The sequence below is a fragment of the Poromitra crassiceps genome, assembly GCF_964638095.1.
Source record: "Poromitra crassiceps genome assembly, chromosome: 2".
NCBI classification, from domain to species: Eukaryota; Metazoa; Chordata; class Actinopteri; order Beryciformes; family Melamphaidae; genus Poromitra; species Poromitra crassiceps.
Genome location: NC_139624.1, coordinates 3,322,087 through 3,456,061, shown reverse-complemented (window position 1 = coordinate 3,456,061; position 133,975 = coordinate 3,322,087). Strand labels below are relative to the sequence as shown.

Below are 133,975 nucleotides of genomic sequence, written 5' to 3'. Positions count from 1 at the left end.
GAGCCACAGGGGGATCTGACTCAGCGAGGTCTGCCCTCCCGACCTGTAGTTTGGGGAGGACACCCACCGTCTCCTCCTTTAAACGCCTCTTCTTTGCTCTTGCTCTTGACCGAGGGCTGACGACACTACGGGGACCTCCCGGCGTCAAGCTGGAACCTACGTGTGGGTCAAGAACTGGAATTGGTTGCTGCTGAGGTACGGGTTCAGACTCGGTGAGGGGAAGGTCCGCAGGTTGTGCCTCAGGGCCAGCAGACTCGGAGGCCCCCTGCGGGGGGACGGAGCTGATCTGCAGGCAGTGATTGAACTTCCCAATGAGACGATCGACAGTCCTCTCCAACTCCTTAACCCTCTTGGAGACACACTGCCACTCCTGGGTCCTGCAGGGGACGCTGCCCAACCATACAGATTTCGGGGCTGGACACGTAGAGTCTTGATCCACTGAGAGCACCACGGGCCGGCGAGCGGTGGGACCACTTACTGGACGCCGGGAGCAGGAGGAGAGGTAATGCCCGGCTCGACCACAGTACAGGCAGCTCCGGGTGTCCAAACGGCGCTGCCTCTCCTCTGGTGTGATGCGAACCCTGCCGGTCAGATCACTGTACAGATGGCTGCTGGGACTCAAATGTGGCTGCCCCTGCTCTGGGATGACGCGAACTCCCCCCCAGAATATGCGCTTAGCAGCTGGAGGCGACCGAGAGGCAGGGCTAGAAGCAACGGCCGCAGTAGCTGGGGGGGTAGCAGGTCTGGAAACCTCTGGGACGACAGTGCCCTCGGAAGCTGGGGCAGGAGGAGCGGAAGGCTGCAGAATGACACCCTCAGGAGGGTTTAGTCCGTCGAGGTGATCTAGCCGTTTTGCCAGGAGGGCGTACCGATCCTCGGCCTTGGAAGCCAGAGCCTGGATTGTGCTAACCAGGAGGGCGTGCCGATCATCGGCCTTGGAAGCCAGATTCTGGATCGTGCTAACCAGGAGGGCGTACCGATCATCGGCCTTGGAAGCCAGAGCCTGGATTGCTTTTTCCTGGTTGGCAAACAGGCGCTTAAGTATTATCGGCAAGTCTCCGAACGTGATGGGACGAGTGGAGACATCAGGATGAGTGGAGATATCCAGCTGACCGCCAGGTGGGTCAGCTGAAGCGACCGGCCGGGTAACTGGCCTCTCGGGGGCTTCCTCCTTGATTGGGGTACCCGCTAAATCCATTTCAGAGTGATTCATACTCTGAAACTCATACCTATCTAGCCGGTTTGTCTGCTCCTTCTGGGTGTCAAGCAGGCGTGACATCAGGGCCAGCACCGCTTGTACGGTCTCCTCGGCGACAAGACCCTTCGTTGACTCGCCTGGTGGGTCAGCTGAGGCGGCCGACAGGGAAACTGGCGCCTCATGGTCCTCCTCCTCGATCGATGGAACCTTATCCGCTAAATCCGTTTCAGAGTGATTCATACTGTCAGGGTTGGTGTCGGAAGACATGTGGATCTATTCGCGGATAGTTGATGGCCAAGGCAAACTTGGTAAGGCTTGAGAAGTAGGGAGGTTGTGGAACTTGATAGCTAGGTCTGCACTTGTTCGAGGTTGGGAACGGTTGCAGAGGTTGGCGTGATCTTAGTTTAGCTTATGAATCACTAGAGAGGACCTGCAGGAACAGGCCCTTATAGATCCGAATATGACATCACCTGTGTTATGACATCACCAGCGAAAGGCATGAAAGACACTTATGAATCATGACATCATCAGTGATCGATGACATCATAGTAGGAATGGCGACGTCAAAGTAGGAATGATGACGTCATCCTAACAATTTGGAAGAGAAAATTATCCTGAAATGAAGATTTGATTGACAGCTGCATGTCGGGATATGATTGGTTGAAATGCGGTAGAAATTTGATAGTAATAGGTGACGTCAGCAAACTGTACATTACTGTTATCAATGAAATCTTGAAAAAGTAACATTTGATGTGAAAAAGTGTGAAAAACTAAAGAAATTAGACTTTTGTGATTTTGTTTGCATACATTATTAAATAGGTGAACTGCATACCCAGGTATTTGAACTAAAAGAAAAGAAAAGTCATTTATGAGTTCAGCTCGACTTTAAAGGATAATTTATTTTTTTCCAACCTGGACCCTATTTTCCACACTGTATGTGTCTAATAAACTCATCGTGACAATTTTTTTCAAATTGGTTGAGTACTCACCGAGATAGCCTTGTTTACAGCTGGAGCAATGTGCTCAAACAGCTACACAGTGTAACCCAGTCGGGCAATTGCGCGCCTCATCGTCAATGCACGTTCGCTAATAAAACTGCTTGTTTTGCCGGCTGGGAGGCTCAAACTGTCAATAGTGTCTGGCAACATGGAAATTACTTTATATATATTTAGCTGACTGATGGATAGTTTCCCATTCGGTCCCTCTGTTTTGGCCGCTTCTTCCAGTTCACTTTTTGGACATGGAAGAATTGTCTCCAGCACAGTGCTGTTGATGAGAGGGGACATCCTCTATGGCGACACAGCGTGAGCTTCGCTGTCTTGCTGGATGCACCTCTGTCTGCTCCTCTCTCTCTCTCCTCGCCTCTATATATAGAATATTATTCTCCGCATGGGCGTACGAGCAGGCGAGGAGAGAGAGAGAGGAGCAGACAACCAGCAAGACAGCGAAGCTCGTGCTGTGTCACCACGGAAACTTGTTTGAGCAAATTATTGGGAAAATCCATGGCGCTGACGATGGTTTATGCAACAATAGCCTATCAGCATTTGTGCTGCTTTAATATCAGAAGGTGACTGTTTAATGATAACTCCATGACACTGCCCATGCGCTGTGTTGTTGTATGTGTCTGTATGTGTGTGTGAGTGTGTGTGACAGGAGGTCCATTGGTGGTGGTGGTGCTGGACCGTTCACCAATCGATGCATGTAGAGCGCTGTGCATTGTCCTCAGTGCTGAAACATTTGAACAGGACTGGGAGCCTGTTTTTTCTTCTTCTTCTTCTTCTTCTTCTTCTTCTTCTTCTTCTTCTTCTTCTTCTTCTTCTTCTTCTTCTTCTTCAGAATAGCTTGTCTTATGCTTTCTTGGACGTAATATTACTTGGCTCAATGAGTGACAAATTGTGTTTTCGGATATAGGGGCTATCAGCTATTTTCCAGTTGTGACTTTTAAAATGACTATTTAATAAAGTCGGTGGTGTGTGTGTGTGTGTGTGTGTGTGTGTGTGTGTGTGTGTGTGTGTGTGTGTGTGTGTGTGTGTGTGTGTTTGTGTGTGAGAGAGAAATTCAATCAATAGACAATAACACTGGTGTGTTTAAAATGAGATATTCCTCTAAAAATGGCTAAAAAAGATCTAAATATGCAAAAAAAGACAGATTTGTATTTGGCAGGCGCCATCGTGTGGGGGCCCACTAACAATGGTCCGCCCCCTCTGGACTCAGAGGGTCGCTCTGCCCCTGGTGATAAGCGCCCGCTATTAACGTTCATGTATATTAATTAATCGTTCACGCATAACAATGAATTAAACTCACAAACAGCGTTTCAATAATGAGAGACTAGAAAGTTTAACTAGCTTTAATGATACAACAAATTCATTTTGGCGTATGACTCCATGATATGATGACACTCTCCTGAGATGATGAGAGGGCGTCGTCAGTGAAGAATAGGATAGGAAATCCCCCATAGGGAATTATTCTGGAGTCATGACGATGGTGGTGGTCAGGGGAGGAGGTGGGGCGAAAACAACTGCTTCAGCGATGATGATCAGCAACTGAGAATGACACATGGCCCATACACAGATAGCAAAACATGTACCCTGATATACTACGCTGATTAGGTGATTGGGATCAGCTGGAAAGGAATAGCTTGGGCTGATTGGTTATTGCCACATGCTTGGTAAACTGTGATTGGATGAGGAGACAGCATCAGTGAAAGGAGGCCTAACAATGAATGGGTTATACAACCTCAAAGAAAGGGGGCGTGCACTGTGATATGACCTGAACTGGGTGTTAGCTGCTAAGTAGTTTTTCATTATTGAAAATAGTCCAAGACATTATTTAGTAGGCTACTCGATTTGATCAGTGAGTGAGGACAGCCAGCCTACACACCACCAAGTGATGTGGGCGATATACTCGCTATTGCCCAGTCAGCCCTGCCCCGCTGCTACAGCATGGTTGGCTGCCTTGCTGTACTGTATTTCCATCTTCAATTGGTTGATTTTGAAATGGCCCCTCCTTCCCTCGCTGCCGTCTGTCGCTCACCACCTTGCAAAGCATGCTGGGATACCTGGCGTCAGGACATTGCAAATGACAAGACGAGAGGAGGGGCCAAAATCTAAATAGACCAATTGAAGACGGAAATACAGCAAGGCAGCCAACCAAGCTGCAGCAGCGGGGCAGGGCTTGACAGGGTGAGTTGATTGTGTTCCGTGTGTAGCGGGTCTGACGCAGCGGTGCAGATGAGAGAAGCCGCACACAAATTCCTCTCTCTCCAATCTCCACTGTCGTGAGTTTGCCCACACGCGTTTGAGCTGCATTGTTCAAGGCAGGGAAATATTGGCTCATATTTGTGTCCACAAATGCAGATAGGATCGTGCATGGTGTTTGTGTTTCAATAACGAATGTGTCCCAACTCCCAAGCTTGCCCAGAATGACTTGCCTGTTGAATGCCGAACAAATAGGCGTAGTCCCACTGCAAAGTCGATCTCTTAATGAGAACATTGGAATAAAGATTGACTATAGAGCTATAAAGAATAGACTGCTAGAGAAATAAATGCTTTTGAAACATTTATCCAGAGCAGAGCCTTGTAGCCAATGCAAAATGACACTTGCGGGAGGCAGACGATAGCCTAAGAGGGGCGCAAAGGCAAGTATTTAGCACAGACACGCCTGGGCCACACCTACACCATCCAGCACAAAACTGGATGGTGGAGCTAGACGATAGCATAAGATGCAGGAAGATGGCATAAGAGGCGCACAAACTTCGGGGCAAACGATAGCGCTGTATGGGCCCCAAATGTGCAGCCTTTTGGACCAGAAGCATCTGGACCTCCATGTTTTCATCTGCATTTTCACATGAACCGAGAGCTGATGTCCACTACAAGGGACGTGCATAAAAAAAATATCATAATACATGGTGGAATCTTTGAAAAGGTTTTACTGCAATATGTTGTTGTTGTTGTTGTTTTTTCATACAAGAGACTTGTATAATATGAACAACAACAAAAATACTACAGTAAAGCCTTTTTTTCCTCCTGGGTCTTAGGAGGTGACTTTCTTGACTGACTCATCTGCGTTTATCAGCAGTGATAAGAGAGTTTCTGCAGTGTTTTCATGTTGCACTCATCATGCTTTCTAGTGGTGACTGGTGATTTATGTGTGGCTGCAGCAATCACCACAGAGTTATTTTCTCCATGACTGCTAAACAGGATGTAGATGGGATTATTTCTCTCCTCCACTGATCAGTGAGCATCACTGGGGAGAGGAACACGCTTTCTGCTGGCTGAGCACACCCCCATCCGGTTTCTTCCAGGAGATTGAAAAATGATTTGTAAATTAATTTCACAGCTTGGCTTTCATGCTGCTCCTCAGTTCAAGGACAGGCAGCAGCATCTAGTGTAGTAATGTTACGTCCACCGTCAGGCTGCCAACAGAGGTTTAGAAACAGCAACGGCAAATACGTCCACTCCAAATTGGTCTTTAGCAATAGCCTACGCATTTTGATGATCTGGGTTCAACAGTTACACCCACATTTTGTAAGTACATTTTGAAAGCCAACATCCTGCAGCCCCTCCCCCCAGCAAAAGTGTCTATCCCCTCCTCGGCTTCACTCCGCGGTCTGGTCCTTCCAACTTTTCAGGGATTCCCACAACCCTTTATCATTCTGCAATTGCAGTGCTTTGTACAGGACTCGAACGAGCTTGTCACTGTGGCCGGAGAGTGATGTTCCAAGGTGTCGTTAATCGGGGTTATGGCGGTGTCCAGAGTTGAAACTGTAGAGACGGTGTCTTTGTGGATCGCCGCACGCAGATTCTCTAGGTCAGTGGGAAGTGGTGAGTGCGTGGCTTCTGCAGCGCTGGTTTAGCGTGGTCACGGTTGGACGCTCAGTTAGCAGGCCACTAGCTTCCACCGCGCCAGCCTGGGGGCCGTCAGTCAGCTTGCCTTTCGATGGCTTTTTATGACCCATAGTCGGGCACAGACGATGTATGTTATGTTAACCAAACTTTTAATACTCAGGTTGAGCGTGAGTGTTGCTCACCAGACCAAGAAAGAATGTGAAAAATAGTAATTGTTTGCTGCGGGGGAGGGGTGGTGTAGGGGGGGTGCCTGGGGGGTGGGGTGAGGGGAGAGGTCTCCTGTCTGTTAGGAGGGGGTGCCTGGGGTGGGGGGATGGGTGAGAGTGGGGTTCTCATCTGCGGGAGTGGGGTGGGGGGGTTGTGGTTGGGGGGAGGGTGTTCCTGACTGTGGGGGCCTGGGGGTTGCCGGTGTTGGGTGGTTTAGCGGAGGGGTCGAACCTTGCGTAGAACGCGTTCAGCTCGTCTGGCAGGGAGGGCGAGGTGTTTTGGGGCTGTGGTTTGTCCCCTTTGAAATCCGTGACTGCATGGAGGCCTCTCCATAAGTGCCTAGGATTGTTTGTGTCCAGATTATTTTCGAGGGGAGTGACATGAGAGAATTTGGGTTGGTTGAATACCAGACAGGCTGCAGCGTTCTGAATGAGCTGAAGCGGTCGGATGTCGACGGCAGGTAGGCCGGGCAGGAGCACGTTGCAGTAGTCCAGGCGGGAGATGATAAGTGACTGGACCAGGAGTTGAGTCGCTTCCCTTGTGAGAAAGGGACGGATTTTGCGGATGTTGTAGAGGGAGAACCTACAGGAGCGTGCTGTCGCAGCTATGTTGGCCGAGCAAGACAGCTGGTTGTCAAGGATCACCCCAAGGTTCTTAGCTGTTTGGGAGGGAAGCACAGTGGTATTGTCAATGGAGATGGAGAGATCTGTGAGAGGGCAGTCTTTCCCTGGGAGGAAGAGTAGCTCTGCTTTACCAAGATTGAGCTTGAGGTGGTGGTCAGACATCCAGTCACCAATGTCTTTGAGGCATGCCGAGATGTGAGCCTCGATTTGGGTGTCGGAGATGGGGAAGGAAAGGAAAAGCTGGGTGTCATCAGCATAGCAGTGATAAGAAAAGCCATGAGATGAGATCACATGGGCAAGAGATCTGATATAGAGAAGGAAAAGTAAGGGGCCCAGGACTGAGCCCTGGGGGACACCGGTGGTAAGAGGGCAGGATCTCAAGATTCAAGATTCAAGATTCAAGATTTTTATTGTCACTCCATGGTACAAGTATCACGTGTGAAATTCTTGTGCTGTGGACTCCGTTTACGGCATAGTACAAATAGGCAACAAGCAATGAGCAATAGGCAATAAGAAATAGGCATCAATAAGCAATACTAAGCAGCAATAGGCAATAAGGCAGAATAGCGATAAGACAAGTCAGTGGCATATTCATTGCACATAGGTGCACATGTCATGTGCATACGTTAGACGTGTTCAGACATTTTAAATTCGACGTATTTGACATACAGTGCAAATAGCATGTACCTTATTAAACATACAATTAAACATTAGGCATTGTGCATACGTTAGACGTGTTCAGACATTTTAAATTCAACGTATTTGACGTACAGGTGCAAATAGCATGTACCTTGTTAAACATACAATGAAACATTAGGCATACATAATGGTAGCAGCTGCAGTACGGTACGGTACGACTACTACACTATTTGTGTATGTTAAGGAGTCTTGTGGCCTGCGGGAAGAAACTGTTCCTCAAGCGATTTGTGCGTGCTTTTGGAACCCTGTATCTCCTCCCTGAGGGTAGCAGGGAGAACAGGCTGTTGTGGGGATGGTTTGTGTCTTTGATGATCTTCAGGGACCTCCTGAGGCACCGCTGGTTATACAGTTCATGCAGTTCTGGCAACTCGTCTCCTGTTACGTGCTGGGCCGCGCGCCTCACCCTCCGTAGCGCCCTGCGGTCCATGGTGGTACAGTTCCCGTACCAGGCGGTGAAGCAGCCAGTCAGCAGGCTTTCAATGGTGCCTCTGTAGAAGTCCCTGAGGATTTCTTTCCTTAGCCCAAATTTCTTCAGGCGCCTGAAGAAAGGTCAGGTCAGGTCAGGTCCTGGTGGATGTTGACTCCCAGGTACTTGAAGCTGTCCACCCTTTCCACCACTGTGCCGTTGATGGTGATTGGGGGGTGTGCGCCCCCCCCTCTCCTGTAGTCCACAATGATCTCCTTGGTCTTGGAGACGTTCAGAGAGAGGTGGTTGTCCTGGCACCATTGTTCCAGGACCCTCACCTCCTCTCTGTAGGCCGTCTCGTCGCCCCCCGAGATCAGCCCCACGACTGCTGTGTCGTCTGCAAACTTCACGATGGTGTTTGAAGTTTGAGTCGCCACGCAGTCGTGGGTGTAGAGGTCGTACCAGAAGGGGCTGGAGACGCACCCCTGGGGCGCTCCTATGCTGATGGTCAGTGGGGAGGAGGTGAGGTTGCCCACCCTCACCACCTGGCGGCGGTCTGTCAGGAAGTCCAGGATCCAGTCGCACATCGCTGTGTTTAGTCCCAGGTCCCTGAGTTTGCTTACCAGCCTGGAGGGTACTATGGTGTTGAATGCTGAGCTGTAGTCCACGAACATGCAGCATTCTTACATAGGTGTCCTTCCCCTCCAGGTGGGACAGGGCGGTGTGGAGCACGTGTGCTACTGCATCCGCTGTGCTCCTGTTGGGGCGGTATGCAAACTGTAGCGGGTCGTGGTCCGGGGGGAGTGTGGGGCGGATCTTTGATATGACCAGCTTTTCAAGGCACTTGCTGGCTATTGGCGTGAGGGCTATTGGGCGCCAGTCGTTGAGGCTGGTCACTTTTTGCTGTTTGGGAATGGGGATGATTGTTGCTGCCTTGAAGCAGGAGGGAACTCGTCGGAGGGAGAGAGACTGGTTGAAGATGTCTGTGTATACGGCTGCCAGCTGGTGGGCGCAGGCCTTGAGGACCCGCCCGGGGATGCCGTCCGGGCCGGCCGCCTTGTGTGGGTTGATACGCAGGAACGACCGGCACACTTCGTCCTCAGTGATGAGGGCGGTCTGGATCTGTGGGGGGGGGGGGGGTGATGAGGGGGGGGAGGTGGCAGGGGGGGGAGGGGAGGAGGGGGGGGGGTGATGGGGGGAGGGAGGTGGCAGGGGGGGGAGGAGAGGGGAGGAGGAGGGGTGGTGGGGGGGAGGAGAGGGTGGGAGGTGATGGGGGGGAGGAGAGTGGGAGAGGGGTGGGAGAGGGGGGGGGGAGGAGGGGAGGCGCTCTGGCAGAGGGGTCGAACCTAGCGTAGAACGCGTTGAGTTCGTCCGGTAGGGTGGGTGACGTGCTGGGGTTCTGTTGTTTCACCTCTTTGAAGTCTGTAGCAGCATGGAGACCTCTCCACAGGTGTCTGGGGTTGTTGGTGTCCAGTTTTGACTCCAGCTGCCTTCCATAATCTCTCTGTGCTTTTTTAATAGCGGTCCGGAGGGCATATTGTGCCTGCTTGTATTGTTCTGGTGTGCCTGAACTGAAGGCGGTGGTCCTGGCGTGTAGGGCAGCCCTGACGTCGCTGTTGACCCAGGGCTTTTGGTTTGGCATTATTTTGACCCTCTTTGTGGGGACTATGTCGTCGGTGCACTTCTTTATAAAGCATGACACCGTCTCTGCGTACGCGCCCAGGTCTCCCGCCGCTTTGAACTCCTCCCATGCTACTTGGGTAGGGTTGGAATTGGGGGGTTAAATCACCATGTGATTCCCGAGCGCGGCGCACGCTGCTGCTCACCGCTCCCCCAGGGGATGGGTCAAATGCGGAGAACAAATTTCACACATTGTGTGACAATCAGTGGGACTTTACCTTTACTTTACTTGGTCAAAACAGTCCCTCAGGATGTCGTCTGATTGGTCTGACCAGCAGTGGGCGGTTCGGAATGCCGGGGGCTGTTTTTTCAGTTTGTGTTGGTACCTGGGCACCAGCAGGATGGAGGCGTGGTCAGATTTGCCGAAAGGTGGGCGGGGTACGGCCTTGTAGCCATGGCGGATATTTGTGTAACATTTATCCAGTGTATTTTTGCCTCGGGTGGGGAAATGGACATGCTGGTACAGCGTGGGCATTCTAACTCTCAGGTTTGCCCTGTTAAAATCACCAGTCACCACCAGGGCCATTTCCGGTTGTTTTGCCTCCTGTGCGCTGATCGCTCGTTGCAGCTCCTTCAGTGCGACCATGGCGTTTGCTTGTGGAGGGACGTATACCCCCATGGTTACTACGACGGTTACTGTCGTGAATTCTCGTGGACTCCAGAACGGCACGCATTGAAGCATTACATATTCAAGGTCCTCCGAGCAGTATCTCCCAATGACTGTGATGTTTGCACACCAGTTTACGTTAATCATTAGACAAACGCCCCCTCCCTTCATCTTACCGGATCTGGAGAGGGACCCTCTCCATAAGACCTGGTATGAGCGGTTAGAGAGATAAGCAAACCAGGAGTGTGCAGAACAGAAGAGTGTGAGATGCCGAGGTCAGACAGAGTGGAAAGAAGGATTTGGTGGTTGACTGTATCGAAAGCAGCAGACAGGTCAAGGAGGACAAGGACAGAGGAGAGGGATGAGGCCTTAGTAGTGTGAAGGGCCTCTGTGACTGCAAGAAGAGCTGTCTCAGTAGAGTGAGAGGCCTTGAAACAGGACTGCAGAGGGTCCAGGAGGTCATTCTGGGAGAGATAGAGAGAAAGTTGGTCAGACGCTGCTCGTTCAAGGGTTTTGGAAAGGAATGAGAGAAGAGAGACAGGTCTGTAGTTCTGAATAGCAGTATAGGGTCAAGGGAGGGTTTCTTAAGCAGAGGCTTGACTCTTGCAGTCTTTAGAGCAGGCGGAACAAGACCAGAGGACAGAGAGAAGTTTATGAAGGTGAGGAAGGGAGATATGTCAGGTGAGATGGTTTGGAGGAGAGAGGAAGGGATGGGATCGAGGGGGCAGTAAGTGGCTCGGTTAGTTTAAGTACTTCATCAGGAGAGAGGGGAGAGAAGGAAGTAAATCTGGGGACTGGGGGCAGAGAAGCAGGATTGGAGTCGGGAGTGTTACTGAGGGTATCTGGAGGATGGAAGGAGGAGCTGATGTCATCCACCTTTTTAGTAAAGAAGTCTCTAGCCAATCCTAGTGCACCGCTACACTGAAGGAAGTCTCTCTCTAGCTAATCACAGTGCGTGACAAAATATGACACATTCTCTAGGTAGACGACACCAAAGAAAAGTGTGAAGAGACACTTTTTTGTCTCTAAAGACGTCAGATCTGTCGAAAGACAGTTTCAAAAGTGTTGATAGACGAAGCATAAATTGGGCTTTAGACCCACATTATACTCTTAGGGCTAATGTCCGCCAGCTCCAGAACAGATGCGCTATGGCTCCGGTACGGCTGTGAACAGACCCACACTCATGTAATCTGTCAGACACATGCAGGATCCGACAAAAATAGAACAGGTGTGTAATTTTTCTGTATCGCATGTATTGCTCATCTATTCTGTGTCACCCAGTAGTTCTGAAGCTGTGTGACGCAGTAGCTCTGAAGTTACTGTATGTGACCCAGTAGCTCTGAAGCTGTGTGACCCAGTAGGTCTGAAGCTGTGACCCAGTAGCTCTGAAGCTGTGTGACGCAGTAGCTCTGAAGCTGTGTGACGCAGTAGCTCTGAAGCTGTGTGACCCAGTAGCTCTGAAGCTGTGTGGCCCAGTACTGTAGTTCTGAATCTGTGTGAGCCAGTAGCTCTGAAGTTACTGTATGTGACCCAGTAGCTCTGAAGCTGTGTGACCCAGTAGCTCTGAAGCTGTGTGACCCTGAAGCTGTGTGACCCAGTAGCTCTGAAGCTGTGTGACCCAGTAGCTCTGAAGCTGTGTGACTCAGGAGCTCTGAAGCTGTGACCCAATAGCTCTGAAGCTGTGTGAACGAGTAGCTCTGAAGCTGTTTGACCCAGTAGCTCTGAAGCTGTTTGACCCAGTAGCTCTGAAGCTGTGTGACTCAGTAGTTATGAATCTGTGTCACCCAGTAGCTCTGAAGCTGTGTGACTCAGTAGCTCTAAAGCTGTGTGGTTCAGTAGCTCTGCATCTGTGTGGCCCAGTAGCTCTGAAGCCGTGTGACTCAGTAGGTCTGAAGCTATGTGGTCCAGTAGCTCTGAAGCTGTGTGACCCAGTAGCTCTGAAGCTGTGTGACAACCTATATGACAAAATAGCCATAGCCAGTTGGACTGCCACATTAAGGTTTTGAGGTTGTAGGTTCAAACCTCTGTTAAGTCCGTGAATTTTGCAAGCAAGCAGTCCAAAGTAATGCTTGAAAACCTCAAAGACAACGCCCTCTGGAGCAGTGAGACCCTGGCTCAGAGACGTTGATGGCTGCATGAAAGTTGCGAGGTTGTGGGTTCAAACCTTGGTACGTCTGGATGTTTTGAACACCGACACCTAGAAGCTCTGAGGGAGAACACCTGCTAGAGTGATGGCATTGTCAATGCAAACCCTGTCTACATGGCGGGCTAAGGTGTTTTGATATTGAATATGATTGCAGGTTACCTGATTGACAAATTGAGTTCAATTTAATTGTAAACCTTTTTTATTGCTTTCTTTGTTCAAGCAGATTCCATGATAACGGGGGGAAAATATTCTTGGACATTAAGCTTTGAAGTCAGACACTTCAGATGTCACACAGTGAGAAACGCTGCCACAGCAGCAGAGCTTCGTGGCTCATGTACAGTATATGTCAGCTCTTTGGTGAGGCAAGGCTTCTGAGTAGAGAGCTGCAAACCCGAGGGTACCCTCGCGGGCCCCTCGGGCCTGCCTAAACGGGCCCGGGCCGGGCTCGTTTTTTATTTTTATTTTATTAATAGGTCCGGGCCGGGCCGGGGTCGGGCCGTTTTTCAATAATTAAATAAAATAACGTTGTATTACTCGCTTGATTTTACACAGCAGAGCAGTCAGACAAAGAGGAGGAGCGCACACTGCACAGCCACACACACACAGAGTCACACACACCCTCACCGTGACGTTAGTCTGCCAGTCCACAATCCACCGTTCAGTCAGCATGCTGTCACTGTCAGCGTAAAAAAACAACAACAAAACAAGCCGCGTGTGTCCGTGTCCGTGTCGTGAGAGAGAAATAAGATCGATGGACATAAAACAAAGTTTGCGAGGGGAGAGTTAAACAGTCCCCACTGCAGTAGGGAAAGCTCATTTCAACCTGTTCAAAACGAACCCATCTACCATACATTGTGAGGACACTAATGTGACGTTATTCAATGCAGCTATAAACGGTAAGTCTGCTGTTTTAATTTCGATATGCTTGAGTGACATAATGTTTCAGTTTGTGGGCATTGTTGCTGTTGGCAATTAAACGATCTAACGTTCTCTTTCTCGACAATATGTCTGGATTTTGACAGGCCACGGTAGCGTGTGTGAGAGGGGGAGAGAGAGACAGAGAGAAAGCTGCAGTGTTTGTCTTTAGGCAACACAGTCTAGCAACGTTTTGGACCAAAACGAGTTCAGCAGCGCGGCAGCATGCACAGAGAGGGAGAGAGAGATGTGTCGCCATATCGTGATATTGATGTCGGGCCTCGCAACGGGCTCGGGCCAATTAATTTCATGACTCATCCGGGCCGGGTCGGGCACGGGCCTGCATGTCACGGGCCGGGGAGGGCTCGGGCCGAGATTTCAGGCCCGCGCAGCTCTCTACTTCTGAGTCAAACCCCAGTTTGCTCTCTAATAAAGTGATGAGAAAGGTTTTCATGCAGACTCTTTAGCCTGGCAGGTAAATTGCAGCAGCAGCTTCCAGGTGACTTAATAAGCCGTGAGCTGCTGTGATTGGTCAGATCAGATCATTAGCCTAACGAGCAGTGAGCTGCTGTGTTTGGTCAGAATGAAACTCATGCAGAGAGACTCAGGTCGCTTTCACATATTAGCTGTTTGGTCCGCTTTAACCGCGCCAGAGTTTGTTTCCTCGGTGCGCTTCGTTTGGGGTGGTGTGAAAGTGCAAACGAACTCTGTTGCAGACAACCTGATCTCCCAAAAAATGGTAAAATAGCAACGTTTTTGGACCAACGTTGCTATCTTACAATTTCGGCCCCGAAATTGTAAAATGGTAACGTATGTTTATACAGGGGTGGGCGCGGTTTCCGGAAATTTTCCGTTTCTAACCCCTCCCCCTCCCCCTACCCTAACTCTAAACCTAAACTCTAAGAACGTTACCATTTTACAATTTTGGAGCCAAAATTGTAACAGAGCAACGTTGGTCCAAAACGTTGCTATTTTACAATTGTCTGTGAGACTGTTTGTTGCGGAACAAACAAGCGAACATGGTCCGCTTGAAACCGTGGGTCTCGGTTCATTTGCAAGTGAACTCTAGTGCGTTTGCAGTTATTTGACAACAGACAACAATATGTACAGTTTGCTGGTAATACATCTGAGTGTTTGAAGATTGAATGTGGGGTTCCACAGGGTTCGGTCTTGGGGCCGGAACTTTTAATTTTGTACATCAACGGTATTTGTGATATGTCAAAATTGTTGCAGTTTGTTTTGTTTGCAGATGATACAAACCTTTTTTAGCTCAGGAGATGATTTAACAGCTTTGGCAGAAAGCATTGCAAATGAAATGGTCAAACTTAAAAGATGGTTTGATGTAAATAAGTTATCGTTAAATCTGAAAAAAAAGTTTATGGTTTTTGCTAATAGAAAAAAAGAGGAAAATGTATTTTTGTCTATAGATGGAGTGGTAATTGAAAGAGTGTCTGAATTTAGGTTTCTGGGAGTAATAATGGATGACAAATTGACATAGAAATCTCATATAGCATGTAAAATCAAAGTTGTCTAAGAATATTTCTGTTTTGAGCAGGGCAAGGTACGTGTTGGATTACAAGACAATGTGGATTTTGTATTGTTCAATTATTTTTGCCTTATTTTGCTTACGGTGTGGAGGTGTGGGGCAACACGTATAGGAGTAATATAAAACCATTATTTATTTTACAGAAAAGAGCAGTAAGAATCATTCATAATGCGGACTCAAGAGAACATACCAACAGACTGTTTATTAAATCAGGACTAATCAAACTTAAATATTTAGTTGAGTTACAGACATTGTTGGTTTTGTACAAAGCAAAAAGGAGAGTATTGCCAGAAAATTTGCAAAAGTTGTTTGTTTTTAGTTCGGTAGAAGAAGACCACAGAAGGAAATACAATTTTAAGCATCAGCATGCACGGACCACCTTAAAACACGTGTGTCTGTTATTGGTATTAAACTGTGGAATTCTCTACCGAATGATTTAAAGGGTTGTGTGGGTATTTTTCAGTTCAAGAAGACAATAAAGTTGTTGGGTGAATTAACGTGTAATCAGAGCTCATATATTATTACTTTTTGTCTTCTCACATGTGACATGATGATTGTGTCGCGATCACAAGGTTGTTAACTAGGGGGTCCACGCGTTAGTACGACACCCCATAGGTCAGACTACACATAACTCCGACCACCCGCTAATCCGACCATTGATGTCTACGGCGAGTTTGATCATTGTAGTCTCATAATGTTAACATAACATTTTAACGCCATTATTCCGACTGTCGGATTTCATACCCAGTAGTTCGACCTCGCGTAAATCCGCCTATATACAGCACTTCCAACAGAAGCAGTCTGTGCATTTCTCTGTAGGGTTAGGGTTAGGGTCATATACATCGCCATAATAGCCTATAGCATAGGCTACGCAGAAATTCCGGTTAGGAGTCAAGTCTCCTGCCAATCTGAGCGTTGGCACTTGGCAACTTTGGTCGGTGCTTTTTGGCTGGTGTGAAACCAAACCAAACAAGTTGGAATTTCTGGAAAACAAAACAAACTATAATTTTTGTGTCTGGTCTTACGAGGCACCGAAATAACTGTATGAACTGTGAAAACGCCGTAATTGTGCGTGGCGTGCACGACCCGCTGCGCATTTGCTTCGGAACGAGAGAGAGATGGAGGGTGTGTGTGTGTGTGTGAGAGAGAGAGAGAGAGAGAGAGAGAGAGAGAGAGAGAGAGACGTCTCTCTCTCTCTCTCTCTCTCTCTCTCTCTCTCTCTGGAGTCCCACGCAACTGTCTAATTTACTGCGGTCGGATTTTTGGGAGGTCGCATTTATGAGATTAAAATAATAGGGCGGATCTTTGGGTAGTCTAACTCATGAGTGGTCGAACTATTGAGAGGTCGGACGGAAGACTATGACCCGTTAACTAGTTATCTTGTTTCATTGTTATGTTCCATGTTGTAGCTTGTTATTGAAATTATTGTTTATGGAAATGGCAGACCATCCATCCATTTAAGTTTTGAGAAAGGGGCAGGTATAATAAGTTATCTTCTTCCTGCTCCTTTCCGGCCAATTTGTTGGTGCATATTGGTCGGAACAAATAAATAAATAAATAAAAATGTTGGACCCAACAGCTTGCTGCCTATTGGGTGCATTCTTGTAAAATATTTATTCGATAGTAACACAAAAGTAAAACCAGAAATCCCAAGATCGCATAAAGGTGTTGTTTCTCTATGGGTTGTGTTTCGCGGATTCACTTGTGTTGTTCAGTCAGCCCTCAGTCTCATCTGGAACCGTTAAAATCCTATCAAAACATTTTACTTTGAAACTTTGAAACACAGAATCAAACAGAACCTTTACTCTGAAATACAATCTGACCACTACAGCTGTTATGGCACAAGACACACACAGGGATGCTGGATCACCTGTCTTGAGCCGTGTGAAGCCAGACTCCCACTTCTTTCAGTGTCTGCTGATGACATCATCATTGGGAATCTTATGACATCACTGATGATGACAATTGCTTTTATGACATCACTGATGACATCACAACATCATATGACATCACTGCTGATGTCACAATGCCACAATTACCACAAGGAGGGGAATACGTTACCCAATAATATAAAACAAATTTCAACCTACAATAGTTTCTCCCGTGAAGCGAAGAAGCGGTTCCTGAGCAACCAGTGTTGCCAGCACTAACCACATGGTGGTACTGTCTGGTGTGTGTGTGTGTGTGTGTGTGTGTGTGTGTGTGTGTGTGTTTTATTTTTGACATCTGTATAGATGTATGCATGTATGTATTCTATACTCTTACTTTATTGTCCATATTATTTTATCTTGTGATCTCTTGTACTAACCGATGCTATAGATATTGCATGTTTTCACTTCATGTATTTGATTGTGTTTTCTTAACTCTGAATGGCTTCTGAATCCACCTGCCAAGGGACTCCAGATGGAAATTAGCCTATGGCTAAATCTGTTACAATGCATCTCTTCCCCTATTAGGATTAATGTCTATTGTATATGCTCCCTGACAAATAAACCAATAAACAAACAAACAATTTATGACACGTATGTATGTATGTATGTATGTATGTATGTATGTATGTATGTATATATGTATGTATGTATATATGTATATATATATATATATACAGTATGTATATATTTGTGCGATTTCACGGTTGCCTACTGTAGTTTCACCAGACCGAGTCACATGTACGTATGTGGTTACACAACCCGATCTCCAAAAAAATTGTAAAATAGCAACGTTTGTGGACAAACGTTGGTATTTTACAATGTCGGCTAAGAAATTGTAAAATGGGAACGTATGCGTCTACAGCGGTGGGCGTGGTTTGGGCGTGTTTTACAGAGATTTTCTGTTTCTAACCCCTCCCCCTACTCTAATCCTAACCCTAAAATCTCAGAACGTTACTATTTTACAATTTTCGAGCCGAAATTGTAAAATAGCAACGTTGGTCCATATCGTTGGTATTATACAATTTTCTGTGAGACTGTGTTGGGTTACACTGTAGCCTGGGTAAACCCATCCCCCACGTGACCTGCTCTCAGACCTGTTCTCAGTCACTATGGTCTGGAATCCCACCATTGTTAAACGATTTCCTGCGGTTGTTGGCCCCCCCTCGATAGACCACTCCACCAGCCAACCGTCATCCAATCAGCTTGGTGCACAGAGCACATGCGCAGTGCAACAGATGGCGTCATCACTCTGCGACCTTTGTTGTTAGCGCTCGAGCTAACTCCACCTAGCTAACTCACTAGGCTACTGCTAGCAACCACAACCGGAGCGCGATGGCTACTAGCAATGTGAACGATTTTTGCAGGTTGTGTAAGAGAAACCTTCGTTCTAAAGGCAAGTTGGGCAGCTGCAAACCACTCGAGAAGGGGGTATTTCTACGCCTGGAGAGGGTTGGTGTGAAACTACACCAACAGGATAGCAAATCATGTCGGATTTGCCAGAGTCTGACTGAGCTGAGGTATGTACTTGTAACATAATGTATTAGTGCAGCACGATTAATCTACACTTCCCCCGTGCACTCCCGCAAATAAGTAATGTTATGCGCAGCCAGTTTATCAGATAATGTCGCCGTTAAATGTGTCCAGGTGATGAGAAGCCCCAGCTGTACAAGCTGTCCTTTGTATGGTCGCTGCCGTCCGCTCAGACCCGATTTCGATATAGCGTTTGGTGATCTTTTGATCAACAGACCTCATAACTCTCACTTGAAAATGAGATCTTGATCTCAATGTGATTTTACCTGATTAAATAAAGGTTATATAACGGGGATCTATACTGTTACGTGTGTTTACCAACATCATTAAAATATCATAAATGTATCGCTGTTTTAATCAATGGCTACGTTGCTAGCTAGCTAGCTAGCCGTAGACCAGCTATGAACCCCAGTTTGGATGCTCACTGCCCGTCCACTAAAACGCGATTTCTGATCAACAGACCCCATAACGGGGATCTATACTGTTACATGTGTCTACTAACATCATTAAAAGATCATAAATGTAACGCTGTTCCTGGTACTTTAGTTTTAATCTAAGGCTACGTTGCTAGCTAGCTAGCCTGCCTGCCTTGGCAAAACAACACACACACACTACATCTCTCTCTGTCTAGTCACTATAGCCTGGATGACGTTAGCTAATGCTACCCAGCCTTACATTGGCATAGCTGCATTTAGCTTGTGGTATTATTATGTAGGCTACAGTAATATTGTATAGCTGGCTAGACAGACGAGTTTATCTGGAATCAGTGTGACAAGATCCCTGCTGCTAGCTTGTCTGCCTTTCTGTGTCAGAGTATCTAGCTACAGCGTCAGAGTATCTAGCTCGATAACGCTAGGTGTTATTTTGATCAACAGACCTCAACCTCAACAGCTGTCTCTCCTTCTCTCTCTGGATAGACTCCTGTCATGATCTGTTTATTTTATCACAACTTGCAATGTAAGTACTGACGTCCTCTCTGTTTATTCTTTCAGGTATTAATTCGATACCCTTCCAAACAGACCAGGGTGCCATGCCCCACATCAGCCGCAGGTATTGTGGAGAAGGGCAACTGGTCAGCTGCTGCCAACCTGATGAGGAAACAGGCGTGCTTGTTATGCTGGACACTGAATGCCAGTCTGCAGACTTCATCCTCCGGCGCTGTTCGCCTCAGGACTTGAAGGCCTAACGTTGTACCATGGACTGTATACATTCTGTGCTAATAATGCTAGCATGCTAACATCCTTTTCACACACACACACTGAATATACCGAAATGCTAGATTTGATCATGGACTTAACGCTAATGTTAATCAAAAACGGCCGCAGTCATAACGGTAAGGTGTGTTTGACCTAATTGAAATATTAACGTTAATGCCCTCACATTTCAGCGTGGTTACAGATAAACCTATTTAACGCTAGCTAGCTACAGTAGATTTTTGGAGGCGTTAATGTGAATGTCATGACCTAGTGAGCGTAGTATTATACTGTATATTATACATAATCCAGATGTAACCTAGCTATAGCTAGACGTTAAGAGGTTAGCGTGAATGCGACTGAGACCTGACATTACTGAAGTGAATACAAGTGACCTATATTTTCCAATCCTGTCTTTGAATAAAAGTTGTACATTGTGTTATACTTGAAAACCATGTCTTTGCTCCCTTATGTGTTCACAATTACAGCAAATCTGTATGGTTTATCTGTTGGCATTAAACCGTGGTATTTCCTTGGGTGATATTCCATATTTGTCATTAAACCTAGCTGTTCACATCTGCAATTTGTACAAATTGGGCTAAATTTGCAATGATGATCGACCACGTGAGATATCACAAGTAGCCTACTTTTATTAAAAAACAAAACAAAAATGTTCACTTCCTCCCAGCATGCATTGCTACTCCATTTCGCTACTAAATAGCAACCAAATGAGCCGAAATAGATATGAAGGTAGATCTCAATTTTGTGTAATGGTAAGACAACCTGCAATTGTAGGACATTTCAATATTGGACCAAATAAAACATCGAAATGAAAACACCACCCTATGTGAAACATATATGTAATCCTGGGTCTATATATATCTCTCGTCGATTTAACGTGATTTAGGTAAGTGACAGCGTAACGCGCTTGACATGACAGATAAACTTAACCGACCAGCACTCTGCTTCAATCAATGAATGCTTTATATTTATTGAAATTAAATATGGTGATATCTGGTGCTCTGAAATAAATTACTCTCTCTAGCTACAGTATTGTGTCTTATTATTGTAACGTTTGAATCAGCGTTTCATAACTATAATAGCCTATTACTGTAGCCTGGATGACGTTAGCTAATGCTACCCAGCCTTCCATTGGCATATGCTGCTTTAGCTTGTGGTATTATGGTACAGTAATATTGTATAGCTGGCTAGACAGACGGGTTTATCTGGAATCAGTGTGACAAGATCCCTGCTGCTAGCTTGTCTGCCTTTCTGTGTCACAGAGTATCTAGCTACAGTATCTTAACAGACTGCATTACATGCTACACCATGCAAATATATTTCGATATAATTCAAACAATTAGCCCACCATACCACTGGACTGTAGGCTACAGTATTGCTGTGATGTGTTACATGTTATATTTTTATAACTGGCTCACTCTGAATGTAGTTAACACTTGCTTTGGAGAATTGTCTGATTGATGACTGCAGAACAAGTTATGAATGTATAACTTTAACTACACTTTTTTTGCTAAATAAACAAGCACAGGTCTAGCATCACATTATTCAGTTTAAGGATCCTTATGTGGAAACATTTTGAGAACCACTGTTTTGAAGTACTATTAATATAGCTGTTTTCATTCTCACATGACAATACAACAGAATAGAGTATCAAACAAAAACATTTTTATTCAGTTCCATTCAAAAAAGTACAATTTGAGTATGAACAGTACAACATGCAGTACAACATGCAGTACAGTATGGAAACAATATGAAGTTCTGTTGGCTGCCATTAACCTCACAAATCAACCATTGCAGCCGGACTGGTCATTTGGTTCAGCATCAACATGGGCTGAGAGATTGAGTAGGCTAAATAAACAATACACATGAGAATTACAGTTAACGTTACAGCATTTAATAACGTTAATTTTCGTGTACCCGATGCCAGGATATTTTGTCACTTTGTTTTCATCAAGTTCTCTGGACTTATATACACAAGCTCACAGCGTCCTAACAGGTTAACGTTATAATCTCAGAAGAGATTGAGTAGGCTAAATAAACCATACACATGAGAATTACCGTTAACGTTACAGCATTTAATAACGTTAATTTTCGTGTAGCCGGTGCCAGCATATTTCGCCACTTTTTCTTCATCAAGGCCTCTGGACTTGCATACACAAGCTTGCAGCGTCCATGTCCTTGTCTTTATCATTCACCCCACCGATCTGCAACGCCTTGATTCCCAGATTAGAAGCCTCGCGTATCTGGTCCTCCATTAGCGCATTTAACGGCGACACAACAATACGTAGCTGTAGCTGTTCATAGCCATAGCTAGTAGCTAGCTCGGGAGCTATGCTTTGGAAAGACCAAAAGCTAATGGCTAGCCGCTGCAGCTGTTATACGTCATTGACAAAGACGCACTCTCTGATTGGCCGATCACGGCAGGACTGATGTTGGCAGTCACGCCGTCACTCATTGGCTGCGGGGTGGCTGCGGGTCTGCGCGAGTCTTTCAATCGCCGCGGAAATCGATTTGAATGGCCCGTTCGCTAGACGCTAGTGACTGGGAACTGAGAGAGCAGGTCACGTGGGGGCTGGGTTTACCTAGGCTAGTTACACTGCTGCTGGCATGTTTTTATTTTCCTCTTTTGATGCATTTTCTTTCTCACAGATGGCAGCAAATACTTAAATTTTCATTTTGTCAAACCAAAAAATGAAATCTAAAATCTGAATTGTGCAATTATCACACGGGCAACAAATGGAGGTTTTCGAATATTGCACATTGTTCTATTTTCAATGTTCACTTTTAGAATATTAAAATGACACAGACAGAACCATCTGAGGGCGATAATCCCCCAGCTGTTTCTGTTCCAGCAACATGAAAGCTCTCTCAGTTATTATTATGTTATGTTATTATGTTATGTCAGTTATTATGGGCCTTTGCCTGCAGTAATGATCAGTCAGAGATGCCGACCGCTCCACCACAACCTGACCGCTACAAGTGGCACACGCCTCTTTCAGGCCCCGTCTTGTGTCTATGCAACGGTTATAAATATAAATGTGATTCTAGTAGAAATGATGGGAAGATGAATGTAGTTTATTGGAGAATGCATAGGGGGATTTTGACAACCAGTCATCTCCACTTTTCAATATCTTCATCGACAGTAATATCTGAATACCTTTTTAATATCTTCAAATCTATGATCTGTGGCACAACCTCTTCCTCTGGATGAAATTACAAAATGTGTCCATAATTTTTTTCTCATGGTAGTATAACCCGATAATGTTATCAACCACCTGTTAAAGGGCACCAGAATACTGGAGATTAGATACTGTACTCCGACTCCCATGTAATATTATAACAACCTTTATTAGTGCGCACCCCCCTCCAAAAACTATCTTCCCCCCTGCCTCCACTACACTGCTCCGCCCGGACTGAAGCAGTAGGCTATTTGCAGTCACAGGGCGTGTCCGGCTGGCTGGGCTTTCTATTTCTAACACTCTGCCAGAAGTGGGTCGCCTTTTGTTTGACCTCGGAATTCAATTTACCTTGGTCACTACATCCAAATGAAAAGGAACCCCTTTAATTTAATGGCCTGTGATTTCAGGCCTCAAAGCAATAAAAACTAGACCATTTGTAAAGGGTTGTATGGACTTTTATAGACCCTGCCTTAAAGGGCTGCTAATCCTAAACACACACGCACACACGCGCGCGCGCGCGTGCACACACACACACACACACACACACACACACACACACACACACACACACACACACACTGCTAATTCTAGTCTAAAATAGAGTACCGACATGTTTTTTTAGGCCAACATGGGAGTTAGCATCACCTGGTTCCCTCCTCTCAAAGTCAATGGGTTTTTATGTGGATTTTGGTTTGATGCCTGAAATAAGCTCTGTGGTTAACAACAGTTTACAATACTGAGAACTTTGTCTTCAACAAGATAATCTTCACAAATGAGGACCACTTTGGTCACCTTTGAAGCGTGAATGCGATCGCCAGAAAACACTTCACAAGTCAAAAAAGTGTTGTTCGGGGGCACTAGTGCAGCATGCGTGAGGACGTGTTTGGTTAGAGCTCCTCTCAGCGGTCCTGATAAAACTATTTTTACACCGTTTCTAACTTATTTACTTACAGTATGCACTCATGACGCTCTAATAACGCTCATGACGGCCCTTTGCTCTTCCTTCTCTATATCAGATCTCTTGGCCATGTGATCTCATCTCATGGCTTCTCTTATCACTGCTATGCTGACGACACTCAGCTCTACCTCTCTTTCCCCCCCTCAGACATGCAAATCGAGGCACGTATCGCTGCATGCCTCAAAGACATTGGTGCCTGGATGTCTGCCCACCATCTCAAGCTGAATCTTGCTAAGACAGAGCTACTCTTCCTCCCAGGGAAAGACTGTCCCCTCACTGACCTTTCCATCTCCATTGACAACACTACAGTGTTTCCCTCTCAAACAGCTAAGAACCTTGGAATGATCCTTGACAACCAGCTGTCCAACTCAGCCTACATCGCAGCAACTGGAGGGTCCCTCTCCAGATCCTGCCCTCTTACCACCGGTGTCCCCCAGGGCTCAGTCCTGGGCCCCTTACTTTTCCTTCTCTATATCAGATCTCTTGCCCATGTGATCTCATCTCATGGCTTTTCTTATCACTGCTATGCTGATGACACCCAGCTTTTCCTTTCCTTCCCCATCTCCGACACCCAAATCGAGGCTCACATCTCGGCATGCCTCAAAGACATTGGTGACTGGATGTCTGCCCACCACCTCAAGCTCAATCTTGGTAAAGCAGAGCTACTCTTCCTCCCAGGGAAAGACTGCCCTCTCACAGATCTCTCCATCTCCATTGACAATACCACTGTGCTTCCCTCCCAAACAGCTAAGAACCTTGGAATGATCCTTGACAACCAGCTGTCCAACTCAGCCTACATCGCAGCAACTGCCCGCTCCTGTAGGTTCTCCCTGTACAACATCTGCAAAATCCGTCCGTTTCTCACAAGGGAAGCAACTCAACTCCTGGTCCAGGCACTTGTCATCTCTCGCCTGGACTACTGCAATGTTCTTCTGGCTGGGCTACCTGCCGCAGCCATCCGACCACTTCAGCTCATTCAGAACGCTGCAGCCCGTTTGGTGTTCAACCAACCCAAATTATCTCATGTCACTCCCCTCTTCCGTGACCTTCACTGGCTTCCCATCTCGGCTCGCATCAAATTCAAGACACTGGTACTGGCCTACCAACCCAGTCTCATAGAAAATTGTATAATAGCAACGTTTGTCCACAGCGAAAAACGTTACAGTTTTACAATAACTGCTCTCAAATTGTAAGATGGCAACGTTTATTTGGGATGGGGATTTTGTATGGGCCAGCGTAGCTGCGTCGACGTCACGTATGGCCCAGCGTAGCTGCGTCGACGTCACGTGACTGTCACGTCTTTTTTCCAAACCAAAATAAGATGGCGGCTCTCTTCTCGTGGAATGCTATTACGTTTCAGCATCTATAATGGGCTTTTACACATTCCAGGTTAGAAAATGTCATTTTATTTCCACTGTCTGCAATTAGTAAAATGTATCTGATGTTTAGTTTGTCAGTTATTACGAAGATACTGGCAGAAAATGGTTCTAATGCCAACCTCTGCTGTTGTTGCTATGGTCGTTGCTTAGCAACATCCATAGCAACGGTTGCAATGAACGCTGCTATCGCGTCTGGCGCATGGTCTGGCGTCTGTTACTCATGACGCACAGTTAACGTTATATGGGCAAAATAATTCGCATGATTTGTCATTGCGGGTATTAACGTTAACCTGACAGTTTCACAATCCTAGTGAGTGATGGTAGACCGGACCAATTTGTCAGTGGCACTGGTTTTCCAGGATGTCCCGCCCTACGCTGCCTGTGATTGGGTCAGGTTAGGCACGACGAGTGATGATTGGTTAAGGTTAATGTCCATCAAGCAGCTAGCAGCAGCAGCTAGCAGCCCGTTCTTTTAATCCATCCATGCTATCAGCGCATTGACTAGTTTTCACCATTCCAAAATGGTTTTTTTTATCACATTTGAGGTGAGAAATGTTCTTAATATATTTTCCTCCACTATCTGCGACTAGTATGATGTTTCGTTTGGAATGTGCTGTTGTTTTCTACTGTATGGTCGTTGTACTGACTGCGAGCTAACGCTAGGCTAACATTAGCTTGCAGAATACGTTAAGCAACAAACATTATCCACTATCTTTCCATGTACATGAAGTTAACACAATTATCGAATAATAGAAGAATGACTGTTTTGATGGTTTCTCCATTAGGCCTACCTAAAATATAGACAGGCATGGAACTCTGGCCAAAATCACATGTAGAAATATTCTCAGATTTTGGTCTGAGAGACAAACTGTTATCAAATGGGGGTCTGTTGAACTGATGTGGACTAACTGAGGGGTCCCTGATTCTATGAAATACGTTTGAGGATCATGAGGGGACATGGATCTCTCTGTCTCTTTCTCTCTCTCTCTCTAAATAATGACATACATGGAGCCTGTAGGCCTAAAACTGTCACAAAACTATAGTCTTACGTATCTTTGCCCAATTGTAGGTGGGTATACTCAAATACTTGAGCATTCCTAGTGTATATAGCCTACAGCGTATACCTGTTTACCTTTTTTGTTGTGTAACGTTAGTAATCTGAGCTGATATTTTGTTAATTTATTTCCATGTACTTTGTCTTCTTCTTTGGTTTTCCCACAGAATAAGCACATCCGGTAACCCAAGTGTTGTTGATCACTGTTGAAGCACAATGGATGAGCTTGAAGATGATGACATATTTCTTGCTGATGTGCTCTTGGATGAGTGTAAGGTAAGTGTGTTTCGGGTCATGTTATCTCTCCTTAGAGATGTGAATGTTAGAGATGTGAACAGATTCTCTGAAGCAGTAGTGCCATTCTCATACTGTAGGCGGGGACGCTTCGCGCTGCTGCGGTGGGGGGTTCCAGAAATGGACTGGGTGTGCAGCATAAAGCCTAGAGTCGCACGGGGCTTCATCGGGGCTCTCAAACCCAAGAGACAGTGAGACCTATCCACACTCGCTGCCAGGGAGAGAGGCTGCTCAAACTCGCTGCTCAAACTCCCAGCAGCAGAGCACTCCGCAGCACAGACGGAGGGAGGAGTTTGGAGACACACACACACTCTCTCTCTCCAGAGAGAGGAGAGAGAGAGAGAGAGAGAGGAGAGAGAGAGAGAGAGAGAGAGAGAGAGAGAGAGAGAGCGCACAGAGTGGGAGACAAGGGCACCCATAATCACAGGCACGTGAGGTGGTTCTAAAAATCCATTTATCTCCAAACTCTCTGAAAATCTCTGAAACCATGCTGTACTCAACGGCTAATATCTACATAACTACTAACTCTGCAAACTAACTCTTTTAGACAGAGAAAGCACACATTCTATTAGTTATTTTTAGATGATTGGTGTTCACGAATTCTTAACAGAAAATAATCCTCGGCTCTTGTAAAATGAGCCAGAATCCTCAAAAAAAACCCTGGCACAACTTACCTACAGGATTGAAAAAATGGCTGGCACTCAATGTGTTAAAAAAAAGTAAAACAAAAAGTCTTAATAATAAGCTGTTAAAGATTGTGAAAGTCGTCTAGTGTATCCTATAGGCTTAAGGCGATACTAACTTCAGGGTTTTAGGATTCCTGCGGGGACTTGTCACTTCAGGCATAAACACAGACAAAGTGACAAATCTTAAATTGAATAATGAGCATGTCGGCCATGAAAAACACAATAATGGAGATGTCTGGCTCCTCGGGGAGACGGTGTACACACTGGATCACTATGTGGCACCTCTGGGCCTTCAGATCACTCACACTGGATCATTATGTGGCACCTCTGGGTGTTTGCACACCGATGTCGACAAAACTAGAGCTGCAATGATTAGTCAATTAGTTGATTGAGAGAAAGTTAATCAACTTTTTTTCTTTCATAATTGATTAATCATGTAGATTAATTTTTAGGAAGAAATATTCCAATTCTCTGGTTCCATCTTCTTAAATGTGAATATTTTCTGGTTTCTTTAGTCTTCTATGACAGATTATCTTTGGGTTGTGGACAGTGTTGTGTTTGTCAGGACAAAAGAAGACATTTGATGACATCATCTTGGGCTTTGGGGGAAAAGTGATCGAAATCTTTCACCATTTTGTGACATTTTAAATGACTAATCGATTAGTCGAGAAAATAATCTACAGATGAATCAATAATGAAAATAATCGTTAGTTGCAGCCCCAGACAAAACAAAACAAATGGACTTGCCAGGAGAAAACTGCTGGGGTTAAATCAGAATTTTTAATGACAAGTGCACAGCTGGTTTGTTTAGAGCAGAGATAGGTCACATGAGGCCTATGGAGGGAGAGAAACAGAGATATCACATCTCATTTAAGCAATTACAATATTGTCAGATGCCTTTGCGGTATGCAAGCTCTCCCTCATGTCCAGCACCACTGCATAAAACAACATAGTAAGTCTTTTAATTTGGTTTTCAATCTACAAATTTTCTTTAAACAAACAAAAAACATGAGGTGAGGTTCATTCTCTTGCTTCCAAACCAGATCCACTCATTTCAGAAAGTAGAGGGTCAAACATCACACAATTTCCCTTGCATGTATGTCTTTATTTACTGCTTTTTTGGAGTTACTATTGATTTTGGTTCATCTGCACCCTGCCCCTTTCACTACATATTCACATTTGTTTAATTGGATCTTAGTTTAATTTAATTTTACTATTTACAATTTGCTAATAAAAAACAATTGGGGAAAACATCTCAAAAGCAGAATCATGCAAATCACTCCACTACTATGAAGAAAGTGACACTTGATTTCATAAAGTTCTGGATTTGTTTTGGAAACAATCTACATCTCACACGGGAAAGCAGAGATATTACATCCGATTGAAACACTTACAGTATCATCTTGATGCTTTTGGCTTGTCTACACACAGAGGACAGACTCAAGGCGACATATCAGGCATAGTTTACAGTATTGAAGGTATGCTAAAATCCATTGAGTAACGCAAGGATGACATATTTTTCAACAGGATCTTTGTATGGGAATTTCAGTTAAATGCATGAAATAAGGTCTGTGGTTAAAAAACATTTATGGAACAGCAAAGTTTGTGTTCAGCAAGATCATCATCATCATCATCATCTTCTTCAACTGCATATATCCGGGATCGGGTCGCGGAGGTAGCAGTTCCAGTAAGGGACCCCAATCGCGAGGCAAAGCACTGCGGCCCGTGTGATCGGTCTCCCCTGTTAACTCATTGAGTGCCAATGACGACTTTAGTCGTCAATTCGGATAGTAACGTTGAGTGCCAATGACGACTAAAGTCGTCAATTGCGTTTTTTGACGGTGGGACGTGGATCAAAGCCAGATCCATCTCCTGTAAAATTTTGGGGCATGTTGAATGTGTATAACCTATTTTACCGACCCATTAGGTGGCGACAGTGCTCTCCAGATTAGAGAAAGTTGAGGAAAAAAAAGCAGAAAAAGCCCCGTGATCAAAGAGAAACCGATGCATGAGCCAGAGCGGCACAGATTGCTCTGGCTGCCAGGAGCCAACGTTAGCTGCGAACAGCAGTCAATCCGCTCCCACAAATGTCTCTGTCTCTGCTGCATAGCTTCACCACACGATTAGCCGCCAGAAAATAAAACCAAAGCCAAACCATTAGAATGGTTTGGCTTATACAGTGTCGCGCTGGGAGCCACAAGGCTGAGCGCTCCGAAAATAGACTGGGTGCAGCGCAATTTGAAACGCGCAGCAGAAAGCCTATAATCGGACGCAGCTTCATCCCAGCTCACAACCAAAACCCCAGAAACGCAGACGAACGCGAGCCCCATCCAGACTCCCCCGACGAGCGGCCGCCATCTGAACGTGGATCCGTGAGGCAGCAGAGCCTGCCATAGCAGGAGGCAGAGACTCGCCTGACACACGCAGCAGCCAGCACAGCGAGCAGAGCCACCAGAGACACTCCCACGGAGGAGGAGTTTGGAGTTGAGGGGGGTGTGGGTGCTGTTTATTGAAGGAAATTACTGTTCAGATGTTTCAGGTCAGGAAATATTAGTTTCAGAGTCAGTGATTTGCTTGAAATGCTTCATTTCACAAAAGGCTCAATATCTCAGCTCCTAGATGGAAATGCCTTTTTTTGCTGTTTTTGACCTATCTTCTCCGGCTGATAACTAAAGAACGGAAAATGATATCAATAAACTTTTTTTTGCTGCTGATACAATAGTCTCATCGTTCTTTGTGTGTGTTCGGTGTTTACATAGTAATATCACACAATATTCTGTGGGCCTCGAGAAATCACTGAAAACGCTCTGAAACTCTGGCACTGGGAGCGTCCGTTCTCCAAAAGTGGCTGGCACTCAATGAGTTAACAAGGACGCCAAAATTAAACTGCCTCCGCGAGGCGTTGTTCAGTGTCTGGTGTGTTTGGGCTGTTCCTGAGAAAACGCACTGCGGCCGGTTGTATCTGCCATCTTGTTCTTTCGGTCATGACTGATCCTTCATGACCCATATATGGGAAGATCAACCGGTAGATCAAGAGCTTTGAGGACCACTTTTATGATTTTTGAAGCGTTTTCTGGCATTTACTATGCATTTACTTCAAAAATACCTTGATGTGATATCAGATCAGTTTAAGATGCTGCAGGCTGGTTTCACTCTTCTGTCTGTATTGGAAAATTACTCCCGTGTGTATGTAGCTGTGAATAGCGACTCACTCTGTTGGTGGGTCCACAAAAAGTTCACCACTGTTTAGCGGGCACAGTTTTCGCCTAGGAGGCAAACATTTTAAGCGTTTTCTGAAAAGCATAAAAAAAAAACACATTTAGGCTTTGAAAATCATAAAAGTGGTCCTCATTTGTGAAGATTATCTTGCTGAACACAACGTTTGCTGTTTCATAAACATTTGTTAACCACAGACCTTATTTCAAGGATTTAACCAAAATCCCCATGCAAAAATCCCATTGACTTATAGACGGAAGTGTTATGCAGTTGTAGACTAGCACATGGTTCCTCCGATACATGTGCAGCCCCCCAGCCACTTCTTTTTACCTGACAAGTAGCGAGGAGTTTCACCGGCCGGTGGGAGGATCACGCTATTTCCCCCAGTTCCCCTCCGCCCTGAACAGGCTCCCCGACAGACCAGAGGAGGCACTAGTGCAGCAACAAGGACTCACACCCGACCGGCTTCCCACCTGCAGACACAGCCAATGTGTCTGCAGGTCCTATATGGACGCCCGACCAAGTTGGAGGTAACACGGGGGCTTGAACGTGCGACCCTCATGTTGGTAGGCAGGGAATGATCTACTACTTTAGTCTCTACTGACTATTTATTTATTTATTTGTTCAAAGGGAATTGATCCTCGGCCACTGCTTCAAGGATGTCGAAAACATCTACCTGCAAACGAGCTAGAGAGGGAACTACAAACCTGTTGGTTATTCCAACATCAATGAAAAGTTTGGTTCCTCACATGCTGTACGAGGCCGTTTGCATGCGTGATAATTAGATTGCCTTCTGGATACTTTATTGACTTTGACAGGTAGAGATGAAGAAGAAATAGCACAGACTCAGCTTATTGATTATTTAACATGAACAGAGTTTCTCACTGGTCCCCACAACCATTTAAAATGAAATGAGCCCAACGTTCAGGGCTCCCACAGCTTTCCCCTCTTCCAAAGGCCGAACAGGTCTGAGGCCACAGGCCACACTGAAAAGTTGTGTCCGTCCTTCTGTCTGTCCGTCCATCTGTCCATCTCCGAAATCATTTTCAGTGACAGCTGTCCATCTGTCCGTTGCCTGGGCAGCGCTGATGTCCATCTCTGGCAGATTCCATCAGTGTTGATGGGCTTTTTCTGGACGGATTTGTCAGCATCCGTTTAGCAAATAGGAGACCCTGCTATCCTATGTTGTTGTTGTTGTTTTCTCTGTGAATATATTGATCATCTGAACCTGCCCAATGGACAAAAATCGATCCCTCAATAATTACCTCCGTCAAGGAGGTTATGTTTTCAGTGCCATTTGTCCGTCCGTTTTTCTAGGCCGATTTTCATGAAACTTGGTGGAAGGGTGTAGCATGGGCCAAGGAAGACCCTTTTGGAGGGGATACGATCCGATTCAGGTCAAGGGAGGGGGTGGGGCTTGGGAAAAGGGGCTGTAACTAGGGATAGGAAGGTCATAGAGAGTCAGGGTTCCAGGGGTGCATAGGGGGAGTGGCTGGGGGGATCTGAGCCTTGATGGAGGTCACTTCTAGTTCTGTACGTTTTCTGACAGATCAGTGTGTCGCTTTACACTTGATCAAAAAAATATATATATCAAAAATAGGAAAGTCAGTCAGATCCATGTCGGCGCCAATAACTGTTGTATACTCTCTTAACAACATGTACATGTCTCATTGGTGAAGGTGGCTGCCCTCTAGCTGCTGATCTTGGTCAGCATCTTGTTGATGGCCTGTTTGACGTGCGTTGTGGAGCTACGTCTCCGGGCCTTACCCTGCACGGCCCTGCGGCGGCGCACCTCGCGGCACAGCTCATGGAAGGCCTCGGCCACGCCCCCTCCGGCATCGCCACAGGCTGACAGCTCGTAGAAGGCACAGGCCATCTCCTGCGCCAGGCGCTCCCCCTCTGCCGTGCCCACCGCCCGACAGTGCTCCAGGTCCGCCTTGTTCCCCACCAGCACCAGAGGCACGTTCCTAGGCTTCTTCACCTCCTCCAGGAGGCTGCGGAGCGGGGCCACCTAGAACAGTCACCAATATGATTATTATGCTTTGGAAACATTGTTTGGTTCCAGTAACAGATTAATCCACTGGGTGGCGCTTCTTGTTTTGTACAGATGAAGCCTATGCAGAAGTGATATAATCTGTAGTTCCTTGAATGGCCACTTGAGGCAGGCTGAAGGGAGTCGTACCCCGTTCACCTTACAGCCTATTACAAAACATGGTTTTGGTCTATATAGCTAATTTGCAGCTTGCGATCACGGACCATAGCAGGCGGAGCTGCGGCTCTGAGAAACCCCTGGTCTTGTGCCATTTCACGCAAGCTGCACAAGAACCCCAAGATGGCGACGGCCACACTCCCATACTCTAAACTTTGAAACGGGGCCCATGGATTAGTAGACCATGTGCACAGGTTTTGTGATACGGGTAACATCAAAGAGGGACTTTTAGGCCTATAGTGAGCCAAGGCCATTACACACAGCAACTCTAATAGCCATTAGGCAGCTAGAGCATATGTGAATAATAACCATTGATTGATTAATCGCAAAATCATATCAGTAGCTTTCATTTATGATCCAATGTGTGTTTTGGTAAGAATATGAATTAATTTGTTTACTCCCTCTACATCATGCTTGTAGAAAAAGCATGTCCATTAGATGTTACTGTATATGCAACTCTGTAGTGTCCGTGTTTGATATTATAACATATTGTGCAAAAACGTGATTGCCAAAAAGTGGTTGTCGTCAAATTGCAGCATTTTAAACTTGTAAAAAGGACTGGATTGGTTATAATCCAGGGCTCAGAGAAGGTACAAAATGCAGTTAAAGCTAATTGCAAAATATGTTCTTTATTTTATAAACCCATCCGCAAATAATGTTTACTATAGTCTAGCTTCCAAATACAGGCCTAAACAAGGATATTAGACATACCAAACACACATATATATATATAACACAATAGTAGTAATGACTACAATCATGTAAATGTAATGTCAAACTGTAACTGCAAACACTTCTTTGGCCACAATGTATTCAGTTAATACTAGGGATTTCACCCTAGTATTGTCACTAGGGATGACTACACATGTACACAGATATTAAATCATAACCATTTAGAAAAATCAATAACCGTTTACACATATTTTTGTGTGTCCTTTTAAATAAAGTTTTGACAATGATTTTACTGTGTTCTGGACTCGCAATCATTAATTTCTCATAAAAAATAAACTGTGCGTGTGTCGGCTAGGCATATTCCTGTCAGTTGGGCGCTGGGGGTGCGCTGGTCCCAGTGGACATTGTGCAGGGAAGGAGATTGAAAATAATTAATGTTAACTCAGCAGTGGCTTCAAGGCGCTGGTGCGGAGCTATGGAGAAACTATATACTATGGAGAAACTATGACTACAGAGACAGAAAGGCTCAATTGTGGGAGCAGATTGGCTAGACACTTAGGTCCCTATTCTCCCACAAGCCTTCGGCGCTAAAACGGGCCTTAAACGCAAAAAAAAACGTGCCTTGCACCTGTTTTGGGACGATATCAATATGGCTTTACGCTGCCAAATGCGCTTTAGGCCGAATGGGCGTGGCGCAGTCCCAGAATGGGCCAAAGTGGGCGTGTCGGCCTTAAATACCGGCGTACTGCTATCTTCGCACCTGCCGTAAATTTAGCGCTTTGCGCCTTTGAAAACCAGGCCTATTCAGTGCGCCAGTGCACTTGTGCCTCTCCCCTGTCACCCTTCTCTGTCTCTCTCTGAAACCAGGCCTATTCAGTGCGCCAGTGCTCTTCTGCCTCTGAGTCACCCTTCTCTCTCTCTCTCTGACTCCCTCGCTCAAACAGACACAACACATAGCAGCACCCAGCTTCCCATAGGAAATAGCAGTTGTAAGTTTACTGCCTGTGAATGTCCACTCCCAGCATGCAATTGGGTCCTCCATTTCGCTACTAAATAGCAACCAAATGAGCCGAAATAGATATAAAAGGTAGATCTAAAATAATGTGTAATGGTAAGACAACCTGCAATTGTAGAACATTTCAATATTGGACCAAATAAAACATCGAAATGAAACACCACCCTATGTGAAACATATATGTCCTCTTGAGCCTATATATACCCCTTGTGGGTTTAACGTGATTTAGATAAGTGACAGCGGAACGCGCTTCTGTGATGTGCTATACTGTGATGTCCGCTCCAATAACTTGGCCCTACTTGACATTTAGTTTTACAATAAAAACACATTTATGCAATGACTTTACATAATGTAGGGTATATGTATGTGCATCATTCTACCTGCAGCAGGGGAGAGAAAACGATATCTTTCTGGACAAACTTTCACCAATCTAATAGGCTATATTTTTCTAGCTGATGCGTTTAGTACATTATTTTCACTTTGATCTTGCTATAGTGTAGCGTATTTACATGCTTGCAGTATTGAAACTGCAGTTAGATTGGTTTGAGAAGCATAATAATATGGAATAATAGCCTATAATGCAGACAGACAGACTGGATGAAGGGAGGGGGGGGGGGAGCGTTTGGCTTTCGTCTGGTTTTGCGGGATCACTGGAATTGGAGCTAAAAAGGCAAGCGTGCGATTCGTTTATTGCAGTTATCCAATGAGCATGATGGTGCATAATTTTACGCTTAAAAGGCGTGGTTGTAATGGTTGAGGCTGCGTCTAGCGCCAGCACGACGATATCAAGTGCGCTGGTCCACGCCCACTGATTTGAGCTGCGCCAGCCGCTCGGCCTAGAAACAGCGCCGATGCAACGATAGGGACCTTAATATTTCTGGTGAGTGCTGTTGTGCTTTTTATCACAGTATGTGTTGTTAGCTGTTAACGCTAGCTATCAAGCTAGCCAGTGGCGTGCCTGACCAAGTTGGTGCCCTAGGCAAGATTTTAGCTGGTGCCCCCCCTCCCTCCCCCAAAGAAAATATAATAAAAATTATAACGCAGTTAATCCACCACTGCAGTGCAGGCTCAGAATCGCCCTTCCAGTGGCGCTGGAAGTACTTTTAGGTAGGGGGTGCTGTAAGGAAGGGACTCTCGGTGCTGCCCGCGAGGGCAGCGCCGAAGAAAATTTTACGTTTTTTGGACTTTCATCCATATTTAGAAGAATATTTAATTTTAAATTAACATTAGGATTATACTGTTGTGATGTCATTATTCAGTATCTTCTCCTTTTCTCACTCACTTTCATGTAAGCACCTGCTCTCCCTTTAGTCGTTTTACACTACAACAGATAGCAACACAGGCATAAACACTGAACTTGTTATTATTATTATTATTATGGAAAACCAGATTATGATGAAAATCAAACACTTTTGAAGAGAGAGCGTATGAAATAAGATTAGAGCTGGGAAGCACAAACTGTTTTTTAATGCATCTTGTTGGTGGTATAAACACAAGACAGCCAAATCCAACAATTTCAAAAATTCCATCTCTTGCCACCAGGGGGTGCTGCAGCACCCTCAGCACCCACCTTCCAGCTCCCTTCCCCCACTCTGGGAAAAAGCTCCGAGCAGGTAGAAGGGGGCGCGGCCGCGCAGTGGGTGGGGTGGTATGGATTAGGGACCATGGTGAAAGTGCTGCAGCCCAGGCAGCCAGAAAGCCAGAATTAGAAAAATTATTTAAAGACTTAAGACGTTGTTCTGCTTATTTTTTGTCTACTATTGTAAAATAATAGTAGGCCTATTATCATGAAAAAGTATTTGTAAAAAAAAAAAAAAAAATTTTTTTTTACCCTCTCTGGCGCCCCTAACGGCTCAAGCGCCCTTAGCATTTGCCTAGTTCGCCTAATGGACGGCATGCCACTGAAGCTAGCTACCGCTGCTAATGTTGTTTTCAATCTGCGTCCAATTGCATGTTGTGTGGTGTGCTGGGATCGGCACTCTTCCAGCGTTTAACTGTCAAAAAAAGAAGTTTAGTGGACATCTACTGCCTGTAAGCTACAGATGATAACTTTATCGTTAAAGCTTTCACACAAGTGCACTACGTTTGGTCACAATGCGCAAATGCAGTCCAAAACCCCCCCAAAAACATTGGTTACAACTGGTTACACGCTGCCAGAAGGTCCAGTGCACACGTTTAGAAAATGTTGTAACCGTTGACATCCCTAATACAGATGCCAAAGTCTCACAACATGCCTTTGCTATTAAGTGATGTGCGTTTGCAGGTTATGATTGTTTGAACGAGATAAAAGGAGCTGTAACGTTAGATGTAACGGAAAATACGATAATTATCGTATTTGTACGATAATTATCATACAAATACGATAATTATCGTACGTCTGGCAACGCTGGACCGGAGTTGGATTTCACTTGGCAAGACCCGCCCTATTTTCTTCTGACTGGCTAATCCTAGATTCGCCAATTGGCGAATCTACACGCAAATTGGCATGAAAAAAGCGGATTGCACCAAGCGCCGTGTTCGAATCCCTGTGTACTGAGACTGACAGGTTGATTGAGTGCTACTTCTAGTCTGATCGTATAGTTGTCTTGGTATGCATTAAAGTTGAATGCATCTACGTGTACACTGAGAGATTATGGAGCAGTAGAGACCAGGCATTGTATGGTTCAAAAGTATAGGTGAATAAAGTGGTAGGTGTGTGAAATCCCAATATGACGTCAAGCTAATGTAAGCTAAGACACGACCAAATTGCTAATGTAAGCTAAGACACAACCAAATTGCTAATGTAAGCTAAGACATGACCAAATTGCTAATGTAAGCTAAGACACGACCAAACGTCACACACCTCCTCGAAGCTGCCGCGGTCCGTGATGTCGTATACAATGACGAAGCCGTCGCCCCAACGCATGTGACCCTCCTTCTGCTGGAGGTCCTCCTGAGGCCGAGACACAAACCGGTACAGCTGTTAGTTGCCATGCACTGACTTTACTTTGAGCATCGTTCAGTCTGATGACAGCAAAGACAGACGTGTAAAAGTATGTACAAGAAGACACATTATCATGATGGACCAACGAAAATAGAAAAGATATCTTAAAGGAGAATTTTTCAACCTGGAACCTACTAAAAAAAAAAGTACAGTATAACTAAAATGTGAACAGAAATAGTTGAAATTGGTGTAGTATTATTGGCCAAGATCGCTTCGGTTGGCAGCCGCTTTTCCCACATGCCCCTATACTACTGCACTACCCTAGTTGTACCACCAACTAAGGGTAGGAGCATGTGGAAAAAGGGGCTGCCAACTGAAGCAAAACAGGCTGTTTCTGTCACTGTGTCTTTAAGGCTCATTAATATTAACTCTGTTCTGATTGTCTAGAGAGTGAATTCAAGAGTGAAACGTGAGACACTGTGGCCCGGCGGCTACAGGCAGGGAAAACTCTCTGCTAATAAACATCAACAACAACAACAACAACAACGACTCAACCACTTTGAAAACAACATCACTTTGTTAGTCTGTTATTTCTAACAGAAATGATCATGAGTGGACCTTTCTGACGCTACAAAGTGAGGGAAGTGTTAACAGTTGGTTTAGAGGCTTTTCTAGTCGTAGATCTGAAGGCTGCGGTATCGGGTATCGATACCGGTATCGGTCCCAGTGTCGGAATCGGTATCGATATAGGTATCGTATCGATATGCGTGTGCAAATTGCATGAAATGCGGCAGTACACTCGGTCGGGTTCCCAGCAGCGCACTACCCAAGTTTGAAGTCGATCGGAAGAATGGTTCTCGAGATAAACTTCTTTTTGTGTTGCCAATAGATGGTGCTATGCCGAATTGCACGGAAATAGTCGCTGCACTCTGTTGGGTCCCCCTAAGCACACTCCCCAAGTTTTAAGTCGATGGGACAAACAGTTCTCTAGATAAATGGCTTTTTGCGTGGCCAGTAGGTGACGCTATGCCGAATTGCATGAAACTCGGCACTGAACTCTGTCAGGTCCCCCTAAGGGCACTCCCCGAGTTTGAAGTCAATGGGACGAACGGTTTTCGAGATTAATGGCTTTTTGCATCGCCAGTAGGTGACGCTATGCTGAATTACACGAAACTCGGCACTGAACTCTGAGGTCCCCTCGGGGAGTGCGCTTAGGGCCTAAGCACACTCCCCGAGTTTGAAGTCGATCTCTTTCTCTCCCTCCCCCCTCTCTTTCTCTCTCTCTCTGACCTGCTGAAACAGTCAGGCACCTGCGCCTCATTTGATCAGTGGGAGCAGAAACAGTCTTCTGGTTTTAACAGTCAGGGCTTCACTGCTCGTGTGGCAGACTTGACTTTAAATCCTAACCTGACGGGAGGCATGCAGAGAGGCACACGCTCTGATCTCATATTATTGGCAGAAGGAAACCCAGCAAAAAAAAAGCATTCCTGCCGAGGACAGGAGAGAGAGTTTGACGTCTGTATATCTGACCGACTTCTGAACCTGCGATTTACGAGCAGCCAAGAAGACTCTGCATCCACAAATCACACAGCATTAATACTCTGTCTTCATCCAACCCACTCTGATTTATTTTTCCTTTGGAGGAGAGAGAACGAGCTCCCCGACCGCCATGTCTGGCAGCATTCAGGCCTGGTCTGAACACCAGCCGGGTGAAAATTTACTGCAGATTAAATGAGAGAGAGAGAGAGAGAGAGAGAGGGGGGGGGGGGGGGGAACAGGTGTCTAGACCTATTGGGTTTTGATACCAGAAAATGAGGCTTGAAATCTCCCGCTTCCTGGTAATATTTGATTGGATTTAATGGATTTTGCTACACGGAAGTACGGGGAGAGGGGGCGGCTGTCGGGGCAGTGTCCGAATTTGTCTCACAGGCTTGAACTGACTGCCATCTTGTTTTTCGCTTCTGGTTGCTAGCTTGCTAGCTCGCTAGCTGGCTGGTTGCAATGGTGAAATGGTCCAGAAAAACAAAATATATATAATAACTTTTAGCCCGAAGGTATGGCCGAGTAGCAGTCCAGCGAGCCGAGCACCATCTTGTCCGGGGCCTGGCCAAGAGACCATGGTGTGGTGTGCGCCTCCACCCTGCTAGCTGCTGCTAAGCCTCCACAAGGTAAACTGTTATTATACTTATATTATATCTAGGTAAACACTAAACTTTATAACTGAGGTGGATTTCATCGCACACTTGGTGCTCTGCTATGTTGGACTGTTTGAGTGATACTCATGTTTGTAAGCTAATGCTAGCTCGATTAGCTTCGTGTGCTAACGTAAACATGGTGGCCCCGTTGCTATGACTGTAACCGAAATTTGGTGGCATTAATGTTATACAGTGATTAATATAACACGGTGTCGTTTGTTCCTTCAAGGGATGACCGCCGGAGTACCATGGCGCAGGAGCAGCAAAACACAACAGAGGCACGTTGCCCCCTGATCAAAGGATTTGTGAAAATGAATGCTACGTTTTAAATGTTGTAACAGTGCATGCCTCATTATTTAATATTGTGCTCTCCTGAGCTTATCTCATTGAGTGCCATGGACGAGTATGTTTGTCATTTCGTTTAGTAACGTAGAGTGCCAAGGACGAGTATGTTCGTCAATTGCGTTTTTTGACGGTGGGACGTGGATCAAAGCCTCAGGCATCTCCTGTACAAATATGGGAGCTATTGAAGGTGTATAACCTATTTTACGGACTCATTAGGTGGCGACAGTGCTCTCCAGATTACAGAAAGGTCCGGAAAACAGCAGGAAAAAGCCGTGATCAAAGAGAAACCGATGCATGCTGCAGCCAGAGCCATATAGATTGCTCTGTCTGCAGCTGACGTTGGCTGCGAACATCAGTCAATCCGCGCCCACAACTGAGCTCCTCTGCCTCTGTCTGTCTGTCTGCATATAGTTTCTCCACACGATTACCCGCCAGAAAGGCAGCACCCGACGCCGAAGGGCCAAACCTTTCCCTGCAGTCCGGTTTGGCATTTCCGTGTCGCGCTGGGAGCCGCCAGGCGCACCGCTCCGAAAATAGACTGGGTGCGTGTTAGGCTGTGTGTAGTGTGGGGAGGAGTTTGCAGCTGAGGGGGGGAGAGGGGGGTGGGGCACGCAGGCACCACACAACTACACCACGTCACTACATCAGAAAATATTAGCTAGAGTCAGTGAATGTGCTTGAAATGCTTCATTTCACAAAAGGCTGAATATCTCAGCTTATAATTTGAAACCTGTCTTTTTGCTCAAAACAGCCTATCTTCTCCGGCTCATAACTAAAGAACGGAAAATGGTATCAATAAACTTTTTTTTTGCAGATGATAGAAGAGAGTCTCATCGTTCTTTGTGCGTGTTCGGTGTTTACATAGTAATATCACACAATATTCTGTGGGCCTCGAGAAATCACTGAAAACGCTCTGAAACTCTGGCACTGGGAGTGTCCGTTCTACAAAAGTGGCTGGCACTCAATGAGTTATAATAGTAATGTTAACATATTACTGTGAGAATATTGCTGATCATCAGTTGTTCAACCTAGGATATTGCAATAACACAAGCCAAATGCTGACCATAGACATACTGTAATGCGGACAGATTTGAGACTTTGAGAGATTTACTTTGAACCATTTGGTATGTATCTGCCAGTGTGCGTTTGTCAATAAACATTGCCAACAAAGATAACCTTGTTGTGTAGGCTATGTACTAAGGTAAATCCTGTACCCGAATGTACCGCAAATATCACAGCACGAGACGATTAGTTGTCTGGTCAGAGCAGGCAGGTTGGATAATAAGATGTGATATAAAGATCGTTGATGTCGAGTGAACCAGCTTGGACCAGATGACGAGAGAAAGACGAACGTAAAGATGGAGAAACAACCGACTGCTTAAAATCAATGAATGCTTTATATTTATTGAAATATGGTTATCTGTAAAAATTCGGCATACATTAGGCTACACCATGCAACATATATTTCGATATAATTCAAACTTTAAGAATGGTTCCTTTCCCACCATGGTGGGCTGGACTGCTGTAAAATGGTTATATTTGTGTCAAATGTTGCTTGGTGGATTATCTATATATGCCTAATTTACCAGAAGACATATTTGTGCAAGATCTTAGGCTATGTTGAGTTCTATCGATCCGATAAAGTATGTTTTCAAAATGACACCTGATTCAAAATGACACCTGTTTTAAAATGACACCTGATTCAAGGAAATTCCAGCCCAGTCTTCAGAAATGTTGTCATGTTAGGTTTCTGCAAACCACAGATTCGTTGAATCTCAATGTTTGTGAACCCAAAATACATAGCATCTCAACATATCTAGATATGTGAAATGGAGAGGAAGACTTATAACCAAAAAGGAATAAAAATTCACGTCCAGGCACTCAAGGAGGTTTGAAAAATGTAAAAGGCCTTTAATTTAATGGGCTGGAATTATTAAAATACAGAGATTCTGTGTGTCATGACACCCTGAAGAAGGCGCAGGGTGTATTTTAATGATTCCAGCCAATTAAATTAAAGGCCTTTTACATTTTCCAAACCTCCTTGAATGCCTGGACCTGGATGTTTTATGCCCTTTTAGTCTTCCTCTCCATTTGATTAATTTTCCCTTCCAAGAGCACTGGTGGTTTGAGGGACTCCAGCAGCGCTCCTGCCACTTCTTTCTCTTATATCTAGATATGTGTAACATTATATTCTAGATCTCTAGTGGTCGTGTAAAGGTGGGCGTAAACATTTACCTCTGACATGGAGACCGGAGTTCCTGTCCTGGGGCCGGTTGCACCAACTGGTCTTACACTGGTCTTAAGCTAAGTTGGTCGTAACTTTACGACCTAACAGCTACGCCGGTTGCACCAAGACGGCTTAAGCCTTATTTTCACTATGCCCAGGCGTAACTCCTACGCCTGGTCAGGAGGAGGCGTAGCGCCTGCCTGTAACAGAGATCTCCGTGTCTTATCAGCGGAGACCGTTTTGAGTCCTTACCCTCATCGTCGTAACACAGCCAGTTCTCCATCTTTTGAAGCATGATGTTAGATTACAACAAGCTAGTTGTGTGGCTTAGCCTTCCAAAATGTTGGCGTTCATTTTTTAGAATTTAATACATAGAATTGGGAACGTTACATTCAATTTCATTCAGACTGTCTTTCTGGCTCAATCGCCGCCATTTTTCCCCCGGAGCGAGGGAGGGTGAGAGGAGGGAGGGTGTTTTACAGTAGTGGCTGATAGAGCGTAGTGGCACAGTGCTCCAATCAGGTCATTTTTTGCAACATCATCCAATCAGGGTGCATTCCCTGGCAATTCACATGGACGCGCATTGCTACGACCAGCATAGTTAAAACCAGACGTAAGCCGTGTTGGTGCAACAGGCGTAAATCCATGGTCTTAACTAAGACCGACGTAGGAGTTACGACCAGGCATAGTTAAGACCAGTTGGTGCAACCGGCCCCTGGCTTTTTACACGTTTTTACAAGTTAACCACCATTTTGTTTCAAATGTACGTTGATATTCTACTATCCATGGTTTGCAGAAACATAAAATGTCAACATTATATTCTGGCAATTTGGTTGGTATGTGATACAGAAGGGATAAACTGAGGGCAGATATTCTTGTCTGACCCACAGGTGGGCTGGGGGACAGGAGGGCTGGGGGACAGGTGGGATGTGGGACAGGTGAGCTGGGGGACAGGTGGGATGTGGGACAGGTGGGATGGGGGACAGGTGGGCTGAGGGACAAGTGGGATGTGGGACAGGTGAGCTGGGGGACACGTAAGATGGGGGACAGGTAGGATGTGGTACAGGTGGGCTGGGGTGAGATGGGTACATGTGGGATTGGGACAGGTGGGATAGGGGACAGGTGAGCTGGGGGACAGGTTGGACTGACTGGTCTCACCTGTCCTGCTGTGTCCAGGATCTCCATGCTGACCACCTCATCGTCAATGGTCGCCTGATGCCGATATGTTGATTCTGGAAGACACAAAAGACAAAAATTACTATTATTTTAACACTTAAAAATAGTGACATTTGTTCTCACAAAATGACTGATGACAGGGATGTAAAAATGATGATAGTTTTCTTTTATTAGTTTTTTTTTAATCACGCAAGCGCGACGGGTGCTGCTACAACTTTGCAACTTTTTCCCATGGTCTAGTGTTGAAGACGAAAATCGCAATAAATCGTAATATCAAATCGCAGTACTTAAAGGTGCTGTAAGTGATCAAAAAAAGGCTGAACCAAGGCACTCTTCTCAGATTTAAAACAGCTTTAATTTAAGGCTTAGTCCATTTCAGAACACATTAAAAAGCCAGCCTACATGTTTCGGCCACACACGGCCTTCATCAAGGCAGTGACTACTACACACGGCCTTCATCAGGGCAGTAACTACTACACACAGCCTTCATCAGGGCAGTGACTACTACACACGGCCTTCATCAGGGCAGTGACTACTACACACAGCCTTCATCAGGGCATTGACTACTACACATGGCCTTCATCAGGGCAGTGACTACACACAGCCTTCATCAAGGCAGTGACTACTACATACGGCCTTCATCAGGGCAGTGACTACTACACACGGCCTTTATCAGGGCAGTAACTATTACACACGGCCTTCATCAGGGCAGTGAGTACTACACACGGCCTTCATCAGGGCAGTGACTACTACACACGGCCTTCATCAGGGCAGTAACTACTACACACAGCCTTCATCAGGGCAGTGACTACTACACACAGCCTTCATCAGGGCAGTGACTACTACACATGGCCTTCATCAGGGCAGTGACTACTACACACAGCCTTCATCAGGGCATTGACTACTACACACGGCCTTCATCAGGGCAGTGACTACTACACACGGCCTTCATCAGGGCAGTGACTATACACACGGCCTTCATCAGGGCAGTGACTACTACACACGGCCTTCATCAGGGCAGTGACTATACACACAGCCTTCATCAGGGCAGTGACTACTACACCCGGCCTTCATCAGGGCAGTGACTATACACACGGCCTTCATCAGGGCAGTGACTACTACACACGGCCTTCATCAGGGCAGTGACTATACACACAGCCTTCATCAGGGCAGTGACTACTACACACAGCCTTCATCAGGGCAGTGACTACTACACACAGCCTTCATCAGGGCAGTGACTACTACACACAGCCTTCATCAGGGCAGTGACTACTACACATGGCCTTCATCAGGGCAGTGACTACTACACACAGCCTTCATCAGGGCATTGACTACTACACACGGCCTTCATCAGGGCAGTGACTACTACACACGGCCTTCATCAGGGCAGTGACTACTACACACGGCCTTCATCAGGGCAGTGACTACTACACACAGCCTTCATCAGGGCAGTGACTACTACACACAGCCTTCATCAGGGCAGTGACTACTACACATGGCCTTCATCAGGGCAGTGACTACTACACACAGCCTTCATCAGGGCATTGACTACTACACACGGCCTTCATCAGGGCAGTGACTACTACACACGGCCTTCATCAGGGCAGTGACTATACACACGGCCTTCATCAGGGCAGTGAGTACTACACACGGCCTTCATCAGGGCAGTAACTTCTACACACGGCCTTCATCAGGGCAGTAACTACACACAGCCTTCATCAGGGCAGTGACTACTACACACGGCCTTCATCAGGGCAGTAACTACTACACACGGCCTTCATCAGGGCAGTAACTACACACAGCCTTCATCAGGGCAGTGACTATACACACGGCCTTCATCAGGGCAGTAACTACTACACACGGCCTTCATCAGGGCAGTGACTACTACACACAGCCTTCATCAGGGCAGTAACTACTACACACGGCCTTCATCAGGGCAGTGAGTACTACACACGGCCTTCATCAGGGCAGTAACTACTACATACGGCCTTCATCAGGGCAGTGACTACTACACACGGCCTTCATCAGGGCAGTAACTACTACACACGGCCTTCATCAGGGCAGTAACTACTACACACGGCCTTCATCAGGGCAGTAACTACTACACACGGCCTTCATCAGGGCAGTGACTACTACACACGGCCTTCATCAGGGCAGTGAGTACTACACACGGCCTTCATCAGGGCAGTAACTACTACACACGGCCTTCATCAGGGCAGTAACTACTACACATGGCCTTCATCAGGGCAGTAACTACTACACACGGCCTTCATCAGGGCAGTGAGTACTACACACGGCCTTCATCAGGGCAGTGAGTACTACACACGGCCTTCATCAGGGCAGTGACTACTACACACGGCCTTCATCAATGCAGTGACTACTACACACGGCCTTCATCAGGGCAGTGACTACTACACATGGCCTTCATCAGGGCAGTGACTACTACACACGGCCTTCATCAATGCAGTGACTACTACACACGGCCTTCATCAGGGCAGTGAGTACTACACACGGCCTTCATCAGGGCAGTGAGTACTACACACGGCCTTCATCAAGGCAGTGACTACTACACACGGCCTTCATCAATGCAGTGACTACTACACACGGCCTTCATCAGGGCAGTGACTACTACACATGGCCTTCATCAGGGCAGTGAGTACTACACACGGCCTTCATCAGGGCAGTGAGTACTACACACGGCCTTCATCAAGGCAGTGACTACTACACACGGCCTTCATCAATGCAGTGACTACTACACACGGCCTTCATCAGGGCAGTGACTACTACACACGGCCTTCATCAGGGCAGTAACTACTATACACGGCCTTCATCAGGGCAGTGAGTACTACACACGGCCTTCATCAGGGCAGTGAGTACTACACACGGCCTTCATCAAGGCAGTGACTACTACACATGGCCTTCATCAGGGCAGTGACTACTATACACGGCCTTCATCAGGGCAGTGAGTACTACACACGGCCTTCATCAGGGCAGTGAGTACTACACACGGCCTTCATCAAGGCAGTGACTACTACACACGGCCTTCATCAATGCAGTGACTACTACACACGGCCTTCATCAGGGCAGTGACTACTACACATGGCCTTCATCAGGGCAGTGAGTACTACACACGGCCTTCATCAGGGCAGTGAGTACTACACACGGCCTTCATCAAGGCAGTGACTACTACACACGGCCTTCATCAATGCAGTGACTACTACACACGGCCTTCATCAGGGCAGTGACTACTACACACGGCCTTCATCAGGGCAGTAACTACTATACACGGCCTTCATCAGGGCAGTGAGTACTACACACGGCCTTCATCAGGGCAGTGAGTACTACACACGGCCTTCATCAAGGCAGTGACTACTACACATGGCCTTCATCAGGGCAGTGACTACTACACACGGCCTTCATCAGGGCAGTGAGTACTACACATGGCCTTCATCAGGGCAGTGAGTACTACACATGGCCTTCATCAGGGCAGTGACTACTATACACGGCCTTCATCAGGGCAGTGAGTACTACACACGGCCTTCATCAGGGCAGTGAGTACTACACACGGCCTTCATCAGGGCAGTGAGTACTACACATGGCCTTCATCAGGGCAGTGACTACTACACACGGCCTTCATCAGGGCAGTGAGTACTACACACGGCCTTCATCAAGGCAGTGACTACTACACACGGCCTTCATCAATGCAGTGACTACTACACACGGCCTTCATCAGGGCAGTGACTACTACACACGGCCTTCATCAGGGCAGTGAGTACTACACATGGCCTTCATCAATGCAGTGACTACTACACACGGCCTTCATCAGGGCAGTGAGTACTACACACGGCCTTCATCAATGCAGTGACTACTACACACGGCCTTCATCAGGGCAGTGACTACTACACACGGCCTTCATCAAGGCAGTGACTACTACACATGGCCTTCATCAGGGCAGTGACTACTACACACGGCCTTCATCAGGGCAGTGAGTACTACACATGGCCTTCATCAGGGCAGTGAGTACTACACATGGCCTTCATCAGGGCAGTGACTACTATACACGGCCTTCATCAGGGCAGTGAGTACTACACACGGCCTTCATCAGGGCAGTGAGTACTACACACGGCCTTCATCAGGGCAGTGAGTACTACACATGGCCTTCATCAGGGCAGTGACTACTACACACGGCCTTCATCAGGGCAGTGAGTACTACACACGGCCTTCATCAAGGCAGTGACTACTACACACGGCCTTCATCAATGCAGTGACTACTATACACGGCCTTCATCAGGGCAGTGAGTACTACACACGGCCTTCATCAGGGCAGTGAGTACTACACACGGCCTTCATCAAGGCAGTGACTACTACACACGGCCTTCATCAATGCAGTGACTACTACACACGGCCTTCATCAGGGCAGTGACTACTACACATGGCCTTCATCAGGGCAGTGACTACTACACACGGCCTTCATCAGGGCAGTGACTACTATACACGGCCTTCATCAGGGTAGTAACTACTACACACGGCCTTCATCAGGGCAGTGACTACTACACACGGCCTTCATCAGGGCAGTGACTACTATACACGGCCTTCATCAGGGCAGTAACTACTACACACGGCCTTCATCAATGCAGTGACTACTACACACAGCCTTCATCAATGCAGTGACTACTACACACGGCCTTCATCAATGCAGTGACTACTACACACGGCCTTCATCAATGCAGTAACTACTACACACGGCCTTCATCAATGCAGTGACTACTACACACAGCCTTCATCAGGGCATTGACTACTACACACGGCCTTCATCAGGGCAGTGACTACTATACACGGCCTTCATCAGGGCAGTAACTACTACACACGGCCTTCATCAGGGTAGTGATTACTACACACGGCCTTTATCAGGGCAGTAACTAAGCCTTAAATTAAAGCTTTTTTAAATCTGAGGAGAGTGTCTTGGTTCAGCCTTTTTTTTATTACTTTTGTGTTACCCCATTTTCAACCAAAGAGCGCATTCTGCACCTGCATGGAATGCCGCTGCCCTGCTTTTATTATATTTTGATTGTAAGTGATGTTTCTATTATTAGGGCTTTTCACAGTACATCCTCTTAGCCCGGGGCTATCTAAGCCCATAGTCTCATCGATCACAGACCCCTGAATTGAATCAAAATCATATCGTGGCAGACTTTGATATCAGCAAATGTATTGCTGTCCAAAGAATGTGATGATGTGACAAAAGTGGCATTGTCTTACAATTGAAAAACAAACCGTATACGTCTTGTTGTTATGTCCTGCTATTGAAGCATCAATAAATTGTTAAATATTTAAGATGGATCTGATGGTAAATATTTTGGAAATTTGAAATATTGGGTTAGGGTTAGTATATAGTTAGTATAAGTATAGTTATACATTTAATATACATTAGGTATATTAATAGAAAGTACATACATTCTATGTATTTTGATTTGATATGATGAATCAACCTGCATTTTGTATTTAGGACAGATTTTATGAAATACTATTACATTAATCTTAGTTATACTTATTTAATTTATATTTGACTTATAGGCATATGAATTACATGACGTTTATTAGTTTGTTTATATAAAATCTATGTAATCCAAATGCATAGGAACTTGTTAGGCACATTTACATAAAATCGATGTATTCCAAATTCATGGGAATTTGACATGCAATCAAATTACATAAATCTTAAAAGTAATGTTTAATTATTTCTGTGAGTGATGGGCTAAGATACCCCCAGGCTAACTTAGCCCCTTTTCCCACACGCATTGTTAACGCAGGTTAACAATGCATGTCTCATTGTTTTGTTGACCCTGTTTCTGGCCCTGTTTCACACTGGCAACTTTTAGCCCTGTGTTTAGATGGAAAGTCTGGGTTATCCCTCAGGGTCAGCTAGCCGGTGCTGAAGTCGGGGTTAGCCCACTTTGGAGTGGGCCAGGGTTGTGCAAGTGTGAAAGCTTTCTTAGCCCTGGGCTAACAGCTCTCTTAGCCCCATGCTAAGAGACTGACTTAAGCCCAGCTAAGTGTAGTGTGAAAAGCCCAGTGTCTTTTCTATGACATTAGTCACAGTGCTTCTGTTCTGCTGCACAGAGCAGAGAAAGCTTCAGGGTTGCCACCATGTTTTATCCAATCAGGAGGCAGAACTCCACACAGAGGCGGGCCTCTGTGCGCATCCACAAATGAGAGGGGGACTGCTCACTGATGTTTTGAAAAAGAAACCTATAAGAATCCAGTCAAACTGGGCAAATCGCTGACATCACCTTTAACTTATTCTCTGCCAGAGTTTTTCAGAAAAAGTCACTGGCCACCGCCAGGGTTTTTGATCATTTTCATTAATTTTCCAAGACCCACAGAATATTTTCTTCTATGACTACGTAAAGCCTGAATATCCCAAAAGAAAGAAGAGAGCCTCGACATTCATATGAAAAAAGTTTTATTCTACCTTCATCCGTTCTTTAGTTATCGACACCTGAATGTAGGTAGTTTTCACCAAAAACAGCAGACCAGAAAGCGGAGGAAATGGCATTTTTGTAAATTAAGTCATCTTCATGGCTCCTGACCCGAATAAATGTCTTTGATTGCGGATACTGGTCATGTTACACTCAACTATGAACCCCATAATGATTTTGTTTCCCCTTCCGGTCAAACTCGCCCGTGGGCACAGCTTTTACCATAACACCGGTGTGAGAAAGATTCACCCCGCTATGAGAGAGGGGAGTCCCGGTTGCGCATTCGTCTTGCGCGGGGGGACGACTGGTTGTCTGTGTAGCCTACTGTATGTCAGGAGAAACCGGCTGAAATTTACACGGCGTCAAGAGTTTAGGGACTGGATTACTATTTCCTGAAGACAAGTGACTTGTGGACATGTTGCGTGCAGGTTGCATGGTGCGTGGTGAAAACAAAATCCTTCACGTTTGAGTGACAGGCTGCCCCCCCACTGTAATGGAGTCCAATCCCGTATCGATAAAAGCTGCTGGACCAGCGTTTGAGCCGTGCTATGGAGCTGTATCAGCGTTGCCAGACGTACGATAATTATCGTAATTGTACGATAATTTCGACCTCTGTACGATCAATATTCCCAAATCCCCCAAATGTACGATAATGTCATCATTTTGTGACACATAGTCGAATCCTACATCTATCACTCTATCTGTTTATACATCTCTTCCAACAACGTCTTTGCAGCCAATACGTGCTTGAACATGAGGCACGTGATGTGAACGTGAGTCATGATTGGTTGGGAGGGAGAAGGAAATAGAACTCGGCACTCGACAAACAACCTGAAAACCGTCACAGTAGGCACAGAGCAGAATGCGGGAAGATACGGGGCTTGTCTACGATCATTTCACTCCAAAAACATCTGGCAACACTGTGTGCTATGGACCTTTTCTGATGGGAGATTGTTGCTTTTTTCTGCTTCCTGGTTTTGTTAGACAATCGTGGTCGATCCTGTACATCTTTAGACGTGCTGTAATGTTTCACAAGGTGAGTAAGAGAGCCATCTATCACATGACGGTGAAAACACGTATTGCCGTCCGATGACGGCAATGGAAGCGTTGTCTCTTAAATGACGTTCTATGATGCCAATGGCGTCATAGAACGTCAAGAACGTCAAGAATCACAATACATATCAAATCGGATACTGTAGTATCATGATACTGAAGTATCGAATCGGTAGATAAGCATATCGTCCCAGCCCTACTTGCTACACATTTACGCCTTTTTTTTAAATCTCCACTGGATCTCCATGCTTGTGCTAGCTGTGATGCACCTGCAAAACCTCAAAACCACAAACAATGAGACCAATATTAAGCCAAAGACTTGTCAAAAGCCATTCAGATACACATGCAGTGAAATGAGAGCTCGGCCCTTCTGTGGCCCAGATGGCTCAGCTCTCCGGGGGAAAACCTGAGAAACGGAATCGTCTGAGGTCAGCGAAATGTCACAGTGAGCCCCGGGCACAGCAAGTTCAAGGCACAGTGAGCCCCGGGCACAGCAAGTTCAACGCACAGTGAGCCCCGGGCACAGCGAGCCCCAGGCACAGTGAGCCCCGGGCACAGCGAGCCCCAGGCACAGTGAGCCCAGGGCACAGCGAGCCCCAGGCAGAGTGAACCCCAGGTACATGAGCGCCAGGCACAGCGAGCCCCGGGCACAGCGAGCCCCAGGCACAGCGAGCCCCAGGCACAGTGAGCCCCAGGCACAGTGAGCCCCAGGCACAGCAAGCCCCAGGCACAGTGAGCCCCGGGCACAGCGAGCCCCGGGCACAGCGAGCACCAGGCACAGTGAGCCCCGGGCACAGCGAGCCCAAGGCAGAGTGAGCCCCAGGCACAGCAAGCCCCGGGCACAGCGAATCATGCCAAGTCCAAAAAGTAGCCTGTGTCAGCTGCAGTCCCCCCCGACATAGGTGCACCACACTGGCATTCGCTGAATCCCGGGCACAGTGAACTGTTACTATGTTACTAACTGACAGTGGGGCAGACCGGGCATGATTTAGACAGCCCGGCCTTCCTATCTGAAGATATTATCTGAAGAGACTATGGTAGGTATTGTCCGGGCAGCCATTTATCTCTCAGAGCCTGGGCCCTGTTTTGGCAGGAGAGAGAGAGAGAGAGAGAGAGAGAGAGAGAGAGAGAGAGAGGGATAGAGAGAGGGACAGAGAGCGAGAGAGAGAGAGCAAGAGAGACAGTAGTTGGGTTTCCGTTTATCACAAATTTGAACAGAATTTTCAGAAAATCAGCAAAAGAAGCAAAATGTGAAATTATGCACGTTTCTATTCATTATCCACTGTGGGTATTAGGAGTTGGTGAGCAGTTGTGCTGATTAAAACCTGATCTGTGCCGTTGTCTTGAAGGCAGCGACCGAGCTGTATGAAAAACATCTATGCATTACCTGTGTCTCCTACTCTGACCATAGAGACACTGCGTAACGCGTCATCATTCAGAAACCACGCTCAAGACGGGGGAAAACAGAAAGCCCCCCTCCAATCGTGGCGTTCTCCTATGTCGCGTGCACGGTGCGTGTTGCACAAAAAGATCGTATATACGGAAGATGAACACTCCAACTTACTTCCTTGACAGCTAGATTTTTCTTCTCGCCAATTCTCAATGGCTTCCTTGTTTTGCTCAGGAGTACAAAAAAACTTTAACTGGCGATTTTTTACATTTGTTGTCTGTGTTGTCACAGCTTTTAATGTTTAATTCAAGGAAAATGACGCTGGTGTGTGGAAATGAACGGAGCTTTTCCCCCGTGATGGCCGTGGCCTATTTCATGCAGTGTCTCTATGGGCATAGCCTCTGTCTCCTCATCACAGCATTCACTGCATTTGATATATACCAGCAGACAGAGGGTTAACCTGTAACCTCCAGTCAGAAGAGGAAACTGGAGCTTGTGCAGAAGGAAGAGGCCCTCTGTCTCTTCTTCATGTTAAACTGACCGATACATCATGCACCAATAAGGGCAGAAACAATCTTTGTGAGCTAGTGTTGCAGTACTTTGAAATATCCCAGTTCCACTTCTGTAATAACCAAAATATCTATTAAATCTAATTTACCTGCATATTTAATAATGTCTCCATCATTTCAGCGATTCAATCTCAACTTTTACAGTAAATCACTTCTTACACTTGTTTGCTTTGACGTAATGGGCTTTCTTTGATGTAATGTTTTGGTCTTTTGATCTTTCTTCTCATCTTCTGTTCTGTTGTATATTTTAAGTAGTTTTTCTTTTGAATGTGACACCATTCCTTGTTAGTTTTTTTCCTTTTTGTAAACCACTTTGTGAGCTATGAAAAACCGTGTTATTGGTAAAGCTAAGGGGTTGTTTTTAAGCTAGAGCTGCAGCGCCGCCTGCTATTGGTCTGTGATCGGCGAGCTCCACAATCACTGGACAGGTGACCTGTCATTCAAGCCCCAAAGCATAACCCACTTTATCATCTATTTGACTCTAAATGGGACCATAATGTACTAAATGAACATCATGCTGTATTGAAGACTTGAAACTAGTGATTGAGACCATCAACTCATTAGGAAAGAGGTCATAAATCAAGTGAGAAGTATGGTAATTTTCCCATTGACTTCTATACAATCTTTTTTGCAGCCATAGACTGTATGGTAATCCTGTACATTTACAACAAATGTATATGTATTGTATAATATTGAAGTGTGCCTTTATTACTTTTCAAATGAGTAATAATGTGAATTATCTGAGTGTATTTCATTTAAATGCATTGTCCAATGAATCTGATGGCGCCGCTCTGTGGCGACTTGGTTCTGCTCTCCTCACTGTGAGAGCGAACCCAGAAGAATTGCCCCTCGGGGATAATTAAAGTTTTCTGTATCTGTATCTGTATCTGTATCTGTATCTGTATAAACAGGTGAGTTATATAAAAATTCAGCGCCCGTAGGGTCTATGGGGAATGACTTGCTTTTGGAGCCAGCCTCAGTTCAAGGAACTGCAGTTTTTGGCACTTGCATTGGTTTCTTTTTTCCAAGATGGAGGTTGCTGCTTGGGTAAAATAAAGGTAACATAAAAAGAAAGTGTCTTACCAAGTGTGGGGTCATACTCCCAGATGAAGCGTCTGGTCAGAAATCTCACCACCAAAGCTGCAGAGGACAGCAGAGAAAAACAGATTTAGGATAAAAACAGCACAGCAAACAACGGATCCTAACATGCAAATCCATTCACAACAGCTTCAATGGCTAATCAGCTGTGGACACTTGACCAATAGGCTGTGAGATCCAAACCACTCCAACACGTCTCAACTAAACGCTAACAGCTTCCTCATCATCACAGAGGCATTCAGAGCAGTGGCGCCGGAACGAGTTTGCAATAAGGGGGACACAAATTTTTTTTTTTTTTTTTTTTTTTTTTTTTGGCGCCCGTTAGGGCGCCGACGAAAAATTGACGTTTTTATGGACGTTTGGATGATTTTTAGCCATATTTAGATGAATATCTCATTTTAAATTAACATTAGGATTATACTGTAGTAATGTAATTATTCAGTATTTTTCCTTTTCTCACTCACTTGGTGACCTGCTCTCCCTTTAGGTAATTTTATAATTACACTACAACAGACAGCAACACAGGCAGAAACACTGAACTTATTATTATTATTATTATTATCACTTCGAAACACAGTGCAAAACTTGTCATCTCAACACAAAAATAAAATAACAATAACCGTATACGATTATAGCAGCAGCCAATGACAGTGAGTGCAGTACAGAGTCCAGGTCTGTCTGTCTCTCAGGTGTAATAATCCCACAATGATCATGGCTTTAACAAGTGTCACAGGCTGTGTAAACAGTGTAAAGTGGGCTCTCTGTAACTTGATCCCTGGGTCTGTCTGTCTCAGGTGTAATAATCCCACAATGATCACGGCTTTAACAAGCATCACAGGCTGTGTAAACAGTATAAAGTGGGCTCTAAGCGTCAGGGGCAGTTGCCCCCTCAGATTTAAAAAAAAAAAAAAAAAAAAAATTTTTTTTTTTTTTTTTTTTTTTTTTAGGGGGACCAAATTTTAAGGGGGACAAAATGTCCCCATGTCCCCCTTGTTCCGGCGCCAGTGATTCAGAGAGACGAAAATATATAGGCCCTATTTTCGATTTTGGGGTGAACTGTCCCTTTAAAGAGGACATGAAACAGTTCATCGTATGACTATTTCATTTGGATTTTACCTCAGACAAAACAGGACGCTGCTTTCAAGTCTGAAATTTACATAGATTTGCTAGAAAGATTTACAACATTTCACCTTATCGCCAACTAGTGCGCTGCTAGATGATGTCACTAGGTGCTTGGATGCCTAGCCTGGGTAAACCCATCCCCCACGTGACCTGCTCTCAGACCTGTTCTCAGAACTGAGAGAGCAGGTCACGTGGTGGCTGGGTTTACCTAGGCTACTTGGATGCCTGCCCACCATCTCAAGCTGAATCTTGTTAAGACAGAGCTACTCTTCCTCCCTGGGAAAGACTGTCCCCTCACCGACCTTTCCATCTCCATTGACCACACTACTGTGTTTCCCTCTCAAACAGCTAAGAACCTTGGAGTGATCCTTGACAATCAGCTGTCCAACTCAGCCTACATCGCAACTGCCTGCTCCTGTAGGTTCTCCCTGTACAACATCCGCAAAATCCGTCCCTTTCTCACAAGGGAAGCAACACAACTCCTGGTCCAGGCACTTGTCATCTCTCGCCTGGTCTACGGCAATGTTCTTCTGGCTGGGCTACCTGCTACAGTCATCCGACCGCTTCAGCTCATTCAGAACGCTGCAGCCCGTCTGGTATTCAACCAACCCAAATTCTCTCATGTCACTCCCCTCTTCCGGGACTTTCACTGGCTTCCCATCTCGGCACGCATTAAATTCAAAATACTGGTTCTGGGCTACAGGGCAGTACACCAGACAGCCCCTCTGTACTTACAATCTATGGTCAGGCTCCAAATCTCTCACCGCTCCCTCCGCTCCTCCACCAGCGCAGTACGCCTCGCCCCTCCTTCACTACGGGGGCTCAAAAGTCGCTCATCCCGATCTCGACTCTTCTCGTCCCTGGCACCTCAATGGTGGAACGAGCTTCCACCTTCGGTCACGACGGCCGAATCACTGCCGATCTTTCGGAAAAGACTAAAGACTCACCTTTTCAGGCTCCATCTGGGCCCTTCTCGAACTAACTTGTTTCTCTCTCTTAAAAAAAAAAAAAAAAAAAAACTAACCTAAGCTAAACTTGTACCACTACTCCTTCAGAAGTTGTAGGTGTCATAGACTGTGTTGCATAGTTGATTGCTCTATTGCTGACAAAAATGTGTTATTGTAAGTCGCTTTGGATAAAAGCGTCTGCCAAATGACGTAATGTAATGTAATGTAATGTAGGTTGACTGTACAGTACAGTAGCCAGGATAGTGTCACATGATCCCCGACCCAGCGATCATGTGACATCATCCTCACATTCTATTGGTTGTGGATTTGACAGGATTGTTGAACAACAAATCTGAGAGAAGAGAAGAGATCCAAGAGCAGAAGTTTCAAGAGCGCACAGAAGCAGTTTGAAGGGGGAGGGGAGGACATTTGCATGCAGGCACCGAGTTTGAGCGCGAACCGAGCAAATGTAAGCATGAACAGAGGATTTTTGAGTGCGAGTGCAGGAAATCTGTCCAAGTAGAAAACTTGAGTGTGAGCGTACAGTTTGAGGACAAGCAGAGCAAAGTTAAGCACAAGCGGGGGCTTTTTGAGTAAAGGGTGCAAAATCTGAACGTTAAATTGAGAAATCATGCTCTCAAACTGTTTGAACGACCTCTTGCATTTAGGCAAATAATTCAAATTCAAATAATTCCGGCAACATTATTTTTCCCAGGAAGGCGAAGGCATGACCCGCCCATCTCTGCCTCTGATTGGCTGACTGCACTCCGACTGCACTCGGCTGCTCTCGCCTACTTTCCAGGCAAGCCAATCTCAAACGAGCCTATAGCCTATTGTTTCATTCAATGTCAAGATGCAGCGAAAATGTTAGGAATGCTGCAGTTAAGTTGTTTATTTTGTTTAATTATGTTCAACATATGGTGCAGAACATGTAACAAAGGGGGAGCAATAGCTGATGGTGATAACTTTGGAGGTTGGGGCTTGGGGGTCAACTGGTCAGTCTATTCATTTTCACCAACATGAGATTTTCTGTCAAAAAGTTTTGAACCATTTTATTTCATGGTACAAGACGGGAATTTTACATAATTGTACAGGTATGGGGAAATAAAAAAACCGTGCTACATGCAGACGTAGGACCAAGTCAGTGTTTTGCAAGTCACAAGTCAGTCGCAAGCAGTGTTGGAACTAACGCGTTACTAAGTAACGCGTTACAGTAACTACGTTACTTTTTCGGTAACGAATTCTGTACCTAATTACTTTGTCAAAATCAGTAACGCATTTTCACTTATTGCGATTTAAACAGGCTCGTTACGCGTTACTTCACTTGTTTTTTAAGTCGAACTGCACCGACATTTGCGCGTGAGCCCCTTAATCACTGTGAGTATTTCCAGGTAAAACAATTCTGTGCGGGAGGGACCTAGAGCAGCGAGGGTAGAGGGGAAAATGCCTGGAGTCTGACGGCGGTCTGATGAGGAAGTAATCGTGCGGCACTTCTATACTTTTTAATGTTACTGGAGCAAATTCTGATAGTGAAACAGGTCATTTTGCAGGAGCTGTGTTATGTACGGTAGCGGTGTTCACTTCACACCGCTCGGCGAGTCAGCAGCATGGAGCCCTCTCCTCCTCGCTCCTCTCCCAGGCTCTCTGTCACCAGTGCCCTGCTGCACCCAGGCAAGCACAGCACTCGTCTCTCACTCACAGATTCCCCTCGCGTTGGAGGGTGTTCACGGTGTGTTCCGCGTTGTTTGGTCATGAAATGGAAAAAAAAATGCCTGCAAGTCTGCTGCCTTTTGGAGATGAACTGCTATTAAAGGCAGCCGTGACGAGCGGCTGCTTTGGGGCTCTGCTCTGTCCCTATCTGCAGCGCTGGGCTCTGCTGCTCACTGTCACTCCGCTGTTACAAAGGGTAACCACAGTGTTTATGTTGTTCAGCCAGGATATTATAGACTACTACTGATACAGTTATTAATTATACACTGCCAAAAGTACTGGCTACTTTTTGAAGGCTTGTTTTGAAGTCAACAATAAATATGCCTCAATGCCTAAATGTTGTGTTTTCTTGTTCCACTACTTTTCATCGTAGTGATAATGGGTAATGGTCAAATTTGACAGTTGTCTTGTCCTACACTGTGCTACAGCAACCCCAAAATAATGTGTGTGCATTAATAAGAGAATTGAGAGTTTAAAAAAAAGTAACTCAAAAGTAACTTTCCTAGTAACTAGTTACCTCGAAAGTAAGGAGTAACTTAAAGTAACTAAGTTGTTTTTCAGAGCAGTAACTAGTAACTGTAACTACGTTACTAATTTAAAGTAACTTGCCCAACACTGGTCGCAAGTCTTTGCACCCAAGTCTCGAGTCAAGTCACAAGTACGGCAACCATTTTAGGGCATCCTCGTCAGTCAGAGTATAGGCTATCGTTCCTCAGTCTAAAGCGTTGTCAGTTGTCATGTCTCCTATAGTAAACCGTCGAGTGTGCTCTGAAACACCTTCAGTCCTCACACGAAAACGCTGTCATTCCTCCTGCCTCACTAAAAACGTTGTCGATCCTCCTGCAGACTAGTTGTCAGACATCACTCAAACTAGCTGTCAGGCATCACTCCTCACGTCTCACACAAAAACGTTGTCGATCCTCCTGCAGACTAGTTGTCAGACATCACTCAAACTAGCTGTCAGGCATCACGCCTCACACAAAAACGTTGTCGATCGTCCTGCAGACTAGTTGTCAGACATCACTCAAGCTAGCTGTCAGGCATCACTCCTCACGTCTCACACAAAAACGTTGTCGATCGTCCTGCAGACTAGTTGTCAGACATCACTCAAACTAGCTGTCAGGCATCACTCCTCACGTCTCACACAAAAACGTTGTGGATCCTCCTGCAGACTAGTTGTCAAGCATCACTCAAACTAGCTGTCAGGCATCACGCCTCACGTCTCACACAAAAACGTTGTCGATCGTCCTGCAGACTAGTTGTCAAGCATCACTCAAACTAGGTGTCAGGCATCACATGAAAACGCTGTAATTCGTTGTTTTTGGTTGTTCTTCCGTGTGGGGAAAGAATGCCTGTGAAGTTAGCAACAATTTTTTACAACTTCACTTCCGGTTGAATGCTTCTCTGCCTTTCAAAATAAAAGCACATGTTTTTTTTTATATTTACAATAGATTAAAGTAGTAATCTATGAGACCCAATAGAATTAACATAGTAACACTAAGAGGAACATCTAGTTTAATTGACAATAGACTATATATATATTTATATATATATATATTTATATTTCTTGAAATTCTTTCAACACAAAGACCGGAAGGCTAAATTTGGACACATGTAAATTAAACATAAAAAGTTAAATGGCTTTAAGGTAGATTCCTAGGATACTTCTTTATTGAATGGGAAAGCTTATTTAATTATTTAATGGTAAACTGTTGTTCCATCAGGCATAAGATATCCAAACAATGTAGGGTGTGTGCAGAAAACATTTGACTTCTCCAATAGCCTTGGTTATGGCCTCTTGGAAGACATCCAAAGAATAGCAAGTAGAGGTGATACACATTAAGCAAAATGGAAGGTTTTGGTCTTGTGAAGTTATTTGCAAAATTTAGATACACAAGTCATGTGTATGAGTGATGACGTCAGCTGCAGTTAGGAAGAAACAGTTAAAACCCCCAGTTCCATCAAAACATTATTTTCTATCCAAATAAGTAAACAGTTTGACGGTGCAGTAGTTTGAGTGCTCTCCTATTACAATTTATTTATTTAAAAAGACAATGTATCTTTTCCATTTTTATTTTCAATTCTTGTTTTTGTCAGAGGTTAAGACAGATAATTCACCAAAATTCAGTATAACAGTTGTCCTTTGTAGGTCAATAACAGGTGATTATAATCCATTGGCAGGTGATTACACTCAAATGACAAAAGCAGCCAATGAGCTGTGTATTGTGAAGCACCATATTGGTAGGAAATGCATGTGACATCATGGAATGCTATGAATAGGCTAGGCTACAGTTCAAGGCCCAAGTGTCCAGATTAAAGGTTCATTTTAATACAGTGAGTAATCATAACACAGTGGAATTTGACTTTGTCCAATATGCATATCAACTCTCCCATAACTTTTCGAATGACTGAGATAGTATATAGAGTATTTTAATCTGTTATGCGTCTAAAAGTAAAATGTGAGAACAAATGGCATAACATTCCACAACGTATTTTGTACAGTGACATTCCAACAAGACCATAAAAATAAATACTTTCCCCTGTGTTTCATGAACAGAGATTAAAGTAACCAAATAAGTCAAAATCTCAAAATACTTGATACTCATTTTCATCACGTGAAGGCTTTATGTAATTTCAAAACGTTAAAAGATGCAGAGTGGCTGGCTGTTATCAGGACCATCAGAGAGAGGCAGAGTAGCTGGCTGTTATCAGGACCATGAGAGAGGCGGAGTGACATATTTACTTGAAAGTGCAGTCCATTCATTTAGAAGTCTGTGCAGCAAAGATGTGTGTGATGTCCTTTCAACCCGAATCTCTTTGACCAATCAGTTGTCAAAAGTATAGATTCAACCCAGATCGTCATGTTTACTGCCCAGTGGGGGTGGGGGGGGAGGAAAGCGAGTAGACCCGGCCCGATACTGGCGTTGGAAATGAGCCTATACACCTTGGTGCTTGGCCTGCTAGCGCCCTATGTCAGCCAGCTGAATGTATATATCATTGGCCTCTGCAAATGTAGATGGTCTTGCAATATCCCTTTCTTCCATGGCAGTGGTGAGACTATCCAACAGTATTAGATATCCAGCCAGACACTCATCCACTGACGATGACAATTCAGCATTCTGAAGAATGGCCTCTGCTGCATGCCTAAATTCCACATTTGCCACCAAAGATGGTTCCTCGACCTCACATGCTTTCCCATTCAATAAAGAAGTATCCTAGGAATCTACCTTAAAGCCATTTAACTTTTTATGTTTAATTTACATGTGTCCAAATTTAGCCTTCCGGTCTTTGTGTTGAAAGAATTTCAAGAAATATAAATATATATATATAAATATATATATAGTCTATTGTCAATTAAACTAGATGTTCCTCTTAGTGTTACTGTGTTAATTCTATTGGGTCTCATAGATTACTACTTTAATCTATTGTAAATATCAAAAAAACGCATGCTTTTATTTTGAAAGGCAAAAAGCATTCAACCGGAAGTGAAGTTGTAAAAAATTGTTGCTAACTTCACAGGCATTCTTTCCCCACACGGAAGAACAACCAAAAACAACGAATGACAGCGTTTTCATGTGATGCCTGACAGCTAGTTTGAGTGATGCTTGACAACTAGTCTGCAGGACGATCGACAACGTTTTTGTGTGAGACGTGAGGCGTGATGCCTGACAGCTAGTTTGAGTGATGTCTGTCTGCAGGACGATCGACAACGTTTTTGTGTGAGACGTGAGGAGTGATGCCTGACAGCTAGTTTGAGTGATGTCTGACAACTAGTCTGCAGGACGATCGACAACGTTTTTGTGTGAGGCGTGATGCCTGACAGCTAGTTTGAGTGATGTCTGACAACTAGTCTGCAGGAGGATCGACAACGTTTTTGTGTGAGACGTGAGGAGTGATGCCTGACAGCTAGTTTGAGTGATGTCTGACAACTAGTCTGCAGGACGATCGACAACGTTTTTGTGTGAGGCGTGATGCCTGACGGCTAGTTTGAGTGATGTCTGACAACTAGTCTGCAGGAGGATCGACAACGTTTTTGTGTGAGACGTGAGGAGTGATGCCTGACAGCTAGTTTGAGTGATGTCTGACAGCTAGTCTGCAGGAGGATCGACAACGTTTTTAGTGAGGCAGGAGGAATGACAGCGTTTTTGTGTGAGGACTGAAGGTGTTTCAGAGCACACTCGACGGTTTACTATAGGAGACATGACAACTGACAACGCTTTAGACTGAGGAACGATAGCCTATACTCTGACTGACGAGGATGCCCTAAAATGGTTGCCGTACACAAGTCAACACTCACAAGTCCCAAGTCAAGTCCAAGTAATAAACTTTTAGTTTCGAGTCTTAAACAAGTCATAATGTGCTCTTCGTCTTCACCAAATGCAATGCTATTTTAACAAGAGTAATTAAATGTAGACAAGTCACGAATGCTTTTTAAAATTATCCACATTTTGATACAAACAAGTTTGCTGACATTGCACTTTCATAGTTTCAGACTTTTAGTCATTATGTTTTATGTTTAAATTAATCTTTTTTTTTTACCAAAATATAATGCACATTGTAGCTAAAAAAAGAAAGAAAAGCGTCTCACGGATGAGTCGACTTTTACTGCAGCACTGAAACATACTTCACTTTACTGAACCAGTGTCAAGTCAGTCAGAATGTAAGTAGGTTATCCACCTTAGCTCTTTCAAAATAAAACCCTTGTAACGTTAACATTAATTTTAATTTTCAGTAATGCTTTACTGCCACAGTCTTAATATCCACATTTTGATACAAGGTTTGCTGCTTTGTTTGTTGAAACACCCCTTTCTCCTCCAACGTGCATCAGTCAGGCTTTTTACTTGTTTAAATTACATTATTTTTAAAGTTTTACCCGGAATGTTTTATCCGGTCTGTTTGTCACTGTGTGTCACCAAGTTAGTTAACTAACTGTTAAGCAGGCTTATTAAGCAGTTAGTTAATGCTTACTAAGCAGTTAGTTAATGCTTATTAAGCATTAACCAACTAGGCATTAACTAACTGTTAATTAATGTACCCTTACTGTAAAGTGTTACCATTTAAATTTGAATGATTTTTGTTTTGTCACTTTAAAGTTAAACATGTTAATGTTCTTTACTCTCTCTTGAGTTCTGTGTTCAAGTTCTGTCACTGTAATAAAACTGAGCTTTTGGCTGCTGCATGACTATAGTGTAACAGTTCAGAGAGCTGCTGGGCAAGTGAGCTTCACTCTACACTGGAGAGAGAGATAGAGAGAAAACATTCTTGGAGAGAAAAAGGAGTGCGCCACTGCAATCAAATACGCCTCAGACACACTGACACTATCACATATTTAGAAAAATCTATTGACTTATTTACTTTATTTACTTTGTATTTGTTTTGTTTTGTGTACTTTATGTATTTATGGAGAGGGAAGATAAGAAACTCGCTCTGCTAGCTCAGTCTAGTTGGAACAAAACATTCACGGGCAGAAACAATTTTTCTCATCATAAATTAGCCATTGCTATAAAAAAAACACACACATTGAAATTTTTGAAATTGGTTGTTCACAGCCTGAGCAATCAACCAAAATCCACTCTGTGTGTGGGGGGGGGGGGGGGGGCTGGTGGGGGGGAGGGGCGGGTGCGGGGAGCCGAAATCCTACAGTTCCCACAATGCACTGGGCTCGCATGGCCTTCGATTCCACGCCCACCCCTCAGGCATTTGGCTGATAGTCTTAGTATTAGTAGAGCTGAATTCTTTTAAAACAAAGCAGAACTCTCTACTAATCTGGATTGCCTGTCCTAGTATTAGTAGAGCTGAATTATTTTTTAAACAAAGCAGAACTCTCTATTGTACTGTCTTATACTGAGTTCTGGTTTTATTTAGTTGAGTGCCCTATTACTCTTGAGGTGAGGTTTGTACCTCCAAAAATTGTATTTATTTTATCTTCAATTCTTTTACTTTATCATAATGGGAAATTGCAATGAGGGTTGTGCAATAAACCCACAATGACTGTGCAATATGCTTAGAATGTCATTAGGATGAAGTGTTAATCCAAATTGAACTAACCAGTGTTTGCTGTCTTTTATTTCTATATTACACCGCTGGCACAATTTCCCAGTGGAAAGCGCATGTTGGCAAGGGACCACACTGTATGCTCGATGTGTTTTTTTTCCCTGTCTGTTGTATGTATTGTGTCAAAACCTCGATACATGCGATATGTGGCTGTTGTACGGCACTATTTGCCCAAGACAAATTTCCCCTCGGGGACAATAAAGTTAATCTCATATCAAACTCCAGTAGGTGGCGGTAATGCACATATATGTTTGCCAACCGCCATAAAACTCAAAGAAGAAGAAGAAGAAGAAGGCTTCGACATAAAAACATTAGGAGAAGAAGAATATTTTTTTTAGGGTTAGGGTTGTCGGGAGATGTCTTCATAAAAAAAATGTCATGCATTTTACGGCATTTTCCTAGCAGTTATGAGCATCTGATGTTGTAACTATTTCATATAAAAAAGGGTACATTGCTCAGCGTTGATTTCGTAACTTCAACGCACCTTCTACTAGATGTAAAATTTGACGAGCTTTCCAATGCCGCCAGTCCCATGTCTGTAGGTGCTTCCGTTCCCGAAATATGGTTCTTTGCTAGGAGCTATGGGAAGCTAACATTAGCTAGCCTAGGCTATGCGATGAAAAAAGATGGCTGCCTTTTGTTTTTCTTCAGGACCTCTGAAGGGGCGTGGAGGACCTCTAGAGGCGGAACCATGGCGGCACACCCCCACAACACTTGTAGTTCATAGGTGCTCGACTTCTGCAAGGCGGACTTGGCCTCTCTGACGTAAAACGCGTCGGCGAGGCCAAAAAATATGTGAGAGATGGTTGATTGCTCAGGCTGTGAACAACCAATTTCAAAAAATTCAACGGATTCGAAAACCTTAGGGGCGTGAGATTTAATATATCTTCATATTCCCCACGGGAAAGCCGTCCTTTAAGCGTGCCTCAACCTCTGCAGCCCAGCAGGCTGGTCTGGTGCTTCTCAGAAAAGGCAGACTTATGATATAGATGATTGGATGTAATCCAAAAGGTACTGGAGCACACAGATCAAGTGTATAATGAAGTTTTTATTCAACTAACGTTTCAACACTACTGTGTCTTCATCAGAGTTAAACAACAGCGCTTTACATTTGTCTTTTTATAACCTCCTCCCATAATCAGAACTGATCCAGCTCAGGCTGGAGGGAGGGGGAGGAGGAGTCCTTGAGGCAAATTTGTAGAGCACTTTCAGGTGAATGTGGAAAAAAGTTGCTTGAAAATTGGGAGAAACGGCGGGGGAGTTATGGCCTTTCAAAGTTAGGATTGTAATTATAGCGGAATTGAGGAATATTCAAGGACATTTTCTGGAGAATATTTCTGGAGCTAGTAATACCTACCAATATCTGTCATTGGGCCAACTCTCATGTCTATGCGATGTATCAACTCATTTTGATTTACCAGCTATTACATAGTTATTACTACATAGACCCTGCCCATTTTCACCAATTATGACAAAACTTCCTATTTTGACTAGTACAGCCTCCTTGATATATCTGCCAAGTTCCGCGATCATTGGACAAACAGGTGTTAGGCCACGCCTACTTATGGCATCTGCGGGGCCCCCTTGGTGGCCCCTTTTGCTCAAATCACAAAATAGCATGTCAGAAATGCCATTCCAGATGAGGCTGAGAAGTTTGCAACCGATTATGTGAATGGACTTGATTTACTGCTATTACATCATTGGACAAACAGGTGTGAAGTTACGGCCTTTTTTGTGTTAGGCCACGCCCGTTTTTGGGGTTTATGGCGCCCCCCTTTGGTCGAATTGGACAAAAAAAAAATACACACATGGTCAGTGATGATATGAGAATATCTTCCCCAGGTTTCGTGACGAGTCGTTAATCAGACATGAAGTTATGACAATTTAGGTGCTCACAATTTTAACGGTTAATATCTTCGAAACAAAAGTGGATTTCAAAATTTTCAAAAAGCCAACTTGTAGAGCTTGGTTCATAGATGGTACCTAGTGATTTTGGTAGAAATCAGTCAAACAGTCTAGGAGCAGATCTCAAAAATGTGTTTTCCAAACTTTTCAAAATATCTCAAAAACTTTCCAGACAGAATGTGAGGGTCCTTGAGGCAAATTTGTAGAGCAGGTTCACCTGAACATGTGAGAAAGAAAATGCTTGAAAATCAGACAAACAGCATGGAAGTTATGGCCTTTAATGTAAAACCTTTAATTATAGTGCCCCCATCAGGCCGTTTTGAAAACTATTTCTGGAGCATCTAGTAACAAGCAATATCTGTCATTGGGCCAAATTTCATGTTTCTGCAATGTACCAACTCATGGGAATTTGCATTGAGGCAGAACCGGAATAATAATAAACCAGCACAAAAACAACAGGGTTTCAGCCCCTTCGGGTCTTGAACCCCGAATGAGTAATGAGCGTAAATTTATGTGTTTTATTTGTGCGTGTGTTTTCAGATGGATTCTGGGACTGGTTCTGTTTATTGGAGTCCTCAGACCTGTGGGATGTTTTGAGACCTAGTTTTCCCCTGCTGAGCTGAGCAGCCTGGCAGAGGAGAGTCTGTCTGCAATCTGATCTGTCTGTCTGTCTGTCTGCAATCTGTCTGTCTGCAATCTGGGAACCTAGGTTCCCAGATTGGTCTGTCTGCTGTCTGTCTGCCTGTCTGTCTGCCTGCCTGTCTGTCTGTCTGTCTGCCTTTCTCCTGTCTGTCTGTCTGTCTGCCTGTCTGTGTCTGCCTTTCTCCTGCCTGTCTGCCTTTCTCCTGTCTGTCTGTCTGTCTGTCTGTCTGTCTGTCTGTCTGTCTGTCTGTCTGTCTGTCTGCCTTTCTCCTGTCTGTCTGCTGTCTGTCTGTCTGTCTGCCTGTATGTCTCCTGTCTGTCTGCTGTCTGTCTGTCTTATTGTCTGTGTGTCAGAGTGGTGCTGTGCTGGCTGGCAGATGAGAAGCTGTAATTACAGGGTCAGTACGGGGTACCACCCCTGTACTTGCAAGGTAACTACGGGGTACAAGATGTGAATTTAGCCTGTAACTACAGGGTAACAAGGTCTGTACTTATAGGGTAAGTACGGGGTACAAGATGTAAATTTTGCCTGTAAAGATCTGTACGTATAGGGTACGTATGGGGTACCACACCTTAATAAGAAGGAAATCAAAAAACACAAACATAAGCTTGTCGAGTGGCCCTCCTAATGAAAATCATTCAACATAAAAAACAAACTAACTAACTAACTAGTGCATTGGCCAAATAAATGACTGGATGCACCAGAATTTCCTCCAGCTAAACAAAGCCAAAACAGAGGTGATTGTCTTCGGTCCCAAAGAACAAAGGCTTAAAATCGCTGCACGCCTTGAGTCTCGATCCCTGAAGCCAAAGGATCAAGTTAAAAATCTTGGCGTTATTATTGATTCCGATCTCAATTTCAACTCCCACATTAAGTCAATCGGAAAATCAGCTTTCTATCTTAAAAATATAGCAAGAATTAGGGGCTACATGTCCAGACAGGATCTAGAAAAACTAATTCATGCCTTCATCTACAGTAGGTTAGACTACTGTAATAGCCTTTTCTCTGGTCTCTCCAAAAAAGAACTTAGACAACTCCAGCTCATTCAGAATGCTGCTGCTAGAGTTCTAACAAAGACTAAGAAAGCTGATCATATTACTCCAGTTCTTAAGTCCTTACACTGGTTGCCAGTGTGTCATAGAATAGATTTTAAAATACTGTTACTAGTCTACAAATCACTTAACGCCCTTGGCCCAAAATACATCGCTGAATTGCTCCCACGCTATGAACCGTCTCTAGACCTCTCAGGTCAGCAGGGTCCGGCTTACTAACTGTCCCTAGGATTAAATCAAATCATGGGAAAGCCGCATTCACCCACTATGCTTCTGCTAGCTGGAACAATCTGCCTGAAGACATCAGATTTGCCCCAACTTTACTTACTTTTAAAAATAGACTAAAGACTTTTATGTTTACCGTCGCTTTTAACTGCTGACAGATTGAAATTGTGTTTTATTCTATTATTATTCTATCTATTTTTGCAACTACTCTGTTGTGATGCTTTTAAATGTCTATTTTATCCTCTTCTTTTATTCTCTTATTTTCTTGTGTCGACCATCTTATCTGAAGTACTTTGAATTGCCTCTATCTGATTTTATGCAAACCCATTGCTGTGGCATGTACGGGTAACAGAAGACGCAAGGTACCAGTAGAGGGTATGCTTGACGTCCAAACTACAGTATAAAGACAAAGCTGTTATGAAATGTCTATTTTATCCTCTTTTTTATTTTTTCTTATGTCATCCATTTTATGTGAAGCACTTTGAACTGCATCTGTATATGAAATGTGCTATACAAATAAATTTGACTTGACTTGGTGCAAACAATTACATGACACAGCCAACAACAAAGGGTGTGAATTTAGCCTGTAACTACAGGGTAACAAGATCTGTACTTAAAGGGTTTGTTTGGCAGTTTGTCTGTGTGTCTGTCTGTTCTGTTTGTGTTTGCCTGTCTATCTCAGGGTATATGCTGAAGTTAAATTCAATACTTTTTTTTTCAATATTTTATTTTCGGTTTTCAAAACATCAACAAACACAAACAAACTCAGACACAGGGAAAGAAAGAGAGGGGGAAAAACACTAAATGTCAATGTTACAACATGGTGCTACCAGCTGCTGAGGTGTCCATGTGCTTCCAAGAGATGTCATATATGGGATCCCACGTAAGGGGTTCATGAAAAACCAGCTGGGCGAGTCTCAGCGGTCGCCCCTAACCTCATCAAGGTAGGCCAAAAATGGGTCCCACCACATAACGGAAAACTTTCCAAGTGAGTTGGTCCGTAGGAACCTGAGTCTCTCCATTCGTATAACGAAGATCATGTCCACCAACCACGGCTCAAAAGGAGGAGAGGGGGACTTCCATTCCTGCAGAATGATTTTCTTGGCGACAATAGTCCCCTGTGTCAGAGACTGTTGCACAGCTTTAGCAAAGTTCAGAGAGGACTCTGAGCAACCAAAGATGGCAATTTCTGCCTCCGGCTGAAGGGTTATTTTGTAGGCTTTAGAATACCAGTCAAATATTTTGGCCCAGAAACCCCCCAATGAAGGGCAGAACCAGAAGGCATGAGACAGAGAAATTCAATACTTTTTAAGACCTTTTCAATATATTTAAGACCTCAACGTCACTTTCTTCACATCAGTGATACGTGTGTAAATCACAAGTTTCATCACAATACGATATTAGATTATTTTGACAACGATATGATATTTGCCGATATCACAAAGTCTGCCATGATACAATTTTGATTCAATGCAGGGGCCTGCGATGGATATGAGAATCAGCTACAGCATTTAATCAAATGGTGATTGAGACTTTTTAATACTTTTTAAGGGCCTTTTTCCCTAAATTGATTGATCAACTTTTAATACTTTTCAAGACCCCACGGATACCCTGCTATCTGTTTGTCAGCAGGGTATCTCAAAAAGTTATGGGCAGAAAGGTTGGTCATGGGCCAACTTAGAAGTGATTAACTTTCCACAGCTACTGGCCAAAAGGGGGTGCTGTGATGGGCGTGTTCAATCACAAAAAGGTGCTTAACTTCCAAACGGATTCACGTAACGCCACGAAACTATCAGAATCAGAATCAGAATCAGAAAGACTTTAAGAGGTTGGTCATGACGAACTGATTAACTTTCCATACCCACTAGCCAAAAGGGGGCATGGGAATGGGGATACATGTAGCATGATGTGGCAGAGGTACTCTGAGTGCACTAGTTTGTCCTGTTTTGGGGAATCTGATGGGAATCTGGTAAGAGTTGAAAGAAGTGCTCAAGGGATTTTGATACTAATTCACCTTTATTTGGGGAAAGAAAAATAGCACTAATTAGTAATTATCTCATACCAACAGACTAATTAAGTGTGACACAAATGGAAAGCTGGACTGTTATTCTCAGAGGAGCAGTCACGCTTATTATGTCCCAAATCACATTAATTAATACTTTAGATTAGCAGCAAGCTGTGAATCTTCTACTCACTAACGAGCTGACGTGATGGAAATCAGCTGCTGTGGTGCTAATTGGCGAGACAAAATCTGTTCCGGAAAAAGGCAGAGATGAGATTTACAACTTGACCCCATTTATATTTATGATGATGATTATGATGATGATGATGATTATTATCTCCTGTTTGCGGTGCTGTCTGTCTGTCTGTCTTTTAACAGGATTATGGGAAAACTACTGGACCAATTTTCATGAAACTTGGTTGAAGGGTGCAGCAGGGGCCAAGAAAGAACCCATTACATTTTGGAGTTGATCTGACTCACGGAATTTGCATATCACAGCTAGGGTGACCAGATCCCAGCAAACCAATGTGGGACAAAGAGTATACTTGTGTGGGACATTGTGGGACACCATTAGCGATGCTGCAAGGGTGTCTAAAATTGTATATATATATATATATATATATATATATATATATATATATATATATATATAAAATGTCTATCTAACATAAATAAATTTACATTTCTATTCTCCCGTCTCCATGCTTTGCCCACTGGTTGATTCTCACAGGTTGCTGATATGGGATTCATGGCTTCTGTTCAGATATGAAAGACATGTTTGTGCCTTCCAACCATAGCATTAAAGTTAGTCAGACTTTTCTAGTAGAACAACTATAGCTTATACTGAAGAAGAACTATACCTGTAGTAGCCTAGGCTACATTACTGGTTCATTTGATCAAAACATTAAGAATAAGAGCAGCTTATGGAATTTATAAATGTCCTTTGTAGCAGCAGTGTAGAGACTAAATATCTGCAAATTACATCTCAAAGACATGATGCTGTTGAGAAATATTTGAGGCTGCCTTCAATTGTGCTAAAACAACATTGGAGAGCTTTGTGCAAAGAAGATACACTGTTACATTAATATTGGTATCCTATTTTTTATCCTACTTTTTTTTTAAGTAGCCTATATTTGCATGCCATTGGTATTGTTATTTTTTACTGGGAGTAGCCTACTCATGGCTGCAGTAGTGTCGTTAAGTGAAGTTAACGAGCAGGCCGCTGGGTGCAAGCCGTGTGTGCTCTCTCTCCCTGTCTCGTCTCTCTCTCCCTCTCTGTCTCTCGCGCGCCCTCTCTTTATTTATCTCTCCCTCTCTATCTGTCTCCATCTCTCGCTCTCTCCCTCTCTAACTACCTCGGTCTCACGCTCTATCTTGCGCAAATGCGGGACATTGTCTCAATTTGCGGGACGCGTGAAAAGTGATGAAAATACGGTGCAGTCCCGCACAAAGCGGGACATCTGGTCACCCTAATCACAGCAGGCTGGACTATAATTGGCCTTGGCAGAAGTCTGCGCTCTCTGAGTGCACTTCAATTTTTTTATTTGTTTATTTGTTTATTTTTTATTTATTTTACCTTTATTTATACAGGGGTGAGGCCCCTGAGAGCAAGCTCTCATTTTCAAGGGTGCCCTGTTACAGTAAAACAATTGTAAAAATTACAAATATAACAAATATAGACAAACAATCAAAACAAGATACGATGTTTCACTTCTGAGACAAGTGAAACAGCATTGAAGTTGTCACTCCTCACTGCGAATATTTCTCTGGGTTTGAAGGCTGAATGAGACTAGATGACTCGTTAAGATGTTTTTAGCTCTGTGTGAGCAGAAAGTCATAATTGAGCGTGCAGATTGTGCGATGTGAACAGATCTGCCTGAACTGGCAAAACGCAATCTGATCTGGAAGGAGTTCCGAGACGACGAGATTTCTGACCGGATTCCGTTTGTATGTTTATATTCAGATTATTATTTGGCAAAAAAGGGACGTTGGATGTCTGACTCCCACCAGTTTCATTACAGTGAGAAATATTGCCGCTGACTGTCACACAAACCCACAGAGGCTTGGTGTGTGTGTGTGTGTGTGTGTGTGTGTGGGGGGGGGGGGGGGGGGGGGGGGGGGGTGTTTGGGGGGTTTTAAAGCCCCAGAGAGAGTTTGGTGGTGAAAGGAACTCTGGGAAAGCTCTGCGAGTGGGAAACAGTGGCCTGACCTCTGACCTGTGACCTCGCGCTCAGAGGAAGCATTTTGGGCTTGTTGTTGTTTTTTGTGCTGCTGATAATTTGTTTCGAAGTTCAAGTTTTTTTTTTAACGAAGTTCAAGACTCTACTGTGCAAACTCTGCCTCCAAATGACGTCACACAAGCAAGATGGCCACTCGCTGAAACTATAGATTTTGGCTTCACTTTAGCGGTAGGAGACACCTCATCCTTCTTTTATACAGTCAATGCTACAAACCCACAAAACATCGGCATATCCTCCGCCTGACTATTTTTGAGTTTGCTTGAAATTGTAATGTCATGTTTTAATGTAATGTAATCGTTTTAATCCATTTACTGTTTTTAATCCATTCGTTTTCATCAATCCATTTGATGTAACACACTTTGAGTTGCATTGTAACGTTATGTGCGAATGGTGCTGGACAGTGTCCTCTAGAGACAGAGTGGCGTCAGCGGAGGACCAAAATGCGAGACTCATTAGCCAATGAACAGCCAGGAATGGGTCTCGCGCTACTTTTGCATGCTAAAATAAAGCTGATAATGTACAATTTGATTCAAGGGATGAAAAACCCTTTCAAAGTACAACACAAACTGTCCATTTTGCTGCAACTCGACAGTGCTGCTTAATCCAGGACCTTACCTCCTGGAACTCTTGAGAGTAAAAAACTGGTCCATTGGAGTGAATGGAGATGTCGCAACTCTTCTTACACGGCTCTGGTGCTGGATAAATAAACGATATTGACCTCGCAAAAGCTTTTGTGTGTGCATGTGTTTGAACATGTGTGTGTGTGTGTGTGTGTGTGTGTGTGTGTGTGTGTGTGTGTGTGTGTGTGCGCGTGTGTGTGTGTGTGTGCGTGTGTGTGTGTGAGGCTTTAGAAATCTCCAACAGATGAGGTGAAGTGAAGACTTCCTGTTCATTTCTGTGGACGAAAGGAAGCTCTGGACTGGAGAGAGGGGGGGGGAGGGGGGGGGGGGGCATATCACTTTAATGACAGACTGATGTGGTTACTGTTTTCCTCAGCCCGGTCGCCAGAATAAAATGCTGGCATTTTACATTTCTACAGCCGTTGAATCTGAACGTGTGAACCAAAAATAGTCAATTTTAAAACATTACACAAATAAAACAAATTGAGTTATGGTTACATTAGGGTTATGGTTTGGGTTAGGGTTAATTAACAACAATTTTAAATGTGACTTTGAAATGTAGACTTTGGAAACACTGGGAATTGAATGCTGGTGTCTTTCCAGTTATTATAGGCTGCAAACTTGTTTTAACATGCAAATCGGAGTGGTTTCTGCCGAGAATAAAGTAACGTTAACCTCACGTTATGTCAGACTGTTCTCATCCCCATGGCAAAGCCTTCACCTCGGCCATGAGAGGCTGAGGAGCACTGCTGCGCGGCTGCGCGCGCCTCCGCGGCCCGGAGCTCGCGGTTCGTGCATGTGCATACCAGAGGGGAGGCGGCCATCAGCGCCTGACTGGCCGGGAGAGAGTGCTTCCAAGTCGGACTGATAATATAAACATCATTTGAGCTTATCCGGGTAAGATATTAATAAAGTAATGACACATTCAGCGGGAAACTAACTATAATTAAGACATGTGCCAACTTTGATGACGTTTGGTTCAGTATTTTAAGAGCAAACAGTTTTGGTTTTGGAGATTCGAGGTCCTGCCGCGACAGCGACGATATTATATTATATTATATTATATTATATTATATTATATTATATTATATTATATTATATTTTAATAGTAGAGTCTATGCCAGGGTAGTCTGCCTGGAAGCAGGCTGCGGTTCTAAGCTCTATGATTGGTGCCGACCGGCTGCGCCCATTTCGGTCGGAGCAGAAAGGGATTTCCCTTCCGCTCCCTGCGTGTGTCTGTCAAATGCCTCTGCCTCTGAGAAACAACAATGCTATCTAACAAGCTAGAGTAGCTAGCTACACGCTGAAAATGGCAAGTTTTGACAAAGATTTGGATTGCGCAATAAAGCAGGCCTGCTTGGTACTTTTTATTCTGGAGACCGGCCTGGTTTTCTCTGCATGTCACAATGGTCAAACTGTGTTTTCTTAAGCCACTTCTAAACATGCAGTGAACTCCCGAACATATCCAGACATCACTCGGATGGCCTGCATGACCTTTTCCACCCAAGCCCCAAGTAAGTCTGTGTCGCTCGCAGAGCGGCTCATGTTCAGAAGGTAGAGGCTTCATGTCCAGAGCGAGCGAGTGTGCTTCCAAGCAAACAATTTGTTGCACTTGTGACAACCATGAGCATTGTCAGCATCGACTCTAGTGAAGAAAGATACTTATAATTTATTTCTCTCTCTGCCATCTCTCTCTCTCACCCTCTTTCACTGCGCTTGGCCGCTTGTGCGTTGGTTTGTGTGCTTCTTGTGTGTGTGTGTGTGTGTGTGTGTGTGTGTGTGCGTGCATGTGTGTGTGTGCGTGTGTGTGTGTGCGCGCGTGTGTGCGTGCGTGCGCATGCATGTGTCTGCCCCCTCCCACAGGCTCTGCTCAGAAAGAGAGGGAGAAAGCGAGCGAGATATACAGATGATCTATATAGTGGAACGAGCGAGCGAGCAAATATCAGATCATTTCACAGTTTTTCCAAATGAAGCTGCTCCATGTGTCAGTGAACAGGCTGAGCGACGTGTTGCTTGATTGAAAAAACGCGCCTTGGATCTATTTCTGCAAAGCTTCGCGTAGCACACCACCTTCAAAATAGGGCGTTTTTGCATGCGAGGCTCGTCCTGCTTCCCAGTATTGGACATCGCTTGTAGGATATCTGGACGGATCGCCAGAATAAAGCGTTATTTTATTATAATTTTTATTCATGGTGCACTCAGCCTTACAGCCCAACACTTATCCTATGACCTATGCCAGGGGTGGGCAATTATTTTTCCTGGGGGGCCACATGAGAAACCCAGATTGTCGCCAGGTGCAAATTTTTCTCTGTCATGCCGTAACCTCAAATTGTATTACTAGATTATAGAAAACATACCGGATGCATTTATTCAGGAAGAAGCACACTCATGACACACAAGTGTAAAACAAAAAAAGCTAATTTAGGTCATCCTATTAGATTTTTCTATAGCTTCGTAAGTAAAATGGTGTGGTTTGTCTAAGACCTCCCGGGCCAGACAGAACCATCACGAAGGCGGCATCCAGGCCCCGGGCCGCATAATGCCCAGGTCTGACTTACACTGAAGCATCCAGGCCCCGGGCCGCATAATGCCCAGGTCTGACTTACACTGAAGCATCCAGGCCCCAGGCCGCATAATGCCCAGGTCTGACTTACACTGAAGCATCCAGGCCCCAGGCCGCATAATGCCCAGGTCTGACTTACACTGAAGCATCCAGGCCCCGGGCCGCATAATGCCCAGGTCTGACTTACACTGAAGCATCCAGGCCCCAGGCCGCATAATGCCCAGGTCTGACTTACACTGAAGCATCCAGGCCCCGGGCCGCATAATGCCCAGGTCTGACTTACACTGAAGCATCCAGGCCCCAGGCCGCATAATGCCCAGGTCTGACTTACACTGAAGCATCCAGGCCCCGGGCCGCATAATGCCCAGGTCTGACTTACACTGAAGCATCCAGGCCCCAGGCCGCATAATGCCCAGGTCTAACTTACACTGAAGCATCCAAGCCCCGGGCCGCATAATGCCCAGGTCTAACTTACACTGAAGCATCCAGGCCCCAGGCCGCATAATGCCCAGGTCTAACTTACACTGAAGCATCCAGGCCCCGGGCCGCATAATGCCCAGGTCTGACTTACACTGAAGCATCCAGGCCCCGGGCCGCATAATGCCCAGGTCTAACTTACACTGAAGCATCCAGGCCCCGGGCCGCATAATGCCCAGGTCTAACTTACACTGAAGCATCCAGGCCCCGGGCCGCATAATGCCCAGGTCTAACTTACACTGAAGCATCCAGGCCCCGGGCCGCATAATGCCCAGGTCTAACTTACACTGAAGCATCCAGGCCCCGGGCCGCATAATGCCCAGGTCTAACTTACACTGAAGCATCCAGGCCCCGGGCCGCATAATGCCCAGGTCTGACTTACACTGAAGCATCCAGGCCCCGGGCCGCATAATGCCCAGGTCTGACTTACACTGAAGCATCCAGGCCCCAGGCCGCATAATGCCCAGGTCTAACTTACACTGAAGCATCCAGGCCCCGGGCCGCATAATGCCCAGGTCTGACTTACACTGAAGCAACGCAGAATCTGTGCGCAGTTTCATTTGGGCATCCTTGTTAACAGGGGAGACAGTGGGTTGCCTTGCTGAAGCGACGCTGCACGCGTGCTGCAGCCAGTGTTGGGCAAGTTACTTTCAAAATGTAATATACTACATATTACTAGTTACTTTCATTTGAATGTAATAATTTACTTTACAATATTACGATCTGTGTAGAGTAACTTGTTACTTATGACACTACTTTTGCATTACTTTCACCAAAATAACAGCAGCAGCAGAATGGCATCGCTCCCCGTTGAACCATCCCGAAAAATAATTGTAACCGTCTTGAAGTCAGTGTAAAGCGTCCAAAATTCTAAATGTTATCCTTTTCCTTTGTTATTGTCATATATAGTGGTTATTTGCATAAGAACACACAATTTGATTAGGAAATGATTGCATCTTTATTTAAATACCGGTATGTGCTTTGATGGGGGGAAAAGTAATTAAATTTGTAACTTCTGTTACTTGACAAAGTAACTGGTATAATATTACTGAAATCCTATTTGTAATAAGTTATATTACTACTGAGTTACTGCTAAAATTAATATATTACTATGTTACTTTTGTAATGAGTTACCCCCAACACTGGCCACAGCGATAGTTTCGGCATCTGGTCTATTTTTCAGGTGAGCCGCGAGCAGTATGCGAGCAGCCAGGCATGAAGTCAATGCAAGTTGCCAGCGGCGCAGGGCAAAACAGAGCGAAGTGTGGAGCAAAACAATAGAGTGCTTCTGGTGTGAATGGCTCCTGCTCGACGCTTCTGTGAAGCTCTGCTTCTGAGATGCTTTTGGTGTGAACCAAGTGTTAGGCTAATGGGTCACGACCAGCTGGCTGGCTCGGGCTCGGTCCAGACCCGGCGGCATGAGCGGGATTTGGGGGGCCGGGCCCGCCCACTGAGACAGCTGTGCCCATCCTGAACCAGAGCGGGCGGGTAGTGGCTGAGAGAACAAAGGAGGAGCCATCTTTTTGTGTGCGTGTGTGTGTGCATGTTGATAGCAGACAGCATAGATAGATAGCAGAGGAGAGAGGGGAGTACTTATTTTCTGTTGAACATATAGTTTTACAAAAAAAATTATACCTAACCGGCATGTTTCAAGTATGCATACTGCGTTGTTTGATGCTACAGCACACACACACAAACACACACTTGAGGAAATTCCGTCAAGGCGTTCCTGAGATATCGGGTTAACGAGCGGTTGTGAGGTCACAGTGACCTTGAACTTTGACCTTTTTGACCACCAAAATCGAATCAGTTCATCCTTGAGTCCAAGTCGATGTTTGATCCAAATTGGAAGAAATTCCGTTAAGGCATTCCTGAGATATCGCGTTAACGAACATCGGACGGACGAACGCACGCCGTTGGAGGCATAATAATGTTTGTGGGGTGATTGACAGGTTGCCTGTCCAGCTTGCCGATCACGGACCAATAGCAGGCGGGCCTAGGCTCTGGGAAACCCCTCACGCCATCTCGTGTGACCTGTGTGAAAACCAAGATGGCGATGGCCAAAATGCCAAACGAGAGGCTTCAAAACAGGAGATCACAAACCAATGGGTGATGTCACACTCACTCCGCCCATCTCTTTGTATGGCAGATACACTGACAAGCACACGCACACACACAGACACACACACGCACACGCACACGCACACACACACACACACACACACACACACACACACCGGGTCCTACCTGACTTGCCGACCCCGGCTCTGCCGAACACGGCCAGCTTCACCTCGGGGCTTTTTGCCATGGCGGCGGCAGCAGACGGCGGAGGTCAGCCAGCCAATCAGAGTGCTCCCAGGTCAGCTAGCCAATCAGAGTGCTCCCAGGTCAGCGAGCCAGTCAGAGCGCTGAGAGATCAGTGGCCCATCGAGACGGCATCTGAGGAGAGATGAAACCCAGCTGCTCAGACCGGACTGACCCAACCTCAGGATTTTATAGAGGACATGAAACATTTAATCACATGACTAGTTCATTTGCATTTCACCTCAAACAAGACAGGACACTGTTTTCAATTCTGAAATTTACCTAGATTTGCTAGAAAGATGAATAACATTTCACCTTTTTGCCAACTAGGGCGGGGCACTGCTTGATGATGTCACTAGGTTGACTGTACAGTTCAGTAGAGTACAGGCTACCGTAAATTCCGGACTATAAGGCGCACCGGTGTATAAGCCGCACCTTCAAAGTTGACTATTTTTTTCTTATATAAGCCGCACCAGACTATAAGCCGCGGGTGTTTTGATGTTTAATTACCATATGTAAGGTTTCGTGCACAGAGGGGATTGTCGGGAAAGAGATGGCTGTTTGGGGAAGCTCCCATTTATTAACATTTCAACAAAACAAGTTGCATATTTGCATAACGTATTCAAGTGTTACCATTTAGTGCAATAGTAGCTACAGAACATGTACTGTGCTGTGTAAATTTAGGGGTCCTTGGCATGAAAAAGGTTGAAAACCACTGATCTACATTATAGCCTACAGTAGTACCATAACAAAAAACAAAGCCTACAGCGCTTGACGAGGCAATATCAATGGCTAAATTAAATGTGTTTTTTTTAAAGTGCAAAATAAAGTGCCTGTAACACGACAGTAAGCGCGTAAGCCTAAAGTTGCAGTAACACGGCTGCTTAAAATATACGGTAATCAGCCTACCAGAAAAGTCATTAATCCTCGTCTTCATCTTTTAGGCTAAGGTGCAGTACACGGCTGTAACCAGAAAAGTCAAGTCATTAATCCTCATCTTCGTCTTCTTCCTGCGTACTAAAACCACCAAAGTCCTCATCTTCAGTGTCGGAAACGAACAGGCTCAGCCAGGGTGGCTTCGTCAGCCACTCTCCTCTCTCCTTCGTTGTCGCTCTCAAAACCAACGAACTCCTCTTCGTCACTGTCGGAATCGAACAGCCTCTGAAGGCCCTCAGCTGTGGCGGCGTCCTCCTCTTCATCACGCAGCAGTCCAGCCTTTCGGAACCCGTTGGTGATCGTGGATGTTTTGACACTCCTCCACGCTGTCAGGATCCACTGGCAAACTTGAGCCTTCAGTCGGATCTGAACGGCACCTCGGCCGTCTGCTCTCTGTGTCAACACCCTGATGCCAAGGTTACGTGCTGCTGCTCGATTTCCTTCTTTCCTTCTTCTTCTTGCCGCCATCGTCGTAACACAGCCAGTTCTCCATCTTTTGAAGCATGATGTTAGATTACAACGAGCTAGTTGTGTGGCTTAGCCTTCCAAAATGTTGCCATTAGTTTTTTAGAATGTAATACATAGAATTGGGAATGTTACATTCAATTTCATTCAGACTTTCTTTCAGGCTCAATCGCTGCCTTTTTCCCCCCGGAGCGAGGGAGGAGGGAGGGTGTTTTACTGTAGTGGCTGAGAGAGAGTAGTGGCACAGTGCTCCAATCAGGTCGCGAGGCACATTTTTTGCAACATCATCCAATCAGGGTCTCGCTCTCGTAATGTCTGTCTTGCTCTCGTTCTGCCTCATACCAACATCCATAGATTTTGGAGGTTCCCGAGTGGCCGTTTGCTGAAAAAATCCATAGATAAGCCGCACCGTTATATAAGCCGCAGGGGCCAAAAAAGGCCAAAAAACGGGAAAAAAGCTGCGGCTTATAGTCCGGAATTTACGGTAGTTAAGTGTTGGTACATGTTGTAAGGATTTTTAATTCTAACAGGCTCATGTTAAATGATGTTAAAACGGCCTATGTCAAGCATGTGACTTAGGCCGTTTTATGTTTGCCTAAGTCAAGACAATGTGACTTAGGCAATTTTCAAGGAAGCAAGATGGCGGCTTCCTCAAGACAAAAGAAAAACTACAAGATAAATTAAGTCATTTCCATGATTCAGGGCTCAACCCCTATTGGTAAGTGATAAGGTTTACTATAATAAAAGCTAGGCTATAAATGTTGCATAGTTATTTAGTATTTTACTTTCACAACTTATAGTTTAATTATCAAGCCTTCAAACAATATTTCATCTACACTTTGTCTCCTTTTTTCCACATTACAATACACTACAACTACCCTCCCCCCAGCAGACAGCTGGACTAGAACAAACTAGGACAGTTGATTGACTGAAGTGATGTCATCAGTGATGTCACTTGAGCAACTGTGATGTCATCAATGATGTCACTTGAGCAACGGTGATGTCATCAGTGATGTGGTGTCTGTCTGTCTGGAAGTCATGCCTTTGGGAAGGGTTAAACTTAACACGTTGAGTGCCAAGGACGAGATATCTCGTCTTACATAATCCAACCGTTGAGTGCCAAAGACGAGATATCTCGTCTTACATAAACATTTTTTTTTTTTGACGGTGGGACATCAATCAACCCCTTTTACGTCTTCTATACCACTATTGGAGGAAGAGAATGTGTATAATCTATTTTACCGACCACTAAGTGGCGACAGTTCTCTCCAGACAGAGAGAAAGCCACGGGTCCGCTGGAGAAAGCCATTCTAATTTTCAAGGAAATAGCTGGGCGAAAACTTTCGATTTCACACACACACACACACACACACACACACACACACACACACGCGCGCGCGCGCGCGCACACACACTCGAGTACCTTTGCGCATAAATAAGACCAGAATCGCAAAAGCTTCTTCAAAGCTCTCAGCCGACACCTCAAGAAACGAACGAGCCGGTTTTACAGTAAGCCAGACTGCCCGAGAGCCGCCAGCAGCAGCAGCCCAGAGGAGCAGCAGCAGCAGTAGCAGCAGCAGAGCGGAGTAGGCTGCCTCAAGATTGGAAGAAGGGGATCGCGAAGGAATTTCTCTCCCGTGTCTAACCCCCCCCCCCCTCGCCTCTCCTCTCCTCTTCCCCGCTCCTGCGATTCCGTTCTCTTTTTTTGGGATCTGTGAGGCAACAGAAACTCGCCTGTGACAAAACACTGCAAAGCCACACCTACGGAGGGAGGAGTTTGGAGACACACACACACACACACACACACACACACACACACACACACAAAACAGTATACAGACTTGCCCAAGGGCACCCATAATCACAGGCACGTGAGGTGGTTCTAAAAATCCATTTATCTCAAAACTCTCTGAAAATCTCTGAAACCATGCTGTACTCAACGGCTAATATCTACATAACTACTAACTCTACAAACAAACTCTTTTAGACAGAGAAAGCACACATTCTATTAGTTCTTTTTAGATGATTGGTGTTCACGAAGTCTTAACAGAAAAGAATCCTCGGCTCTTGTAAAATGAGCCAGAATCCTCAAAAAAAAACCTGGCACAACTTACCTACAGCATTGAAAAAACGGCTGGCACTCAATGTGTTAAAGAAATGTTTTTCCTTTTTGGTAGGAGATGCGCTTGACTTTCCCGATGCCGCTCAGGCCTCATCAGTGAAAATGACAATGAGTCCATCGAGATGGAGCAGCATGTACCAGGCCAAGACCCTGTTTCAGATGGAGCAGACAATACCTTAAACACTCCCATTGAAGAAGAGAGTGTTGCTGAAGATGCCAAGCAGACGCATCCACACCATGAAGAAGACTCAGATGAGGATGATGATACCAGAGATCTAGACTATAACCCATCCTCTGAGTCCTCTGCTCCTGAAAAAGAAGACCTAGCCATGGTGGCAGCAACTCTAGAAGACCTAGAGGATGAGGATGTTGATGAAAACAATACGGTCAAAAGGAAACGACAGAAAAACCTCAGCCCAGAAACATGGAAGCAAAATCAATCCAAGGAGAAACGTCTCAAAGGAATGCCATACAAGGGCGAAGGCTATATGGGTCCTCCCTGCAATTCGAAGTGCTGTCAATGAGTCAATACATCAACATCCTCATCCTCATGTGATGTTCTTGCCAATGATACCGATGCCATCACAATGGAAATGTCACCATCTCCGAGACATCACAATAGGACGTGTGACATCTTTGGCAGTGTGCAAGCAAGGGCTATAAGGAGCACACGCTCCAGGACCAGTGTGTCCTTGTTGGTCTATGGCTTCGGTACCCAGGATCAAAGGAAGGGACAACCCAATCGGAAGTACCCAGAGATTAGACCGTGTTTTGACAGACACAGCTGCGACATTGCGAGCTTCGAGATCTGAGCCAGGTTCATACCTGAACCCTGAATGCGAACAAGAGCCCGGGCCCTTCAAGCCCGTACAAGAATGCATACAAGAGTCCGGGCCCTTTCAAGCCCGCAGTGAACTCTCCAACACTTATCCTTAAGGTTCAACATTTTAAGGAAAACGTAAGGACAAGATTTAAGGGTGTTTTGTGCAGCCGATTCTATGTATGGATTGAGAAAAGTAGTCTAGACATTGCATGGATATTTTCAATCCAAACTTTATTACAGACTTCTAAGGCCCTGGCAGCAAATCGATTGTTCTTCTTGCACCTGTGTTACTTTCCTGTCTTTTAGACACAAAATGGGTGAATTGGGTGGGAAGTGAAAAAAGCTAATTTATTGTAATAGTTTGAGTGAGGCAGTGATGAATGCAGTCAGGCTACTTGCGTCTTGTGTACATAATATCAACATTAAAATTATAGACTACTACAGTACTTATTTAGCCTGACTCCACCAGACGGGGGCGGCATTGTTCCACAAATTCACAATCCACCTCAGTCTGGCCCTGGCCTCAGAGAGGCATTCAAACCGGCCGCCACCCAGGCGCACCAATCAGCGTGAGCTACGGGCGGGCTTTAGGCGAGACCGGGTGTGACGCGATCGAGAGGCGCCTGTGGGTTTGTAGTTCTTTCACTATTCAACATGGCGGCGGCTACCGAGGCTAGCTCCAGTGAGCTAGTCAAACATTCTATTCAAAACAATAAGCTAACATAAACGTTAAGCACTTGATCTTACAGTGAGTACGAAACCGTAACTGTATTGCTGTAACGTTATCAACTATGAACGTTAGTAAACAAAACATTGTTGTAGAATTTGGGGAGATAGGCTGGGAGAACATAGCAGCCATCAGCTAGCTGTAAGGCTAACCGTTAGCCATTCACGCAAGTCACACAAACACAAAGCCCTACGTCATGAAGGGAAGTCGATCTGATTGGTTGGCGCTGGCAAGCCCAGATGGTGACAGACAGACGGTCCATCCAATCACCTGCCTAGTAGCTTGAAAAAAGTGACCGCCCTCTTCAGCAACGTAGCTTGGCCGAATCCAGATGGATGTTGGTTGTGAAACAAATGTGAACGAACTTACATCCATCTGGCAGCGTCAGGTTAGTACTTATTACTATTGTAACAAAATGACATGTGAGGCAGAGAGAGAGAGACCTTTAAAGCAGGAAACCCAACCAGAGATATTACTCTTGGGCTTGATGCAGGTAAACAGCACATTTTTCTCACAGGGCTTTTGGCTTGTGAAGTCAGATTTTCTGAGGAGAAAGATCATTGCCTCAGATTGAGAGATGAAAAAATGTCTGTTGTGCTACTAAAAACAATCTAAATGTGTTAGTTCTGCTAAGAAGTTTGATGGAGAAAAAAGTAGTTAAAATGTTAATTTACAGTTTTTCTTTTTCATTTAAACTCATGTTGGCAGTGGCGCTTTGAAGCTGAGGCCTTGCCGTTCAACTTGTCAAGGAAGCATAGCCGGAGCTTGTCAAAATAAATACTCGCTTGGCGCTTGGCCAATCCCGGTGCTTGACTGCTGCATAGGGCGTGGTCTGGCCAAATCCACGGTGGGTTCAATAATAACGCAGCCTGGCATGCCTGCCTCTCTCAAATACAACAACACGACAAGCTTTCTGGCTAAAGTGGGCGTAACTTTTCCTGCATGCCTCTAAATGACAGCCTTGTTAGAGTGTGGTGGCATGTTGCATGTTATAGGCTCAATGACGCTGTTCTCTCTCTTTTTTGCCTCTATGTGACGGCCACCAACCACCAGCATTATTAGAACGTGGTCCAAACATGGAGCATGTTTAAAGGCTCAATGAAGCATTTTTTTTTGTATCGAAAATTGGTATCAAATGAGAAGGCATGTTTCGATACTCATTAATATCTAAACAATTGATTCGGTGCCAGAAAATTTGCGAAGTTTGATACCCAGCCCAGAGTGGACACTCATGTATTAGTTTCTCTGTCCACCAGCTATGCAGACAGGCTTTACAGAAGCTGTGGCTACATGACAGGAGGACAGGATCTTTAAGGATGTCACGGCAGACAGGACAGGAGAGATCCTCCTCTTATCTGATCTGGAAGACATTCTGTCTCTCAGTGAAGCTGAAAACAAACCGGGCAGAGATTACATGATAGTACCACTGGCACAGCATTTAAGAGAATGTGCTTGGATTCAAATATCCTTCCCTGCAGATCCGGTGTAACTCAAGATAACATTATAGCTGCTGCACAGCAATTGGTCGTGGCCGGGCACTGATGACATCATCACCAGTGATGTCACAATGCACAATTGCTCAAGTGACATCACTGATGACATTACTTATGACATCATAATTGTGTGTGTGTGTGTGTGTGTGTTTTCCCAGGATGGTCAGGGCATGTCCCTCCTTTGCCCAGTATGGTGAAGGCATTGATGCTCTTTAGGCTTTATAGGCCTACATGAGGGCAGAATTCAAAATACTGTAAAAAATGCAGTTTTTGAGATAAAATTATTTTGCACACTTCAACGACTGTGACAGGAAAATCGTGAAAATAATTTTTGTGAAGTTTGGAGCTTTATTTAGTGAGAATTTGCAGTAGCTGTTTACAGTACCATTTACAGTAGAACATTTTGATGCACTTTTTTATACTTTTGTGTTACTGAGATATGGCGTTACTGAGCTTGAAAATGGCGTTCGTGAGGTCACAGTGACCTTGAACTTTGACCACCAAAATCTAATCAGTTCATCCTTGAGTCCAAGTGGACGTTTGAGGCAAATTGGAAGAAATTCCGTCAAGCAGTTCCTGAGATATCGCATTAACGAACTTGGGAATGGCGTTCGTGAGGTCACAGTGACCTTGAACTTTGACCACCAAAATCTAATCAGTTCATCCTTGACTCCAAGTCAACGTTTAAGGCAAATTTGATGAAATTCCCTCAAGGCGTTCTTCAGATATCGGGTTAACGATCAGCGGATGGACGGACGTACGTACGGACAGACGTACGTACGTACAGACGGACAGCCAGCCCGAATCTAGAGCCATATGAAATCCGCGTTCACGGAATCGCGGACGGAATTGCGGAATTGACTAATAAAAATTTAATCTACTGTAAAATGTGGAATACTGGAGAATGGGCCGAAATTCAATATATAATGATGTTAATAAGGTGACGTCACACACTCTCTCTCCCGATCTTCCTCACACGCAGCTGCCTGCCCTTACAGTGGACTCTGCACTCTACAGTGACATGTGCAGAGAGAATAATATGGACATGTCGATAACACTGTCTGAAGTGTGTGTGAAGTAGCCTACATAACAGCTGTGAATGATTCTGCCTCATTAGACCTTCTCACTTACATATTCTATTTAATTATTTTATGTTGTTCGTTTAAAACGTTACAGTAGCATAACATTAAATACTTGCAGACGGTCTTGATCACGTTAGCTTAATTGACTGACTGTTTAAATACTTTGTAGATGCAGTTATCAGTGTGGTTCATGTTACTTGCCTTCCTAGTGAAAGCCTTCCGACCGTAGTCTAGATGGCGCAGGGAATGAAAGACGAAATATCCACTTTTGCACAGGATGAAGCTGGAAAAGTTTCCTTTGTGGCTGTGTATTCTTATTCACTTGACACATGCCATTTTTACACCATTTCCTCTTTCTCTAGTAGAGTCACGTTGACCCATGTCAAGTTAGCAAAGATAAATACCACCACTTACTGGTATAACTTTCAAAATAAAATAACATTTGAAGCATTTTCTGATGTTTGAAGTGAATGTTAGGGTGTATTCACACCTATTTTGTTTGGAGCAGTTGTTTTCCGAAACAGAGAGCATTTTCCCCCTTGGTGCGGTTTGTTTGGGGGAGTGTGAACACAGCAATCGCACTCGGATGATGCGGGACAAAACAAGCGGACCGAGATCGCCAAGAAAGGGTGGTCTCGGTCCGCTTTAAACTAAGTCTGGTGCGGTTCGTTTGTGGTGAGAACGTGATCCGACCTCGATCCGACACAACTGCAGGAAACAGTGCGCATTTTTGGATAAACCAGCTGCCACAGTCAGCTGCGCTGTGTGTAATGGCCTGAAGAACGAACATTTTTATCATCTTCATTCAGATCCTGTTTTGGCGACTTGTGAAACTAGCGTTTGCATGGATAAACTTTGGGGGATTTTTGCATCATAACATCAGCAGTTTGAACTCGATCAACTTATCTTGTCTCCATTAAATAACTGAAAACAATTGTGGTAATCAGAGCCAGCCTTCTTTGTGATAAGATTGTCTGGTTCAATCAGACAATCAGACTGATTGCATGTCTTCCTCGAAATGTCCGTAGGCTATTATTAAATTATTTATTAACATTTTATTCCTGACAGGACAGGTGTTCATATGCGTAATCCTCTGAAGTCTCCATGACAGTAATAGCAGAAGTTGCGAGGGTCTTTTTGATCTTCTATCTCCAAATTCCCGATATAGCCTAAATAAATAAATAAATAAATAAATACATACATACATACATACATACATACATACATAAATAAAATAACTTTCTCCTCTCTCTTTCTCCCGATCCCTCCCTCTTTCTTTCTTTCTCTCTCTCTCGTCATGAGACGTCATGGTCTTCGTCACCAGTGTCCGGGCCGGCCTCCTGAAAGGTTCCGCCTGTGTCGTTGGTGTAGAGGGCGTACAACAGGTGTAGAGGGCGTCCGGGAGGCAGGGCCGAAGGGTGGAGCAACCCTGGACGATGGCCCGGACACCAACGACACAGGCGGAACCTTTCAGGAGGCCGGCCCGGACACTGGTGACGAAGACCATGACGGTGGCTGGGCGGTGCAGAAAGCTGGCGACTAAGGATGGGCAAAAACAAAAGGGGTCAGACGTCACAGCCCTAAAAGAGGCCTTGATTGTCATGCCTGGCCTAATGTCAAATTCAAAGCAACAAAGCTATACACTAAATTACATAACATCCAGTGTGACAGTCAGTCAGTCAGTCAGTCAGTGGCAGACAGACAGACATCAGTCAGTCAGGTAGACAGTGAGACAGTCAGTCAGGTAGACAGGCAGACAGTGAGAGAGTCAGGCAGACAGTGAGACAGACAGACGGTCAGTCAGGTAGACAGACAGTCAGGTAGACAGGCAGTCAGTCTGATAGACAGGCAGACAGTGAGACAGTCAGGCAGACAATTAGACAGACAGACGGTCGGTCAGTCAGTCAGTCAGGTAGACAGTCTGACAGACAGTCAGTCAGTCAGTGACAGACAGACATCAGTCAGTCAGGTAGACAGACAGTGAAACACACAGTCAGTTCAGACACTGACAGTCAGGTAGACAGGCAGACAGTGAGACAGTCAGGCAGACAGACAGACAGGTAGACAGGCAGTCAGTCTGACAACAGTCAGTCAGGTAGACAGGCAGACAGTGAGACAGTCGAGCAGACAGACAGAAAGTCAGAAAGTAGGATATTGACTGTCTGTCTACCTGTTGAAAGCACATTAATGTAACATACACATCTGTTATAGCTGATATAAGTTTGCAAGCATGGCCACATGGAGAGGACAACATAAAAATGACAAACATAAAACATACGGAAATAACGTTACTCACCTTCATTCCAGAACTGATATTTCAGCCAGGTCCACTTGCTCAGCCCTGCTACAGACAGCTTTGTCTGTGATCCCCGTCTGTCTGTCTGTCTGTCTGTCTGTCTGTCTGTCTGCTGCAATATAGGGCTGTTTTTGTGTTGACAATGACAGAATGTTGGCCATGGGTGCCACACACTATCTCCTAATAAAACATCTAATATCAGATGGGGGACCCTGATCAAATATGATCGAATGAGGGTCCATGTGGTCTAATTTGTTTTAGTTTAGGGGACCTTGACATGAAAAAGTTTGAGAACAGTGTATAAAGGCAGAGACTTTATTGATTTTTTTTTTTTAGCTATGTATTTTTATTTTTTATTTTTTGTAGCCTATTATTTATTTATTTTTATTTATTCATTTATTTTGTATTTATGTATGTATTTATTTATTTATTTTTATATTATTTATTTTTATTTATGGATTAAATATAGCATTGATGCACTACCACCATTTATACTTGAAACTGTCAAATTTTGAATATTCATTGAAGGTAAAAAAATTAAATTTTTAATGAACAATGTAATTATTTTGACCAAATATTTTATACAGAAATGTAAATACTGTATAGCAAAACTCTACTCTGTCTACAACCTTTAAAAATGATTTAGAAACATTTTCCAAATCCATAAAATATACAGTATGAAAAACAAAATGTGTTGGGTGAAAACAAGCCTAACTACGCTCAGTGTGGAAGATAGAAAGCATAATTGTTCTTGTAATTCTTTAAATCAAGAGAAAAATAACGAGTATTTTATTTTGAAGGGTGATGTGTATACCAGACCGTGTCAAGAGGCGTAGCCAGACCGTGTCAAGAGGCGTAGCCAGACCGTGTCAAGAGGCGTAGCCAGCTGGCTCTGCGGCGCTGCAATTAGATGATGTTGTTGCATGGTGCACGCCAGACGTATAGCCTAGGTCTAACAAAACGCATTCTTATAACCATATAGGAAAATCTCTGGGAATTATTTTGTTCATCCCGAGAGGCTATTAGCCTACCGGAGTGTCTCCTGGCCAATCCAGGAGGCTTGGCAATACTATTTGGACCGTTTGATTTGTGGCTGTGTAAACACAAACGAACCAAGGCACAAATGCAACAATTGTATCAATTAAGCCCCGGAACAAAGCAAACGCCCTACAGGTGTGAATACACCCTTAGGTTCACAGTTGTTGTTTTCTTTACTTGAAGCACACAATGAGCTTAAAAGCACTTTACAAACAAAACATTTATATAAAATGTTTTGTACAGTCATCTACTGTATTTCTGACTTGAAGCACTTGTTAAATGGTGCATTGATGTGTACATTTATTGTTATATCTTATTAAATTGTGGAGATTTATATAATTAATTTATATGTAATAAAGTAATTTATATGTATTTTTTCACCGGAATCCAACGCCGCCATCTCTGAGTCTCTGCAAGTTACGGTTGCGGCGATATGTCCGCCCTGCCCTCCATGCAGGGCTACAGGAAAGAGATAGAGGAAAGTGGGGGGTAGGGGGTTTCAAGTCACTGACCAAACACTCTATTTCAGTGATTGCTGTCAGAATATAGAGCCATTTAACACTTATTTTAACACAAAAACATCACTGGATGCAGCTTTAAATAAACTGTGCTTATCCCTACTAAGAATTAACTAAAAGAACGACTATCAAGTGACTGTGCGCACACCTGCATGCAATTTCCCTGTTCAATTGATAATCAGGCTCATTTATATGCATCATGTGGTAATTGGCATTGACCATTTATGGTTGTATTGGGGCGGAGCCACATGCGGAATGTCCCAGTTGGACTGTGATTGATAACGGGGTACTTGCCTCCAGCAGTTGTGGGCACTTGGCTCCCAAAATGTGCTTATGCAAGGTTTCAGAATTGACTTAAACGATTGGGCTAAGTTGTCTTGTTTACTTTATAACCGTTGTGTAATTATTATTTATATTTAAGTGTATGTGTATGCCTCTATGCCCTCTTGGCCAGGTCATTTTTGTAAAAGAGAATGTGTTCTCAATAATCTACCTGGTAAAATAAAGGAAATGATGATGATGATGATTTACATCACTACTTATGCGTGGAATACCTTTGCAAGATGACAGTAGATTGTGAAACACAGATTGGATCGCGTAGACAGTCACTGGACAAGTTATAGTTAGTTTTATAGGGATTCTAGGCATATATTGATAAATGAGTCGTAACCTAACCACTTTAGGGTGGATGGAAGACGTCATGAGGTCAAGGAAAGATGTGAAGGAATTGAATGTAGGCTCACACCTCCGACAGAGAGGGAGGAGGTGTTACCGAGGGCAAACGCATCATCGCCGATGTGACTCACTCTCTTGTTACCGAGGAGGGGTGTGTGTGTGTGTGTGTGTGTGTGTGTGTGTGTGTGTGTGTGTGTGTGTGTGTGTGTGAGTGAGTGAGTGAGAGAGAGAGAGAGAGAGAGGGTTCAAGGTAGTCTTTATTATCCCCGAGGGGCAATTTGTGAGAGAGAGACAGAGAGACAGAGATGAAAGAGAAACAAGATAGATAAATAAATACCAATATAACAAGCAGGCAGAGAGCTCAGAGAGAAAACAGAACTGACTGATGACCAAACGGCGGAGAAGTGATCTGTTTGATAAGAAAACAAGCCAGCTGTGCAGTTATTTCACCAGACACTAAATTCCTCCCAAAACACACTCCACTCTCCTCTTGGCTGCTGTCCCACCTCTCACCAAAAACATGCAACTGAAATCAAGAGGTGACCCCAAATAGTTGATGATTCGTTGGAAGGAATCTGATTCGACTGCCAACCTCACAGTCGAATAGTCGCAAAATGTGGTTATATAACAAGGATTATTCCATTCCACTGCATCTACAGTATATGGGGGTGCTGAATGTCTGATTTTATATAGAATTGCTTGGTTTCTCCCAATAGATTGTGATATATATATAGCCTATGCCTATTAATACCATACAATAAAACCAAGTCCCAATTAAACAAACAAATCAAACAAGCTCATGCCAGTGGATTTTCTGATTGCCAGATAGTCTTATTAAAAAAGAAAATAAAAAAATATTCAAATATTCGTATTGAACAGTCAAATCCGATTCGACTGAGAGAATTGTGAGTCGCTACAGCCCTACTCAAATCTGATTGACATCTGCAGCCAGACGACCCCAGAGGAAAGCCTGAGCACTTGCTGAAATTGGACCAATTAGCAGTGATGCTGACTGGAACAACAACAACAACAACAGCAGCAGCAGCAGCAGCAGCAGTGTTTGTTACACACCAAGAGCGATGCGAATATACAGTCCAAAATTGAGATGCAAATTTTGGCCCACCTGTCAATCACAGCAAAAGATGTCGGAAGCGAATTTCTGAAAAATCTAGCCTGGTCCAAAAAAATACACACCGCAATAACACTCAGCGAAACTTTGCTGTTGGTATGCATGGTTGCATTGACTGAGGTAACAAGACTGTAGTTATACTATAACTACAGTCTTGTTACCCCGTAGTTATACTATAACTACAGTCTTGTTACCCCGTAGTTATACTATAACTACAGATCTTGTTACCCTCTAGTTAAAGTCTAAATTCACTCCTTGTACCCCGTAGTTATACTATAACTACATGCTTATTTGCGGGCTGTATTCTAAAGCGTTAGCGCAGTCCGTCATGTTGTATTGGACCTCCTGACTGAAACGGCATAGAACTGAGAAAAGATCACATTTTAAAACGGTGTGTGTGTGTGTGTGTGTGTGTGTGTGCGCGCGTGTGTTCATGTGTTAGCTGACTTCAGACAGGCTATGTTAAGTTATGAGGTGGCAAACATCCAGCGCTCTCCTTCAAAACACACACGCCCATATATGGCGTGGTGGAGCAATGGTTCGGTGTAGCTCAAGTGGCGGTCGATCGGCCCTCTCTCTCTCCCCCCTCTTTCTCTCTCCCCCCTCTTTCTCTCTCTCCTCTCTCTCCCCCTCTCTCTCCACTTTCTCTCTCTCTCCCCCCTCTCTCTATGTCTGTCTGTCTGTCTGTCTCTCTCTGTTTGTTTCTCTATCTAATTCTGAGCATTATTGGCACGCTGTACATGTGCACATGTAGCCAAAGCATAAATTCAAAATAAATAAAATGAAACAAACTGCACATTATATTATATATATATATATATATATATATATATATATATATATATATATATATATATATATATATATATATATCACTGATGGCATCACTCACTGATGACATTTGTTTGAGTGACATCACTCAGAAGGCTGATGTACTCACAACCCTGAGGACAAACATCATCAGTGGCCGGCAGCCAGTTGCCTGGCAATATTTTTGCCAGGCAGGCAGATGACAGATGACGTCATCAGTGATGTCATCAGTAACACGATGACATCAGCGAATTTGCGCTTTTTTTCGCTGAGACTGAGATTTTGAACGTTTCTTTCATGGCTGTCTCTTGTTTGCTCTTTTTTGTCTTACTCTCAACCTGTCTTTCTCTCACTCTGTTTTACTCTTTAACTCCATCTGTATCTGCTGACCTAAAGGCTTTAAAATGGCATCTGCTAAAATATAGGTCGTACATGTTAGTGTATAATGCACTTTTTATCTAGATGTCACCTGATAGTCAACATATTTTAAATACTATAAGCTTAGTGTCTGGGCCCCTATTCCCAAGCTTCAGATAGGTTATCAGAGTGTCCCCCTTCACATATCTCCATTACATTTTAACTGTTTTACAAACTGATCTGCCCTCGGCTCTAAAAATCCAAAGAACAGCCCAACCGAGGATGCTTATTTGTCTTTGGGCCGGGTCGCTGTGACCCGGGCTTGCTGTCAGAGCGGTTCTGGGCGGGGCTGTGGTCGCCGGGCAGATTACAGGGTCGTGGTCCAGGCAGGGGGTGGAGCCTGCTATAGAAAGAACATAGCAGCCACAGGCCTGTCATCAAGACCTGCTGCACTGCCTCTAGACTAACGCTGAGTCAGTATCAGCCTCGGCCAACTTCACCAAACTTCACCACGTCTAATAGTCTAGCAGCATCTCGTCAAAAAAAGGCTTTAGTTCTCGAGAGAACCCGAGTTAGAACAAAACACAAGAGATAACCCTACCCGAGTTAGAACAAAACACATTGGGGTAGTTTTAAATAATAACCGAAAAATAATAATTTCACATTTAAAAAAAAATCACAACAATCCATTTCATTAATGGGGACGTATGAAAAAACATTGTTGTGATTTGTTCTAACCTCAAAATCTGAGGGCCTCTGCTGCTAGTAGTACAATAACCAGGGTTTGATAACTCTCTTATAGTCTAGCAGCTAGACTATAAGAGAGTTATCAAACCCTGGTTATTGTACTACTCCTGTCTTCTATGTTACTGCTAAATGTTTTATGGTATCTTGTACTTGTCTTTGTGCTCTATGGCAGTGGTTCTTAAACTTTTTGACGTCAAGGAACCTAAACTAGACCACGGACCCCCTCTCTAATAAGATTTTGTACCAGGGTCCCCCATCTAATAAGATTTTAGATGTTTTATTACAGAAAGTGTATGAAACCCGTGGCCAAAACACTCATACATTCTGTCATTTTGTTACTTATGGATGGAATTACAGTGAAAATAAGTTGTTCCACTGGCTCCCCATCAAACAAGGCATCAACTACAAACTAGGCCTCCTCACATTCAAAGCTCTCCGTAAACTGGCGCCCCATACCTGTCTGACCTCCTCCACCATCGACCCTCCCACTCCTCATCCCCTCACCGTTCCTCCATCCAAACTTCGCAGGTTCGGCGATCAAGGCTTCTCCAGAGCAGCCCCGCGTCTCTGGAACTCTCTCCCCCAGCCTGTCCGAGACTCACCCTCACTCACCATCTTCAAATCCCAACTAAAAACCTACCTGTTCTCCCAGGCATACAAACTCCCCTACCCATAATCACATCTCCCCTCCCTGATCCCTCTCTCCTCTCGTCTGCCCAGCCCCTGCCCTCTCCTTCTATGTTTTCCTGCTTATCTTCGCTGTCTATTCTCTATCTGTTCCGCGTCCCTCATGTTGTGTTCCTCTTACTTGTTCTCTGTCGACTCATATTGTCAGGGTCTTTGGATCATTGAAAAGCTAAGTTACATGAATTATTACTATTTATTATTATTCCCCTTTTTGCTGGGAACCCCCTGGCCCCTGGAGCCCACGCAAGGACCCCTGGGGGTCCCCGGACCCCACTTTCAGAACAACTGCTCTATTGTATCTTGCTGTAGGCCTACTCAGCCTACCTTCTTTATTCTTCTTTATTTTTACAAACCTTTCTAGGGATGGCTGTTGCAAATTAGCATCTGCTATAAACACTACTAGCATTGGATAGCTCTTCTCAGTTTGTCTATTATATTGTATGGATCCCTATCAAATAAACCATGAATAACTAATAAGTCTTAAAATAATGAGATTCAACAGGTTCTATGTTAGACTTTTATTTTTCTTACTGTTCATATTGTTTCAAAAGCTGCCACTGTTTTCAGCCAGTAAGGAGAGGGGTTTAAAAAGGACCCTTATATTGATCCACTGTACTCAATGTGGTTCTCAATCTGGGGGTCGGGACACCCCAGGGGGTCACAAGATGATTTTGGGGCGTCACAACATTCTACAATACCATACCAACTACATATTTCTGCTAACTACAGTCATTATCATCTATTTTTTAAGATTTTTTACTCATTTGTGCTTCCCCCCACTGTGAAATAGTGAATAGTTTTCAATCTCAAATGATAATCAAATAAAACAATCTGAGAAGAGAAGGTCGCTCTGGCAATACTTCATTATAATGGTACACACGGAAAAATAATTTTAGAGGCTCTGCTTTAGACCACACTCTTTTGATGAAGTTGTAAGGAGCCCTACAGTAACAGAGATGTGCTTAAACCTTTACGATGGTACTTGTTGAGTACATCAGTGATTCTCCACCTTTTTCATATCATGGACCCCTCATTTGGTCCACATTAGCCCCACAAACCCCCATCTGATGAGATTATCTGTATTGTAGAGAGATATGAAGAAAACAGTCATTCTACATTCTCTAACAGTGTCCACTTCTTGTAAATGGCATAATACTGAAGTTTAAAGACCCCCTAAAGTCAAAAATCTATCTACTTGTTCCTTCAGTTGGATGTCTGAGCTTCACTGTGCAGAATGATGTCTGGGCCGAGTTTGACACTAGAAGACCATTTCCACAATCTCCTGCCGAAAGTGAAGATTTTCTCAGAGCTCACAGAAAAGGACGTTTTCATCAAGCGAGATTCTTGACATCACACGGGGGCGGGGGCCGGGGTGGGGGGCATCGGTGCTCTCCATCACTGGTCGAGGGTTGCCGGTAGGTTAGAATAGCTTAGGTTAGGCGATAGATTAGCTACAGCCTAGCTATAGGCTGTAGACCTGTTATAGTGTTCAGGCTAAAATCAGACTAGAGCAGAATAGGACAGGCCAGACTAGGCTGTAGATTAGCTAAGATTCCCTGTGTCCTAGTTAGTTCCGGTTAATGTCTAGAGTAGACAGATTGTCTGATTTTCTCCCCCCTTTTCCTGCTCTCTCCTCTCTCACACTCTAAAGCATGCCACTCATTCTACTCTAAAGCATGGCATCCCCTCCTTTTCCTGTTCTCTCCACATACTCTCTCTCATACTCCCCCTGCTCTCCCTCCCCACCTCCTCCCCTCCTTCCTGAACTCCCCCCCCCCCCCCCACTGTTCTAAAGCATGACATCCATTCTATTCTAAAGCATGGCACCCATTCTCTTTCTCTTTCCCCCTTCCCCACCTCTCCCTCCCTGTTCTCGGAGATCGGTCAGGAACCCTTGTCGTCACTTTGTCACGAGTGAGAATGTGTTGAAAGCCCATGTTGTATGCTGTGATTGGCTAGTTATGTTCTAGATAACCGTGATTGGTTGCTTTGGATTTTTAAATGAGGGAGAAGGAGGGGAAGTCATTTTAAAGGAGAATTTCGTTTTTTTTTAACCTGGACCCATCTCCTGGCATTAATTATGATTTGGGCCACTCACTCAGCGATCTCCGCGGCGTTTCTGGCCGTCCTAGCGTTGTTTTGAGATCAATAGCGTCCAAGTCAGTTGTAAAATGGAGCTGACTTGGGGCCAAGTGTGAGCCTGTCTTTCCTGCATCTAAATAGCTATTTTTATTCCCGTTTTCGCCAAATATCGTCATAATCTGATCCCTCAAGAACCACCAGAGTGATATTTCACCAAAGCCTGTTTCCTGGAGTCACACAGGGATCAAATTACCTCAAACGTGATCTCGGTCACCAAGTCTCGTGAAGTCCCGCGATACTTTCCTGCCGACTGGCCAAGTACAGGAGGACGCTTTGCGGTGGTGGTTTTAGCGTAACCTATGTGGGGTTTGGCGTAACCTATGTGGGATTCGAAATAACGAAAAATACAGTCGCAGAAATCATTTCACCAAGTTTTATATTGGAAAACTCAGACCCAAAGAGGATTGATACACTCACTGAAATAATTTTTCCAAGGCTGCACGTCTGCATCTGGGAGACTGTTGCCAACTTTGGCTGATGATGGACCGTATTTACCATGTTTTTCAAAGCGTACGGTTATCGTAAGGAATTTTATCACGGTTATCATTAAAACTTTCCCATGGGTTAATACACTGGGATAAAACCATAGTAGATTGTATGTACTGCAGTTAAATACATAAGAGTGAAAGCTCTGATAAGAAGAGCCACTGTATTAGTCATTAGTGCACTTTACTTGACTCTTTATCTGGATGTGTGTGAGTCACATGAGGGCTTTATTGTTTTGATACAATACAACACAAAACAAATGGCCTCAATGAAGACTGTCAACTCAACTAATCTAATCAAATCTAATCTACATTCTCTCCAAATGCAGACTTCAAGCCAACAACAACTAAAATAATTAAATCAATCTTCATTTTGTGGGTGGACCCCCCCCCCCCCCCCCCCCCCCCCCCCCCTTCTCCCGTCTTGGGACCCCTGGGAGTCCCCAGAGGGCTTGGTAAGCTGTGAGTAGCGGGACGGGTTGCGCAGGCTGACCCCTTCTCCTCCATTGAGATGTGGGCTGTTATGCAACACTCAGAGCGGCTCGTGAACGCAGATGGAGTCCTCGACCCCAGAGAGGGGAAGGTCGAGGCAGATCAAACACCCAGGAAACTCACTCCTCTGATTACTAAATATTTACCCAGCAAATGGTAAAATATAGAATATTATTGGGTAAATTATAGTATATTATTGGGTAATTATCACTGGTAAATACGTAGGTACAGTATGGTATTACCAGGCTCTTGAATCTGCTTATTCCATTTTCCATGCTATAAATACAAACTTATTTGAGTTGATGGTAATAGTGGAGGGCTTTCTTAGTATTTCCGCTGTAGTTTCTCTGTATTTACCTACCTATTTACCAGTTACCCAATAATATATGATCATTTACCATATATTTACCAGGTAAAATGGTAATTAGGGGACTGTAGGAGGAAGCGTGACTGATTTTAAAAGGTTTGAAGAGGCTGAAGCACTGTTCTCATTATGAATGGAATATAGTGATTTTATATATATAAAAAAAGCAATTACCATGAACTAAGATGAGGCACGCACGTGCGTGTGCGCGCACACACACACACACACACACACACATGCACGCACGCACACAGGACGCACGCACACTACAAGTCCCAGAGTGGGAATATCACAGGAATATTATTTTCCATCTCGGTGTAAAACAAGCAAACTGAGAGCTTTAACATGATCCTCTAGAGTCTAGAGCAGTGGTTCTCAACGTGGGGTCCGGAGACCACCAGGGGTCCTTGAGGGGGTTCCAGGGGGTCCCCACTGATAAATTGTTAAACGTTATTATTATGTAACGTGTGCCCTTACTACACCAAGACAATTTCCGTGTATGTGCAAACGTATATCATGGCCGAATAAAGGAATTCTGATTCTGATTTCATTTACAATATAAGTTAACACAATTATAATGTAGAAGAATGACTGTTTGGATCAGTCTCTCATCTCAGACAGTCGGACTAAATCAAATCTGACGATAAAAAATATTCTCAGATTTAATGGCGTTTGACTGTGGCTCTAATGTGGACTAAAGTAGGGGCCCTTGGTAGGAAAAAGTTTGAGAATCACATGAATATTATGGTGATATTTTCCATCTCTGTGTAAAACAAGCAGACTGAGAGCTTAAGCATGCTGATTTCTCTCTGTCTGTGGGTTCATTATGACCTGCTGGCAGACTACATGTTTGGTCACCTCCCCATTTCTTTGCCCTCTCTAGAGCACTGGTTCTCAACGTGGGGTCCCATGGGACCCCAGCGAATTGATGTATCATTAACTTCAATTAAACGGGTGAACACAGAATGACTGTTTTGATCATATTTCTCTGTTATCTTTCTACCTAGCGACAATACAGACAGTCATGTAATTCTGGACAAGATCATCTGACAATATAAATAAAATCAAACTCATCAAATGGGGGTCTGTGGACAAATTAGGGGTCCTTGATAGGAAAAATGTTGAGAATCACTGCTCTATAGGATTTAAGTTCAAGTTCAAGTTTGTTTATTTATATAGCCTATAGCCTATGCTAGCCCTTCACAAGCATGCCATGTCCTATCAGAGGACTTTACAGAGAATGTGTCTCAGAGGTCTAACTAAACAAACATGGATAATAGGGATAATAGCACACAAAAACATATAGCTACATGTACATGTAGGCAAGAGCAGATTTTAACCAATCTAGCTATTCGGCTACAGTCTATAAATAATGGGTAGGCTACATAATATTATGAGGACCTCCACAGTGCATTGCAGTGCTGGGATGCGCGTCAGACAGGCAGACTCACCAGACACCGGCTGACAGGCTGCTGCAGTCCCGCTCCTGGTGCCGCCCGCCCGGGGAAACGCTGCAGAATAACCAGTTGACAGGTCCCGACCAAGGCCAAACACGACGCCAAGGACCTTCCTGAACGGACCAGATGCGGACGCGGCTGGACAGACAGATGAACGAGCTGTCTGTAAGCGTGTGAGGACAAGCAGAGCGGGCTGAGAGTGCTATGTGAGCCACTTCACTCTGTGTGTCTGGGCTGATTCTGTCTGGCTCTGCCGCATGCCACCGCATCTCTGCTCTGCTGCTCTGTGGGACCACAGCAACCCCTAGTGGAGGGACACAGCACAGCAGGCTGCAGGTCACCTATTTTAACCCTCCCATGGATTAAATTTGACCCTATTCTACAACAACTAGAAAAGTGCACTCAGTAGAGTGCAGATCTCCACCAGGCACCGCTACACCTAACCTCGGCCAAACCCAAACTCAACTGCGAAGAGAACGCTTGCAGATAACAAGGAAACATTAACACTTAATCGAGTTTGGCATACGGCCAAGAGTGAACGGCATGTGTTTATAGCCTTATTATAGTTTTACAGTAGCCTATGTATTGTATATCAAGATTTACAAACCGGTTCAAGTTAACGTTGGAGAAAGTGGGAATTGTTTTTTTTTTTATTATGGAACAGAATGCAGCCCCCCCCCCCCCCCCCCCCAAAAAAAAAGCAGTAACATGAAGTAAATAAACTAAACAAATTACCAACAGAAATTACTTCATTTAAATGAGTGCATTCAACAATTCACTCTGACCATTTTGATCTTAGATCAGAGCAGTGGGCAGAGCCTCAAAGTTTTGACTAACAAACTATAACATAAAATATGATAAATTATTATTCATTAAATTAGCATTATATAGAAAAGAAAAGCTTGTACCATGTAAAGTAAAGTCCCACTGATTGTCACACACCTGAGTGTGCAAAATTTGTTCTCTGCATTTGATCAGGAAAAAAGTGGAATGCGCGCACATCCTAGTAGACAGGTGCTGGACCAAATGAGATAACTTAAGAAAAATGATAGAGGTCCGCACACTGTATAATGCTCCCGAAGTGGATTTATTAAAAGCACAACGTTTCGGACGTCACGTCCTTCACGGGGAGTGGTATAAATACCTGGGGAAATGGGAGTGTCCCATATACACATGATATGCTAAATGTATGATGTTTAAAGAGCTATATAGGCCTACATTAGACACATTGTCACTGCTGAGCCTTGCCCGTATGACACTGTTTGTTTTCTCTGTTCCTTGTTATACAGGCCTGTAGGCCTAATGTGTTTTTTTCTAGGACAACTAAGTTTTTTTTTGATTGTCTACTCTGGTCAATAGGGCCCCCTAGTGTGCATTCTGTGTATCTTTTAATCAATCGGGACACACCCATTTCCCCAGGTATTTATACCACTCCCCCACACCTGTTTTGTATTGCACCTTGATAAAGGACGTGACGTCCGAAACGTTGTGCTTTTAATAAATCCACTTCGGGAGCATTATACAGTGTGCGGACCTCTATCATTTTTCTCTGCATTTGACCCATCCCCTGGTGGAGCGTTGAGCGGCAGCAGTGCCGCGCTCGGCAATCAGGTGATCTAACCCCCCCAATTCCATCCCTTTGATGCTGAGTGCCAAGCAGGGAGGCAAATGAGTCCCATTTTTATAGTCTTTGGTATGACTCGGCCGGGGATAGAACTCACAACCTCTCAGTCTCAGGGCGGACACTCAAACCACAAGGCCACTGAGCTGGTACCGCTGCCATTATTAACAGTAATTTAGAGAAACGGCGAACAGACACACCTGCAGTGGTGCTGCCCCAAATCATTATCTCACCTCTGGTCTGAAACTTTCTGAAGGACAGCTCAAATGATGCTCTGAGCATTTCAGAATGAATTTATAAAGACACCCATAGCCAAACAATCAGCTCATTAACCCATGTTCGTATAATTTAGTTAACTCTGTGTGTGGGCTGTAGGCTAATACGTAACCTTACCTAATGAGCAAGGCAGTCAAACTGCATTTGTCTCTGTGGACTTTTTTTTCTTTCACTCCGTTCACTCAGTGATTAGACAGATCGCTCGTCGTGTTGAGGGAGTGTTGTCCACATCGATTACACATACACACTCACACACACAGGCAGGAGATTGAATAGCGACACTCACGTTATAAGTTGTAAATGCCCTGTCTGCAAAGTACCCTGGCTCCTCTGTGGTGGCCAGCTTCACCCCGCCTCCCTGTTCAGAGCAACAGGGAATGGGAACACACAGACACACTCACACACGCACAGACACGAGAGAAAACATAATCCCCTCCAGGCATTCGCCTGGCAGAGATAATAAAAACAATTATATTATTTTCCAAGTTAATTAAATATAGCCTACAAGTCCTACACACACTTTGTATACAAACACCCACTAGAGAAAATCTACAGGTTTTTACACGTATTTCTCTTTGTTTTGATGGGTAACTAAGGGTGATTTCCCATGTATTTTTGGGTAATAATAAATAATAATAATCACATGCATTACATTACATTACGTTATTTAGCAGATGCTTTCATCCAAAGCAACTTGACTTGTTTGAGAAGGAATAACATGATTTGGGTTTTTTTTCTTTTTATAGAAGAGGGAGAAAGATGTTGGTTGCGCCTGTTGCTTAATGCACTTTTTATACTATTTTTTAAAGTTTTGTTGTGATGCTTTTAAATGTCCATTTTATTCTCTTCTTTTCTTTTCTTTTCCTGTCAACCATTTTATGTGAAGCACTTTGAATTGCCTCTGTGTATGAAATGTGCTATACAAATAAACTTGACTTGGGAGGTACGGTGATGCAGTGGTAAGCACTATCGCCTCACAGCTCGAAGGTCGTGGGTTCGATTCCCACCTGGGCCGATGTGAACACTGAAGGAATGCGTGCCCGTCCTCATGTCCTCGAGTGCCCACCACCCGGGTGGGGGTCGGCAAAATGGCCTTTCTGTGTGGAGTTTGCATGTTCTCCCCGTGCCTCCCGGGGGTCTCCTTATAGGAACCCCCTTCACAAAAACATGCAACATCCTGGTTGCTTATATGGTTCCTCCTCTGATCGTTAAGGGCGCCTGTTCAGAGGGAGGGGAACTGGTTGTAATAGCGTGAACCTCCCACGTGCTATGTCCTACCGGTGAAGCTTCCTCGGGCAGGTGAAAAGAAGCGGCTGACTTGACTGCCCATGTCTCGGAGGATGCATGGAATCAGTCTCGGCTCTCCCCAGATCGGCAGAGGATGGAGTAGCAACCAGGATTGAGTAATTCAAATGAGCACTAAACGGGGGATAAAAATGGGATAAAAAAATCGGGAAAAAAACATTATTAAAAAAAACAAAAAAAACAAACTTGACTTGACTTGACTTGGTTCCCAGGTGGAGCCTGAAAAGGTGTGTTTTTAGTCTCCGCCGAAGGATGGGCAGTGATTCGGCCCCCCTGACAGAAGGGGGGAGCTCCTGAAGTGAACGTCACTTCCTGCTTCAGCACTGTACCAGAGATTTTCATCCGCCATTTATTTTCCCATAGGCATTTCGTAAAATGCTTATGAAAATAGTTTTACTTGTTCAAACAAAACGGTACAGATATATTTGGAAACAGGAGAGATCACATAACATTTCACTCTGACCAAAACGTTAAGAAAAAGAAGCGGGTTTAATGAAAAAAAAAATACAATGTTGTTTTTTTAAGTTTTGGTCTACTTTGCCTCTCTATTGTGGCGCAAGGGACGAGCAGAGCGTTTAGGTTGGTTGAACACCAGATGGGCTGCAGCTTTCTGAATGAGCAGGTGATGACACTTTTAATGGGAAATAATTTTCCTGTGTGAGGGTGACTGAAGTGGGAGCTCTTAGCTGTGCTGTTGCACTGGGCACAGTGGCCACAAGTAGATCAGCTCGGGGTTTTCCAAATGCCGACCTGAAACCCTGCTCAACCCATGTACTGGGATAACCACGCTGATGAAAACGGGTTTTCATTTCACTGGATTTTTGGATGAAGTCCTCAGTTGAGTGGCAAATTCTTCTAAGTCTATAGAATTGACTTTTTGGGAGACCTCTTTTAAGGGGTATAGGGTGGGAGCTGGTAGCTAGTAAGAGTGTATTTCTATCTGTTTCTTTCCTGTATAAGGTGGTGGATAGACAATCACCATTTTTCATCACCCACATGTCCAGGAAATGCACTCTTTCTTTACTATACTCAATGGTGAACTTCAAGTTACGATCAAAATTGTTTAACAGATTGAAAAATTCTAGCAACTCCTCTGTGGTACCTTTGTAAATACAGAACACATCATCCAAATAGCGAAACCACTTCCATATTCTATGTGCCTGAGGGTTCTTCTCTGAATTATAAATGAAATTATGCTCAAACAAACCCATATATATGTTTGCATAATTCGGGGCACATATCGAACCCATGCTGGTACCAGATGTTTGAAGATAGAAATCACCATCAAAACTGAAATAATTGTACTTCATCACCAGCCTTGTTAGGTTGAGAATAAGTTCATTAGGGGGAAGTTCTTCAACTCTATTCTCTAGGAAAAAAATGTAAGGCTTCAACACCCCCTTGTGGTGGTATGCATGTGTAAAGACTGGCTACATCAAAACAACAGAGAATAGCATCATCTGGTATATTAATGAGACTAGAGATTTTGCATTAATATACCAGATGATGCTATTCTCTGTTGTTTTGATGTAGCCAGTCTTTACACATGCATACCACCAAATCTACACTTCGTTTCTATGGTCTAGATAGAAAAACTAAGGGTGCCACCTAGAGGTGGTGACATGGATCTGCTTTTGAAAAGAAGAGAAGTCTATTGGATTTTCACTTTGCAGACTTTAGCTCCTAAGGGTCTTAATGATGAGATGTTACTTAATGTGATGTTGTAATCTGTGGATTGACCTTACAACTTTCCTTGAGTGATATGTACTCTTATTGTGAATTATTGTTGTTGTTGGATAATAGGCTATAATGTTATATCCAATTTGGAATTTTATCCATGTGATATGTATTGATGAATTTTTTCTACATGTATACTCTAAAAATGTTATCTTATTTACTGTTAATTATTGTTGTTGGCTGTATGTAGGCTATAATGTTATCATCTAGCCACACCCACTGTTCCCTAATCAAGCTCACCTGAGCAATTTTCAGGGTGTGGCCAGCCTGTATATATACCTCACTGACATGAGTCAGTCTTTTAAAACCTGATGAAGGTCTAGCACCAAAACGTTGTTTCCCTATTTATCTTCTAATAAAGAGTTTACCAGTAAGATCAGTGTCATGCGGGATTTTCTCTACTTTTAGTTCATTTTCCATCCTACGCACCTGATTTAAAGTTGTTTTAGGTGTGCAACAGCTCTTCCACAGAAGTTGACATGCATGACATAACGTTACTTCCCATTACAAATTTCGCATGCATTTTCTGTTATAATTACGTCCAGTTGCTGTCACTATGACGCAGAACGGTATACAGTAGTAATGTGTAAACACTTAGAAACGCCATGGAGAAAAGCTAGCTTATAATGTTAGCAGTTTGTTTGTCTATTCTGTTTCACTAAGCAACGTTACATCAGAAAATAGCTGTAACACCGTCCAAACAAATCAAGGTTTGGTAAAAGTATCTAATTCATGACAATGTGGAGGAACCCTGCCTTGATATAGCAGCTACAAAATAGATGATTCAAATGAATACTAAACACATTTCCATTTGTCTGATTTTCAAGGTGCCAGTCATCCAGAAGAGCTGACGATAGTCAAGATTGAAAACAAGTGGACCCACGATTATGATATTTGAGATGGAGAAATGGTGCTTTTATAGCAAACCTGTATAATACATGTTCCATCATCTTTGATGTTTAGATGTTTGCTGTCTGCAATCTTCTGTACACCAATAAAGTTGATATGACTTCATCCATGTCTCTTGGCCACTATTCTCCATTGTAACATTAGATTTGCCTAAAGCTGAGTGTGTGCAGCTACAGTAGCATACCAGTATTTGTGTTTCTGTGTATATATAGCCTACTTTATATAATAGACAGTGTATGTGATGTTTCTCAGTACATTGATTTCACAACTTCGTTTATCAGAAAAAATACTTTATTTGCTAAACTAAAATATGGGCTACACCAGAATGACGTGACCAGTTCCATCAGCTATGCGGTTCTTCAGGATGTCGACAAGATCTGCTATCGTCCTACAGCCGACCTTCCTCTCTGTGACCCTGCCTCCTCTTTGTCCCTGGTGCTAGCCTTGGCTTCAGGCATACAGCTTGGTTTGCCTGCCTATAAAAAACAGCAGTGATTCAAGCGTTAGAAATTAGTTTGAACAACTCTAACAATGAGAAAATACTAGAGTTGCACTATGAATACATTCAGACAGCTGTGGTTAGCTAGCGATGTCCCCAACATTGAATTGAAATCATCCTAATTTAGCTATGTCAAACTAGTTTTAGACAACGTTTTGCCTAAAGGCCTAAACATGGTCGTCCGTCAGAGCCTCGCCCCGCCCTCCCCATATGACGGCGGGTGGAGCGCCGTCCTACGGGGAGGGGCCGCCGTCGGCTGACGGGGGCTGCTCCAAAATGTTCAAAATGTGAACGGCTTATAAGAGATCTGCAAAAGATTGGCACACTGCAGATTTTGATCAAACTATGGCAGTCCTGTCAGACTTTTGTAGGGATGGGATATTTGACACAAGCAGCAAACAAAGTGTTTTAAATTGGGCCCGGCAGATACCTGTGAACATACAGACAGACCCAGATCATTCGCCCAACCAGATTATGCAGCGTTTTATATCAACTGACCACAGGCCAGCGCGTATAGACCCGAATTTCAATAATTCAGGAAGTTCCCCTAATCAGTACACCATGCTGTATGCACCTCGAAATCACACTCGTTATAAAGGCTACGATAAATGGAACTACTATAACCGGTCCATCACACGCTTCGCACACTCAATAGAACAGGACATCACACACCCACTCAACCAACACCTCATCCCACTGCCCTCAGGGCGCAGGTACAGGACAATGAAATTTAGAAGAGCTCGCCTCGGGAAAAGCCTGATCCCGGCAGCCATAGCTGCTCTGAACAGCAGGCCCCGCTGATGTGTTGTCTGTCTTGCCACATTGTTATTGTCTCTGTTGATGTCATGTATGTTGCTGTTTTTGTTATGTCCTCTCTGCACACTGGCGTAAGAATTTTTTCCTATAATGTACAGGACAGTGAAAATGAATTTCCCTTCCGGGACAAATAAAGATAAGTCTAAGTCTAAGTCTAAGTCTACTGCAGAAAGATAGGACGTTACGCGAACAAATGCCGATATAAAAAACGGGAGAAGCAAAGAGTGGACAACCAGCCATCGTATTGTTGATTCAATTGGCTCAAGTGGCCATTACGCCATTGAATGTCAAAAATAGGCCCCGGGTTCAATCCCAAGCCTTTGAGCAAACACCAAAGTCAACTTGTACCTCCCTGTCACGGAGGACAGCTCTGTGCCAGAGGTTTAGAAACCTTATCAACAATTGTAGCCAGATCCCCAAAACATACCAATGTTTTTGAAACATTGGAAGGCTGAGAGAATTTGTTTATGTTTCTTCAGAACAGCATATAGCCAAAACATTGGCCAAAAGGAAAACAATTGGAATGCGATGCCAACCTAGTCTATGGTGACATCTACAGGCCTATTTGTGTCAACACACCCTGAGAAAGTGTGTGAATGAAATGTTCTTCTGTTTGTTATAAATCAGTAGAGTGAAGTAAGCCCCGCATTACTTAAGTGCAGTAGCAAATTGAATCAACCAATTAGTAAAGAGAATAAATAAACTATTGATTAATAATTTTGAAAATAATAATAATAATAATAATAATAATATAAATAATAATGATCTCATTATGTGTTTGGTCGCACTGATGGAATAATTCCTATAGCCTAATAGGCTATCAATAAAAAATAATGATAGTAAAATTAAAAAAGGGTGCTCAACTGAATCGACACGGTACGTGCGGGCATAGATTTCATTGATGAAAATAGACTGTTTTGTGCTCACATATAGGCTATTGGCAGCAGAGTCGCATATCTCCATATTTCATACAAGGACTATGCTGGAAATAATATGAAGTTCAATCACATCATACAGGCCAAAAGCAACGCAGTTGCAGCTGCAAAATGCAGGAGTAGCCTAGATATGAATAATATGTGTGCAGGCGATCCCATATTAAATTGCTTAGATAGTAGGAAGCTATTCTGGCATGTATGACCAGGTCCAACCCAACGTCAGCCTCAGCTCCAGCAGCTCTCTCTCTCATACTGTAAAAACGGTCTGATTGTCCTCTCTGGGACCTATGTGCACCCCACGTGATGATTACATGGTCATGCAGGAGCCCAATCACTGAACCATTGTGAGATCCAATAGAAATTCCTGATTGGGAGAAATATTCTATGTGTAGCTGTCAATGGCTCATACTATGTAGGAGCTTTGCCTAAAGAGAGGTGTCTAATAACTCATTCCTATTGCCCCTACCAAAATGAAGACTTAAAATGTGAAATGGGGTAAACAAAAGGAAGAGGGAAACTTTACATTTAAATTAAAGCACTTTTAAGGCGGAGCAAGAGGACCCCACATCTACCGATTACGATCGACGGGACCCCAGTGGAAATAGTGGACAGCTACAAGTACCTGGGAGTACACATCAGTGGGGACCTGACATGGAGCGCTCATGTCTCTGCTCTGGTGAAGAAGACGGCAGGAAAGCTGTACCATCTCAGGAGGCTGAGGAAGCACACAAAATCCTCAGCCTTACTGAAAGCCTTCTACTTTGCCACAGTGGAGTCAGTGCTGACGGGCAGCATCACTGCCTGGTATGGCAACTGCAGCGGCAAGGACAGGAAGAGGCTGACTCGGGTCATAAAGGCCGCGGAGCGCATTACCTGCTCCACCTTGCCCCGCCTGGAGGACATTTACCTTAAACGTTGCAGAGCCAAGGCAACGAAAATAATGAAGGACAGCTCCCATCCAGGCCACCACTTGTTTGAGAGGTTGCGGTCTGGGAGGAGAATGAAACATCTAGCAGCTAAGACTGAGAGGATGAAGAATAGCTTCTTCCGTCAGGCCATTAGGGCCCTCGACAACTACAAATAGATTATATATATATACGGTATATATATATTTATAAAACGGCTCTCTCAAATCAAGCAATCTGCTTAATCGCTGTTACAGATTGGATGTCAAATAATTTCTTACGACTAAACGCCAACAAAACTGAACTACTAGTTGTTGGCCCAAAAACCCAACTTCCATTTCTCACTGATCTTAGTCTGAACATTGAGAACTGCGTAATTACTCCAAACTCAAAGGTGAAAAACCTAGGTGTTACCTTTGATCCTACTCTGTCATTCGATGCTCACATTAAGGACATCACTAAAATAGCTTTCTTTCATCTTCGCAATATCTCAAAGATCCGTCCCTTGCTAAATGCAACGGATGCCGAAACCTTAATACACGCCTTTGTTTCATCTAGACTCGATTACTGTAATGTCCTATTCTCTGGCCTTCCACTTTGTAGCACAAATAAATTACAACTCGTGCAAAACGCCGCTGCTAGAATTCTAACTAGAACTAAGAAGTTTGATCATATAACTCCGGTCTTAATCTCCCTCCACTGGCTCCCAATTCAGGCCAGATCAGACTTTAAGGTGCTTCTGTTAACCTATAAATCTTTGCACGGGCTCGCACCTCCGTACTTATCTGAGCTAATCATTCCTTATGTTCCCACGCGTACTCTCCGCTCACAGGACGGTAATTATCTTACCGTCCCTAAAATTAAGAAAAAATCAGCAGGTAGCAGAGCATTTTCTTACCGTGCTCCACACCTCTGGAACCAGCTTCCTCTGTCAGTTAGGGAAGCTGGCTCCATTGAAATCTTCAAAACTAGACTCAAAACCCATTTATTCTCCCAATCATTTGGTTGTGCTTGATGGTTATGTTTGATGATGTCATTCTCTAGAAATATTTATTAGCTCTTGAGTACATACAATCCTGAATTGCTGAGCGGGCTGTCTCAAGCCAGCAATATCAGTATAAACTTAGACTTGACCTAATTTAAATAATATGGCATCAGTCGACCCAGTAGCCTAGATAGAAAATCAAATAGTTGGTGAATAAACTTAGTCCTGAACTGCTGAGCGGGCTATCTCAAGCCAGCAGTATCAGTATAAATTTAGACTGGACCTAATTTAATAATATGGCATCAGCCGATCCAGTAGCTCAGATATAAAATCAAATAGCTGGTGAATAAACTTAGTCCTGAACTGCTGAGCGGGCTATCTCAAGCCAGCAGTATCAGTATAAACTTAGACTTGACCTAATTTAATTTAATAATATGGCATCAGCCGATCCAATAGCTCAGATATAAATTCAAATAGCTGGTGAATAAACTTAGTCCTGAACTGCTGAGCGGGCTATCACAAGCCAGCAGTATCAATATAAACTTAGACTTGACCTAATTTAATAATATGGCATCAGCCGATCCAGTAGCTCGGATATAATATCAAATAGCTGATGAATAAACTTAGTCCTGAACTGCTGAGCGGGCTATCTCAAGCCAGCAGTATCAGTATAAACTTAGACTTGACCTAATTTAATAATATGGCATCAGCCGACCCAGTAGCTCAGATATAAAATCAAATAGCTGGTGAATAAACTTAGTCCTGAACTGCTGAGCGGGCTATCTCAAGCCAGCAGTATCAGTATAAACTTAGACCTAGACTACCTAGACCTGAATTAGCAGTATAATATTAGTCATCCTAAATAATCCTAATAAATTTGGATTTGACCTAATTTTTATTGCTGTCTATAGAGTTAGTTCCACCTCTGCGCAGATTCCCCCGCTCTCTTCTCTCTCTCCCCCTCAGGTGTCCTCATTGGCCTGACGTACACCCCACCGCTGCAGCCCTAGGTCCGGCCGTCATCGTCCTAGCCACCTGTCGTCACTCTAGGCCATCTACCCACTACTCCTTCTACTGTCTGACACCCCGGGCTCATCACCATCACCGACCCCTATCCTCATCATCCTGGTCACCTGCTTGCCTAAGGGAAGGGGGGGGCGCCCCCCCAGCCCCCCCCCCGCCGCCTCATCATCACCTCCAACTCCTATCCTCCCCTCCTCTTAATCATCACCTCCGACTCCTATCCTCCCCTCCCCTCCTCTTAATCCATGTCACCAACGCGGACTCATGGATTCCTCAGATCATCCTCATGGAACTCCCAATCTTGTTACCCTTTTTGTCACCTAGCTAATTAACTAGTATTCTCTAAACCTACGAACACTTAAAGACTGCATTTTCTATTTCTTTTTGGACTCTACTTTTTAGATTTTCAACTCCCTTCCCTGATCTTAGGATAATTTAAAAATTACATTTTTATATCCCTTCTGTTGGACTCTTTTTTACATTTTCAATTTTCTGTTCTCTTGTACATTTTATTTCCATAATAAACCATTCACAGAGTTTCATTATCGGAAACTCTGTGCATGGTTTAGCCCGGCATCTCTCGGCCTGTCTCGGAGGGGAGTCCCCAGATGGGGGTCCGCTGCTGTGGCCTGGTGGGTGGGCCCGTCCCCCGCGTGGCCTGCTCTCACGCTCTCAGTCACTATGCTGGTGGCTGGGGGCTGGGGGGGCGGGTCGCGTGGGGGCTGGGTCCGCCTGGGCCGCAGCAATTGGCCCCTAGCACAACGACCTCACAAGGTTCCTCCTCAGCCAAGTCACTGGGGCAATCCATGCGGCGATCCATATGGTGGAAAGGTTTTCTTGCGTTCACTGGGGGTGAGGGGGTGCCGCTGTGTCCCGGCCTGGCCTTCCCTCCCACGCCATATGTGGGCGGGGGCCGGGTCGGGGGGCATCGGTGCTCTTCATCACTGGTCGAGGGCTGCCGGTTGGTTTAGAACAGCTTAGGTAGGCGATAGATTAGCTACAGCCTAAGGCTGACCTGTTAGTGTTCAGGCTAAAATCAGACTAGAGCAGGGTAGGATAGGCCAGATTAGGCTGTAGATTAGCTAGATACTATGTCCCAGTTAGCTCTGGTTAATGCTTAGAGTAGTCAGTTGTCTGATCTTCTCCCCCCCCCCTCTCTTTCCCCCTTTCCCCGCTTCTTCCCTTCTTCCCCCTTCTTGTTCTCCTCTCTTTCCATGCTCTTTCCTCCCCCACATCCCACCGCCCCCCCCTCCCTTCTCCTGCTCTCTCCTCATTCTCCCCCCCCTCTGCTCCTTCTCCTCTTCTCCCCTATTTTCCTGAATCCCTGCCACTTCCTGCTCTCCCTTCTCTCACATTCCCCCTGCTCTCCTTCCCCTGCACCCTCCCACCTCTCCTTCTCTGCCTCTCTGTCCTCCCCCCTCTCTCACATTCCCCCTGCTCTCCTTCCCCTGCACCCTCCCACCTCTCCTTCTCTGTCCTCTCCTCCTCCACATTTCCCATTTTCCCCCCACCCTCGCCCTAATCCGGGCCCGTATCCTACTCCCTCCCTCCACCCTAGACCCTACCTCTACTCTCTGTCCTCCCCCCTCTCTCACATTCCCCCTGCTCTTCTTCCCCTGCTCTCCTTCCCCTGCACCTCTACTCTCTGTCCTCCCCCCTCTCTCACATTCCCCCTGCTCTCCTTCCCCTGCACCCTCCCACCTCTCCTTCTCTGTTCTCTCCTCCTCCACATTTCCCATTTTCTCCCCACCCTCACCCTAATCCGGGCCCGTATCCTACTCCCTCCCTCCACCCTAGACCCTACCTCTACTCTACCCCCCCTGTACCCTTCCACCTCTCCTTCTCTGTTCTCTCCTCCTCTCTGTCCTCTCCCCTCTCTCACATTCCCACTGCTCTCCTTCCCCTGCGCCCTCCCACCTCTCCTTCTCTGTTCTCTCCTCCTCTCTGCCCTCTCCTCCCTCTCACATTGCCCCTGCTCTCCCTCCCCTGCACCCTCTCCTTCTCTGTTCTCTCCTCCTCCACATTTCCCATTTCTCCCCACCCTCGCCCTAATCCGGGCCCGTATCCTACTCCCTCCCCTCCCCCAACCCTAGACCATACCCCTACCCTGGCTCTCCCTCCCCTGCACCCTCATCTCTCCTCCCCTGTTCTCTCCTCCTCCACATTTCCTATTTTCTCCCCACCTCCCCCCTCTCCTCCCTCCCTCCCTCCACCCTAGACCCTACCTCTACTCTACCTCCCCTGTACCCTTCCACCTCTCCTTCTCTGTTCTCTCCTCCTCTCTGTCCTCTCCCCTCTCTCACATTCCCACTGCTCTCCTTCCCCTGCGCCCTCCCACCTCTCCACATTTCCTATTTTCTCCCCACCTCCCCCCTCTCCTCCCTCCTCCCTCTCCCTCCCTCCTCCACTCTCCTGCTTTCTTCAAATGTTCAAATGTTATCTTTATTCTGTATATTCTTGTTACTGTGTGTTAGCTAGAATCAGCTAGACATACTTTCTGTGAAGCCCTCTGAGACATGCTTGTGAATTAGGGCTATATAAATAAACTTGACTTGACTTGACTTGGTTCACAGCCATTGTATAATTCCAGTAACCGAGTTCAATAACCCATGGCCATGGGTTATTGGTTGCCATGGCAACTCTCTTACTAAGAGAGTAATAATAAGGCTTACCAGGTTTGAGGATAATAAATCATACGAAAAGATATTTGGAGTGCTGGCTTCTCCCTTCTCAGCATTAGGATTTGCAACCTCCCCCTTGATGTGCACTCACCAGTGATAACTGACAGGTGGCTGGCCCAGGTTTTTCCTGTGAGTGCTGGGGTGGAGAAAGTTGGGTCTTCTCAGCAATTAGAAACCCGGCCTCATAGACCTTCCTTTGGGAGACTATAGCATCAGCCATTGGGTGGCCGTATGTGCTGCAGAGTCCTAATGGCATAATCATCGGTGGGTTGGTTTTCATCCTGTATGGGGGCTCGGAAAGTACACAGAATATATTGTGGTGGATGGTCCAGAGGACCCTCTTTACCCTCTGTCTGTACCTGGTATGTTGGCCCACCAGGTGAGGGTTGCCCAACACCCCTTGTATACCTGATTCCCACCTGTCAGCAAGCTTCCCTTGGTCATAGTGGCAGGGTGTGTGCACCAACCAGGCAAGTGGGGGTGCTTACGGTGCTGCTGTTTTGTATTGGAAGTGCAACGTCAATATAAAAAAGAATTATTAAAATGTGTTTTATATGCTTTATACTGCGATATTTAGGGTTTAGTTGAAGACTATGAGCAAAGCAAAGAGGGTGGAGATGTTATTTTTGATGTTTGGTTTATAATAAGATAATAATATTATAATAATAATAAGTTCAGTGTTTCTGCCTGTGTTGCTGTCTGTTGTAGTGTAAAATAACCAAAAGGGAGAGCAGATGGTGACATGAAAGTGAGTGAGAAAAGGAGAAAATACTTAACCAAACATTTGCAGAAACTCCGGCCAGAGGTGATCGAACACACTAACAGTCTCAGTCGTGGTGGCTACATTGATAGTAAAACTAAACATTATCCTGGCCACACAAACATTGCCATTACCACATAATGCAATCAAAACATGAGCACAACATCACTAAAGCCACCACACAACAGCTAACGTTAACGCCAAACAAATCTGCAACTCCTCCCCACGTTTGGTTTAGTGTAACGCCAGCTCAGACTTTCCCCTAATCTCAGAAACCTTGCGGGACATGTATTGCAAATTGCAATAGTGGTTGTTTTGTTATAATTTGAAACAGTCAGCCACACTGTCTGGAGGCGGCCATGTTTCGCCACTCTGCTTGGGTTGTTGTTGTTGTCACTTGTAAACAGAGCTTTGCACCCCGCCCCCATGTAACACGCTGAATTCTATTGATGTGGCTCATTGGCCGAAACTCGGAACAATAGCAGACATTATAGCCAGTGAAACGCCGCATGCAAATGAATGAAAAAAAAACCTCAGCTAGGCGACTCAAGCCTGAAATCTTGATTTTTAAATCGCTAAATATACCTATTTACTGATTCTAAAACGACTCAATTTTATGTGGGATGGATAGTCCATACTCTCCTTTGTGTAATTATAAAAAAAAACGAAAAACATATTTTTTCACTAATCAACCTATTCACTCCAATTGCGCGATTTCCCCTTGCCTTCCCGTGTAGATAACAGGGGAAGGCATCTCCTCTGGTTTTGAAATACCACTTGCATCAAATCAAAATCTAATTGTGTCTGCTATTAAATTACCACAAAAATACACAGGGACACATGTTTATGTTTGTTTATTCATAGGCTACTTAATTTAGGCCTAAATGTCATTATTTAGAGAGAGAGAGAGAGAGATATTTAGGTCCCCTATGCCAGTGATTCTCAACCTTTTTAATATCAAGGGGCCCTAATTTACTCCACCTCAGGGCCCCTTTGATGTGATTTTGTCTCTCGAACCAAAATCAGAGTTCCATCACTGTATTGTAGCTAGAGAGATAAAAGTGAAACTATGATCACAACAAACATTCTCTACGACTTTCGACTATAATTTCAAAAGTGAGACTTACCCTATAGCAACCACAGGGAGAACTGAAGGCAATAGCCTCAGAAAAAGTTGGTAAAAACAGGAAGCATGCCCAGACGCTGATTCAGCTGAAGAAATCACCCAGAATGATTCAACACTTGACCATGATTGGTTAGAGATCTCACAGAGGTAGACTAGGAGTGATTAGATAGATTCACATTCTGCAATAAAAGTAAGCAAAGATGACTTGTGTGAGGACATGAGGACATGAAACATTTGATCATGACTCATGTACTCATATGATCACATTGCACCTTTTCACCATAGGAAGCTGCTAGATGATGTCACTATAGGTTGACTGTACAGTACAGTAGAGATAACAGGCTAGTTATGTTGGTAGAAAGGATTTTGAATTATTACAGGCTCACAGTTATCTACAAATGATGCAACACATTTGTGTGTGATGAATTGTTTACACTTTAGATCAGGGGATACAGAAAGGTTTATAAGTGACTTGTAAATGATTTACACGTCATTTATTACAGTTGGGGAAGACTTTGTATAGTTTGTGCTGCAGTGCTTCTAAGTGCTGACTGCTTCTGCCGGCCTGGGGAGGAGCTTCACTAACAGGTCATAGCTGGTGCTTATGGTATAGTAACACTGATCATAATTGTTTTGAGGCTTTTAACAGGCTATACCTTACAAGTAATGATACACATTATATACAGATCATATAGTAATGATTTGTTCATCATTTGTTCATGATTAACAAATGTGTATAGTGACGAAAAATAGATACTGATAGACACAACAGATAGTTGAAATATAAAAACTGAATGACTTACAAGTAATTCATTATGTATCGACTATACATAATTTACTAATGATTTGCTCATCATTTGTTCATTATTAACAAAGAGACATTGTTGGAATAACAAAAAAAAACTTTGAATGACTTACAAGTGATCTATAATATATTGACTAATCACTTATTAATCATTTACTAATGATTTATGTATGATAACTTCATGATTTACTAAAAGTTTATAGATGACTTACAACACATTTGTGATATGTTTACATAACACGTATTAATCATCTACAAATGTATATTCATGTTTTGTAAATGATTAGTTCATCATTAGTTCATCACTAATAGCTTATAAATGACTTACTACTGAACGTTATTATAAAGTGTTACCAAAACACTTTACTTATAAAGTAGTTAAAATTAATCCCTCTCACGATAAAATAATTTGTAATCCCAGAGTGAGAGAAAAAAAAGGCTTCAACAGGACAGCAGCAGCACAGCAGCTGGTCCCACGGCTCTCTCCCCAGTCAGCTCTAAACACAGCTTATCTACACCCTAACAATAATTAATGATTCACCTTTGCCACTTACAATCTTCCACCACCTTTCAGGGTGCATTCAGGTACACAGTGGAAATAAATAGGCCATCTGCTGCCCAGACTCTGTCCATTTCACGATACACTCCGCCACTTTTTCCTGTCCACATCCATGGGGACCAAATTGCATGGTCAGCATTAGGATTTGAAAAACACAGGTTGCGAGCACACTCAAAATCGATTAAAAACTCACTGGGTGCAGGGCAAGCAAATAGTTCAGAGAAGTGAGAAGCCAGCACTCCAAATGTCTTTTCGTATGATTTACATTATTATCCTCAAACCTGGGCAGCACACAATGGACGTTTCAGTCTGAGGAAGGTCTTTGACTGAAACGTCCGTTGTGTGCTGCCCAGGTTTGAGGATAAAGAGGGAGAAAGAGGGAAACTTTACATTTAAATTAAAGCACTTTAAGATGCAGATTTTTCCAAAGCTCCCTGTCTGTTATTTTTAAATGCAGCCCTTATTACTTTAAATGAGAAAATAACAAGTGTGTTTTCAAAATTAGGTGTGGATATAGGATTTTTATGTGAAGCCAGATTTAGCTATTTTCCAAGAAAAATAGCAGCAGTGTAGAAGTGAAGCTCCAGGATGTGAGTATACCCACTTAAAAATGCCCAATAAAAAATGCAACAATATAGTTTTGTGACAAAACTTTCACTTCAATGATTTTGTTTCACAAATACCGTGTAGATAACAGGGGAAGGCATCTCCTCTGGTTTTGAAATACCACTTGCATCAAATCAAAATCTAATTGTGTCTGCTATTAAATTACCACAAAAATACACAGGGACACATGTTTATGTTTGTTTATTCATAGGCTACATAATTTAGGCCTATATGTCATTATTTAGAGAGAGAGAGAGAGAGAGAGAGAGAGAGAGAGAGAGAGAGAGATTTAGGTCCCCTATGCCAGTGATTCTCAATCTTTTTCATATCAAGGGCCCCTAATTTACTCCACCTCAGGGCCCCTTTGATGTGATTTTGTCTCTCAAACCTAAAACAGAGTTCCATCACTGTATTGTAGCTAGAGAGATAAATGTCAAACTATGATCACAACAAACATTCTCTACGACTTTCGACTATAATTTCGAAAGTGAGACTTACCCTATAGCAACCACAGGGAGAACTGAAGGCAATAGCCTCAGCAAAAGTTGGTAAAAACAGGAAGCATTCCCAGACGCTGATTCAGCTGAAGAAATCACCCAGAATGATTCAACACTTGACCATGATTGGTTAGAGATCGCACAGAGGTAGACTAGGAGTGATTAGATAGATTCACATTCTGCAATAAAAGTAAGCAAAGATGACTTGTGTGAGGACATGAGGACATGAAACATTTGTTCATGACTCATCACATTGCACCTTTTCGCCAACTAGGTCGCTGCTAGATGATGTCACTATAGGTTGACTGTACAGTACAGTAGAGATAACAGGTTAGTTATGTTGGTAGAAAGGATTTTGAATTATTACAGGCTCACAGTTATCTACAAATGATGCAACACATTTATGTGTCATGAATTGTTTACACTTTAGATCAGGGGATACAGAAAGGTTTATAAGTGACTTGTAAATGATTTACACGTCATTTATTACAGTTGGGGAAGACTTTGTATAGTTTGTGCTGCAGTGCTTCTAAGTGCTGACTGCTTCTGCCGGCCTGGGGAGGAGCTTCACTAACAGGTCATAGCTGGTGCTTATGGTATAGTAACACTGATCATAATTGTTTTGAGGCTTTTAACAGGCTATACCTTACAAGTAATGATACACATTATATACAGATCATATAGTAATGATTTGTTCATCATTTGTTCATGATAAACAAATGTGTATAGTGACGAAAAATAGATACTGATAGACACAACAGATAGTTGAAATATAAAAACTGAATGACTTACAAGTAATTCATTATGTATCGACTATACATAATTTACTAATGATTTGCTCATCATTTGTTCATTATTAACAAAGAGACATTGTTGGAATAACAAAAAAAACTTTGAATGACTTACAAGTGATCTATAATATATTGACTAATCACTTATTAATCATTTACTAATGATTTATGTATGATAACTTCATGATTTACTAAAAGTTTATAGATGACTTACAACACATTTGTGATATGTTTACATAACGCGTATTAATCATCTACAAATGTATATTCATGTTTTGTAAATGATTAGTTCATCATTAGTTCATCACTAATAGCTTATAAATGACTTACTACTGAACGTTATTATAAAGTGTTACCAAAACACTTTACTTATAAAGTAGTTAAAATTAATCCCTCTCACGATAAAATAATTTGTAATCCCAGAGTGAGAGAAAAAAAAAGGCTTCAACAGGACAGCAGCAGCACAGCAGCTGGTCCCACGGCTCTCTCCCCAGTCAGCTCTAAAACACAGCTTATCTACACCCTAACAATAATTAATGATTCACCTTTGCCACTTACAATCTTCCACCACCTTTCAGGGTGCATTCAGGTACACAGGGGAAATAAATAGGCCATCTGCTGCCCAGACTCTGTCCATTTCACGATACATTCCGCCACTTTTTCCTGTCCACATCCATGGGGACCAAATTGCATGGTCAGCATTAGGATTTGAAAAACACAGGTTGCGAGCACACTCAAAATCGATTAAAAACTCACTGGGTGCAGGGCAAACAAATAGTTCAGAGAAGGGAGAAGCCAGCACTCCAAATGTCTTTTCGTATGATTTATTATCCTCAAACCTGGGCAGCACACAACGGACGTTTCAGTCAAAACGCTGAGGAAGGTCTTTGACTGAAACATCCGTTGTGTGCTGCCCAGGTTTGAGGATAATAAATCATACGAAAAGACATTTGGAGTGCTGGCTTCTCCCTTCTCAGCATTAGGATTTGCAACCTCCCCCTTGATGTGCACTCACCAGTGATAACTGACAGGTGGCTGGCCCAGGTTTTTCCTGTGAGTGCTGGGGTGGAGAAAGTTGGGGCTTCTCAGCAATTAGAAACCCGGCCTCATAGACCTTCCTTTGGGAGACTATAGCATCAGCCATTGGGTGGCCGTATGTGCTGCAGAGTCCTTAATGGCATAATCATCGGTGGGTTGGTTTTCATCCTGTATGGGGGCTCGGAAAGTACACAGAATATATTGTGGTGGATGGTCCAGAGGACCCTCTTTACCCTCTGTCTGTACCTGGTATGTTGGCCCACCAGGTGAGGGTTGCCCAACACCCCTTGTATACCTGATTCCCACCTGTCAGCAAGCTTCCCTTGGTCATAGTGGCAGGGTGTGTGCACCAACCAGGCAAGTGGGGGTGCTTAGGGTGCTGCTGTTTTGTATTGGAAGTGCAACGTCAATATAAAAAAGAATTATTAAAATGTGTTTTATATGCTTTATACTGCGATATTTAGGGTTTAGTTGAAGACTATGAGCAAAGCAAAGAGGGTGGAGATGTTATTTTTGATGTTTGGTTTATAATAAGATAATAATATTATAATAATAATAAGTTCAGTGTTTCTGCCTGTGTTGCTGTCTGTTGTAGTGTAAAATAACCAAAAGGGAAAGCAGATGGTGACATGAAAGTGAGTGAGAAAAGGAGAAAATACTTAACCAAACATTTGCAGAAACTCCGGCCAGAGGTGATCGAACACACTAACAGTCTCAGTCGTGGTGGCTACATTGATAGTAAAACTAAACATTATCCTGGCCACACAAACATTGCCATTACCACATAATGCAATCAAAACATGAGCACAACATCACTAAAGCCACCACACAACAGCTAACGTTAACGCCAAACAAATCTGCAACTCCTCCCCACGTTTGGTTTAGCGTAACGCCAGCTCAGACTTTCCCCTAATCTCAGAAACCTTGCGGGACATGTATTGCAAATTGCAATAGTGGTTGTTTTGTTATCATTTGAAACAGTCAGCCACACTGTCTGGAGGCGGCCATGTTTCGCCACTCTGCTTGGGTTGTTGTTGTTGTCACTTGTAAACAGAGCTTTGCACCCCGCCCCCATGTAACACGCTGAATTCTATTGATGTGGCTCATTGGCCGAAACTCGGAACAATAGCAGACATTATAGCCAGTGAAACACCGCATGCAAATGAATGAAAAAAAACCCTCAGCTAGGCGACTCAAGCCTGAAATCTTGATTTTTAAATCGCTAAATATACCTATTTACTGATTCTAAAACGACTCAATTTTATGTGGGATGGATAGTCCATACTCTCCTTTGTGTAATTATAAAAAAAAACGAAAAACATATTTTTTCACTAATCAACCTATTCACTCCAATTGCGCGATTTCCCCTTGCCTTCCCGTGTAGATAACAGGGGAAGGCATCTCCTCTGGTTTTGAAATACCACTTGCATCAAATCAAAATCTAATTGTGTCTGCTATTAAATTACCACAAAAATACACAGGGACACATGTTTATGTTTGTTTATTCATAGGCTACATACTTTAGGCCTATATGTCATTATTTAGAGAGAGAGAGAGAGAGAGATATTTAGGTCCCCTATGCCAGTGATTCTCAACCTTTTTAATATCAAGGGGCCCTAATTTACTCCACCTCAGGGCCCCTTTGATGTGATTTTGTCTCTCGAACCAAAATCAGAGTTCCATCACTGTATTGTAGCTAGAGAGATAAAAGTGAAACTATGATCACAACAAACATTCTCTACGACTTTCGACTATAATTTCGAAAGTGAGACTTACCCTATAGCAACCACAGGGAGAACTGAAGGCAATAGCCTCAGAAAAAGTTGGTAAAAACAGGAAGCATTCCCAGACGCTGATTCAGCTGAAGAAATCACCCAGAATGATTCAACACTTGACCATGATTGGTTAGAGATCTCACAGAGGTAGACTAGGAGTGATTAGATAGATTCACATTCTGCAATAAAAGTAAGCAAAGATGACTTGTGTGAGGACATGAGGACATGAAACATTTGATCATGACTTATGTCCTCATATGATCACATTGCACCTTTTCGGCAACTAGGTCACTGCTAGATGATGTCACTATAGGTTGACTGGGGGTCATCCCTATGTTCCCCGTTTTTGTGGGACCGGGGAACATAGAACCCTTTCTGGTAACACTTTATAATAACGTTCAGTAGTAAGTCATTTATAAGCTATTAGTTAGTGATGAACTAATGATGAACTAATCATTTACAAAACATGAATATACATTTGTAGATGATTAATACGCGTTATGTAAACATATCACAAATGTGTTGTAAGTCATCTATAAACTTTTAGTAAATCATGAAGTTATCATACATAAATCATTGGTAAATGATTAATAAGTGATTAGTCAATATATTATAGATCACTTGTAAGTCATTCAAAGTTTTTTTTTGTTATTCCAACAATGTCTCTTTGTTAATAATGAACAAATGATGAGCAAATCATTAGTAAATTATGTATAGTCGATACATAATGAATTACTTGTAAGTCATTCAGTTTTTATATTTCAACTATCTGTTGTGTCTATCAGTATCTATTTTTCGTCACTATACACATTTGTTAATCATGAACAAATGATGAACAAATGATTACTATATGATCTGTATATAATGTGAATCATTACTTGTAAGGTATAGCCTGTTAACAGGATTCTGGGCCAAAATATTTGACTGGTACTCTAAGGCCTACAAAATAACCCTACAGCCAGAGGCAGAACTCGCCATCTTCGGCTGCTTGGAGTCCTCACTGAACTTCCCTATAGCTGTGCAACAATCTCTGACACTGGGGACAACTGGCGCCAAAAACTAATTTTGAAGGAATGGAAGTCCTCCTCTTCACCTTCTGTTCAGGTGTCGCTGATGGGCATGCTCTCTCTTCTACAGATGGAGAGACTCAGGTCCCTGAGAACCAACTCACTTAAAAGGTCCTCTACTATCTGGGACCCGTTTTTGGCCTACTTTGACGAGGCCAAGAATGACAAGTGACTGAGGCTAGGGGTGACGGATGGCTCACCCGGCTGGTATCTCATGGACCCCTTACATGGGATCCCATCCTATACACGTCTCTTGTAAACACATGGACACTTTGGGCCCTATCTTCGCAACGGCGGTAATTTTGCGTTAGCGCCCGCTTTGCACTGGAATAGTGCCGTGCAAAGCCCTAATTGTGGGCATGTTGGCCCGCTGCACTTCGTGTCATCTCGGCGCAAACCTCATATAGGCGTGTTTATGCCCAAAACCGTATTCACAAGTGTGAGATCACTCCCCTTAACACGTTCACTGCCGTTGACGAGTTAACTCGTCAAGCAGAAACCAACGGTTGACTGCCGTCGACGAGTTAACTCGTCAAAAAAAAAAAAAAATGTTTGACGGTGGGACGTGGATCAAAGCCCCCTACATCTCCTATAAAAATATGGGAGCCACCGAACGTGTACAACCCATTCCACCGACCCACTAAGTGGCGACAGTGCTCTCCAGACTAGAGAAAGCCGAGCAAAAACAGCAGGAAAAAGCGTGAGGAAACCATTCTCATGAGAATGGTTTGGCGAAAACGCTTTCGCGCTGGGAGCTGGCGCACAACGGTGGGGGATTCCAAAAATAGACTCTGGGTGCAACACACTTTGAAACACGCAGCAGAAAGCCCAGAATCGCACGCAGCTTCATCCCAGCTCACAACCGAAACCCCAGAAATGAGCGAGCCCGATCCAGACTCGCACGACGAGCGGCCGCCAGGCAGCACAGACAGGCAGCAGAGACTTGCCTGTGACACACGCTGCAGAGCCACCAGAGACACACCCACGGAGGGAGGAGTTTGCGGGGTGCTGTGGGGGTGCTGTTATATTGGAGGAAATTACTGTTCAGAACTATTGTTTAGATGTCTGATGTCTCACTGATGCCAAAAATAAATGGTTAAAGTGACTGTTCTGCCTGTTCTATCGAATTTCACAAAAATGCATTTATCTCAGCTTTCCTTGTCAGACGCTGAAACCATGCTGTATTGAACTGCTAATGCCTAACTACTAACTCTACAAACTAACTCTTTTAGACATAGAAAGCACACATTCTATTAGTTCTTTTGAGATATTTTGTGTTCACAAAGTCCTAGCAGAAAATAATCCTCGGCTCTTGAAAGATGAGCCAGAATCCTCAAAAAAAACCTTGGCAGAAGCTACCTACTGTATTGGATAAACTGTTGGCAGTGAATGTGTTAAAAGCCACAGCGTCACCGCCATCACATCTGTGACAGCAGCTTCTTTCTTGCTGAGTGCAGAGTGAGAGAGAGAGAAAAGAGAGAGGGGGAGAGAGAGAGAGAGAGAGAGAGGAGAGAACAAGAGAGGGAGAGAATTGGAGGATGAACCAGTTCGGATTCGTAATGAAAATTGATGCTGATGGAGAACGATCCATTTGAAACACACCAAAGGGCTGCCGCGCAGTTACGCAGTGAACATCCCCATGGTGTTATTATGTCCCAAAGCATGCGCTTACTGTAATTAGTCATTTCGTTCATATAGGCTATAGCCTAACATACACATTTAAAAATATTAGTTAGGGTAGGGATGTGTGCAACCGCGCTGGAAGTGGGGAGCTGCCGGGGCTGCAGCCCCCTCTGGTGGCGGCCTCAGCCCCTGCACCTTCCTGATGCAGCCCCCCCCCCCCCCCCCCCCACCCCCACCAGCCCTGCATTTTCATTTAGCGAAACTTCAGTGACTGTGCCACAGGCATCTCTCTCTCTCTCTCACTCCCCTCATTTCCCCGTGGGTGCTCTGCTCTGGGCTCTGGGCTGTGGCTGGGCGGGGTCGAGTCATTTTACATTGATTTGATAGCAAACTCCACCCACCCGAGGCCCGCTGGCGGCCCCGGGTTACAAAAACGAGTTGATCAAAACATAGCCGTTAATCTGATTGGCTGCATGAGTCAGTGCACTCTACGTGACCCTGCTGACGTAGTGACATAAACACACTTGTGCACTTGAGCGGTATCAGAGAGAGAGTGACAGACTGACACATCTCAACACAACTAGCCAAAACAAAATTAGGAGATTTTTGATCACAAAACCTAGTGCGTTTTCCACCACCACCAGTGCAACCGTGACGAGTAGCCTACGACTTCCAGTTCCAGGTGAGGTGTAGTAGTTTATGTTAATGTTGGTTAAAATATCTCAATCAATGTGTCTGTGTGGGTCGGTCGCTGATGCTGACGCTGTTCATGTTCTATGGTGCTGAGATGAGTGTGGTTTACAGCATGCTTCGGTCGCTTGTTCTTATTCTGTCGAACTGAAGTGGTGTGTGAAGTGTGTGTGTGTGTGTGTGTGTGTGTGTGTGTAGGTCGCTGTTAAATCTCCTATGGTGCGTTTGCGTCACTACAGCTTTATCGCTTTATTGGGGGATGGGTTGGGCGATGGGCATGCGCAAGCATGGGCACCCACTGGCACAGACATAAATCGGCGCCCTTGATTCCATTCAAGTTTTAAGACAATGTGCAATACAAGTGCCAACTTCACGCAGCAGGCTCGCACAAGGCCGCGCAGCGCACTTTGCGCGCGCACGCACCTTGCACGTGCACGCGCAAAGTGCGCGGCACGGCGCGTCCGGGTATATGCGTCAGCCCCCCTTGTGGGAGATGGCTTCCCGCGCGCCTGGATGTGTGAGATTTTAATTCTAGCCTATTTCAATAGCCTACCACAATTGTCCACTTGGGTTAAGCTATTGTTGCATGGTGCAATTGCAGGGAGAGAGGTTACTGTATAGCCTACTGGCCGGTGTTGTGCCAAAAAGTAATTTGCTGCCAGAAACTGATTTCACTCCGCGGGACCGCGCACAGTGTCTCTACCCACCCTGTGAGCCCCATGACCGGCCCCAGACACCCAGTGCACCGATCCACCCCCACCACCCAGCTCCCACCCTCTCTGGGGAGAACCCCGTCCAGGACCCGACACACTAGCCGAACCTGCGCACCCCACACTTAAGCACCCCTTCCCCGGGCTACACATAGACTCCTGCCCCGCCAGACCCTCATTCCCCTGGTAATCCAAATCAAAACGCAAATCACAAATCACAAATTCTCATTTTTAAATCAAGGCGTGTTTTTTTCTGCAGTGTAGGCTATAGTTGAAAATGAAAATCAACGTGAACGTGGCATCTGAGGAGGGAAGTGTGTCTGCGCGCGAGGTGTTGGAGAGAGTGACATATCGTGCCGTGCGTAATGTATCCAAGCGAGGATTTCCTGCAGTGCTCGGAGAATACTGTGTGCGCTCAGGGGTACGCCTGGCATAGTGGGGGGTTTTGCGCTAAGACCTGCTATTTGGTGGCGTTAAAATTGAGAGCACCCAAGGCCCTTTTTTCTAACATATTGCGCCAGAACGCCTATTTTGGCATGACAGCGGTAAACCTCTGTTTACGCTCGGAACATAGCGACGGGCCACGCCTTCACCTGTGTCTGCGTTTAGATCCCAGCGCAAAACTGGATGGTGGAGGCAGATGATAGCATAAGACGCAGGGAAGATAGCAATAAGAGGCACGCAAACGGCAGCGCAAACAATAGCGCTGGACGAAGATAGGGCCCATAGTGCGGCTGGTAGCACATGTACGTGTTGTTTGTTTTTGTTTTTAGTTTTCATTTCCTGTGTCTGAGCCTGTTTGTCTTGTATATTGTTCTATATTGTTCTATAAAAAAAAATAAAAAAAAGTCAGTATCTCTCCAATGTCTTGGTTTTTTCCACATCCTCTTTTTTCTCTTTCGCTTTGACTTCCAGATACAGTAAGTTCTTCATTTTCGGGGATTTTAACGGGAATACATTCTCTTGAATTTCAAGTGAAAGTGAATAACCGTTCAAAAATACCCCGAGTGCCAGTGACGTTGTTGTCGCCACTCAAATGGCGTTTCTTATAAAGCAGCTGTGAAAATCTGGTGGAAGCATTTTCAATAAAAAGTGAAACGACACACAGATAATGGTTTATAGTGGACTTTCCATGCCTGCCCATTCACTTCAATAGAACTCTCCCCAATGCAAAATTCGAACAGGTTTAGTTGCCAGCTACTTTAAGTTTACCTGCTCCCGTCCATGTGGGGATGGAGATGGTGATCGCCGGGATGGAGATAAAAACCTCACTCCATGCCCCGGCTGTCGTCCCTCTGTCGTGAGGCCCCCATGGTGATCCCATGCAGGCGATCCCTGGGGAAGGGGGAGGGCCGCCTGCTATTCTCAGACCCACGGTTGCGTGTTCTCAAGTCTCTCACCTTACTTTACTTTACTTTATTTAATTTGGCAGACGCTTTTATCCAAAGCGACTTACATCACATTTCAATACAATTCATTCAGAGAAATACAAACAATGAAAACATAACTAAAACCATATATAATCAATAAGGGTTAACCGATTCCGGAGGGACCCAGGTGTAGCCCGAAAAGGTAAGTTTTTAGTCTCCGGCGAAAAATCGGCAGTGTCTCGGCCAGCATGACGAAGGGGGGAAGTTCATTCCACCATTGCGGAGCCATGGAGGAGAACAGTCTTGAACGAGACAATCGTTCACCGGGGTCACGTAGCGATGGAGGGGCGAGGCGAGGCGAGCCGTGCAGGTGGAGGAGCGGAGGGAACGGTGGGATGTTTGGAAGCTGACCAGGGATTGTAAGTAGAGCGGGGCTGACCGGTGAACTGCCCGGTAGGCCAGTACCAAGGTCTTGAATTTTATCCGGGCCGAGATGGGGAGCCAGTGGAGCTCACGGAAAAGGGAAGTGACATGGGAAAATTTCGGTAAGTTGAAAACCAGACGGGCAGCTGCATTTTGGACGAGTTGAAGGGGTTGAATGGCCGAGGCAGGTAGCCCCGCCAGCAGAACATTACAGTAGTCCAGGCGTGAGAGGACCAGTGCCTGTACAATGATTTGAGTCGCCTCCCTAGTGAGAAGCGGACGGATTTTCCTGATGTTGTACATGGTGAATCTACAGGAGCGAGCGGTCGCTGCAATAAAGGCTGAGCAGGACAGCTGGTTGTCCAAGGTCACCCCAAGGTTCCTGACTGTTTCTGACGGATGTACGGTAATGCTGTCAATAGTGATGGAGAGGTCAGTGAGGGGGCAGTCTTTCCCAGGGAGGAAAAGTAGCTCAGTTTTTGCCAGATTTAATTTAAGGTGATGGTCTGTCATCCATGTTATAATATCCTTGAGGCACGCGGCCAGACGTGTCTCAATTTGAGTGGCAGAAGGGGGAAAGGAGAGGAAAAGCTGAGTGTCATCAGCATAACTATGGTAGGAGAACCCGTGAGAAGAGATTACGTGACCAAGGGACCTAACATAAAGAAGAAAAAGGAAAGGGCCAAGGACAGAACCCTGAGGGACACCAGTGTTCAGAGTGCATGTTTTAGAGAGGGACCCACGCCAGAGAACCTGAAAAGAGCGGTTGGAGAGATAGGAGGTGAACCAGGAGAGTGCAGAACCAGAAATACCGAGGTCAGTGAGAGTGGAGAGAAGGATGTGGTGATTCACCGTGTCAAATGCAGCAGAGAGATCAAGGAGAACCAGGATTGAGGAGAGGGAGGAGGCTTTAGCAGTGTGAAGGGCATGGGTGACAGAGAGGAGGGCTGTTTCCGTGGAGTGGGCGGGCTTGAAACCAGACTGCAGGGGATCCAGGAGGTTGTTGTGAGAGAGATGGAGGGATAATTGCTCAGAGACTGCTCGTTCCAGTGTTTTTGCGATGAATGGGAGGAGGGATAGAGGGCGGTAGTTATGTATGGCGGTATGGTCCAGGGAGGGTTTTTTGAGAAGTGGCTTGACTCTAGCAATTTTTAACAGGGCCGGAACAGTGCCAGAAGACAGGGAGGAGTTGATGAGGGAAGTAAGGAAGGGAGATAAGTCAGATGAGATAGTTTGGAGAAAAGGAGAGGGGATCGGATCAAGAGGGCAGGTGGTGGCAGGGTTAGATAAGAGGATTTTAATGACGGCTTCAGGGGAGAGGGGAGTGAAGGAGGACAGGCTAGTGGCAGGGGGCAGGGAATCCGATTTGGAGAGAGAGGAGCTGTTGTTAGTGGCCGGGGGGTGGAAGGAGGAGCTGATGTCATCAATTTTGCTCGTAAAGAAGTGCAGGAAGTCATCGGCAGTGAAACAAGAGGGGGGAGGGGGGGAGGGGGGGAGGGAGGGGTGAGGAGAGAGGTAAAGGTGGAGAACAGTTTGCTGGGGTTGGAGGCAGAGGACTGAATTTGAGAAATGAAGAAAGATGACTTTGCAGTGGTGACAGCAGTGGTGAAGTTGGATAATATGAGGTGATAGGCGGAAAGGTCTGAGGGGTCGTGAGTTTTTCTCCATTTTCTTTCGGCCGCCCGAAGCTCTGTGCGATGAGAACGAAGAGCTTCGGACAGCCAAGGTGCAGGGGGACAGGATCGGGCTGGTTTGGAGATGACTGGACAGAGGGAATCGAGGGCTCACCTCATCCTGTAAATCTTCCATCTTTACAGTCAGGCACTTAACTGCATGGATGAGCTCCCCTGTCCCGCTGGCATCACAATCCACAGCAGGAGCCGGCGACGAACCGAGAGTGGCCACAACAGGTGGTGGAGGAGAGTAGAACGCTCGTCCTCATAGCCTGCCGGGCACACTCACAACGGCCCGCTATCACCAACTACCGCTATCTCCATGTCAGTCGCCCCCTGTTCATGGCATTTAGGTTGAAGAGCAGGGTCGAGACCAGCCAGAACTTTTTCCCATTCTTTACAGTGCGGTCATATTCTGGGAAAGCATCAGCCAGGAGCCTGGAAATATCAGCAGTATAAACTTCCAAACTCTCGTTCACCTGGTGGGGCCGTGCAGACACGCACGTCTGAAAGTACAGGAGGAATTGTTTCTGTCCAAACGCTTCCATTAATTCCTCCTTCACACGTCCATAATCACACTGTGCATCCACAGGCAAACTGTCCCACAGCAGGAAAGCTGCTCCCTCCAGTCTTGTTGGGAGTACGTTTACTAGGCGATGGGTGATTTCAACCACGTTAACCTGCGGAAGGCGTCACCCAGGTACAAACAACAAATACACGTTGCTACCAGGGGCGAAAAAACACTTGATCAATGTTACTGTACAATCCCCCAGGCGTTTCATGCCGTGGTGCGCGCCCCCCTCGGCCAATCCGACCACAACACGGTATTTCTTCTCCCCCAGCACCGCCAGCAGCTAAAGACTGTTAAACGGACTGCTAGGCCTGTGCGGCGCTTCTCCCCTGAGGCTGCTGACGAGCTAAGATATTTTATGGAAACCACTGACTTTGACATTTTTAAAGAAGCATGTGATGGGTTGGACGAATACACTGACACTCTTTCCTCCTATATCAATTTCTCTCAGGAGATGTGTATTCCATCAGATGTGGTGACTGTGTATGGCAATAATAAGCCATGGTTTAGCAAAGAGGTTAAAAGCCTCTGGGTTAGGAAGAACCAGGCCTTCAAAAGTGGAGACAATGATCTCTATAAATCTGCCAGATATGAATTCGAACAGGCAGCAAAATCAGCTAAGGCTAAATACAGAGAGAGCCTGGAGGATAAACTGAAATCTGGGGAAATTAGAGGGGTCTGGCAGGGTCTGCACACCATCACTGGGTCTAAGAAAAAACCTAAAGTCCAGGATGAGGATCCCCTACTCCCTGATAAATTAAATGCATTTTACTGCCGCTTTGATGTTCAGTCAGGTGAACGCCCCAGAATAGCTGACAGCATGGGGCCTGTAACCCCTCCTTTCATAGTTGAGGAGCACCAGGTTAGAGCCCTACTATGTAAGCAACATGTCAGGAAAGCTGCAGGGCCAGACAATGTTTTTACCTTTACTTTGAAAAACTGTGCCGACCAACTTGCCCCCGTTCTTACTGATCTCTTTAACTGTTTTTTGTGCACACTTAAAATCCCGGCATTGTATAAATCTGCCACTGTCATTCCTGTGCCCAAAAAACCCAACCCTTCTTGCCTAAATGATTACAGGCCCATCGCGCTTACCCCTGTGATAATGAAGGTTTTTGAACGACTTGTATGCGACCACCTGTCTAGCATTGTAAAACTAGACAAATATCAGTTTGCCTACCAGCCTAACAGGTCTGTAGAGGATGCTGTGTCCATGTGCCTCCACACCATCCTGCTACACCTAGAGGCCTCTGCCACTTACGCCAGAATTCTTTTTATTGATTTTAGTTCCGCGTTTAATACGATTGTGCCTTTTAAATTATTTGAAAAACTTAAACTGCTGGGTATTGATGACTCTCTGTGCCACCTGATCTTGGACTTTCTCTCAGACCGAGAACAGGTGGTTAAAATTGGCAACCTGCTCTCTAAGTCCCTGACCCTGAACACCGGAGCCCCCCAGGGCTGTGTTCTCTCTGCTTTCCTCTATCGTGTTTACACAAATGACTGTGTCTCCCACTCCGACTCTGTCCACTTCTTTAAATACGCTGACGACACAACAGTAGTGGGTCTAATCAAGAACGACGATGAATCAGCCTACAGAGCTGAAGTACACAGGCTTGTCGACTGGTGTAAAGATAATGACCTGCTCCTAAACACTTCCAAAACAAAAGAAGTGATTGTAGATTTCCGGCGCGGTGAAGCAGTTCACCCTCCTCTGCTCATCAACGGCCAGCAGGTGGAGCAAGTGAACAGTTTTAAATTCCTCGGCACAACCATTTGTGAAAACTTAAAATGGGAGGCCAACACCGACCTCATTATTAGTAAGGCCCACCAGAGGCTCCACTCACTGCGACAGCTCAGGAAGTTTGGAGTGTCCAAGGAGGGGAAGCTCTGCTTTTATAGAGCCACTGTTGAGAGTGTCCTCACTTTCTCAGTGTCTGTGTGGCACGGCAACACAAGCGAACACGACAAAGCTCGGCTAGAGAGAATAGTACGCACGGCGTCAAAGATCATCGGCTGCAACCTTCCTTCTGTGGCCTCCCTATACGCCACACGCATCAAGCGCAAGGGAGAGAAGGTGATGCGAGACCCCTCGCACCCCGCTTACTCCCTCTTTAAGCCCCTCCCCTCTGGTAGGAGGCTCCAGAGCATTAGGTGTAGGACTTCTCGCTTCAAAAACAGTACATATCCCGAGGCTGTCCGTCACCTCAACTCTACCTCAAGAGCACAGGCACTTTGTGCTAGAAGGATCAACACCAGCTAGGCTTTTTTTGCACTTTATCACTAAAAAGCACTTTAAAAAATAGTTTAGCACTTTCTTTTTTTAAATACTTTTAAAGCACTTTATCGAGCATTATTTTAGCTTTTTGTGGCACTGTGGCACTCTGTTTTTTTAACAGGTTCCATGAACTGTTTTTTTTTATGTCGTTATTATCCTTTTTACTACTTCCTTGTTTTTGTATGTATGGAACTCTCTGCATCTATGTCTCCTGTGATTCTATGTGAGCACTTCTGCACCAAGTCAATTTCCAATCAACCATGTGTTGAAATGGCAAATAAAGTTCTATTCTATTCTATTCTAGCATAGCTGTATATCCCGCGCCTCTTCCCCTCGTCTGGGTGCGCACCGCGGCCTCAAACTGCTTAATCCATGTAGCGAACGGCTTCTGGCCATCGCCACGAAATGGCGCCGGGAGCTCCACTCTAACGTCCCCCACAGCACCAGTCCATGAAGCAGTGTAGCCACCATACTCCTCTTCCATCTCTGTGAATGGCTTCTCATCCTTACAAGCAGCAAAGCCCAAAGACATCAACAAACGCGAGCACCGTTAGCTAGTGGAGCTAGCTAGATTCCAGTGATTGTCAGAAAAAGCTAAATAATCGCAAAAACACACCCCAGATACCGCTGCCACCAATGTAGCGTCCAAGGTGTCGGGCTGTATAGATGATCCTTTTCATACAGACAAGACCATGAAGATTCATACTCCGGTTGGAGTGTCATAAACCGCCTCTGTTTCTTCCAACGTGCTGCCTTGCTCTGAACACACAAGCGTCGCTCTGATGTAATTCGCCTGCATTCCTTTACTTCTAGACATCACAACAGAGAACAGATCAATCAAGAGCCTACAATAATAATAATAAAAAGCCTACAGTCATACATGCAGGGTCTCAATACATTTATAACAGACCAAATTTTGTGAAAATCGGTTCAGAATTAAATGAGTTGCAGTTGATAATAGGAGGAAGTCTGCATCTCGTACTGTGCCCGCGTTCGGCTTTCTTTGGTTTCGCTCTGGGTATTATGGTGACATGCATTGACGATATGGTCCGCTCCATACACAGCAGTACTCGGCTGGTCGATCTGGGATTTGACCTCCCCAACATGGCGGCGGTGCAGACACATCGTAGGATCGGACCGAAGCCGTCAACGAGGTATCTGCGTATTTATATATTTATTTTATTTATTTATGTATTTATACCTATGGTTGCACAGCTGTAAGATTGCGAGTTCTGCCTCCAGCTGAAGGGTCGTTTTGTAGGCAGTGGGTGGGGCTGAGGTTTGGGAAGGCTAATATGAGGCAAGTATTTGACCAACTGTCTCACTTGTTTTAACAACCACAGAGGACATTATTATGTTCATAACAGCAATTCTGCACTGACCACACACAATGCACAGGTGTGACCAATAATCACACTTGTTTAATCCACCGCGAGGACGTTATTGACGTTCATATCAACAGCAACATAATCTTCATAACAACACAACTGACCTCACACAATAATGCACAGCCGTGACCATTCCGGCCCACGGCGCGGCGGACGTTATACATTATACTCAATTAGCTAGCAACACAACACAGTAAAAGGCCAACTACTAGCTCAGATCACCATTATGTTTTAGTTATTAATACAAGTCATACCATGACTATAGTGCAAATTAAAAGTATTCATATCAATACAAACATACATGGCACATCAGCCAATAATTATTGCCTTACCAGAATGCAGAGCAATATGCGACGCCTCGTCTTCACATATAGACATCGATGATCTCTTCTGTTTTAACGTGTTCTGTCAGGTTGATCTCAATGTGAAGCAGGCTGTGTTGACAGTCTGCTGAGAACCATCTCTCACATGTTGCTGTGCCAACGGAGAATGAGAGAGTCAAACGGAAAAGTTCCTCATAGTTTGGATAGTGTCAAGAAGTTGTTTTGATGTTCTCTATGATACGCTTGGGATGTTTGATGTCACCATGGTCATCTCAGTCAGTGCAAGTTTGGGACTGATGGAGAGCAGGCGAATATTCGCTGATCAGGCTACATGTATCTGCACCTTTGTAATCACACTTGAACACTGCATCCACACTTTTTGCCATTTCCATTGACTGTGTTGAAAACACACAGACGACACGTAGCTAACGTTAAGTCCTAATTTCCCAAGTAGCGCTCCACTGTGGGCTACGGCTGCTTGCTAGCTTGTTAGTAGGCTAGGCAGCAGGGCCGGACTGGGACCAAAAAGAGGCCCTGGCAGTAGGTCCAGACCAGCCCAGGGGCGGGCGGCGAAGTGCGCCGCCAAAAAAAAGATTGGGGGGTTGGAAGCCAGATTTAGAGAAATATCTCATTTTAAATGAATAGACTGAGCAAGGCTATTTTCCAAACTGCTCAGCCTCCTGGAAAGATGCATAATCACCAGACTAAGTACTGTAGCGACCCGGGGTTTTGACATGTAATGGGGTGTCTCGGTGTGTAGCTAGGAACTGATGTGTGGGGTTGTTCCTGGGGGGAACGGTGTGTAAGTGGCACTTCCTGTCTCGTGTGTGATGCCAGTCAAGCTATGTGAGAGAGCTGGGAAGACGTGTGTATAGCTAGGAGCGCAGCTATGAGAATGAGCCGTGAATAAAAGCCTGTACCAACTACAAGTCTCCTGGTTCCTGGATGAATACCTGAATCGTTACAGTACATTGTTACTGCCCAGGCCAGGCTCAATTCACAGTTCACACCACTCGCCATGGCCCGCCAACAACTGCAGGCATGAGGCACCGCACCATAACAAGGCAGCAATAATTGTCTCCAAGAACACTTCTACACAAACACATTAAATCACGCATAGCACAGCAGCCAAAAACACATGCCCACAGCATGGTACGGCGACCAGATTCACACACACATAGGACCTAGCAGACAAGGCCAGCAGTATCATTATGACCAAACCACAATAGAATAGAATAGAATAGAATAGAAACAAGAAGCATGTCTCACCTTATTAAAGCAGCAGTCGCCGCATCAGCGCACTCTTCTCTGCCACCCTGTCGATGATGCAGTCCGTGTCCAACGAAACCAGAGTCTCCTTGTCGGTTGTCATCAACATAAAGGCTTCAAGGTGCTCCTGTGATACTGTGCTCCTTAATCGGTTTTTGATAAATTTTAATGTTGAAAAGCTTCGCTCACATGCAACCTGTGTCACAGACAGAGTTAATAAAAACTTGTAGCAAAGTCCGATGAGATGGTAGGCATCAGTGAGCAGATTATAGCGTTCTAAGACATAATAACAACAGACGGGACACTTTTTGCAAGATTTGCAGGTTTTGTTCACAACATCCCATTCTTCATCTGGGGTCTGCATCTGCTCATCATCTTCATCCTCAGTGCTCATCTTGACAGTATACTCTTCACGGACAGACACCTTCAGCATGTCCCAGTGTGTAGCCAGGCTGCCTAGTTCAGCCTGTAAGGCCTCTGGAGTTGCTCTGCTGTCATGCCTGAGCAGTTTGGAGCTCAGCGCACTGAGTGCACCAGCAGGGACACCATTACATTTGATGTCAGTG

The 133,975-nt window shown here is 44.6% G+C and overlaps 1 protein-coding gene across 1 annotated transcript; it reads right to left on the bottom strand.

The window, feature by feature from the left end:
* Window positions 1-27,870: 27,870 nt before the first annotated feature.
* rerg (RAS-like, estrogen-regulated, growth inhibitor) lies at window positions 27,871-98,459 on the bottom strand. The gene is made up of 6 exons (XM_083656359.1): window positions 98,370-98,459; window positions 77,474-77,665; window positions 53,652-53,708; window positions 43,060-43,133; window positions 37,054-37,143; window positions 27,871-32,326 (listed from the first exon to the last, which is right to left on the bottom strand). The coding sequence occupies exons 2-6, from the start codon at window positions 77,532-77,534 to the stop codon at window positions 32,006-32,008; spliced, it is 603 nt and encodes a 200-aa protein (XP_083512485.1). The 5' UTR covers window positions 77,535-77,665; window positions 98,370-98,459; the 3' UTR covers window positions 27,871-32,005.
* Window positions 98,460-133,975: the final 35,516 nt, after the last annotated feature.

What these genes read in the sequence shown, in the direction of transcription:
- rerg (XM_083656359.1), bottom strand. Translation starts at nt 77,534, where the DNA reads ATGGCAAAAAGCCCCGAGGTGAAGCTGGCCGTGTTCGGCAGAGCCGGG. An exon ending in GGAGTATGACCCCACACTTG is followed by an intron (nt 43,134 to 53,651) that starts GTAAGACACTTT and finishes TGTGTCTTCCAG; the next exon opens with AATCAACATATCGGCATCAG. An exon ending in ACCGCGGCAGCTTCGAGGAG is followed by an intron (nt 32,327 to 37,053) that starts GTGTGTGACGTT and finishes TGACTGTTCTAG; the next exon opens with GTGGCCCCGCTCCGCAGCCT.